Here is a 144179-nt window from a genome sequence, read left to right as displayed (position 1 = left end):
TAAGAACATAGAAAGCTCTTTAACAAGGCCCTTTAATACCTGCTCCAACCTAATTCTCAGCCTCAGTACCACTCCCATACACCTACTTGGTAAAACCCTACTATCTAAGCTCTCAAATTTCCCAAACTGGTTGCATCGTGACACTGTGTCCTGGTACATATCATTGCCTTTTGCATATTTCTGAGTTCTACCCTTTGCCTTGAAAATATCTCATCTTCAATTACACACACCTACAAAGGCTTCTACTGAGTGGTCCCACAGGACTTTGGTCATTATTAACCTTTGTAATTGTTGTACTGTGATATACTGGATTTTCTAGTAAACTCAGGTCCCACAAGACCACTACAAAATATTTTAACCATTTTTTTCCCCAGCACCTAATCTATTTATTAAACGTCGGTTGAACTCAAGAGGTCGAACCCCACCCAGGAACTCCTCTGCAGGCAGGTTTAAAATCCTTCTTGAATTCAGAGTTACTATAGAATTTCCAAAATATTGAGATATTTATAATGAAAATAGCCTATAAATCAATTGCTTCACACACACATACACAAGCATACACAATTAGGTAACTCTTAATATGCTTATGTGACAACTAATATGCCCATTTTCCAGATAGGGGAATCACCTTCAGAAAATAATCTAAGTTACTCTATTTGCACGGCTAACGCTAAGCAAAAAATGAAGCCTCGGCCGGCTGATTCAGGGTGCTACGCATATTCACACGTATATACTTTTTAGTTGATAAACACAATAATCTTCCATGCACTGATTTAGTTTCTGTAGCACTTGTTAAAGCAGAACTGCACCAGCCACTGTATTCTGCTTTGTTATTCTCAACAATATGATACTTTAAGATCAGAGAAGGCACATATTGAGACCAGAGAAGTAGGCCAGTCCCAGTGGCTCACGCCTGTAATCCCAGCAGATTGAGAGACCGAGGCAGGTGGATCACTTGAGCTCAGGAGTTCAGGACCAGCCTGGCTAATGGGGTGAAACTTTATCTCTACTCAAAATTACAAAAATTAGCCGGGCGTAGTGGTGCACGCCTGTAATCCCAGCTACTCAGGAGGTTGAGGCATAAGAATCACTTGAGCCTGGCAGGCAGAGGTTCCAATGAGTTGAGATCAAGCCACTGCACTCCAGCCTGGGCGACTAATTGAGACTCTGTTTCAAAAACAAAAACAAAAACAAAACAAAACAAAAACAGAGAAGTAAAGTAACTTACTCAAGGTTATGCTCCTAGAAACAAGTGTTGGAACAACAATTTGAATTTCAGCCACTCTGAGTGCAAATCCTGAACTATTGCACATACCTTATCCTCAGGGGGAGGCATATTATTATCCAGAGAATCATGATAAATGGAAATATGAATACAATATGGTGCTAATTCTTACAGCGCTCAGCCTGGTATATCTGTATACAATCACATTTCTTATAAATATGATGAATCTTTTTGTGTGCATGATTACAGTGATAATAATTTTCCTTCATAAGGGAGGTTGGATGTCTTTAATTTGCTCACATTCAAGCAATAGCAAATGGTTACCTCTGTACTTTCAAAGGATTTCTTTTTTTTCCTCTTTCCTGTTTCCAGATGGTTTCCTGATTCCTACTAGAATTAGTGTCCTTGATGAAACACTTTTCTCCTGGTGATTCTGCTCCGTGAGCTGTTATTCCTAGTGGCCATCCAAACAATTCCACCAAGTGTCACATTTTGCCTAAATTGATACTAAAGCCGTTTAGCATAAGCTAATTAAAACTTGGCTGTCCTTCCTGAACACGCCACATGACTGATGGCTATGAGCTCTATCATCATTACAGAGTACATTACTTTTGTAGGTGTGCCTTATAAAGCATTCCACAGCTATCTGTTATATTTTCAGGAGTATGCAGTCTAGTATATGTATTATGTTTAAGAAGAATAGTGACTTTAAATAATGCTAGAATAACAGGATTTGGAACTCCTATCTTCGGTTCTCTCCAAATTTTGGCCTCCTTCCCTTTCTCTGCTGGTTTCCCTATTTCTTGTTCTCACAGGTGGAGTATGGAAAACATGAAACATTTCATGAAAATAAAATAATAAGATCTGTCAAATCATATCAAATTCACTAACTCTGCAAGACTAAATGCAATTTTTGAGGTAAATTTTAAATTTTTATGTGCTTATTTTTAAGAAAGGTTGTGTTCATTCCATTAATCTTTGTTCCAGACATCACAGGTTACTCAGATAAGCTGTTACTTGCTGGTGATTTTGGTTGTGAATATTTTCTGGAGAAAGGGTTATAGAGTTTACATTATAAGACTCTTCTTCAGACAGTAATAGTTTTTTATGCTCCTCCTTCTCTGCAAGAATATGATCGGTTGAGTGGATTGCAGAAAAACTTGGTTTTTAGTTTTGTATAAGAGGAACTCTTAGAATTAGTGAATTGATTCTTCTCACTACAATTGAACAAACTGCTGCCTTAGAAGCAAATATAATACAAAGAGGGAGGGAGTGGGAAAGGTGGGCTATGGTATCAAAATCGGCTTCAGTTTACCCATGCATAAAATGGAGAGAATGTTATTACCAACTCCTAGGAACAGTGTGAGGAGTCTATGCAGTAATGCATATGCAGGGTTTAGTGCAATTTCTGGAACTTAGTAAGTGTCCACTGAATTAAAGGGATGATGTTGAAGATGAGAGAAGAGGTGAGCACAATTTCATAGTATACTCCCTCTAGTTCTTGTCTTGTCCAACTACGCCATCTACTAGGACCAAGAACAAGATAGGCTAGTCCTCACTAATTGTCTGCCTTTATTTTGTGCACTGTTGAAAACGTCTAAGCAAATCTTTTCTAGGTTTCTGCACAACATTGTGAATAAAAACACCTACTTCCCTCTTATTCCAAAAGCCTCCTTTGTTTCTGTCCTGAAACTCCATTGCTTGCAGAATAGATGAGGTGTTTCAAAGTCTCTCTATCAAATCTGTGAGAGAAAACTGGATTTATTTGTAGTAGTTGAGGATGGGGAAACAAGAAAAATATCTCGTTCCATGGGCCAGGCAAAGTTCTAGCTTTGTTCTCCAATGACATTTAAAGCCTGTAGCAGTCACCATATGACGTGCTTGATTGGTCTTCTATCTACCTACTTACTTCTTTATTCTCCCTTTACTACTCTGTAGTATAAGTGTTGCTATGCACCGTTAACTGGTCTCCAAGATTCCCTTCCCACATGGTGGCCCTTTATTTTCTAGTGAAGACTCCTACCTTGTTGATTGTATAGCAGTTTACATTCACATCGTTCTTAGCATTCTGCGGAGAGCCAAGCACCGCTCTTGCTACCAGGGAACAGGTGTGGGTAGACTCTGTTTTGAAAAAATGCACAGTGAAGATGGAACCAACAATTGTAGCTAATGGTGTTCTTCACATATACTCCTGCTAAATGTAGAGGAATGAGAAACAAGATTAAAAAGCCATATGTAGTTTGCAGATGAATATAAACATTACGCGTTTGCATATCATTTACTGATGTCACCATGTCATCTAGTCTGTTTTGCCTTAAACCTATGCCTTAAATCTGTCCGTTGTTGTATATTTCCACTGCTTTACAGTGGACTCTCCCTCATTCTTGGCCCATAAATGCAAGCAACAGAAAACAATACTAGTCTCATCAAGAAATAGAAAATTTAGACAAACGGTGTCCTTTGCTCCAATGTCGATGAGAATCTGAAAGACTCTTTGTGCACATTTGAAAATGTCTAAGCAAATCTTTTCTAGGTTTCTGCACCATGTTGTGAGTAAAAACACCTACTTACCTCTTATTTCAGAATGTGAAATTTAGACTGGAAAAATTACAAGGCAGAACGATGACCTTTCAAGGGCAAGAAGTATTCCAAGAGTAGTTTTCTAGAACTGCAGGCACCACCACTGCCTGGGTGGTTCTGCATTAGGTGGGAATGGATCTTACCACTTCTTTGACTTTATGTGTCTCAGTCCTTTGAGACTCAAAGTCCTAGTGGAGCATAGTAATGGCTGAACTTAAGGGTTTGAGCTCCCATTGTGATAGGACAAAAAAGAGAAAGATTCTACTCCCTGTTCAGACTGTGAATCAGGAAGTATGCACTATATCTCTGGAATACACACAGAATAGAATTCCTCCAAATTAAGAGAGGAATATGAATTGTACACTGGACAGTTTTAAAAAGTAAAATATTTCTACCCGCACTGACTGTTTTGTTATTTTTTTTCCTCTTTCTCCCCAGTGAATTCTGCATGCTGTATTCAGAGTAAACGTTATAAAATGAATGTAAAGACTGGAAGCTCTTTTTCATTCTCTTTGAATTGTGCTTTATAGGGGAACAAACTCTTTAGGATGGCTTGCAAAACTTTTTTTCCATATGACCCTGAAAATGACTCCTACCTATATATAAATGTATTTTTTGAGACAGGTTTTCACTCCACATGTCCTGGCTGGAGTGCAGTGGCATGATCATGGCTCACAGCAGCCTCAACTTTGTGGGCTAAAGTGACCCTCCCACCTCAACCTCTGGAGTAGCTGTGGACACACCTACTACAGCTACAGTAGATACAGGGTGTGGAGTAGCTACAGACACACCCCACCCTGTCTGGCTAATTTTTTAATACTTTTAATAGAGATGGGGTTTTGCCATGCTTCCCAGGCTGGTCTCAAACTCCTGGGCTCAAGGAATCTTCCTGCCTTGGCCACCCAAAGTGCTGGGAAAACAGGCATAAGCCACTGCACCTGGCCTCCTACCTAATCTTCTCCCAAAGCCAGACTCTAAAGGACATCCTTCAAGGTTTAATTAAAATGCTCACTCTTCCTCAAACATGCTGTTCCTTTCACAATCTATGTGGTTTGCTCAGGTCGCTGTTTCTCTGGTGAACTAAATTTAAAACTCCGACTTATTTAAGACCCACTCAGAGACTTCTTCTTATATCAGTGCATTTCTTGACTAACATAAAGATATAAATTGGCATTTCCTCCTCAGGATTCTCAAAAAAAAAATTATGGACAAGTAGCTGTAATGACCCTTAGACAAGTAAACAGAAAAAAAAAAAAATGCTATGTTGAATCTTACCAGATTTTAGTAACTTGAAGACAACCTTTGTCTTTTTATTTTATTTTATTTTATTATTTTATTTTTTTAGACAGAGTCTCGCTCTGTCGCCCAGGCTGGAGTGCAGTGGCACGATCTTGGCTCACTGCAACCTCTGCCTTCTGGGTTCAAGCAATTCTCCTGCCTCAGCCTCCCGAGTAGCTGGAATTACAGGCACACGTCTCCACTCCCGGCTAATTATTTTGTAGTTTAGTAGATACTGGGTTTCACTGTATTGCCAAGGCTGGTCTTGAACTCCTGAGCTCAGGCAACCCACCCGTCTCAGCCTCCCAAAGTGCTGGGATTACAGGTGTGAGCCACCGTGCCTGGCCCCATTGTTTTACTTCCATTAAGAAGACAGAAGAGTTGGGATAGGCAAAATAATGAGGGTATTAAAGGGTTATAGAAGATTGCTACACAAATGAGTGATGAAAAATTTTTAAATTCTGACAGAAAAACAAGGACGTACATTGGGAAATATTTGAGGCAGAAGAATAATTTAGAAAGTAGTTCAGATAATAGATTATTGGTAGCAGCAATGGAGGTGAAAAAGAAGAAAAAGAGACATTAGGTTGAGAAAACTGAGCGAATCGGGATTTAAATTCAGCATCCAGAATGTTTACATTGAAATTCATTAAAGTCAACTTTTAAAAATTTAGCTTGTGTGAGACCTTCTAACTACAATTCCCCACCTCTATCCCAAATTGATTGTTCAGGCAAGTTGTTTATGTCAGGAAATGACACAATGTGGTGGAAACACCAATGTCTGTTTCTGACAACTTGCAACTAACCCTCAGCCACACAGCGAAGAGGTTTTGAGACCTCTGGATGAGCCACATCGTGGGGCACTGGCACGGAAATATCAATTTCTAAATCTTATCTCACACAATAATTCTACACTGGGGGCTTTGAGCATGAAGATTCATCCTGGAGATAATTGCAGTGAACGAGAGTTATACCTTGGAAGATAAGATCCTATCATCATTATGGTGACTGACAGTAAATTAGAGTGGTGTTGATGACAGATCTATAATTACATTACAAATATTTATCTCCAAGAAATCCTTCCTGAATCACTTCTCATATGATATGACTTCTCCTCCCCTCCTTTCCTCTGCTGAGATCAGTTGAGATTGACATCAAATTTCTAGTCTAAAAAAAAGCTAATTTGATTGAAACTTGGATAATAAACGATCACTTGAGCTGAAGGCAGTTCTTCCCAGTTTTTAAAGGCTCCTCTGTAAATAAAGTAGAAAATACGGGTAGAAATGTCATCTTACTGAAATCCACATAAACGGAAAAGGAATTGCTGAGAACGTTCTCCAGCTGCAACATTAAACTTAACCAACTATTTGTTGTGCAGTTTTACAATTTAAAATGCATTTGAGCTCTGGTGACATGCTGGGCACATGAGTTAGTTACTGAGGTCATAATCACATTCAAATTAGTTTTCGAGTTTTGTCAGTTCTATGAAATAATCTTTCAATTTCTATGAAATAATCTCTTAACTCTATCCCTTGTTTTATATCTAACTGTATTACACTAGCTGCTTTTTAACATTGTTCACCTGGATTATTGCAACAACCCTTTGACTGGCCTTTATGACTGCAGTTGACATGTCTTGCTATTATAGAGGATCCAATCATGGGCATTTTGACAAAGATGTCTATGTTTAGAAGGTAAGATGGATTTTTATTGCCTACTAATTATCTGAAATCCTAATTCCCTACTCCGGCCTCTATCTCTAATAAGTAATGAGAATTCACTGTTTGTCAGTTCTGTGATTTATAATAGAAATTAGGACTGTCAAATAAGGTATCCATTTTTAATCCCAACTTGTAGGAAAAGCAATTTCAGGTTTACCCTTATTACTTCAAATCGCATCCCACAACCATGTTATGACCCAGGTACAATTATTATGCTATGGATACAGATGAAAAAACTGAGCACAAAAAAGTTATACCAGATAACACTCTCACAAACCAACACAGTTGCTATTCAAATGCGTGCTGTAGTATTTTTAAATCTAGTTGCCATTTGCTTGAAAAATCCATGCCTGGTGCAGAGAAATTTCTGATTAGGAAGAAGGCAGCAGTCTTTTTTATTTTTTTTAAAAAAATTTGAGATTCAAACTTATTGTTTGCCTGTTTATTTGAAAATGATCTGAATAAATATGGAACTCAAATATATATCTTTCACACTGTGGCATTTGTGGTCTTGAGTATACTCAAAGTGACAGGAAGGAAGTTGCTAATAATAAGCAATACGGGTTGTATTTGCAGCTGGGCACATTACGATACACCAAAATATCTCCTCACCATTTTGCTAGGTTATTGTCATTTCTTTCAAGAAATCAGTGCTACTGAAGATATATGACAGCAGTGACCTGGCAGGTATGATTGTGTTGTGAGTGAAAGATCTTTCTGTAGATGTGCTTTTAAAAACTGCAATTTCCTCTCTAAGAACAAAGGTCATGCAATTCTCTGAATTGCCAGGCAAGAGCCAGGGTACCTTAGGTGATGGTGCCACTCCTTCTCACTTGGAAAAATTAAGACATTGTTGGAAACAGGTATCATTAAATGTTTAGTGATGACTTTGCTAGAAGAAATTCCTTTAAATTAGAAACTAATGTGATTCCTTCAGTAATGGTATTTAGAGTTATCTGCAGGTGGAGAAAGATAGACCACAAAAGGAATTTGATTTTTCTTGTCATTAATTTTTAATTCGCTTTAAAGCCATCTTTAGGATTTCTTTATAGTTCTCACAATTTTCTTTTGTGTAAGAGAAAGCATTCTTCCTTATCAATGCAACAATAAAAATGACTATTTCCCATGTATCAATCTCAGCATGCTTTGTGTAGACTCTCAGGCTTACTGTGAATCTGCAAGGGGAGAGAAATCTGTATTTTGTGCCTATTGACCTAAAAATGCAGAATGTTCAAAGCCTGGCAATAAAAATTCAACTGAAGGACAGTGGGTTTTCCTTGGATTGTTCACTTAAGATATGACATGAGGAATATATGGATCAGACTCAGAAAAAAGCTATACAGCCACATCTATATGACTTGTGGAAGTTGCTTACCATTTTTAGTTGCCTCTTTTGCATTCCTTACATACTCATTACTTCTGGCTTTCATTCTCTCTCACAATGTCTATGATAATAGCTTCCAAACTGGACTCTTGCTTTTGCCATATACTGATAATTTCTGCACATGTCCACTGGAGTGGTGCTTCTAAAAGCACAAATTGAACATGTTAGTCCTCTGCTGAAATTCTATTAGAATTTGTTTCTTTCTTTTTTTTTTTTTCTGAGGCGGAGTCTTGCTCTGTCGCCCAGGCTGGAGTGCAGTGGCGCCATCTCGGCTCACTGCAAGCTCCGCCTTCTGGGTTTACGCCATTCTCCTGCCTCAGCCTCCCAGTAGCTGGGACTACAGGCGCCTGCCACCATGTCCGGCTAATTTTTTGTATTTTTAGTAGAGGCGGAGTTTCACCGTGTTAGCCAGGATGGTCTCAATCTCCTGACCTCGTGATCAACCCGCCTCAGCCTCCCAAAGTGCTGGGATTACAGGCGTGGGCCACCGCGCCCGGCCACTGTTAGAATTTCTATGTTGGTTACAGGCTACATTTTACATTTTTAAGAATGTCAATCCAAGTCTGCTCCTGGGTCATCCTTCTAATTTTGTATCATGCATCATCTCCTGCCCTACAGCCAGAATGCAATGTTATATTTCGCAAATTTTATTATTCCTCATGATACTTCTTTAGTTACCTTGTGAGGAATCCTAAGTCAAGCCACTTTAAGAAAATAGAAATTCTAATGAGAAATATATAGAGTTTGTTATTGAGTTGAAGTTTCAATGAACAAATCGTACAAAAGACAAGAGTACTGCTGGGTCCAGAGATGAAAATCCTGCCAGGTCTTTCCCTGGCATTGGTCTCTGCCTCCCACTGTCTGTTGTTCTTCCTCCCTCACTGAACACCGGCTTCTCCCATGTGGTGTGTTGAGAAGCAGTTCTGCCAATACATGCAGAACCTCATGGTCTTTAGCTTCTGTCACTAAAAGAGACACTCTTTTTTATAGTTTTATTAAAGAAAAAAAACTAGAAAGTACTCTAATTGATTCACCTGGATCATTTGTCTATTAAATCCTGGATTAATTAGCTGTAGAGTAGATAAGAGCAAGGTGGTATAAAAATTTTTGAGTCCTGGCTGAAACTTTTGGTTAAAATGAGAGACAGTTTATTCAAAAATAAGAGAGGGTAAGGAGCAGGAAAGAGAAAGAACGGTTGAAACGTAAAATAGATAAGTTCTGTTTATGTATCAGGACCCTCCCTAAGAGTCATCCCTTAGCAAGACTTGTTTCTACTCCAGCCCCTCAGGAGAGCTTAGATATCTCCTCTTCCATACCCTGATAATTCTCTATTTTGATATTGCTTGGTAACTTACTTGGTAACTTCTGTTTTCTAACAAAGGAATGAATTTTTGAAATGGAGAGAGGATAAGAAACTGGGTTAAAAGGTTTTTTTTTTAATTATCCTTAAATTTATACTTATATATCAATATCTATACCTATAAGCCTGTATTGGGGCAGGTCTAGGAGGAAGATGATACCAAATTTATAGCACTGCTGTTGGGGAAGTTTAATTTATGTTTCTTTTTGTAATGGGTTTAAGTATGACAGTTTAGCTACTACATTTTTGGTTTTACTCTACTTTTTTCTATTTGGTGCTATCATTTAAACATTTTATGTTATTAAAATACTTTGTGAATATTTATAATGGACACATAGTGCCCCATCATATAGTATATTTAAAAATTCCCTTGTTGCTGACATTTATGTATAGTTAATTACATTTTTAAGAATACTGGGCAAACATTTTTAGGTCAAGCAATTACATTATTTAAGCTTCTTGTCTGAACATAAATTTTTAGATCTAGAATTACAGGGTTAAGGTATGTGTGTATTTTAAGACAATTTATGTTGACAAATTATTTTCTAATGTATAATTGAGCATAATGTATAAAACTATTTGTTTTCCTGTAGATGTGCTAGAATTCTGTAGTATTGTTTTAAACAATGATCTGATAATAGAATAACGAATATCTTGTTATTTTAATTTAAATTTATTTATTTTTCGTAAAGTTACATAGTTGTCCAGACGTATGTGAAGACTCATTTCTTATCATCTAAATTTTACAAGTCAATTACCATTTCAAAAGGGATTTCAGTGGATTGCATACAAATCATTTATAAAAATATCAAGAATATTAATTATATCCAGAATTACAGCTTTGTGATTTATTCGTAGCTTTAGTTGTCATCTGGTTATATTTTTATAGTTGTTGTGTAAATATTTCACTACTTCCAAAATTTGAAAGGTGTTTTGTATACAAATAATTTAATTTAAAGGCAAAATTACAAAATATATTCTTTCTGGAATAATAAATACTATACCAAGTGATATGGTTTGACTGTGTCCCCACCCAAGTCTCATCTTGAATTCCCATGTGTTGTGGGAGGGACCCAGTAAGAGGTAATTGAATCATGGGGACAGGTGTTTTCCGTGCTGTTTTCTTGATAGCAAGTAAGTCTTTCAAGATCTGATGATTTTCAAAAGGGGAGATTTCCTGAACAAGCTCTCTTTGCCTGCTGTCATCCATGTAAGACATGACTTGCTCCTCCTTGCTTTCCACCATGATTGTGAAGCTTCCCAGTCACGTGGAACTGTAGATCAATTAAGTCTCTTTCTTTTGTAAACTGCCCAGTCTCTGGTATGTCTTTATCAGCACTGTGAAAATGGACTAATACACCAATGAATTATTTTATCTGTTTGGACGGTGAGACAGTATAATGCTATGTTTGGATTTGAACTTTGCTCACAGATTTCTCTTTTAAGAACTGGAGAGATTATAAGGGCTAATGAAATGTCTCAATGGTGAAAAGAGCACAGACCTGGAAGAAGGAGGAGCTGGAATATTTTTTCTTGCTCCATCCTTGAGTAGTCACTGCTTTCCTCATGGTCAAAATTCCTTCAAAGTTAAAACAAACAAGCCATGATGATCTCCATCATGATCCTTCCAGCTCAAACATTACATGGTTCTATGGTGACAACATTGTTCAGCAAATTGCCTTTCACAGTGAAGACACAAGGAGACATGGGACAAGTATGCCAACCACCTGAAGTGGTCACTATCCTGCAATCAGCATCCAAGTGCTTGTTTTCTTAAGAAATTTTTGGCATCACCTGTATTCATTTCCCAATGTCTGTAGTTAACAAAATACCACAAACACCGTGACTTATAAAAACAGAAATTCAGTCTCTCAGAGTTCCGGAGGTAACAAGTCTGAAATCAAGGTGTCAGTAGGGTCATGCTCCCTCTTAGACTCTGAGTCAAATTCTTTCTTGCCTCTTTTTATCTTCTGGTGGTGGTTATTGATCTTTAGCGTTCCTTGACTTGCAGCTGCATCATTTCAATCTCAGCCTTTGTTGTCACATGGTATTCTCCCTGTGTCTTTGTTTTCACACAGCTTTCTCATGTTTTATTAAGAATGCCAGGCTGGGTGCGGTGGCCCACACCTGTAATCCCAGCAGTTTGGGAGCCCAAGGCAGGTGGATCACTTGAGGTCAGGAGTTCAAGACCAGCCCAGCCAACATGGGAAAAAACTATCTCTACCAAAATTACAAAAATTAGCTGGGCATCGTGGCATGTGCGTGTCATCCCAGCTACTTGGGAGGCTCAGGAAAGGGAATCACTTGATCCCAGGAGACAGAAGTTGTAGTGAGCTGAGATCACTCCACTGCACTCCAGCCTGGGCAACAGAGTGAGATCCTGTCATAAAAATAATAATAATAAATAAAAAAACCCGAGAATGCTAGTCATACTAGATTTGGCTCACTCTAATGACCTCATCTTAACTTGATTGAATCTCCAATCATTCTATTTCTAAAAAGTCACATTCACAAATACCACTGGCTAGGACTTCAACATATCTTTCTAGGGACATAGTTCAATTAGTAACATCTCTCCCTGCCCCTATGTGCTTATTTTTAGTGAGTTATAGATGCTCCATTTTCTCAATTCCAGAGGGAAGAGTAGGAACTGAGTGTGAAAAGTTATGGACAATTGCTGCTTGTCATTGCAAATCATCTAATTCACACGTGACAGTGTGGTAAGTCTTGACACTTCCACCACATACAGAATAACTCATAGGTGAGGGAGGGATAGGAGTGAAGACAGAATTGAGGAAGAAGATATGTCCAGAAGAAAATTGAGATATTATGGGTTGACTTCAAATTCTATGCCAAATTTATTGTACTGGGGAAAATAGACTTAACTCCTCTCTGAAAATAAGTGAGATTTAATAGGTTAATCAACAAGTGGAAAAGGATTTGACTTAAAGTTATGACTTAAAAAATGTATATAGCTTAAAGTTTAGATCCCAATTGCAAGACTCTTCCGATGTTATTTAATAACTGAGACTTGATTGCCTTTTCCATACAATGAAATAACAATCTCCTTTTTAAAAAGATTATTAAAAAATAAATATATAAAATATGTTTTTAAAAAGTAAGTAATTTTAATTTTTACTTTAAAATTCTTATACTATTTTCCAAAAGTGGCTTCTTTAATCTTTTCTCACTGGATTGGTGACTTCCTGAGGGTGGGGACATTTTCATCTTTCTGTCTTCTATATACATATCAGTGCATGAAATGTAGTCAGCCCTAAGTCAGTACAAATCAAATAACTAAAAAAATAAAGAATTCAGCAAATTGTCCCCAGAATATCTAGGTGATCAGGAACAGACTTAGAACTACAGTTAGGGAGATTCCAACATGCTGCTTCTTTTTATTATGTGTGTCCCCAAAATGGACAGACCGTAAAGACATTGACAAGAAGAAAGGAAATGACTTAATAGGGGATGTTGATACCAGAAAAAAAAAAAAAGTAGTATATGAACTACAAAGAGGCAAACAGGGCCTTGGGGAAACTCATAAATTGAATGCATGTTTGTAGAAACTCATAAATTGAATGCATGTTTGTAATGGAAGCAGTTTCCTTCCATTATAAAGCTTCATTAGACATGATGTCATCTGTTCCCACCCGCATTTGACCCACTGGAGTATTTATGGTGGCACTTGCTCTCCTTTCTTCATTCCTGTGCAGGTGAACTCAATCTGAAGAGGCATCACAAGGTTATTAAAAAGGAAAAGTTGGAGAGTTTCTCGTGTTCATTCTCCATCCCCATGCTTGAATTTTGAGAAAATTTTGAGAAATTGACAGTTATTAAGCTGCAGAAGAGGCTGCTCTAAGAGGGGACTAAAGTTCAGCTGCTTATTGGGTCTAGTATAGGGTTTCCAGGGTGGGGAAAATCAGTACACTTAAAAACAACTGGAAGTTAAATGCTTTTCTGTTACCCAGTCTAATGACTCCAGCTGACTTTGCTTGAACGATCATTCTTCCCTTTCCCCTGTTTTATCTACCTATTTTTGTGTGTGTGCCAGTATCTGATACTAGCTTTCTAGGATGTTCATAAGAGAGAGCTCTGTTGCTGGAATGGGGTCAGCTGGAATCATTGGTATCCCAGGGCCTTTCTGTTTTCCCTGTCTATTCAAGAAGCAGGACAAAGTCATTCAATGAAAGAAGGGAGACAGGGATGACTCTGGGAGCCCAGAAGGGCAACTGATATTTGTAAAATTGAATTACAGTTGTTACCTCAATAAATCCTCATATCAACTCCACAAAGTAGATGTTATGATCTTCCCTTTAGAAATCAGGAAAATGAGACTTAGAAATGTTGAGAAATGTGCTCTCTACCACAAAATGTGATGTGGCAGAGCCTGGTATTGACCCAGGTCTTTGGACTATTTGTGCTGTATCTCCTTGCCCAGGGGTCAGTGGAAGCCTTGTGTGCTAAAACCAAAATGATTATTTAATACATCCTATGGGAATATAACTGCGATAGTGGGTAGTCTAAGAATATAAGCATGCAAGATATTAGAGCTTTGAGTGTCTATTTTATCGTCTGACCCACTTCTAGCAGAGCACCTGACACAGAATAGATACCTCATAAAATTTTGTTAAATCAATTCATGAAGGCCCCAAACCAACCTTAGTACCTATTTTCCAAACAAACAGTAATGGCATCACTAAATGAAATGCTAATAAGGATTTGTCTTTTGAAAGAAGAAATTAGTGTGAAACAGGAATTCATAGGCAGTGGTCCCTCCTGAATGAATCTATAGGAAATGCTTCATAGAGGAGGCAAAAAATGAACTGGCTTTGAAAAACAAACATGCTATAAGTACAGATAAAAGATTTTGATGAAAAAGACTTTCTAGGCTTTTGGCAGAGAGAAACCCATAGACTCATATTTCTTGAGTACCTCTTTGCATGACTGGAGTGGCAGAGATGTATATTAAAGGGTAGTGCCTTTCCAAGACGCCTGAATTCATTTCCTAGGTAAGCTGTAGCCAGGTACTACTAAGGTTACTTAAAACAGTAAACAGGTATTCTCTCATAGTTCTGGAGGCTAGAAGTCCAAAATCCAGATGTTGGTAAGGCCATGCTCTCTCTGAAGGCCCTAGAGAAAATCTTTGCCTGCCTCTTCCCAGCCTCTATTGGCTTCCAGAAATCCTTGTCATTCCTTGGATTGTAGATGCCTCACTATAATCTCTGCCTCCACTTCACATGGCTTTTCCCCCTGTGTGCCTACGTCCAAATTTTCATCTTCTTATGAGGATTTATAAGGAGATTTATAAGGATTTCCATCTTCTTATAAGTCACTGGATTAGGGCTCAACCTACTCTAGTATGACCTCATCTTGATTACATCTACAAAGACCCTACCAAGTAAGGTCAAATTCACAAGTTCCTGGTGAACAGGAATTGCTGAGAGTGGATAGGGAGGATATCCAATCCAGAACAAACACTAGGGATACTAAAACAGTAATAAAGCAAGGATTGAATGAAGTCAGTGCGACCTACGTTTCATGTGACCTGTATGTATTGGGATACTTGTGTCTTGACTAATTGGAATTTAAGGTCTGTCAAAACATTGCGTTATTTCAGCGTAACCCCCACTGCTGTCGGGCAGTCACTTCAGCAAACAACTTTCTGGTTCTCTTTTCCAGTTTTTCCTCCTGCTGCTCTGGTACTCACAGGAGGCTTTAATGGACACTAAATCCTCCCTGCCCTATAGTCACTAAATCAGGCTCTTAATAGCATCCTATTAATTGTATAAAATAAGGATTTGAAGCAAACCAGAAAGGTTTTTTTTTTTGCATTTTAATTAAATTCACATTGATTTGGAAAAACAGATTTATTGAGACCTTAACAACCACACAACACACATAACTGGGTTGTTAAGTCTCAATAAATATTTTTGAGAAATCAATTGATGTTTGATTAACAACAAATATCTGTTTTAATAAATCTCAATGAAATAAGATGTTGAGTGTAGATAGACATTTTAATTAAGCTGGGCTTCTTTACTCTTATCGCTAAATGCTTTGACCCAGAATTGCTTATCCCAGCCTTTTTTATTTGGGAAAAGAAAAAAATATACCTTTTCATCTGTTTTATCAAAATGGGTAAATAAAGACAATGTCGTTTCTGAAACTGCATGGAGAGTGAATAGAAGCCTCTTATGACTTTAACTTCTTAGAATCTGCACCTTCTCAAAGAAGCCTTCCATGATCACCCTGTATAAAATATTTTATCCTTCCAAACCCTGTGTGTTTTCTTCACACACTTTAAGCAATTTTAAATCATGTCATCTAATTAGGCACTTACTTGTTGGCTACCAGACATTGCCTCCAGTTGTAAATTCTCTAACAACAGCAAGCATAACTGATGTGTCCATCTTTGTATTCCTAGAACAAAGAAAAGTGCTTCTTGTGCATCTGCCCCTATGTGTCTTCCTCTGTTCCACCTCATGTATTTCCCTATTCAACATTCAATGATTAAATCATTATCAGCTACGGGTCTATGTGCTGCACCAAAATATGAGTTACTTGACACATTTGGGAGTATCTCACATTCCGCTCTAGTTCCAGCCTCCAACACTAGGCCTTGTGCTCAAGTCCAAATAAACATCAGTAAATGTTTCCTGAATGAAATAACATGTCTGATATGAAATATTGGAGTCAAGTCTGTAGTCACAGAGCTTCCCTAGGCTTCTGTCATTCAACCAGGAGGGGGGTCCCTCTACACCCTTGAAACTCTTCATCTATACCTGAATCCACCTTAAGAATACACAGCTATATTTCCTAAAAGCTTGATCTATACCCTTTTGTCTGATATTGATAAACTGTTGACACCTTGCTTCATTGGACATCTAAAAATAAATTGCACCCAGCGCACCATAAATTACCGCCTCAGAGTCATTTGTACAATGTCAACACTCTGCAATAGGTTGCGGCAATATCCACTAGAGAGGAAAAAACAAGTTGAAAAGGGCTGAAGCTACTATATCTGCAAATCTCTTCCAGGAGACACCAGGCAGGCAAGAAGAGGAGGTTTGTTCTCACCCAAGTTAATAAAACTAAAATGTCTTGGCTTCTAGGGAGTCACTATGAATTGTTATTTCAAAAGAATAGGACTGCCAGGTCTATACTCAGGTGACAATCTGAGTATACATCTCAAGCACTATGTTTGGCAAAAATGTTACAGTATTCCATTACTTACCATATAGTAACTCTAGAAATTAAATATAGTTAGCTCCATTTCACATTGAGAAAACTAAGATTCGGTGAGAGGTTACAACCTGCCTAAAGTCACACAGAAAGCAATGTATTCAAGTAAGTTTTGAACTTAAGCTTTGTAACTCTAAACAAAATACATTTTGCTTTAAACTCTTCTGATGAATATGATGATATAGATTGAATTTGCTAGACTAAAAAGAACTGTTTCATATTTACACAGGTAGATGGAGGTCAGTCAAGGAAGGCCAAAGGTCTAGGCCAAACATTTGACATCTACTAGATGGTAAATCAACCAATAGGCCCAGGCGCGGTGGCTCACGCTTGTAATCCCAGCACTTTGGGATGCCAAGGCGGGTGGATCATGAGGTCAAGAGATCGAGATCATCTTGGCCAACATGGTGAAACTCCGTCTCTACTAAAAATACAAAAGTTAGCTGGGCGTGGTGGTGCATGCCTGTAGTTCCAGCTACTTAGGAGGCTGAGGCAGGAGAATTGCTTGAACCCAGAAGGCTGAGGTTGCAGTGAGCTGAGAATATGCTGCTGCACTCCAGCCTGGCAACAGAGCAAGACTCAGTCTCAAAAACAATAATAATAAAATTTAAAAAAAAGAGAGAGAGCAGAATTCACACACATCACAGAGATAAGCTAAGTCGTATCTTCTCTCCATTAAGCAACCAAGATCTTAAGTGGTTGGGTGAATTGCCCAGGGAGAGCCTGGAACTCCAGCCTGGTACACAATGTAAAAATATCTCTTAAGCACTAGTCCTTTGGGTTGATAATCAGACTTGTCAGTTGGTTACATTTTTTTCTTTGAAATTTCTTCCCCTCATTCCCTTATCACCATCATCTCTTGCTGGACAACCCCAAAAAGATTGTGGAAATGTCTCCCCTTGAATTTGCTAGCACAAACTACTGCCTGCCTGATATATGTGTCTATTCAAAATGTGGCACAAATGTTTGGTTAAAGATAATGACCCAGTCTGAAAATGACTGTGATAAAAATGTCATGTAATTTTCCAGGGTGACTTTGAAGTAAGGCTTACCATATAAATGTGGAGGATTGAGAGAGCCAGCTATTATTTTCTTCCTTTATGAGCACTAAATTATTGCCTCCTCAGCCCCAAAGTAGTGGGCAGTCTCCATATTGCTAATTTCTTTCCTCCTCTCCTGTAGCTAACTGGGCTGAAGCAATACCCAAGACCCTCCCAGAGCAGTAATTCCCATGAGCACAGATTTTTTTCTTTCTTTCTTTTTTTTTTTTTTAAGCAACTCACTGCCTCAAATAGCTGAAAGGACACAGAGATTGAAGTCAAGCAGAACTGTATTGGTATTAGCTCAATGTGGATTTTTAAGAACAACTTGAGCCCCTGTTTTCTCTCCTGTAAAACAAGAATTTGTTTTTTGAAGGACCAAATTAAACAAAATTTGTAAAATATCTAGCACATAAGAGTGCTTCTCAATTGTTAGTTTATATCAGGCCGTATTTGTTAAAAATACAGATCCTTGGGCATTTCCCAGTGAGATTCTGGTTAAATCAATCTGCGTTGGAGCCCAGAAATCTGCATTTCTAACAAGAACTTTACCTGCTTCTAACACATACCAAGCAGAACCATGCTTTGAGAAACATGGGTACTGAAGGATATCATAACAACATAATTACCATTCATTGTGTGCTACGTGCAGGGCACTGTGCCTACCCTACTCTGCACATGGCGTAAAACATGACATCATACCCAAGAGACGCTAGTGTTTTCTGTTCCCTAAACTTCTTTTCTCTACCGATTGTCTGCTGAGTGTAGCGCTAGGAGAAACAGTAGATGTTAAAGTGACTCTGTTGTAGGAAGCAGAGCTGAGGGGTCTGAAACAAACTTCACATTGGAGATGGATCTTTTTTCCTGGGTAGGGACATCCAGTAGTAGTTTTCTTCCCAAGCTGTACCTGGTCTTTAGAAGTTACTCTGTCCACTCGAACTGTTGAGTCTCCCCTTCCCCATGAGCCTGTCATGGGTTTGCTTGATGTTTGGTGTAGCAGCTTCAACCACAGGATACCCATTGTTCTGGAAAAAAGGCACCATTTTCTCCATGCCAGTAAGAGCCCATTTACTTGAGAATGACACAAAAGAGATTCAACATGACTTTATCCGTTTTGGGTAGTGTCTTACACATGTCTCTGATTTTCCTTCACCTTTCTGTAGCATTGCAGCATTTGAGATAGTCTTTTATTTTATTTTATTTTTCTATAGCTCAAATTTTTCCATCTTTTATAAAGAGGAGAAATTTGAACTTCTGGACCTCACCAATTGATTGCTTTGACATAGTAATGTTTGTGAAAATATTATGCAAATTTTAAAGAGCCAGAAAAATGTCCCTTAATATCAGTATGCTATTATGAACTTTACTATTATTTCCTCCATCCTCTCTTTGTATGAATAGGCAACAGCTGAGTCAAAAGTATTCACAAGTCACCTGCTTTGTATGAAACAATTTACCTTGCTCTTCTTAGATCTAATATTCAGTAGGAAATATATATGGTTGACTGAAGACAGTAACAATGTCCCCTGTGAAGGTCAAAACTTCTGACTAGTGACTCAGTCTAATTAGGTTGAGCTTAAGGTGATAATGTGTGGATTGTCAGCAGCTAGAACATTTATTCTTATTTTTTTCTAAACCAGTGTCCTTTGAAACAGCCAATTAACATGCTACAGAGAAGAGCATCCAGATAACTGGAGATTGAATTGAAAGGCTTTCCTTTCCCTGACAGAGCAGAAAGAGAGGTTGAGTACCTGACTTCCCTTTCAAAGTCAGTGATCCATGCAGCACTTCTGATTGGAAAGATGTGAACCTTTTCAATCCTTAGTGTACATATAAATGGAGATGCTAAGGAAATTAGTCAGAGTCTGGCCAAAAAGAACTGAAGGATAGAAGAAGCCTAACTGCTTTCCAATGCAATCAGCTGTCTCTGAAGAGTATTATAATTTCCAGTTTTCTTATTTAAAATCCTGTTCAAAGCAATCAGTAAGGGATAGTGATGTCTAAAATGAGTGCTGAGTCAGAAAAAAGCTGAAAACTGAAATCATTCTTATATTATTTTATTTGAAATATGTCCAGGCAGTCTTCTACTTGGGGAGCTTTATTAGAGGCCTGGAAAATTCAATCAAAAACTTTTCTTTAAAGTCAAAACAACTGGGTACTGACAGTTCTTAGTTCTATAATCTTTAGCTAAACCTTCACAGAAGACAAAAGTACTAATAATTTATTAGGAATAAATAACTCCTCTGAAATTTACAGCATGTGTAAGGATTTGAACTAAGGAAATGAATTAGGGTAACATCACTGGATGTGGGAGAATTCGATACAGTCCCCAGATTAGAGTAATCTCTTCCCAGATTCTAAGAAATTTGTTTTGTTCCTGACTTTGATTCTTTTATCCTTAAAATGAAGGCAGGAACTAAAAGTTTCTTAGGTCTTTTATTACCATAGGCAGAATGTTCATGTTTCCCCCAAATTCTCATGTCAAAATTTAATCCCCAATGTGATAGTGTCTGGAGATGGAGGCTTTAGGAGGTGATGGCGTCATTTAGGGCTCTGCAGTCATGGATGATAACAGAGTCCTTGTAAAGGAGATCCTACATAACTCCCTTGACTTTTGCCATGTGAGGACCAGGAAGCAGGCCCCTGCCAGACACGAGATCTGTCAGAGCCTTCATCTTAGACTTCCCAGCCTCCTGAACCGTGAGACATCAATTTCTATGGTTTGTAAGCAACCTCCTCTATGGTATTCTGTTATAACAGCTCCGGGGACTAAGACACTTGCACATACATGATTGTACAACTCAAAAAGTTGCTAAATGAATGAATGTTGAGTACTTAATATGTGTCAGGCATTGTGGCGAGCCCAATCAAAGGCATTGTCTATACCCTCATGAAATTTAGGGTCTCTGTGAGAAACTAGCAATATAATCATAAATAGGACAAACTCCTGAGAAGGAAAGGGACTGGTTCCACGGGAGTATATAAAAACGCAACCTGGCCTAGGCTGTAGGACACCAAGGAAGTGGCACATGAAATCATCTGAGAAGACACTCAGGAGGTACCTGGATGGAGTGGCGGCAGCAGCCCATTGCAGGCAGAGAGACAGTACATGCAAAAGGCTCGGTGGCCAGAAGGAGCACAGAAGGCTGAGCACTGGAAAGAAGACTGGAGTGGATGAATCACGAAGGAAAACCTAAGTGCATAAATGTAAGACAGTAGTGGCAGGGGACATAAGCAAGATTTTTTCTTTTTCTTTTTCTTTTTGTTTTGTGACAGAGCCTTACTCTGTCACCCAGGCTGGAGTGCAGTGGCACGATCTCGGCTCACTGCAACATCCACCTCCCGGGTTCGAGCGAGTCTCCTGCCTCAGCCTCCTTGAATAACTGGGATTACAGGTGCTCGCCACCACACTTGGCTAATTTTTATATTTTTAGTAGAGACGCGATTTCACGATGTTGACCAGGCTAGTCTCAAACTCCTGACCTCGTGATCCTCTGGCCTTGGCCTCCCAAAGTGCTGGGATTACAGACGAGAGCCACCACACCTGGTCCATAAGCAAGATCTTACACTATATTTGTTAAAGCACTGCGAAGTCATTGACAGATTTCAAAGGTGATGGCGATGTCATGATGACATTTGCATTTTGTGCAAATCTTTGGAGTTATTGTTTGGGGAACATATTAGAATAGGGCAAGAGAGGCCAGTCAGGAGCTTATCATGGCCATCCTTACAAGAGGTAAAGATGGTCTGAGAAGGAGAGTGAAATAGATATAGAGAAAATTTTATGGAGTGGAGATAAACACACCAGGTAAAAATCATGAGAGGAAGAAGGAATGTAGGATATCAGATGGTCTGCTATTTAAATTTCCTAGAATTTTTAGAAGACACTATGGAGCAGACAATGTTAAAAACTTAATACCTCCTCAATATTAAATTGATTAATGAAGAAATTATCATTTATTAAGCCTCCAGCCCTTTGATATGTACTTTAAATATGTCTTCTATTTTAGTCTCGATAAGCAGATAATCTTGTGTATACATACAACAAATGAGAAAAAGGAGGCCAATTTGTCAGAGGAAAATACTTTGACATTTGTGCCACAACCACAGTTAGACACCAGAATTTAGTTATCTGACTGATCTTATATGTGTCTTATTTTCTTTGAAACCCAGTTTCTTATTGGGCAATGGGTTAAACAAATTAATATTATAAGCTTTCCTATTTCTGAAGTTCTGTTCTTAAGCATTTGCCAATTTTCCTTAAAAATCCTGTAGTTGGCCTCTGAATGTTGACCTAGTATAATTACGTATGAGAGTAATTGCCTACGTGCTTACAACCATCTCTCGTGCATTTTGTACTGTCTCTGATTGATAGGCTCTGATCTCCCCAATCACTGAATACTGGGGAGAGGCCCTGAGAGTCCTTAGATTCAGAAAAACCAAAGCTGTTAAAGCATGTGGGCCTCATCTTTCTTTACCATAGATCTCATTTTCTGGGACACGCCTGGATCTGCATTTCAATCAGAAGCGCACACACACCCATTAATCAGCCATCACAGGAGAGCGAGCGCTGAGTCCGACCATCACTCTCTCTCTCGTTAGCACGCATTACATTATACCCGTTGGATTTATTTTTATCATTATTCTTTTTGTAAAGAAACGTCAAAGCCTAATTTCTTTATTAATATTGATGTGTTGAAGTTCTTGAAGCCAATTACTGTAGACAGTTAAAGTATTTAACCAATGCTTAGAAAATCTCAAGGATGTTAACATTAGGCTCTGTGAGAGTGATTACACAATGCATGGGGTAAGGCAACCTTTTCATTTAACAGTTTAGTTTAAGGAGAGAGATGTGTCATAAGTTGTTATTGCTACACTTTGAGGAATCCAATTCAGGAACTACTAGTAGAGTTTGTATTGGGTGAATAGACACAAATACTTAAACAGTAGTTTTCCTTTAAAAGTAAGGGTTAGAAATTAGGTCTGATTTTCATCCTGTGCAGTATCAGCTCCAACCCAGCTGCTCTGAATGTCCTCAATCACTGAGTCCCTCTGTTTTTGCACATTAAATATATCTTGGTTCCAGACTGCCTTTCCATCTCTTGTGCCACTGACTATTCAACCTGGAAGTACGGTGGCAATAACTTTATTACTACTTTTCCTTTTAGTCTTGACCAATCCCAAGCATTCTCTACTTAATATCTAAGTATTCCTAATATGCATTTTCCCCTTGTCTAGAGTCCTTTATTGGCTCTCCTTTACTGATGGGATAAAATCTGAGTCTGGCCTAGGGCACACAGTGGTCTCTGGGAGTAGCTGTGACTTTTGTTTCATTTCCATTCTGTCAGTGCCTGCCTTGCATTCACTGTTGAATAGGACACCACCATTCATAAAGTCTAACACAGGATAAGCCTCCCTTTATCAACAAGTCTTTGTATATATTGCCCTATCTGCAAGACAAAATCAAGGAGAACATGTGTAATCTAATCATTTAGAAAGAATGCTAAATTACGAAGGTGTTTTTCAGGACCAGAGGGGAACTTGGATTCCTAAGTAGCAGATCTTTAGGCAACAAGAAGAGACTTTTTGGTGCTATAGAATAATGATAGAAGTGGTGGGGAGAAAAGCCAGAAACATAAATAGGGGGAAGATGAATGGTTTTAAAAGCCATATCAAGGACTGGTGATATGGTGATATGATCATTGAAATGACTTACATAAATAAACAATCCATGTCTATGCACCAACTCTAAGATAAGTCATCTCATTATCAGAAACTTGCCTGGTGTGCCTGGTATCAGAGCTAGGGATGTCAGTTGCATTAGGCTTTCAAAACTGTACCCTAAATCTATACCATAGAGACAGATATGCAAGCTTAGACACAATTTACACCCCTGAAACTCTAAACTTCATCTGTGGACTCATTCTTTCCTTAGATATAGTGATATAATTTATGCAGTAACAACATTTGTCAATACAATTCAACTAAAGTTCACTCGAAAAATCTTTAAAATTTTCCATTTCATGAAGCAATTTTCCATAGGTTTTTTTTTTTTCCTAAAAATATCCCCTAATATATGTGATGTGATACTATGTGGATGAAAGTCCCTTTGCATGCATAATCTTTCCAGATACAATATGTGACCCATACCTTGCCACCCAATAGGGATAGATTCCATCCAGTAATTGGGGGCGAGATGAGATATAAACATTCTTATCATTAAAAAATTGTGGAATATAAAATAACTAAATGAAGAAAATAATAGAAATAGAAGCCATCATGCAGCTAGCTACTGATAGATGACCATGTGAGTGGCAGTGACAATAATTACTAAAGGATTTGAAGGTCAGAGAAGGCTTTTAAAAGCAGATGAAATTGAAACTCGGTCTGAAAATATAGGCAAGATTCGAATGGACAGGGAGGCATGGCATTCTTGGTACGTGGGTCTGTGTGCTGCAATTACCTTCTTAAGCAGATGATAAATTGTCTCTAATGTACAATGAGATTCTCTCAGACAAATTATACAGCCAGCCCTACAAATGGGACTTCCCTAGCTGTCAAGGGGGTTCCATAGACTGAGCAAATGATGAGAAGATTACAAGAGACAGCAATGAAAATCCTGTTTTCTTGCTAAACTCCAGGCAGGCACTAGACTGGAAAGCTTCAAGGGAAAGAGGTTATTAATGTAGGGGTGAGCTGTATATGAGGCTTCCTGAAATGCTCTTTTCACTTCCCACATTCTTTAGGTATTCAGAAAACACTATTGAGTGACTGCTATATGCCAAGCATGAGCATTATTCTTTGAGGATTTTGTTTGTTTAGATAGAGTCTCCATAGATCACTAGGACCTCAAACTCCCGTGCACAAGGAACCCTCCTGCCTTAGCCTCCAGAGTAGATGGGAGTACAGAAATGTGCTACCAAATTCAACTAATTTTTAAACTTTTTGTAGAAATGGTGTCTTGCTTTGTTGCCCAGACTACTCTTGAACTCCTGCCTTCAAATGATTCTTCTGCCTCAGCCTCCCAGAGTGTTGAGATTACAGACATGAGCCACTGCACCAGGCAATGAGCGCTATTCTTTAGCTGCTCCTGAATATCCCCTGCTATTCTTAATGCTGGTCTTGAACAAGTTTCCTTTCATTACTTTCACAATACAGATTTTACCCTGCATATAGCCCAGTGAGAATGAATAAAAGCAGAGTCTTTATAAATAGATCTTGACTTGAATCCCAGCTTCTTCTCTGATTATCTATCCTCTGTCAACTTCTTTTCACCTCTCTGAATTTTAGTTTCCTCATCTGTAAAATAGAAATAAGAAAACTAATCCCATCCATTCTACCAGCAACCTTGATAAGTAAGTAATGGTTCTCAACCACCAGTGTGCATTAAAACCTCCTGAGAAATTTGTTATAAGACTTAAGTCTATGCCCTGTGTCCAGAGATTGTGGCTTAATTGAACTGAGGAGGTAATTTTTTTTTTTTTTTTTTACATCTCCTTCAGACAGTTGTAATTTGCTGCCAGAGGTAAGAACTATTGAGATAAAGTATATAAAGTGGCAAATGTAGTCCTTGAGCTCAGGATCTTAGTAAAGGCTAACTGGTGCTTCTCACTTGGTTTTTCCCAGTTTTGATATTGTGACTGGGGAAAAAAGAAGACATTTGCGAGATATTTATCTGTAAAGGAGTTGTATCGGTAACATACATATAACCCTCACAACTCAGTAAGAAAACCCAGTCAAAAATGGCTAAAACAACTAAAAATGGCTAAAACAAATACATGAAATAGAGAATATATACATGGAAAATAAGCACATGAAGCAATGCACAAAATAGTCATTAGAGAAATAGAAATGAAAACTCCGGTGCAATACTCAAAGTGGCTAAAGTTGAAAAAGACTGACCATAGCAACTATTGAAAACAATATGGAACAACTGAAATGTTTATCAAGTGCTGGTTAGAATATGAAATGGTACAACTTCTTTGAAGAGCGTTTTGGCAGCTTCCCATGGAATTAAACATTTATACAACCCAAAGATTTCAATTCTAGCTATTTACCCCAAATAAACAAAGTATAGGTCCACAAAGAGAATTTGTATACAGATGTTCAAAGAGATTTATTTGTAACAAAAACTTGAAGCAATGCATATTTTCATTAACAGATGCATGTTAAACAAATTGTGGTATATCTCTACAATAAAATACTACTCAGCTAAAAAAAATTAACTATTAACACACAAAAAATGAATGAATCTCAAAATAGTAATATGGAGTGAAATAAGACAGAAAGTAGTGTCTACAATGTAATTCCATTTATATAAAATTGTATAAAATTCAAGTTAATAAAAAGTGACAGCATGTTAATGGTTTTCTGTGTACAGGAAAATTTAAGGAAGGAGAGAAAGAAATTTTAGTGATGCATAAGGAAATCTGGTGAGATAACAAATATCTTCATTATCAATTATGGTAGTGGTCTCACAGATGTATTGATATGTCAATCTGATCAAATTGTATACTCTAAATATGTGAAAATTATGGTATATCTATTACACTTTAATAAACCTCTAGTTCAAAAAGCACAATAAACATGCTTATGGTGGAGGGCTTGAATAGAAAACTAGGTAAAAGGCTACTCACCAAAATAAGTTTTCACCTGTTCCATTTACAATGTTTTTAAAACATTTTGGGGCATATGTATATATATACACACACACACATATATACTACATATACATATAATGTACACATATATATTGTATATGTATATATGTACCTATATTCATAGATATATAAAATAATGTCTTAATAAAGATTTCATACCTGGAATGATCTACATTTTATTGTAATACGTATTAGTTATCTATTATTGCCTAGAAAGTTCCCTAAAATTTAGGAGCTGAAAATAACAACATTAATTATCTCAGCTCGAAGACTGAGGTTGGAATCCTCCAACACAGAAGTCATGAAGCATCGTGCACAAAGTCCAACTCTATTGAAGCTATAATGTTGGACAGTTCACATGGGGATGTTTCTTAGAGATAGTGGGAAGTGCCCAAGGGGCCCTAGCTGCTCCAGTTTCAGTCCATCTGAGTCTTTTTGCACTAGCAGCACAAATGTGAGTGAGTAAGCCTTCTGATAATTCTATCTCCAGCCTTCAAGCTACCCCAGACAATATCTAGTGCAGCAGAAATGAACGATCTCTGTTAATTCCTGTCTAAAATATAGATTCTTAGGCAAAATAGATGTCATTTTGCACCACCATATCTTGTGGTGATTTGTTACATAATATTAGATAATAGAAAGATTTTTTTTTGTACTTGGAGCTAAGATGCTACCATAATAAAATCTAATATGTGTGGTTTGGGCACTGAGCAGTAAATGGAAGCTAGAGGAATCTTAAGGACAGTTAGTGAAAATGTAAAAGTCTTGAAAAAGACTATTAATGAAAGCCTGAAGGTCCCCTTAGAAGGCCTAGGAGTGGGGCAAGGAGCAATTACTTAATCAAAAACTTAATAGTAGGTGAAAGGGAAGTGTCCATTGACTCTCCACCAGATAACATTAATAGGCCTTAATTAAGAATACAGATTTTATTCTAAGTTCAGCCTGTAATCATGTTCAATAACATGTTCAACACTTAGTTCAAACAACAAAGTGACATGATGTAATTTGTATGCTAGAAAAGATGACTCTAGCTTCATGTAGAGAATAGATTTCAGTGATTCAAATTAAAATGGACCAGTTAGGGGACTTGTGGTAGTCCCATTGGGCAGTAATGGAGCCTGGGGCTAAAGTGGCATTCATGGAGATAGAGAGAGTGGATAGGCTCGGGATGTTCTCTACAGCTAAAGAACAGGAGCCAGAACTTGATGATAAAATGAAATGCATGTGTAGTAAAAAATGAGTTTCCACCTTTATTTGAGGGTTCTTAAGAAGGTCACATGAAATGAGTCTGTAAGTGTTTTATACATATAAAGCTTTTAAATTTTTTTCATGACATTTCATGTCTATTGATGCATCAAGAACTCTCGGCAAGTTTGCCTGACTTGCTTCCAACTCCGTCCTCTACAGCACAATGCATCTTGTTCAATAGTCTTAATGCACACATGAATACCATATAATGCTTTGCCCGCTTTATGGATGAACACTGACTATATCTAAATGGTATCTATATTTCCTTTGAATACTGCAAACTGGTATTTGATCATTTCATTTTGCTACAGAAGATGAAACATTATGATTTTCAGTAATCCATAAAGACAGACATTTGTTTCCTTTGTGAAACTGTACCCTTCAATGATTATTCCTCACATTAATCATAGTAAAAGCAATGCTTAAGGTAATCTCTTTCTTCCTGCAGAAAATAAATGTCTGCTGTTGACAGAAAAAGTGTGGAAAGGTGAAAGGCAGGGTGAGCTCTGTGTGTTTGTGAGATAAACAACTGTCATCGTCTCCTAAGAGCGCTATGATCTTGCAAGGCCAAAGTTGCCTCTTTACATAACACTGACAATAAAACTAATTTTTCTCTAACTGATGATTCAAAAGATTTCACTGGGGATATCTAAGCTACAATTTCTATCCAGAAGTCTAGCGCTATTAAGTGTTTATAAATTCATGGTTTATGTTGTTAAACACCAAAGAAATTAGCATCTGAAATTGCATTCACAGCCACTCTCCTCTCTAAAATTGTTGGTGACTTCTTGGTCCACAGAAACATAAGGTAACCTAGTGATTTCCTGATCAGAAATGACCAAGATCATAACTGAATGTGAGATCTTGAATGTGAGTCTAATCCAGGATGTACAAAGGTATGAAATACAATTGAATAAGAAAAATTACAAAAAGAAAAGTAACAAATAATAATACTTATTTTCAAGCAAAGTTCCTGGGGATACATTTTCATGGGCGTATAGCCATGAATTTCACTTGACAATGCTTGCAGGCAATGAAGACAAGGCAATGACATTTATTTAATACCCATTTTGACATTGCATTTTATGAATGGTTTCCGTAGATTGCCTCATTTAGTTCTGGTGAAATCCAAGCAAGTAAGGTGTCACTACAAAGCCTTTTGCCAAATTTTTATAAATGAGGCTCAGAGAGGGAAAATGTGACTCATGTAGGTCATGAAAATTTCTCAAGTTTTTATAAATGCTGCTGTCATTAAAGGTAGCTATGTCTCACTCCAGGCTTATGCTCTCTCTCTTCTGCCAAGCTAGAGTATGCAGGATTATTTCAAATTATTTTAAATGATGTCTTTAAGTGGTTTGAAGTTTAAAAAATAATGTTTTCTTCAAGTACCATACATGGACCACAACATGTCTAAACTTCACGGCGTTTTTATATCTAATCTCATCTTTTAGAATATGTTGCCTGTCTAGAAAATTCTCACACATTTAAGACTCAGTTCTTATGATCCAGGACAAACATGTTCCCTTTGTGGATAACTTCGCTGATCATGACAAGAAGAGATTATTGCTGTTCCAGCCACACACCCACCACATGCACTTAACACACTGCATTCAATTAGCTAACTGTATGGCAACCCGTTTTCATCCCCAGACATCCTGGGAGACGCTTCACACAAAGAATCATGTACTACTCAACTTGGAATCTTCAGTTCCAATTCAGGTGCCTGGCCCATAGTTGTCATCAAATTAGTATTTTCTTAATTAATAAACAAGCACATACTAAAAGTAAAATATTATGGTGTTTATTATGAATCTCGTACAAATATATTTATATATCTAGATCCTTAGCTGGGAAAAAAGATAACTCAATCATAATCAAAGAGAAAATGTTAATTTTCAAATAAGTAATGTACATAAGAAGAAGTTCATGTGCATTATCTGTTTCATCACTGTGCTGTCCTTAGTATATTGACCTAACTCATTTTCTAGCCAAGGAATATGGACATTTTAGTTCTTTTTAAATATGTCTGGAAGTCAAAATATTAATTTCAATATTTTACCCTGCCAAAATACATGAATTTATTTTGATAAATATATGAGTGAATGACAGATGAATAGATGAATAAATAAAAAATGAATAAATTAAGTTCACATATATGGTTAAACAAATAGCTTAGTTTTAGTGATCACAGATATTAGACTTACATAAGGTATATCACTCTTTTCTTAAAAAAATATACAAGGGTCAAGTACTTTGACTTGATTAAGCACTGCTTAATATATGCTTGACTATAGCCAGGAGGAAGGCCATGTTTCTTTTATAATATGTGAAATATTAAAACTAAAACCTTCCTAAATTTTAAATTCTTTCAGGAGATATGAATAGTTAAACACTTGTACCATTTTGGAGGTAAAATGAGTTTCAAGGGAGACTTAGAGGAATTCAATAATAACTAATTTTTAATTCACCAGAATTCCACACTATCTAATAAATGATATCTCTATATTACAGATGCCTTACTGGATGCTTTAATGCACAATCTATGATTCTTAAAGTAGTCAGATTAAATTAAGGGGCTTGCTCATGTCTATACAATTTGTAAAAGACAGAAGTCTGTGTAGATATAACAATAAAGACAAGAAAGACACAGAAAGAGGCACATCAGAGAGAAAGAAAATGAGAGAATTATGTGTGTGTTCAACATCACAAAATACTTTACAGTGTACAAGGATTATGCATGCATAATTCCCTAAAGGATGAGAAGGGATTCAAAAAGCAAACAAGAGAATTCAAGGCAGAAAAGTGACCCTGTGAGAAATCATGAAAGCTTGAGAACAAGGAACAGCTGACCAACTTCTGGAGTTCTGTTACCTTGTCCCTAGATGGGGTTGATAAATGATGTGAAATGAGGCTGGAGAGTAGGCTAGAGTTTAGGCTCTAGAAAACCTTTGATGCTATGTTAAACTTCTCATGTTTTACTCTGTTATCAAAGAGGAGTCACTGAAAGGTTTTGAGCTGATCTTATTGGCATTTTAAAAAGCCTACTCTGGTTGCCTGGTGGCCTAGATGGAGGAGTGGTAATGAATTTGGCTATGAGCAGATCAGTTGGAGGGATATTTTAGAAGACCAGGTGAAAACGTTGAAAGGAGAAAATAATGGAGGTCTGGACTAGGGAAGTGCCTGTGGGATAAAGAGGGAACAAATGGAAAATATCTTTAGATGGTAAATTAAATATGAAGTAATAATCTCTTTTATGTGGTTGGGTAAAGGAAGGAGAAATTTAGGTGGTACTCTTGAGTTTTCGCATGAGAATAATGGAACCCTCATTATCAGTGCATGGATCGGTATAAAAAGTGCCAAAGTTAAAAGTTAAAATATCTCTGCATTCAGACAAACTTTCTAAGTGCACATTCATTTTTTTAAAACTTTGAAACTTGTAAGATAATTCAAGCAGTTTTGTCAGTGTGCTTAGGCATCTCTACAGAAGACGGAGGAGAAATTGGAGCTCTTTCTAATTCTCATCAAGTCTTTTATTCTGAAACTTAAATGCTATAGTTCTTTGAATTTTGTTTTCAAACATAAATTTTTTATGTTTCACTCTTATGAATTGATAGTCTGAATTGTGCACATGAGAGATCGTTTCGATCTTCCAGTATTATTCTGGTGATGTACCATTAATTTATAACTCACTGGCTACTACTTATTTTCTCTAATTTAGTCCATCCTACCTTTTAAAACATCCTCCTCTTTCTGTCAACTCAATAGTGTATTCAAGTCTAGACATGAAAGAAATATTTTGCAATTTAGATTTGAGTGTTGAACAGACAGCACTTTGCTTATGTTTGAAGAATTTTCAATGAGAAAAAGGAGAAGAGATGAGAAAAAAAGTTACAGCTTCTATAATCTCATGAAGCAATTACCAAAAGTTTATACCATGAGATTTATCAGTAACTTTTCAAATGTAACTTCATGTTTTTTATTATTTATCAACCAATAATCATTGACTGGGAAGTGATACATTTGGACACAATGGTATCGTTTCCTCCTTTTTAAAATTCTTTATGGTAGGTACACCTGGTTGCTTGATCAGAGTTTTCAGTGAGGTTATTGCTTTGGGTTTAGGTTGGTTGGCTTGCGTCTCTATAATGAACAATTTGTTTGCAGGAAGACACTCTTTGTTATTAAGTTATATGGAACTTGATGGATAGAGATGTGGGAGGTAGGTTGAAGCACACTTTATACTACACTTTATGAAGCAGCATGGGACATTAATTGAAAATCTAACTCATTTCACTTTATTTCAAAATATACCAACATTCTTTACAACTTTGACATTTTAGTAATCACTTAGAAAAAAAATCTTGGGTAAATCATACGGGAAGAGAGTTATCTTCCGTCCTTAACAAATTTGACTGCTTTGGAAATAATCAACTCATAAATATTTAGCTAATATACACCCAGAGCAGTGGATTGTGCAAAATTAAATGCCTCATTGAAACAATTAATTTCAAATGCTATGATTTATTGAGCATACTTTACTGGAAACTTAATAGAAATATGGACTCAAAGTAATTTGAGCAGACGATGTTTGCACTGTCTTTGATTTCTGGCCAACATATATTCTCTCTTAGCCTGCAGGTGAACCTCACGAAAGAGCAAACTTCCAGGAAAGCTCTCTAATTGAATTTGTGGGTCAGAGTTTGATGAGAGGAGGCGATGACCACAGATTGTAAAAAGACTAAATAAATAAATAAACAAAATGAAGTCATCTTTTTATATTTCACATACCTCCTGTAGTTAAGCCCTCAGGGAAGAAAACGCCACTTCACTAAAAGCTGTTGTCATCATCTGTCCATTTCAAAAGAATACAGCTCATGCTTCTCAGAGCATCAATAACCAAATATATCCTCCAGGCATCTGAAACATTCAGTCCTGCAATTTCCCGTAAGGGCGCTTGTGCTTGTGCTTTAAGCAAGAGTTTCACACAGCAGTAGAAGGCAGCAGGAATAGCCAGAAAGGCTGGGAGGGGGAGTTGGAGAGGTGATAATGGAATGGAGGTGGTAAAGGAGAGGAGGGTGATGAAAAAAATACTTACTTAGAGTCTTGGGTTAATTCAGTCTATCTGCATTTGTAGCACAAAGGACACTGAGGTAGGACTCTGAAGACCTGGGTTCTAGATCCAGTCTGTTAATGTCCTCAAGAAAATCACTCTGGTGTTTGTTAGACTAATTTTCTTACCTGTAAAGTGAAATCAGACAAATAGGCAAGACAAATGCTAAGATTTATTTCAACGTAGGCATTCATTAACTTTTAAACTTTATCTTACAGGTTTCTTTCTTCAATTTTGCAAAAGTCAGATATCTTCCAAAAACAATTAAGCTTGAACACAGCTGAATTTTAATTTCCAAATACTTAATAACGATCAGTGAAGAACCATGTGGGTTTTGCTTTAGGTACATGTCTCTTTTGTGTTCATAATTCAAAATGTTTTCTAATTAAAACAAGCTTTTTGATTTTTATTATAATTTCTAAAATGTGTTACAATAATAAATCATTTCCCCAAATATTTTAAATCACACTTTCAAAACTAAACTTTGGCTTCTAGGTAGGTATGAATTTTGTTGTCATTTTGTATTTTTATCCTCTCTACAATATTCTGTATCTAGGAAGAAACCCATTCTTGTATTTTTTTTAGCCAAATAACCTCAGCAGAATACAGAATACAGTTTATCTTACTTGACATTAAATAATTACCTCTTTCCAGGCATAGGATAGATAGATGGTCTGGCCATGCTGATCTCAGAATGTATGCCTGGATCTGAACAGAACATTGCTCCCAGTGACCTCTGAACTTCCCAAAAGTTAGTGAACGTAAACTAAATCTGGGTTTCTTCATGTTTTAATGATTCCTTCATGACTTAATGATGCTATATTCTCATCTTTTTTTTAGCCCAATAACTTAATCATTCCTTCATGTCTTAATGGTTCCTTCATGACTTAATGATACTACATTTCAGCTGAGCATGGTGGCTTAAGTCTGTAATCCCAGCACTCTGGGAGGCCAAGGTGGGTGAATCACCTGAGGTTAGGAGTTCAAGATTAGCCTGGCCAACACGATGAAACCCATTTCTATAAAAACACAAAAATTAGCTGGGCACGGTGGTGCGTGCCTGTAATCCCAACCACTCAAGAGGCTGAGGCAGGAGAATCGCTTGAACCTGGGAGGCGGAGGTTAAGGGAGGCGGAGGTTACAATGAGCCACTGCACTCAAGCTTGGGTGACAGAGCGAGACTCCGTCTCAATTAAAAAAAATAATGGGGCTGGGCGCGGTGGCTCACGCCTGTGATCCCAGCACTTTGGGAGGCTGAGGTGGGGGCATCATGAGGTCAGGAGATCAAGACCATCCTGGCTAACATGGTGAAACCCCATCTCTACTAAAAATACAAAAAATTAGCTGGGCATGGTGGCAGGCACCTCTAGTACCAGCTACTTGGGAGGCTGAGGCAGGAGAATGATGCGAACCCGGGAGGCAGAGGCTGCAGTGAGCTGAGATCGTGTCACTGCACTCCAGCTTGGGGGACAGAGTGAGAGTCTGTCTCAATTAAAAAAAAAAAAAAAAAGATACTACATTTCAATCTACTCAGGAAGAAACTTAAATTTTTAATGCCAGCCTTTCAGCATATGGACAACAGTGCACTCTAATCATAATGTAAGATAGAAAATACACAAATAATTACACGGATGGGACTGAAACATGGGAAATAATTTGTTTTCCTTTTTTTTTTTTTAACAACTGGCTTACTAGTTGTGTGTATGTGTGTGTGTGCACACATGTGTTTTCAGTTTTGTGTGACACTTAATATAGGGGCTTTCACCAGTACCCATACCTTGAGTGTCTCAGTTTTCCTTCATTAGGAAAGCATGAAAGACCTCATAATATAAGCATGAGGCATTGTACCATGGCCATCAGCAATGTCACAGCATTTTTCTGGTAGTTGGTTGTTTAAGACACTTCACTGAGCTGAATTCTAATATGGTGAAAAGACAAAGGTAAAGCGTTGTTTTCTTAGTTTGTTTTAGTGTTTGTTTGTTCTGTTTGTTTAATTTTCCACAAAGTACTCTTGAGGTAATGGTCTTTGTACAGGTAGATTTTATTTGAGAAGTGGTTCCAAGAAACAACAGGGGAGGAAAAGAATGAGATAACAAAGGAGGAAAATCTAATCCAAAGATGTTTTATTAAGTTGGTCCACACTATGGGAAAATAGGGCTCAATTTTGAGGTTGAAACTCTTTGGATCTGAGCAGAATATGCTTCCAACTGTCTGCCCAAGAGACTGACTAACAATTTTACCCACTAGCTGCTACTCCCTATAATTCAAAGGCTGTCCAATGGTTGTTTAAATCTTTTGCACTTTCAGGCTGCTACATGCAGCTGGCTATAGTGAAGACTAGAATTAAAAGGTTCACTGAGAATGTGGGCCAGGAATGAGGCGTGTTCAATACACAGGCCACATTAAATGGCATAAGGTAAGCGCTCAGTAAATGTTCATTAGTTTATGTGCCAGAAACTATGGTATGATTTGCAGTGATGTTCTCAGGACTGAATATTATTAATTTCATTCAATAGATAATGATTCCATGACAAAAAGAAAAAAAAGAGGAGAAGGGCAAGGAGAAGGAGAAAAAGTTAGATAACTCGTCCGAAGTCACAAAACTACTAAGTAGCTGAGTCAAGATTAACACTCAAATCATCTGATTCCAGAAATCCCCTGCTTTTTTGTTAAGAGAAGTGGTATGTCACAATGAAAAAATATCACTATGAGTCAGAAGTTTTGTGTGTGTGTGTGTGTGTGTGTGTGTGCTGCATCATGTATAAAATGTAAGTTATTAAGCTAGAAAGTAGGCTCAAGTGATGACTCTAGAACTTATCTGTGTGTCTTTGATCAAATCAGTCAAACTCTAACTGTTAATTTATTTGTATGTCATACTTTTTCTGAAACATATTTCTCTACTCCAATTATTTAATTTAATTTATACTATATTCTGTGGAAATTTTTTTTTTTTTTTAGACAGAGTCTTGCTCTGTTGCCCAGGCTGGAGTGTAGTGGCATGGTCTTGGCTCACTGCAACCTCTGCCTCCTGGGTTCAGGTGATTCTGCTGCCTCAGCCTCCCAAGTAGCTGTGATTACAGGCATGCACCACCATGCCTGGCTAATTTTTGTGTTTTTAGTAGAGACAGGGTTTCACTGTGTTGGTCAGGATGGTCTTGAACTCCTGACCTGAGGTGATCCGCCCACTTCGGCCTCTCAAAGTGCTGGGATTACAGTCGTGAAGCATCGTGCCTGGCCTATAGAATGTTTTAAATTATATCAGAGTATCTCAGACTCAGAACCACTGACATTATGGGCCCAGATAATTGTGGCTGGGGAAGGCTGTCCTGTGCATTGTAGGATACTTTAGCAATATTCTTGGTTTCTGTCTACTAAATGCCAGTACAACTTCACCGTCAGTTGTAACAACCAAAAATGTTTCCAAACATCATCATATGTCTTTGCGGGGGGGCAGTGCAAATACCAGTTTCCCATTTCCATTAAGAAATGCTAACCATTGAGCTGGGTGATACTGAAGACACAGTTATGACTTACATATGTTTTATGAATGTTATTCCCAAAGGTTAATAAAATTTTTGGAATATAGTCTACAATCAAAGTTTTGTGTAAAAGTTTATCTCATAGAATATTAAAAATCAGATGGCTCTTTTTGGATTTCAGAAACTGTTACTGCAGATTATTTTGAGCTGAAGGAGGCAGGGGGGCCTCAGAAACAAGAAAGTTTCTCTGACTTCCTCCTGCCTTTCTGTCTCCTGCTGCTCTTTCTCCTCCAAATCTAGCCATAGAAACCAGAAGTACTCTCTACCAAGGTGGGTCATAAAAACTAGAATTCCTCTCCCAACGCAAGCCATAAAACATAGGAAGGTCACTCTCTGACCTTTTCCCTTCACCTCTGAAGAACTTCAGGTGTTTTTACCTATACCTGGAGGAAAGGAATGAACAAAGAAGCCAAGAAGAATCTGCAAAAAGCAGTCTTTGCTAAGTTCTCCCCAGTTTATTACCATGGGATCATATCCTTTTTGTCCAATCACGTTTCTCCACAATTATTCACTTCTTTTTCATAATTAGCGTAAAAACACATATTTCTCTGGGTCTTCAGGTCTTTGTCTCTGAAAGTTCCTGCATCATGTAAAACATTGTTAAATTATTTTCTGTGCTTTTCTCTTGTTAATCTGTCTTTTGTTATAGGGATGTCAGATGGGACCTCACTATGGGTGATGAAAAGATATTACTTTTTGCCATACATTTTCGAGAGGTTTCTTAACACCAACTATTGATCTGCCAAGCTAATGAAATTTCCTTTGACGCATTCAGATTTTGACCATTTTATCATTTAGCTTTCCAACCTTCAGCAAGATCTTGAGTTTGTCATTTCACTTTGATTATTAAACAAGTAGCACAAATAATAACCTTGCTCTCAATAAAGTAACAATAAAAGCCTATCAAATAAAATACCTGTTTAACACACTGCTAAATAAATAATGGCTATTATTATACATAATCACTATGTTTCTTAAGAGAATTAAGTTATGAGTTTCAAAACCATGTCTCCTGCATAAGGATTTTAGATGTTTTCTGCCTTCTCTGCAATATTGATGGTTTGCTTGCAGTTTGCTTTCATCTCATGACAAACTCAAGAGAAATCAATTTAATTTGAAACAACAAGTAGTCATTAGTTATTTTCTGTAGTAAAGATTAAATGAGCTTGCATCAAGCACTGTGCTAAATAAAGCTTTGCATACACTAAGTAAATCTGGACAAAATGACAGTGATTGTTTGCCTGCTCCATTACTCCTTCCCCTTCCATCACAGGCCAGACACTTGAGAAGCATTTTTGGAGATTCACAGTTAGATTTTTAACCGGAGAAGTTAATAGTATAGGAAAGTAATACTTCTCAAATTCTAATCTGCGTGTGAATCAACTAGCATACCGATAAAATGCAGATTCTGCTTTTGTAGATCTAAGTTGAAGTCTGAGATTCTGAATTTCTATCAAGTTCAAGGCATTGCCAATCATTCTGATACAAGGACAACTCTTTGAGTTGCGAGGTAACAGGAGACGGTCGTCATGTTATGAGAAAGATGTCAATCCTTTCTAGCTGAAGGGATTTAAGAATGGCTTCGTTGGTAATCTATTCTCCCTGAGGCCATAGACCAAACTCAGTGTCTGGTACAGAGTAAGATCTCAATAAATACTAGATAGATGAGTGAAGAAAGCATTTTAATGTGTGTCGGTCAATGTGTTTGTTTGAAAGTGTTCAGATGGAATTCAAAGGTATTTCAGATGGGGAGCATAAGTCGCAGAGGCAATAGAAGTCGAAACAGCGGTTCTCAAAGTGCAGTCCTTTGGACCAGCAGCATCAGCATCTTCTGGAAATCTGTTAGAAATACAAAGTCTGAGGTCCCACCCAAGTGTACTGAAGGAGAAGATCTGGGCTAGGGTCCAGCAGTCTGTGTTTTAGCAAACCCACTAGGTGATTCTGATGCATGTTAAAGGTTGAGAACCACTGACTGAAAATGCAGATGCGAATTCAGATTACTTGGAATGTAGGACATATGAAGAAGAATAAAAGAAGGTCTAAATGGATTACAACATCAAGGATGTGATTGGTATCTCAAACATTCCATTGATTATAATCACAGGACTGACAGGGCCAACAAACACATTCCTACCACTCATCCTGTTCTCAATACCTGAAGCAATTAACATATCCCACATGGACACATCTTTCCTCATCAAAGAAGTACAGGAATAAAGATGACTAGGAGGGACAGGGAATTTAGAGAGAGCAGAAGCTGCAGCGGTGAGGAGGTAAGGATAGGCTCAGAGGAAATACTGTGAGCCAGCTACGATTTAGAGGTGGGGAATGGCCGAATGCACCAAAAAATGGGTGTTGGAGAGAGAATGCAAGTATTAGCTCGAATCCAGGAAGCTAAATAAGACATCAGAGAAGGGCTAAAATGAGAAGAGGCTGAAGTTCTGCAACAATTGAAAGAAACAAAATGGCCAGGAGAAGAGGACTCTTCCTGATCTTAAACAGACTGTAAGTTGTCGAGGCACAAGTTAAACATTCCACACACCAATGCCAGAATTGTCTCTCCGAATGACAAATTTGTCACCCGAGCACACAAAAAGTCCTTGTGTAATGGACAATAAAGCACCTGTTGCCTACTTTTTAAAGTATACATGGGGTTTTCTTGTTGTTTTTGTTGAATTCTGAATAATTTCTTTAATAAAAGCTAAGACAACAGAGTCTTACTACTTAAACTATTTAAATTTGTGGAAACAAAATATTTCTCAAACTCAGCAGATGGCCAAAATAGACACTTTCCAAAGAGCTTCGGAGGGAAGAGGGAGGAAAAACCCAGCAGTGGTGAAGGCAAAAGAGCCCCATTTTAAATAAAAGAAATACAGAGTTGTAGCTCCAGTTCTGCCACTATGTCTGTGACTTTTGGTGAGTTGCTTCCCCACTGTCTGTTTCTGTTTCCTTATTCATTGCAGTCCAAGTCCTTACTTTTCCTACCAAGCCTTAGTGTTAAACATATTGATCCTTGAGAAAGTTATTTTAAGATTGCAAAGGCTAGGTACAGTATTGAGAAAACTTATCTAAAACAAATCTTGCCTCTTTTCTCTCTCCTGGCTCTTCGGTCCTCTGATTTTCTGAATTTTTGCAAAAATTCATAAATTAGCCACATTTATATACATGCTTATAAATAATTATCATTTGTTTTGCAGTTATTCTTTTTGAAATAGCTAACTGTAATTTTCTCCAAAATTTTCAAAATATGAGAATCATCAATATCATCAAATGAAAAATAAATGTTTTGTCAACCTGGGAAAAATATATGATTTATTAATGAAACTACAGGCTCTCAATTATTCATTTTTTATTTCTTTACTTATCCTATGCATTTATTATTTATTGATAAATAAATAAAAGGACATGCATTTTATCTTTGTTATACACTATTTGCTTTGGAAGAAGTCATTGAGCCTTTGTTTCTGTATCTACAATATTAGCAAAGTGTTCATCATAATAAAAACTAATATATATGAGTATTGACATGTGCACGTGTTTAAATTAATTAAAATATAATACTTTCTAAACTCATCAGATGATTGAGTCTGGCACTTTCAAAATAGCTTGTGTAAACAGATCATCCAGGTGCTTTACCTGAATTGTTTTATTTGTTTCTCAGAGTGCCCCTAAGTGCTCTTCTGCTTTCACTTTTGATGAAGAATTTAAGCTTCTTTTCGGGAGTATGATCCCAGAGCCTTTACTCTTGGCCACTACCCTGTGGTGTATGGAATTAATCTTATCATGATTCTTGGATGTGGAGTTGGGCACTGTTTCCTTTCTAAAACATGATGCATGTTTTCTCCAGCAACTGGCACGCATATTTTGTAGTAATCCATAGGTACTCAGTAAATTATTATAAAATAAATGTATTAAACTTTTGTATGGAAGTTTCTGAGTTTAAGAGGAGTGACCAATTAGGTAACAGGGAAACAGCACATATTAAAAAACAAACAAACAAACAAACAAACAAAACAACAAACAAAAAAACCCCACACAGATAGACTTGGCATTACACAAGAGTTGGCATTAGGTAATTCAATGTCAACACAAAGGTCTTTTCTCCATTCAATCAACATACATCTGAGTTTTGAGACATGGGTTAGAATTAGCCTGGATAGGGAAGGGAGGTCTAAGCAGACACACGGAGGCATTGGTGCATAAGTTATAACATAAGAGTTATGTTGGCCGGGCGCGGTGGCTCAAGCCTGTAATCCCAGCACTTTGGGAGGCCGAGACGGGTGGATCACGAGGTCAGAAGATCGAGACCATCCTGGCGAACACGGTGAAACCCCGTCTCTACTAAAAAATACAAAAAACTAGCCGGGCGAGATGGCGGGCGCCTGTAGTCCCAGTTACTTGGGAGGCTGAGGCAGGAGAATGGCGTAAACCCGGGAGGCGGAGCTTGCAGTGAGCTGAGATCCGGCCACTGCACTCCAGCCCGGGCGACAGAGCGAGACTCCGTCTCACAAAAAAAAAAAAAAAGAGTTATGTTTTGGAAGTGATGGGAAGAAAAGTGAAGAATGAGATTGCAGTTTTAAGCAAGACGTAACATGTTATTGGTAAAGCATTTGGAAAATATTCTGGGGATAAAGCATTCCAGGGAAAGAGTGACAAGTTCATGATTCCATACGTGGAAGATCATTCTAGTGGTGTATGGGAAATGGACAGAAGAAGGCTAGACTTGATATGTGATATACAAGAAAAAGCCTATTAAAATGGTTCAGGGGAGAGATGATGGGGCTTGGAATGAAAGCAGTGATATCAGTGGGAATAGAGAAAAAGTGTGAGTGTGAATATATATATATATATATATATCTAATAATATATATTTATAATATATATACACACAGTATTTTTTTTAAAAGACTTATCTCATAGCCAGAGGTAAGAAGAAGAAAAATGGTTGACCAAATAAACGGCCAGCTATGCCCCGCAAGATTCTGAAGAAGCACTGCTTAGTACCAGACTCCTTGGCGTGTCTCCAAATTAAATTTTGTAGTCTTTCTTATTGCCTTATTAATTGCTCCTATTCTTTTCTTAGCAGCATAAGGCAACATGAATTTCAGGCACTAAAATTCAAAATCCAGATGTGGAGAAGAAATATCACTAACTGGAGCTTCAACAAGTATTAAACTCCTACTAAACATATTTAATTTAGAATTAATAAGGTGATGGTATGGAAATTAAATCCCCTATGATTGTCATGGAAGAGCACCTATTGAGGTATAAATATATGAAAGATAAATCTACTTGCAGTGTAATTAATTCAAATCTGCAGAACCAATAAGTGTGTGACGATGTTCTTATTATTACATTACACTTGTGAGAAATGCTCAGGAATTTAATTAGCATTTACCCATACAACTAAGGAAAATGAGATATTAAGCATGCTATCCAATTAACTAGCTATAGATTGCTTGTTAAATAAATATTAAATGTATAAACACTTGAGACTAGCTTGGAAGTGTTGCCCTAACTAGATATCCATTTACTTATGAGTTTTTCCCCCAAAATAATAAAAATTTTAAGAACTAAAACTACAGAGGCTTCCAATGGAGGTTACAGGCTTTTCCATGTGACTGTTCTCCTTTTCAGCTCAATTAGGCCATCTTTTCCAAATTTAAGCACAGTTTAGACTATGTCGTTGTCTTCTTTTCCAAATTTAAGCTATAGTTTAAACTATGAGATCACATGCATTATGCAAGCAAGTTTTTACAACACTCTGGTCAGTTATCTTAGGGTGTCAATATCTCCATTTTTACAGATATGGCCACTGAAATGTGGATATGCTAATTTGTTCCATGTCACACAGCAAGACAATGTGGCATGCTTTATTATTGCAGTATTTCTAAATACCCTCTATCCCTACAAAGCCATCATGATGATATTGATATAAATCAAACATCATTCCTCTATTCAAAACTCCTTAATGACCTTCCGAATCATTAAGAGCAAGTGCTTTAATTTTTAAGGCTCTTCATGAGGTAGCCACTGCTAACATTCTCTGCAACTTCAGATCCATCACACATTTCAGCTCATGTCCTACCAACTCTCCCTTTTATTTTATCTACTCCTGGTGCTCGTGTATTCACTGTTCCTGGACCATTGTAGGCAAGTTCCAGCATCAGGATATTCAATCATGCTGTTTTTTTCTTATTCCCTCAGTTGCTTCCTATCTCTACTCAAACATTACCTTATCAATGAGAGGGAGTCCAAAAAAGAGGGGTCTCATTTCTACCATTCCCATCCCTCTAACTTGCTTTATTTTTCTCTGATCATAGCACATACTACAAAATTGGCATATTTATTTGTCCCTTGTGTGCCACCCCCTACTGGGCTATAAAGTCCACAAGAGAAGGAATTCACATTTGTTCATTATTATATCCTAGCACAAAAAGTAATGATGCCCAGAGCTTATTTAATGAAAATAAAAGAACGATCTGTGAACAATAGCATCTATATGCCACACTAGAAGTTCCAATTGGTCACAATAGTTCCAATTTCTACATTTTTCAAAGTTCGTGTTGACCAGTATAACATAATACATGGTAAGAAATGGGCCTGGCTCTTTGCTTAACTTTTTTCTTGGATCTTGATGTAGTCCCTCATGTTCATTAATGATAATTTGTGTATTCCTTGAATCGAGTTTATTGTGCATTCTATCACCCAGCTACTTTTTAAGATTTTCATTACATATCCTCTCCAATTCAAAAGGATTCAAATTCAACCAGTTACTTCAAAATCATCTGAGATTGTTTAAAAAGGAATTCCACAAAGGTCAAGTATTTGTTTAAAAAGGAATTCTTCCAAAGGTCAAGGATTTGTTTTTTATGCATTGCTATGTTTTCAACTCTAGAAATTTATACCATATTTTTAAGATAGATCTCGGAATCTTTCTTGTTAAGATGGAGAATTGGAATGTGTGATCACTAAGGGAATGGGCAGATACTTGGCAAACCAATATTTAACTTCATGGATGTTTCTAGAGTATTGTCTAATATTTTAAAACATCTAGTATCTTATTAATATGTTTCCCATTCTGTAAAGTAGAGGTGATTATCCTCTAGGAAAAAAAAAATGAGAAGGTCTATAAAAATGCAAGGTTCAGTTTAGTTTGTTTCATTTTATCTCAGTGTTTTGATTAGCATCTTTGAATGATATGGGTGGATAGCAGCAGGATAGTCTTGAAGGCTTAAAAAAATACATCCAAGATGTTAAGGAGATTAAATCAAGTGTTAGAAAATGATATTTTGTAGTAATTAGATGAAAAGAGAACATAAATGGGGAAACAATTGTTTCCAACCATCTGAAAGATTGTCTTAGCTAAGAAAGTTAAGTTTGTCTGTTTTTGCTTTTCTCTTTATTCCAAGACAGTAGAGCAAGTACCAATGAGAATTCAGATGGCATAGGGAGAGTCTACCATGGCATAAGTACAATAAACATGTTGTCTGTATATAACAGTTTAAATAGAAAAATGAGTTAATTCTACTTAGAACTTAGACAATAGAGATAAGAGCAAAAAGGCCCACCCTTTTCTGAAGATGTAGAAAAACACATGAATGGAAAATAACAATAATTTATAATTATATTGCGGAGTTAACAATGGGAAACAAAATCAAGACATAAATATGAAGTTGTTTCTAAATAATTATAACATGTAGAATCACAGGCAGATGAAGTGAGAGATTAATCAAGCCTTAGTGAGTTTCATATATCTGGAGGGTATTTAAATGGAAGTTGGATGATATTTACTTGTGATGTTGTGAAGATTATTTGAACCAAAAACAAAATTTATTTCCTATAAAGTTTCATCTAGCCCTGGTTTTCAATGAAATTACAATTACAATTTATTTCACTTGAGAAATAATGAATGCCTAAAATTTACTCTCAAATAGTGTAGCAAATAAATATGAACACGAGTATAAATAAATATATGCATATAATTTCTTTTTAATAATCTCAGATGATATCTGAAGTAATTTGGTTAAATTTAAACTCTCTTGAATTGGAGAGAGTATGTAATGAAAATCTCAAAAAGTAGTTGGATGATAGAATGCACAGTAAACTTCATTCAAGGAATACATAAATTATCATTAATATGTATGAGGGACTATGTCAAGATCCAAGAAAAAAATTAAGCAAAGAACCAGACACATTTCTAACCATGTATTATGTTATATTGTTCAACATAAACTTTGAAAAATGTACAAATTGCAGTTATTGTGATCAATTCGAACCTTCTAGTGTGGCAAAAACGCCGTTGTTGACAGAGCATTCTTTTATTTTTTTCACTAAATAAGCCATGTGCCATCCACTATTACTTTATTTGCTGGGGATATAGTAATGAACAAATGTGGATAGAAAGAGAAAATAGGGATCCAATGACAATATAGTAAAAGTTTAATTGGCATAACTAGGTGAAGGGTGTAAAGATAATCATTATACTATTCTTTTAACTTTTCTCTAGTGTTTCCTTATAATTTTTTTCAAAATAAATAACAAGTTTAAACCGCATGTTTAGGAATGGCCTTCCTAAATGGCAACAGAGAAGAAAATATGGGGATATTGAGCATCTCTTAATTCTCAAGGTACTTTTATTAAAATGTAAACAAATTTTAGATTGGTAATTAATTTCCCTTTTTCTCAAGGATCCCCAGAAATTGTTTCAGTTCTATTTTTTCTCAAAAACAGGACTTTTGTATTAGTTCCACATGTATATTTTCCATATTTTTTCCAACATCTGTAATTAAGAATCCTTAAGACAATTGTTTCCTTTTTAGTTCATATTTAAATTGTGAACAATGTAAATACTGGTTGAAAAAATAAGAAATTTGACTCAGAGTTTCACTCTTGAAAATAAGACTATAACAAAGAAAGAATAAATAACCTCATGTTCATATAGCATATTGGGGATAAAGTTAGTTGGAACTTGGTATCATTCCAAAGTGACACAATGAGGTCTTTGAGTAGCTGAACTACATAAGACAATAAAGGAAGATTAAATTTAAATTTCTCTACCTTTGGTTGTATGATTGTAGTCTTCATTTTTTTTTTTTTTTGAGACAGAGTCTCGCTCTGTCGCCCAGGCTGGAGTGTGGTGGCGCCATCTCAGCTCACTGCAAGCTCCGTCTCCCGGGTTCACGCCATTCTCCTGCCTCAGCCTCCCAAGCAGCTGGGACTACAGGTGCCGCCACCACCCCCGGCTAATTTTTTTGTATTTTTAGTAGAGACGGGGTTTCACCGTGTTAGCCAGGATGGTCTCGATCTCCTGACCTCGTGAGCCGCCGCCTTGGCCTCCCAAAGTGCTAGGATTACAGGCGTGAGCCACCATGCCGGGCCGTGGTCTTCATTCTTTGTCTACTTGGTTAACTAGAACTGTAAACTCAGAATCACCTTCCCTATGTGGTTTCAGGTTAAGGTTGGGAAAAACAGAAACTTGTAAAAATGATTTCCTCATTTTTTAAAACGTTTTATTTTAGAGTAATTTTAGAATTGTAGAAAAGCTGCAAAGATGCTATGGAGGGTCACCATATGCCTCTCACCTGGCTTTTCCTAGTGTTATCGTCTTATAAAGCCATGCTACATATGTCAAATCTAAGAATGAATATTTGGTACAATGCTATTAACTATTTGGTACAATATCATTAACCTATAGACTATTTTTCTTGCATTTTTTCAATGGGTGGGAGGTTCTGTTTGTTTTCCTGTTCCAATTTCCCATCCAAAATACCATATTACATATTATATTTATTTGGCGTGTCTCCTTAGACTCCTCTGATCTGTAACAGTTTCTCAATTTTTCTTGTTTCTTATGAACTTAATAGTTTTGTGGAGTAGTAGTCAGGTGTTTTGTAGAATATCCCCCAAATTGAGTTGATGTTTTCTTATTATTTGACTTGGGTTATAGTTTTTTGTTTTTTGTTTTTTGTTTTTTTTTTTGTTTTTTTTGGTAAAAAGTACATAGAGGCAAGGTGCCTTTTTATTATATAATAGCAAGGGGTACATGCTATCCATATGACTTATTATTGATATTTTGAAACTATGCCACTTGTTTAAAATGGCATTTGAAAGCTTTTCACACTAAAAAAAAATATTTTTTTCTCTTTTCATACTCTTTTCTTTGCATGCGAGTCACCGATCCCAACCTACACTCAAGAGGAAGTAAACTAAGCTCTGCTTAACAGAACAGGAAGAATCTACATATATTATTTGGAATTTTTCTGTGAAAAAGACTTTTTCTTTCTCAATAATTTATTTATTTGTTCGATCATTTATTTTTATTAGCATGGACTCATGAATATTTTATTTTGGGGGTTAAAATCCAATATTTTGTCCCAGAATTCACCATTGGTGACTCTTTTGTTTGGTTTCTGTCTCCTTTGACAAGGTCCCATCTTTCTTTCATTGTTGTTTTTTGTTATTTCGTCACCTTTTTGCTTTCTAATAGTCCAAGATGGTGTAGGTTTGTCTTGCTTGTATCTTTCCAGTTCCCATTCTAGAGTCAGTCATTTTTCTAAGAATCTCTGGTTCCTTTTATTTTAGAAAGGTATATACCATTTTGAATGCTAAAATGAAACAGAGGCCATTATTTTTTGAAATTCGCTGTAGTCAGATGCAATGATGGACAGATCTAGAGGTGACCAAAAAGTTCCAGATTATTGTTGCTTTCCTTTTCTGACTTTTTCCTGACTGATGATCCTGTTGCAGAACAGGCCTTAGGACAACCACTATGTACTTGTCTGTAGACCCACAGAAGTAGTAGTTATGCAGAACCAACAAATTCCCATAGCTCTTCCAACAAGCTTTCCTTTTGCTGTCCCACCTCAGAAGCTGAACATAGCCAATGACTATCTCTCTGATCCTCTAATTCCCTTTTTGAACTTTCAATTCTCCAGTTCCTTTCCCAGTTGCAATATATTTTATTTTTGTGATAATAAAACCTATTCTATAATACTCATGGTGATTCTGCTTCTAGAAATAGTTCAGACTAGAGAAGTGAAAATTTATCTAAAGTTGTTTCTATAATCTGACTAAATATAAAGTTATTGATTACCCTGAAGCCAACAGAATATTGGACACTGGTGTTACATAGAATGTGGTGGAAAAACAGGTACTTAAATTGTCATCTGTAGTCACCTGAATTTGAATGCCAATAGAATATTTTAGTGGAAATAAATAGTATAATAGAGTTGGTTGATTGCCTCTATGTGTGCTTAGAAAACTTGAAAGAAGATAATGATGAGTTCAGGGTTTTAAACTGCCAGGTCAATATCTAAATACGGAACAAGACATGTTCTGTGTTTGCCCTAAATGCAATTCTTATCTTCTATAGCAACTTGTTTATAATTTCAGGAAATTAAACCCAAATTATAATCCTTTGAGGATTAAATTTACAAGATAAATTAAAATTACAATATTATGGAGTCTCATGTTAAGGTTATGGCATTGATCGTCACAGTCTGATACCTTCAACACTGGTATGGGGAATGATGTACAATTTTAAAGAAACTAAGGACTTTGACCCCAAGTTTTGGTTAGTGTTCCCCTAAGAAATTTAGTACAGCATTTTCTAAAGAAATATGGTAATTTTCCTGCAGGGGACTCTGGCTCCTCCTCAAAATCGCTACTTAACCACCTCGCCTTGCTTCCAAACATATAAATAGTCTCAATTTCTATCAGGCCCTAAGGGTTTGCACACAAAGTATGACTCAGGGGACAGCAGCATACCAATCAAAATAATTGCATAATTTTGCCTATTCATATATGAAAAAACTTGGGGTTTCCTCAGTTCTGAAATGCATAGTCAAAATGCAACTGGCTAATTCTCCACACTGATGTCTCTGAAATGCAAGATATTATAGTAGGAAAGGGCAAGTTGAAGTCTCTAGAACTATCTTTTCTCTATCTTAATATTAAAGCAAAAGCAAACATGACTTTCTGGAAGGAATGCAGAGATTAGAGCCCCCCACACACACACAAAGAAAAAAGTAAATAAAGAAAGAAAACGTGAAGACTCCCGCCACATCAATTCCTCATGGCTATTTGGCCTGTGTAGAACACAGATGAATCTTACCAACTAACAGTAGATGACCCTAAAACTTATCAGGTGGTTATTCGCACTGTAGCTGCTTTTAAAACTGTGGGGTTTTTTTGTTTTGTTTTTGTTTTTTTTCTGGAATCAATGCAGTTCTCCGTTTCAAAGTTTTAACCATACTAGTCTTCATCTTCATGATACCAAGCTCTCATTTCATTCTGTTTTACCAACTGTTTACCTTTCCTAGAAAATGTCTCCGGATGTTATGTAGTTTTCTGCCTTAAAATCATTGTCCAGTTCCACTTCTTTGTAATATGCAACAGATGATACCAACCTGTTTTCCTCTGTTGGAATGCTAGGTTTTCTGATTCATTGTTTCACATTCTTTCTCACTCTTCTTACTACTGCATTTCTGTTCCTCAGCCTCCTACAAAATGGGTGTTTGGCTCTGATTCTGATAGGAAGCATTAAGACAAAAAAATTCAAGATATTAAAACATGTCTAGTTCTGCCTCAGAACCAGATATCATAATATATTATATCGCCAAAACCTCAGACCAACTTTATGTGGTATTAGTAGTCTCTTTTTACAGGTAAGAATACTGTGATACCAAGACTTTGGATGACTTGGTCAGAAGTGACAGCTGGATACAAAGGATGCCCATTTGTTTGATGCCAGAGTTGTCCTCTTAAGCCCCACTTCCTCCTTTTTAATATTGTGGGTTATTCAGTCTTTAAATTCACAAAATGCTTCTCGCAAACATATTTTCCCTTGTACTATTAGATTTTATTATGAAAATTGGGTTGAGTACAGATAGGTTTAAAATCCCTGCATTGAATCACGTTGAATAGAATAAAAAAGACAGAAAGAAGAGAGGGAATTCCACATTTCTTCACTGCTGAGATCATCATTTTGCAAAAAGAAATAAACCTATTTGTCAGAATTTCTTGAAAAAGTAGAACAGATACTTGACCCATATTTCCTTGGCCACCACACTTGAGAAAAAACCTGGATCATAATAAAGTCAGAATTTTTTCTCCCCTCCCAGTTCTAACATTGTGAATCCAATTTGCTCTGGGAAACTGAGTGGCTTTGAGGACTACCTTCTTTTCTGCCAACAAAATACTACAATTTCACCAGCTTCTTCTTCATCTGAAAATAAGCTTGAAAGAAAATGTAGCTGTTTATCAGGCAAAGAATTCCAAATTACAAGAAAGAAAGAGCTAATAAAATGGTAGAAAATCTCTTTATGCTACATTTATCACAGCATCATGTAGAGCACATTCCACCACCTCCCCATTTTTACCACTCCCTTACTACTGCACATGCACATGTGTACACACACACACACACACACACACACTCCTGTGGTATGGAGGTGAGGTCTTTCATTCAGGGTAATGACATAAAAGATGGAGCCACTGAAGTTTGAAAGGGAAGGTTATTTCATTACTATTAATTTCTTTCGCCACTCAATTTTATCCATTTTGGACTTGCAGGTGGCAGTGCTATTGATTTCATCAATGTGTCTACGGCTATCTATTTTGCACCAAAATTATTGATAGTCTTCATTTCGACTTGTATTTTGGTGTGATTCTCTCTCTCCAGCATGGATGAAGCATGTACTATTTAAGTATTAGCTGTGGTGCTAAGTGCTTGACGTTCATGATCTCATTTAATTATGGCAATTAATCCCCACAATGGGCATGCTGGTGCAAAATGGTAATACTCTTATTACCATTTTGATGATGAGTATAGATGGGGTCAAATACACTGAACACTCTGCTCAAGATTCAGTATTTAGCAACTGTGGGAAAGAGGATTGAAACTTGGGCCTATTTGTGCTTGAATTATTGCCCTCCATTCACGTAACTTTCCTTGATTATTTTCACTAATTATTCTCTTTTTTATAGCTGCTTTATTTCCTTACACTCATCTGTCTTAACTGTGTATGCTCATATGAGTCCCTTCACCTAAGTATTCAATCAGACTATTTGTTTACTAATACACAACCAGTATGGGATGACATATCTAAAACAGAGAATACTGTGAGTAGTAAATCCTTGTATTTATTTGCAAGAATGACATAAAGGAGACATATAGAGCTAAAATGTTTCACGATGACATAGGAATGATTGATCTTTACTTGCTGTGGGGCAACTGGGGAGAGTTTTTCCAAGCAGGTGGCATTGGAAATGAGCCTTGAAAAATAGATAATGATAATAGCAACAACAATTTGTAATGCTCAGGAAGGTGGAAAAGGTGGGTAGATGAAATAGAGGGAGGTTGTGTTTAAAAGGGTATTCCAGCGCCCTTCTAAACCAATAAACACACACACATATTCTGACAATGTTGAATTTCCTAATATGTGTGTCACTTCACTTCAGGTCTTTGCAAGTTAGTTTTTATAAAGTTAAATGCTGAAAATCAGAAAACTGTCAGGAGTGAGGAAGAGAAACAGTGACATCTCTCCTGACCCGGCCTAAACTGGAACACACAGATGGGAAAAAGGACATGCCGATTGTTGGCTGCAATACTGTGCAATGAACCAGAGAGGATGATCCGGTGCGACAGCCTGGAATGTGTCAGAGGGGATTAGGGACAGAGGTCAAAGGTGGCCGCAGAGTGCCTCACCAGCTGACAGTTCTGGAACGGAGGTCTCCAGCAGACAGCCCCATGAGATGCCCAAGAGGCAGTGGGATCTTCAGGCTAGCCAGTGACTGCCACAGCAGATGGGGAGGCCTTGGCAGCGGATTCCCAAATGTGCTTAGTGTGTTTGCCTAAAGGCATAAGCACATTGGTATCAGAGACTTTTTTTTTTAAGGGGAGGTATCAGGTGATCTAAGTCAGCTAGACCTATTTACGCTTCCAAACTGTGAAGCAAGACTCCTCCTAGGTAAACCCAGTGTTTTTTGGTTGCATTTTTAAAAGTTGTTGATAGTTTCAAATGCTAATCATCTCACCTTACGCAACCTAAGCTGCATATGGGGGGGAAAAAAAACTTGGTGGAGGAGGAGATGAAATTTTTGGCACATTCTGGGGGCGGCAAATGGTGAGTACTTAGGTTTGAGTGGCATCACAGCAACCTGTCTATATTTGGCTACTCTTCAACAATTTATCTTCATCAACTTTGTGCTTGCACTGAGGTGGAAACACTTCTTTCCCTCCAGCATCCATAGACACTGTGATTCTTTCCTCTTCACTCAAACGCTCCAGAATTTAGGAAAATATTCCTTTCCATGTTAATGATTATGCTTGATGTGTTTCTTTTTAATTTTATGGAGGGATGAGTGGTTTCCAACCTAAGAAAAATGGAGTAAAGCAACCACCACAACAAAACAGAAGTAGAGAGAAATATGCCTCCTCACACAGGCTGCCTTAACCCTGAACAGACTGTGTGGTGCTTCAACCTCCCATAGATTCCAAATTACTGGGGTCTGCACAGACAAAATGTCAGGGTCTACCCTTGCTTTTCAATTCAGTTTAGTTATAAGTGCAGCCATTTCTGAAGATATTTTTGTGTTTTCTTAGAATGTGTGTGTGTGTGTGTGTATTTTATTTGTTTGTTTGTTTGTTTTCTTGAGACAGAGTCTCGCTCTGTCACCCAGGCTGGAGTGCCCTGGTGTGATCTCGGCTCACTGCAAGCTGCGCCTCCCGGGTTTACGCCATTCTCCTGCCTCAGCCTCCCGAGTAGCTCGGACTACAGACGCCCACCACCACGTCCGGCTAATTTTTTGTATTTTTAGTAGAGACAGGGTTTCACCGTGTTAGCCAGGATGGTCTTGATCTCCTGATCTCGGGATCCGCCCACCTCAGCCTCCCAAAGTGCTGGGATTACAGGCATGAGCCACCACACCCGGCCAGAATGTATATTTTTTGTTCATTTTGCTGCTTTTTAACAACGAAAGAATAAAAGCAAAGACTCAATGTAGCAATTCACCATTAGATGCCAATTAATTCTTAAGAATTTTTTGTTTTTTTGTTTTTTGTTTTTTTTTTGAGACGGAGTCTCGCTCTGTCACCCAGGCTGGAGTGCAGTGGCGTCATCTAGGCTCACTGCAAGCTCCGCCTCCCGGGTTCACGCCATTCTCCTGCCTCAGCCTCCCGAGTAGCTGGGACTACAGGCGCCCGCTGCCGCGCCCGGCTAATTTTTTGTATTTTTGGTAGAGACGAGGTTTCACCGTGGTCTCGATCTCCTGACCTCGTGATCCGCCCTACTCGACCTCCCAAAGTGCTGGGATTACAGGCGTGAGCCACTGCGCCCGGCCTTGGTAAGCATTTTGTAAGTATTATCTAACTTGTTTGACTGCAGTCTTTGGTATTAAAACACAGATTAGTTATGTAGAATGTTTCATGTGATTGATTAATAATGAAATATAATATAGAATATGAGCCGACAAAGGGCTTCTCTTTATATATACATAACAAAATTATTGCAAAGTTTTGTAAATGTAGGAAATGTATACAAATGCATTCACACATATGCATGCTTTACTCATATACACATGACAAGTTATATGAGATGTATGTGTATCCTTAGATTTCTTCATCCATCTGGGGTTCACATTCATTATGTATAAAAGAATTAAAGATTATGTAACTCAATCCAAGATCCTTTCGTCAACTAATGGCCTAAAATTAAAAGTCCCAAACTCTCAAGGCATGAAATTTTGGTTTATTGTGATGTACAACTAGAGTCTTAAAAACAACAATAGTAATTACAACAATAACTTTTGTGAGAAGTGAAAAAAGAGGCAGGGAATGGAAATGGGGCACCAATCTGTATGAGCACTTACCTTTGATCAAAGTACTAGGTGCTTGCATCATCATTTTTTTTTTTCTGATCCTCACAAGATCTCATTTTAAACAAAGTTCTTACATACAAGGATACTGAAACAAAGGGGGTTTAGGTTAATGACCATACACAGAGTTTGTAGGTAACTGGGATTCAAATTCTCATAAACAACTGTCCTGGGCTTATTGACCCTTGCTATTTTCCAAGTGATTGGAAAAGTCCTTGAGATATGACGATAATGAGAGTTAGCCTCTGCTGTCAAGGATTGCAATACTTAGCAGAGCTGAAAAACAATCACGTTAACAGTATCTGTTTAAATCTTTATTATTGGACCTCAGCAGGGAAAATTCAAAGGAAATTCCTTTGAATTGAACGTATATAGTAATTATTTTTAGAAAAAAATGTATATGAGTAGGTAATGGGTTGGGGGGGGGAACATATGGAAAGAAGGAATTCCAAAGAACAGAAAATACAGCTTTATGCCTGGGCTGTGGAATAAATATTTCCATGAATTCTCTAGCCTTGTGGAAATGGCTAGAGTTCTTTTTCTCACTTTGCTTGGCATCTCTTTTTTCTCATTCTGCCAAACTCTAGCATAGTAATTAAGCCCACAGAGCCCTTCAGTGTGTTACATACGCACTCCTTCACATAGAGCTAGACAGCGTTGCATACCAGGGAGCCAGTGGTTCATAATTCGAGGAAACATCTCCGTTGTTGCGCCTTGTGCTGGGCATAGACAAGAGTCTCCATTCCCTTTTACATTTGCTGGCACAATATAAGCCCTGGAGTATAATGGATTATGTTATATATATCAAATTATGAAATGCACAATTCTTTTTAAATTTCTCTAAAGGGTGCCCTCTTATTTTTTATGCATTCTAGGGCTATGCTAGATATACATTTATCATTTGAAATTCAAATGGTTATAGTTCTAAAGCTGCTGACTCGTAAAAACAGGAAATCTAGCATATATCAGAATCTGAAAGCAATGCATGATTTGCTGAACTTTTATGATAATTTCAATAAATTATTGAATTAGCTCTGTAGTTTTACAAATATGCTTAAAAATGTTCAAATGGTTACAGCAAACAATAACACTTTTTTTGGTATTTTGCCCTACTTGGAAAATACATTTCAGCTGACAAGCAAGTTTGAGACATTCAGCCACTCATCAAAGAACAATCAAATTTGATTATTTACATTTTTGCAAGGTCCACTGGAAAACTAACTTAAACAGTTATTACCAATCTGGCTCTTACAGCTTTTCCATATTCAAAATGTCTATTGACCAGCATTTTTTTTTCATGAGAAATCTTTAGAATTTAATCTAAAATTTATGCAAAATGGTTCAGATTGATATAATTTTATAGGATTTAACTCTGACCATTAGAAATTGGAATTGGAAAGAGACCCAGGATTCCAATGAGAACTGAAATAGAAATGCCTGTCAAAGACTATTTATTATTTTGCTGACATCTGCACCATCTATCGATTCTATTTATGTAAATATGAACCAATTGTATCACCATACAAAATTGTGTTGAGTTTGTACCCCCTCATCTAGATGTGTAAGCAGTTTGCTAGGTTTTCATTATCATTTTTAAGTGTAGATGACTCAGGGTCTCAGATTAAATAACCCCCTCCTTCACAATTTTTTTTTATTGCCTAGGTTTTAATAGAAACAATGAGTTAATTCTGTACATCAGGATTGGGAACCACACATTTTTACTTTGCCTATAGGTTTGAATTTACTGGTTAACTGTTAGTATCTATATCATTGAACAAATATCTCTTCCTGAATCTCTTATTGATGCATTTGTTTGTTTTTTCACTGATACTAATATCACAAGACAAACCGCTACAAAGTACCTCTTTTGTGCAAGAAACTTTTTTTTTTTTAAACGAAGTCTCACTCTGTTGCTCAGTCCAGAGTGCAGGGACGCAATCTCGGCTCACCGCAATCTCTGCCTCCCGAGTTTAAGCAGTTCTCCTATACCAGCCTCCTGAGTAGCTGGGATTACAGGTGCCCGCCACCACGCCTGGGTAATTTTTGTATTTTTAGTAGGAATGGAGTTTCACCATATTGATCAGGCTGGTCTCAAACTCCTGATCTCAGGTGATCCATCTGCCTCGGCCTCTCAAAGTGCTGGGATTACAGGCGTGAGCCACCATGCCCATGCAAGAAATTATTTTAAGAGGGAGAAGTACTTTGAGACTCTCCTCTACCACTTAGACCCGTTCGTATTTGTCATCTATAAAGGGTAAGTATCCTTCTAATCCAATTTTTACCCGTTTAGGTGCATCTAATAATAATATATAAGTGAACAATGTAGAAATATTTATCTAAATTAAGTGGAAAATTACATCAGCTGGACAAATAATGCCATAGTTAAGGGCAAGAATTATTTAAGGTATTATTTAACAAAATGGGATATTACATTTATTTAAATAAGTCCAGAAGTTGTCAACATGGCTGCTGATACAAATGGCTGAAATTGATAGGCTTTTATATTTGTTTTCTAACTTAATCCCACCAACAATTTGTGAGGTAGGCAAAATATTACTTTTTATCCACATTATTCAGTTGAAAACATTTGGGTCCGGGAACTTTCCTAAACTCACATTTAGCAAATAAAAGCAGAAGATGCCCATTTAAATTTGAATGTAAGATATACAATTAATAATAATTTAGTGTATGTGTGTTCCATACCATATTGATATTTTGTTATAACAAAAACAAACAAAAATATCCAATATCGAACTGGGATTCCTGTATTTCACATGGTGGCCCTATACATAGTTAAATTAGAGTTATACAATTCGTAATCATATGTTTTTATTTCAATCCCAGTATACTTTCTGTCATGCCACATTGGCTTAAAATTGTGATCTTAAGGCCTACCCACTCCCAGCCTCAAGGTTATATCAATGTCTGTGATTTAGATAATTAATAAAATAGAAACCATTGGTATAGTTGTCTAATCAATATTGTCTTTATCCAGTGCAGAATTAAAGATTCGGCGTGACATCTTTTCAAATGGTCTCTCCAAGACATGATCAGATTACATTTTTTAATCTCTAATTATCCTGCCTGTGTATGCTCTATGTACATTGTCATTAACTAATATATTTGATTGGCTTAGTATAGAATGTGAGTAAAAGAGTTGAAATCTAGGGGAAAAACCCACAATTACCTTGAACCCATCATTATTTCTTGCATTTATTTATTATTTTAATTTTATTTTATGTACTTATGTATTATAACACAGTTTATTGACATTTTAGGAGATTCCAGATACACCTACAATAAAATATTACATCCTGAGCTACATGACAAAAGCTTCTTTTGTAATGGCATGTCATATTAATCGTATTTTACTACCATGTTTTATTTGAAGAAAAGAAAGAGTTCATTTTCAGTAAAGCATTCAGAAGTACTGTTCATAGAACATGACTTTGATTACATAATAAAGGCTTCTTCTTTATTTTTAATAAAAGTTCCTCATCTTTTCCCATATCATTTGCTTTAATGTAAAGATTGAAACCATCGTATCCTTAAAACATAAGCCGTATTGTTTAGTGATTATGATTATGGCTGTAGAGTCAGAATACTTGCCGTTTGCGTCCCTCTGATTTCTCATCGTGTGCCTTTGACAAGCTATTTAGCTTCTCTAAGTGTTAGATGTTTCATATATAAAACAGCCATAGAGACAACACTTAGTAGAGATTGTCTCTTACAGTCTTTGCAACAACCCTAAGGGCAAAGTATCTGGTACATAGTGAGCACTTATATTTGTGATTATTACTACCTGTGCCTTTATAGAGCAAGGTTCTGTTTTTGTAGTTTCTGGAACTTCTTTGTTAAATTCACTCGTGAACATTTAATTTATTTACTTATATCATTTCTTCCTTCTTTTGTTCCTTCCTTCCTTCTTACTTTTTTCCTTCCTTCCTTTTCTCTCTCTTTCTCTCTCTCCTTCCTTCCTTTCTCACTGTTCTTTCTTTCTTTCTTTTTCCTTCTTTCTTTCCTTTCTCTTTGTTTTCTTTCTTTCTTTCTTTCTTTTCTTTATTTCTCTTTCATCTATCCATCCTTTAACTTTATTAGAATATTCTTCCGGTTTCTTTCCTTTTTTTTTAAATTCTCCATTGTGACTTTACCTTTTCTGATTATAAATACTATTAATCATAGTCGTAAGCATAGTGAACAGGTTCTATGTTTGGAATCAGGAAACAGACAAACATTTTGCAGGTTCTAAATTTACTACTGATTACCTATTATTATGGGACACTTGTCTAAGTTCTCATCCTATTTTGCAAACTGAGAAACTTTACATGTTATCTTGAAGAGTTGATGTGAGGACTGAAGATAAAGTATTCTGGACATGGTGAGTGCTTAGTAAATGCTATGATTTAGTACTCAGTGAGAAGAGGATTCACTTTAAAAGGCAGCCTTAGAATCACAGCACTTCCACTAACTTTTCTCAACCCTCTCCACCAATAGCAGTCATGCACCCTTAAACTTTGTTAGGTACGTATTAAATAAGTTAATACATCATAAGTACCAAATACATAAAAGGAACTAAAAAATGCCAGTTCCACTCCTATACCTTCATTTCAATCCCAGATATTTTCTAAATCCGTATCTAGCATGATTTGCATGGGATTACTTCTCCCTTAAAGGGTTCATATGTCTAAAACTTAGGAGAAATGGCTCACATTTAGAGTATATCAGCAGTGGATTGTGTTTTTAGTAAGCAGAGGCAAACCACAGAATCTGCGTACAGTAGAAGACTAAGGTGTGGTGGTGACAACAATCACTACTGCCATGGCATTCAGAGAAGAAAGCACTTGTCAAGATCAAAATGCTAATCAGAGCTTGCTGAGAAAGTTAGTTGTTCCCAGCTGCAGCCAAAACAGCAGGTTGCTTGAAACAGCTGCATCATACTCTTAACTGGATTGTCTGTGCAAGAGTGATCAGAAAATGTCAGAAATAAAAGCAAGGAAGTAGGTGTTACATAAACATGCAAATTACCACAATTAGTCCTAGAGAGCCCTAAATTCCCAGAAAACATTGAGGTATAATGGAAAGAATTAGGAAGAAGACAGACTGAACAGAGTTCAAATCTTAGTGACAGTTTTGCCTCTACGAGTCTCAGTAAATTCTTCTGTAAAATCTAAATCTTAATATCTATAAGGAACATTTATAAGGATAAGGTAAGCTAATACATGTGCATTAAAAATTTATTGGCCGGGTGCAGTGTTTCATGCCTGTAATCCCAGCACTTTGGGAGGCCAAGGCCGGCAGATCACGATGTCAGGAGATTGAGACCATCCTGGCCAATATGGCGAAACCCCGTCTCTACTGAAAGTACAAAAATTAGCTGGGCGTGGTGGCACATGCCTGTAATCTCAGCTACTTGGGAGTCTGAGGCAGGAGAACCACTTGAACCAAGGAATCAGAGGTTGCAGTGAGCCGAGGTTGTGCAACTGCACTCCAGTCTGGTAACAGAGTAAGACTCTCTCTCTCTCTAGATAGATAGATAGATAGATAGATAGATAGATAGATAGATAGATATAGATATATCTCTCTCTATATATATATAGCTGTATAAGAAGTTATTCCAGTATTAGCAGCTTAAAACTACAAACATTTATTATCTTACATAGTTTTTGAGGTTCAGAAGTCTAGGAGTGGCTTAGCTAGTTTCTTCTAGCTTAGACTCTCTCATGAGGTTATAGTTAAGCAGTTACCTAAAGCTAGACACTGGGGCCAGATGATCTGCTCCCAAGCCCAATCACATGACTGTTGGCAAGAAACTATTTTCTTGCTGACTCTTAGACGAGGGCCCCAGTTTCCCATTCTGTTTTTCCATAAAGCTACTGACAACAGGGCAGCTGGAGTCAATCACAGTGAACCATGCAAGAGAAAAAGGAGGACCCAGAGAGTGAGAGAGAGTGGAGGCATAGAGTAAATCAGACAGAAGCAGAAGTCTTTATATAACCCAATCTCAAAAATCACTTATGACATGTTTTTTTCAGCTTTTAAGTTTCAGGGGACACGTGAAGGATATGCAGGTTTGTCACATAGCTACATGTGTTCCAATGTGGTTTGCTGCACAGATCCACCCATCACCAAGCTACTAAGCCCAGCATCCATTAGCTATTCTTCCTGATGCCCTCCCTCCCCTCCTCCCCAACAACAAGCCCCAGTGTGTTTTGTTCTCTGGCATGTGTCCATGTGTTCTCATTGTTCAGCTTACACTTATTAGTGAGAAAATTCTATTCATCACAAGTGTCACTAAGGCCGGGCCCCACTTGAGGGTAGGAGAAATATAAGACCATGAGATGGAAATTATTGGTCTACTTTAGAGACGGTCAACCATGATACAAGGTGCCTTAATATATAAGATATTTCAATAAATGCCAATTGAAATCTAAAAGCAGTTTGTAAAAGATTCTTACAGTTTTAATATAGAAAATAGCTACAATTATTTTAACTTTTTTAAGTTTATGTAAGTTTTCTAGAGAAAGTTTTAGATTTATAGGAGATGACTATTGAATATTACTTTTGTTCATCTTTTTGCCCTTAAATCTCAATGTTCCTTGATCCTGAAATATTTTTGCAACACGTTTCTTTGAATATTCAGTAATTCATCTAACAGCCTTAATGAATCCACTCATTCTCTACGTCCAAAAAAAAAAAAAAACTATTTTTATCTTAAATGATGATAAGAACACAAAATCAATGTTCTTCTAATGCACAAGTTTAAGGATGGAAAGAATGAGGATTGTCACAACAATAATGATTTTGACATTTAATGCTTGTTTCTATTTACACATAAATCCTGAGTGTCCCAGGATGCTGAGGCTGAAGGGCTGGATAACATCTAATATACTTGCTTCCTTATAACCATGGCAATCTTTATTTCAATAAATGGCAGCACCATTTTTTTTAACTTTTTTTTAAATAGATATGGGGTATCACCACGGTTTTTTTGTTTGTTTGTTTGTTTTTTACTTTTTTAAAAAATGGAGATGGAGTATCACCATGTTGCTCAGACTAGTCTAGAACTACTGGACTCAGGCAATCCTCCTGCCTCAGCCTCCCAAAGTGCTGGGATTATAGGCATGAGCTACCATGCCTGGCCTGTCATCACCATTTAAAAACATTTTTAAAAATTATTTTTAAAATTTTTGTGGGTGCATGACATGTTACAGGCATGATACAGGCATGCAACGTGAAATAAGCTCATCACAGACAATGAAGTATCTATCCCCTGAAGCATTTATCCTTTGAGTTCGAACAATCCAATTACATTCTTAAAATTATTTTAAAATGTACAATTAAGTTACTCTTGACCATAGTCACCCTGCAGCAGGTCTTACTCATTCTATATATATATATATATATATATATATATAGAATTCTGTTGACTTTATGTTGCATATATTACTTAAACCCACTACTTTCTCTTTTCTTCTTCTGTGATAGTTCAGCAAGAAAGAAATCATAACAGTGTAAACTATACGGAAAATTCTCTAATGATTCCCTTTTCCTCTAACTCAATCTTTAGTCTAGCCTCCATAGAGTTTTGGCAATTAGACCGTTCTGAGACACTAAATAAAATATTTTGTATGACATGAAAAACATTCCAAATCTCATCCTAGACTATCTCTCAAGTTTCATGTTTTATGATTCTAAATTGAACACACACACACACACACACACACCCCCTCAAAAGGGAAACTGGTTTTAATTTTATAAATTCACCTTGCTACCTTATGCCTTAATTTGTTTGCATATGTTGCTTTCCTTGGCTAAAATGTCATTTATTCTTTTTCTCCTTGGTAAACTTGTATTCTTGTTCAAAACCCCATTTGAAATTACTATTAAGCATTTAAAAAGTGCCTTCCTAAGCTTGAAAGAGTAAGCAACTCTTTTCTCATTGCTAATAGACCTTGTAAATGTTATATTACGGTTCTTCTAAGACTATTCAATGGTAATATACCAGCTCAAAGCCACCTTTCATACCAAAAAATGAACATCTAGGGGTCAATAGTGTATTTAGCCTGACTCGAATATTTGAATGTAATAGATGGCTACACATAAGTGTTAGGTTGAACCATAGGAAATTTTTGTCTTTGAAAGTAATAAAAATGGTCAAATATTGAATTTTATATAATTTTACATAGTATTTGATGAACTTTACTTTCATAGTACATTGGAGTGTAATCCAGAGACAAAAAGAAACATAATTTGAGGAAGAGTTAGGAGGTGTCTGTTACATTTTATGTGTTATCTTGTGAAAGATAACATTAACTTATTTTAAATGAAATTAGAAAGTGAGCTATTAAGGTAAATAAGGATAAGTTACCTAGAGACATATTTTGGCAAATAAAATAAATTGTTTAAAAATATTTTTGAAATAATATACATTTAAAAATATATTGGGTATATTATACATAATAAATAATTAAAATAAATATAAAAACATAAATATTATATATATATGATATATATATAGCAAATACCTCAAGTAAAATTTAAAACACTAAAAATATGATGTGCATGGTATGGGTATATTTATGTGTGTGTGTGTGTTTGCGTGTGTCTGTATAAGTGTGTGGGCGTGTGTGACTTGCATTCAGTAAGGAGTTGAGTGGCCACATGCCACTCAACTCTTCCATATAAGAGAATATACTACATTTTTATAATAAAGGGTAATGATCACTATAAAGTATAATTTTCATTCTCTAAAAAAGTTTGAAACACCTGAAGATGAGCAAATTATTTTTAGAGGACTTACTTAGTTTCAAACATTATTTGGGGAGAGAAATGAAAAAAGACAATTAAACTCACCTCAGTGGATGCCTGTTACAATAAGTTCCTAGAATTTTCATGACAATCATAAAAGATGCTTCCTTACAGTGTTCATTTTATAAACTTTAAATGTCAGTTTTTCGTTTGATATCCATATTGAGAACCACAAATGATTCATGTACACTCCAATGTACACTGATGACTTGTCTACAGAGAACAAGTCAATATCGATATTATCCATATCCATATATATAGATATAGCTATACCAATCTACAACTATATGTGTAATTAAATGTATATCTTAATGTAATTTCAGTCTTAGCTTTATCTTTGTCATTCATGCATCAGCAGACATACAGTCTGGTAAACCAAACTACTGGAAAGTAGCCCAGTCCTGTCATATGGATGGGAAAGTGTATTCTGCGGGAGGGTGGCCTTAAGAGCTATTTCCTCTTATGCCATCAAGCCATTTGGCTGCCCATCCATCCATAAACTACCTTGCAAACACTATCCCTCCCTGTCTCCCTTCCTGAGGAGACTCTCATACTGATCAAAATCTTCCCAAAGACCTTCACTCTCCCTCCCCTGCAGGAATGCTCAGATTTGGCCAGGTAGTCAAATCAATTTGCCTTTGCTTAAACTTCTAGGGGAGAAGTCAAACAGTGAGTCGCTTTCCTGATGCCTGAGATTTTCCCAAATGTGTGACACAGATTCAATATTTCTGAAAATAAAGCATGTGTTTTGGTCATAGTTTGTAGTAAATTTAAGCTGTTCATTTCTTGTCAAGAGGTACCCTTGGGTTCCTTCAAGCTCAAGAATCATTTTGAAGCTGATGGATCATGTTTTGTCTATTCAATAAACATTAAGTTTCTAATATGTTTATTGAATGATATTAGAAGCTGTGAGCAATGCAAATATAAGTAAGATATGCCCCATGACCTTAAGAAGCCCATAAGCTCCTATGGGTAAAATAGGTTATTGACTGGTACAATAGACTTACTAACATATTAACCTACTGCACAGTAGACAGTCAATAACTGTTGAGTAAGTTAATGAAATACAACAACAGAACTGTTGTACTGCTGTGGAAATAGAGGAAGGGTGACTAATTTTAATGTTGTGGGACACAAAATACTGCTCTCTTGTAATTCTCAAAATGTTGAAATCTTACTTATCTTCAAGGCTCACAGTAACCATAAGTATGAGAATGAAAAATCCAAACAGGAGGCTTTGCCTGAGCAAAGCAGAGAAGTGGAAAAGGCTACGATATATTTGGGCAATGATGAGCAGATTGTGGGATTAAGGGTATGTGTGTAGGGAGACATCAGGCTGTTAGGCCAAATATAGAATCACAAGAGTGCAGCACCAAGAAGAGAGACTCTAGAAATTAAAAGAAATGAAATAAAGTCCAGTTTCTTCACTCTATTCAGGATGGTATAAATGTCAACCCAAGAAAATGTGCTATCATGGTCATTTTTTTCACCTTCGTTTAGTGACCTGCTTTAGTAATTAGGTAGTTATTTTCTTTAAAATTCTGATGCCTCACTGAAAAAATAGAGTTCTTTTCTGCATTTGAATTCTATCTCATGTAGATTTCTTTTTCATTTCTTTTCTTTTCTCTTCTCTTCTCTTTCTCTCTTTCTCTTTCTCTCTTTCTTTCTTCTTTGTTTTTAGGCAGAATCTCACTCTGTCCCCCAGGCTGGAGTGCAGTGGCACAATCTTGCCTCACTGCAACCTCCGCCTCCTGAGTTCAAGTGGTTCGCCTGCCTCAGCCTCCCGAGTAGCTGGGATTACAGGCATGTGCCACCACGGCCAGCTAATTTTTTGTATTTTTAGGAGATAACAGGTTTCGCCATGTTGGTCAGGCTGGTCTCGAAATCTTGGCCTCAAGTAATCTGCCCACCTCGGCCTCTCAAAGTGTTGGGTTTACAGGCATTGTACTCGGCCTCATACAAATTTGCTTCAATTTTGCAATAAGAATAATACTTACAAAAAAAAAAAAAAAAAAACCAACTCTGGACTAGCATTCATGAGACATGGATCTGATTGAAGATTTACCATCTAATATTTTTGGGGCAGACACTTCTGCTTTCTGACACTCTTAAATAGAAATGGTTTACTGGTATACAAAGGCTCTTCTGGATATAATGTTCCATTCATCTATGATGATTTGATGCATTTATATATTTCTATAAAGAGACACTCAACCACCAGTTCCTTAATTCCTTTTCCTGATTGTGTTTCTCATCATCCTTGAGACTTCCCGTCTCTGGGCCTTTTATCTGTCACAAAGTTTGAGGCATTGTCATGGTGATCTTATATAGTCAATACTCTTCTGGGAAAGAAAGCACCAGAACTGAAATCTGTGTTCAACTAGCCATCCCAATCCATCTTTAGCTTCCCTGAAATATAGTCAATTCCAACCTCTTTCCAGTTATATTTGGATGGACCAATGGATTTGTCATTTCCCTTTAAGACTGTACACTTCTTGAGGAAGGAGGCTTGTTTAGCCAAATTAAGCAGTGTCCAGATCAACCTCTTCCATGCACAAAATCAACATTTAGCAATTTGGATGAGTGGGACTTTGTATCATGTAGATGAACATTAGATCCATAGACTATTAATCCTCAATATATTTATGTTTTATCCTTAGTAAGACTTTCTGGGGTCTCCTTGCTGTCTCATGTATGTAAATAGTCAAACGTAGGGTATTTTTGCTATTGTAAATATTTAGATGTGTCTTGGGGTTTATGTATTCAGCTTAGTTACCTCATAGTTGTGCATACAAACTAATGCACCTGAAGTGTTCAGTAGCTCAGAGAGTTGAAGTAACATACTTAATACTGATCTAATGAGCATAGCACTTCTGCAAAATCAGGTAGAATTAAAAATTTACAAGCAGAGAGTCTTAATAATTTAGTCCAATTTCTCACTTCATGTTGTTATCCCTATAGAATTGTTGACTTGATATTTTGATTTGAACCTCAACATTTAACTTTTTCTTGTGAATAGGCTTCAATATTAATGTAGCTAGACTTGGATTGTTGAACCCAGCTCTTACCTGAGGCAGGTAAGTGACAGCAGGAACCATGTAGATATAATTTTGTATGGAACATATGAGGCAGAAGCCAGGTGTGGGTAATTCACTGCAAGGAGATGAAGGAGATGTTAATAAGGTTACTTCTAATGTTCATGTCATTTCTGCTTCTTTAACAATTGCCACATTTTATGTTTCACAAAGTTTCCAAAAGCAACATTGGCAAGAGGGTTCAGAAAAATCATTATGCACTGCCATTTATTAAAATTATAAATGGCACTAAATGTTGCTTAAGCACTTTCTTCATCTGGAAAATAAAGGTATTATTAGCACATTCTTCAGAGGGAAAATGTGAAGATTAAGCTAATCAATCTAAAATTTGCAGTGTCTCTGTGGATGACAATAGTGTGCTCAATTTTATCTTTTGTATTATGCCATTTCAAATATGTATTGAACACTCATCTGTGTCAAACAATTTGCTAGGCACTGAGGGTTCAGCATAGAACAAAAGATACAAGACCCCTGCATTTGCAGAGATCATATCACAGTGGATAAAGACAAACAATAAACAAAAAAAGTGAGAAATCAAAATTAATGGTAAAGGTAAAGTCTGTAAAAAGAAATTGAAATGATAGAATATAAGCAAGTGGTCATTCAAGGTCTTCCAGGAGAAACTAAACTTAATTTGAAATTTTACTGAACAGAAGTAAGTCATGTGATGTTAAAGGGGAAGAAGATTTCCAAGGATGAAAAGATCTAGACCAAAACTTCCAAAGAAGACCATCCTTGCAGCATTCAAAGACCAGGATGAAGCTACAGTGCCTTGAAAGTAGTAAAGGGGAAGAGGGAGTGAGGGTGAGATGTGGAATGATAGAATATGATGTTATGAACTCATATATATAAAGTTTGGAGACCACAATAATGAACCTGGATTTTACTCTAATATAAAGAGAAACTATAGAGGAAGATATCAGGGTCGGATTTAAATGTCTTCCTTCCTTCCTTCCTTCCTCCCTCCCTTCCTTCCTTACTTCCTTCCCTCCTTCCCTCCCTCCTTCCTTTCTTTCTTTCTTTTCTTTCTTTCTCTTTCTTTCTCTTTCTTTCTTTCTTCTCCTTCCTTCCTTCCTTCCTTTCTTTCCTTCCTTCTTTCCTTTCTTTTTCTTTCTTTCTTCCCTTCCTTCCTTCCTTCCCTCCTTCCCTCCCTCCCTCCTTCCTTCCTTTCTTTCCTTCTTTCTTTCTTTCTTTCTTTCCTTCTTTCTTTCTTTTTTCTTTCCTTCCTTCCTTCCTTCTTTCCTTTCTTTCTTTCCCTTCCTTCCTTCCTTCCCTCCTTCCTTCCTTCCCTCCCTCCCTCTTTCTTTCTTTCTTTCTTCCCTTCCTTCCTTCTTTCCTTTCTTTCTTTCCCTTCCTTCCTTCCTTTCCTTCCTTCCTTCCTTCCTTCCCTCCCTCCCTCCCTCCCTCCCTCCCTCTCTCTCTCTCTTTCCTACCTTCCTTCCTTCCTTCCTTCCTTCCTTCCTTCCTTCCTTCCTTCCTTCCTTCCTTCATCCCTCCTTCCCTCCCTCCCTCTCTCTCTCTCTCTCTCTTTCTTTCTTCCTTTCTTCTCTCTTTCTTTCGTCTCACTTTGCCACCTAGGCTGGAGTACCGTAGGATGATCATGGCTCACTGCAGCTTCCAACTCTTGACTTCAAATGATCCTCCCATCTTGGCTTTGATTTAACTTCCAAAATGATGACAATGACTTCTAAGTCAGGTAGAAATCATAGAAAGGTAAATGTAGAAGAAGAAATATTACTGATCTAGCAAATGTGGGTCATGAAGATGGGTTGAACTAGGTAGAATGTTAGCCATGGAAATGAAAATGATTACTGCAGAACAGCATTTGTTCAATGGAACTTTCTGTGATGATGGAAATATTCTGTATCTGAGCACTGGAAATATAACGAGCATGACTGTGAAACTCACTCCTATAAATTTTGTTTAATTTTAATTAATTTAAATTTAAATATCCATACATGACTACTGATTTTCCGATTGAACCATGCAGCTCTAGAAAGTGACAGATTGGAGTCAAACTGACACACTTTCAGAAGTCCATGTTCTTAGCCACAGCCCTTTAGCGTATTACTTAAAAGGTGCAAAAGAATAATTTTTGAGCTGCTCCTTTTATAACTCTTCCTAGGCTTCCTCTTCCACTTCAGATACAGAGGGGGCGATCAGCAACGCTGAGAGAGTGCAAATCATGCCACCCACCACTTTCCCACTGTTGGTGCTTCTGCGGAGCCCAGGCTGCCTTGCAATTCCCCTCTTGTTCACAGCATGTGGTATAAAGTGAGAAGGAGAAATACATTTGCTTTCTAGGAACACTTAGCGATCCTGATAATGTGTTTAGTACCAAAGACCTGCTTTAAATTGTGAAGAGGTTGTATTTAAAACTGTCTCTTTCCAGTTGATTGTTAATTTATGGCATCATTATAAATGACAACAAATAGCTTCTTTGGGATGGCAGAAATGCAATTAGATTGTCACAGACTGTCAGCAGTTGTATTTGGGTGTGATTTTTAATGCACTCTTTATGTAAGCTTCTACTGCTAATAGTAATAATAGAAACACAACTTGTTCTTTTAAGGAAGGGGGAATAATGAGCATATTCTATTATATTCAGAGTGGGAGTTGCAGCAAAGAAGGTGCTGTAAATATTGGAGTTCTCAAGATTCTCCTTGCTTAGTGCCTGCATTTACTAAGAACTCAATAAATATTTTAAGTGAAAAAATAAATGAATAACAAAATAAGCGCCCTTATAAAATAAAACTCCAGAATGAGTATATTCAAAATGTGCTCATTACCTCAAGTAATCTCACTAGTTGATGCATACTTATTTCAATATTTCTCTCAAAAGATGTTTGAGACTGCTTCTGAAAACTGTCAGTCTCTTCTAGATGACAGTTAAAGGCAGACACAGCTGATAGCCCAAGGTAAGTTCTTAGGGGCTCTGGAAATTTACATTAACACTGAATGACCATTGAACATCCCTGATGTGCAAACCTCACCCCTTTATAGTTGAACAAATTGCACGTGGTAGGGATCTGTGCAGCTGCCTTTTGAGTCTATGACCTTTTAAAATAGACACCCTCTCTAATGATGAGTAGTTAACTTCATAATCTTTGGAAAGAGCAAAAAACCAGTTGCACATGGGTGAATAATGTGACTGTTGATCAATTTGGGGGATGCTTTTTTTTTGGCTGAAAAATGCAGTATGATAATATACATATAAAACAAGCCCATAAACTAGAATGAAAAGAGACTTTCCAATGTTTTCTGAAACTAGTCAGTGCCGTTGCATTAAGCAAACATTGTTTTGAGGGAACCAGTATAAAAGCAAAAAACAAAAACAAACAAACAAAAAATCCATCTTTAACTTTGTTTTCTAAAGACCAATCACATTGAGAAAACTGAAATATCCAGGGGTCTTTTGGCAGAAGCCAACAATATCTGGGAGTTCTTCTTTTGAAGAGAGGCATCCTGAAAAAAGCACAAATCTAGCCAGCTGTTCTCATCCTAGCAGTGTTCAGGAAACATGTAGCTCACCAGGCCACGAGAATAGCTTTTGGCAATACTAGTTGGCAACCAGCAGTAGCCCTCTTATTTATTTATTTTACAGATTCTTCGGTGTTCCTTCAAATAATCTTAGACATAAGAGGAAAAGGAGGATGACAAATACTGGTTAGTTTCACTACTTTTCGAGTCAACATTTTTCTCCAGGAAAAGGAAAAACTATGATATAAACATCACTGTCTGAGCTTAGCCCATGTTCACATAATTTATTCCCTGAATACCTGCTGAGTAACTGTGATGTCTCAGGTACTGAACCAGATTTTGGCATGTCATCAGTATATGATAGAAATGTGGTCCCTGCCTGCATGTAGATTTTAGTAGATAAATTGTTGAGAGGAGAGATACTATCTCATTTTAAGTACAGTGCATAGGAAACTACCAGACTCATACTGCACTAAAAGCTTTTATTGCTCGTAAATAGTTCAGCCTTTATTTTCAGTCACTCAGAACTCATATACTGAATTCTACCCACACTGCTAGCAGCAGTCGGTAACACTGATTACCAAAAAAACATTGTTCTCTAATGAACAAGACTCATGTCCAGCTCTTATATTTCTGCTGGATACCTTCTTTCCTGAGCTCTAAATGTAGCTATCCAGTAGGAAGTGGAACATAAAATGGTTATCTCAAAATCAATATGTCTAAAGAAGTATTTGATTTTTGTTTCTTCAAGTATCTTCTTCCCTCAGTCCTTACTTAATAAATGCTATCACCACTTATTGAATTACTCAAATCATAATTACTCATCATAATACTGATAATTACTCTCATTTCTTCCTTTCTTCACCTTCCCACATCCTATTCCTAAACCATATTTTGAAATAATCTGTTCTTCTCCTCTTTCTTTCTCTCTCCTTCCTTTCTTCCTTCCTTCCTCTCCTTCCTTCCTTCCTTCTCTTTCTTTCTTTCTCTTTCTTTCTTTCTTTTCTTTTCTTTCTTTCTTTCCTTTCTTTCTTTCTTTCTTTCTTTCTTTCTTTCTTTCTTTCTTTCTTTCTTTCTTTCTTTCTTTCTTTCTTTTTCTTTCTTCCTCTCTTTCTCTTTCTCTCTTTCTCTCTGTCTTTCTCTCTTTCTCTCTTTCTCTCTTTCTTTCTTTCCTGACAGAGTCTCGCTCTGTTGCCCAGGCTGGAGTGCAATGGGGCGATCTCAGCTCAGTGCAACCTCCGCCTCACGAGTTCAAGTGATACTCCTGCCTCAGCCTACTGAGTAGCTGGGATTACAGGTGCATGCCACCGCATCCAGCTAATTTTTGCATTTTTAGTAGAGATGGGGTTTCACCATGTTGGCCAGGCTGGTTTCAAACTCCTGACCTCAGGTGATCCGCCTGTCTCAGCCTCCCAAAGTGCTGGGATTACAGACATGAGCCACCGTACCCAGCCTTCTTCTCCACTTTCATTGTTACTATTCCAGGCCACACGACCACTGTCACCAATCTGAACCCCTGTAATAGTCACCTTATTGATCTTCCTCTCCTACCCTTGCCTTTCCATAAACCATTCAACACAGAGCAGATAGAAGGATATGAATAAAATCATTTTTTTCTGAAAATAATGTTTAATCACCTTCTCTTGAATTGTTATTTAAAATTCAAACTCTAAGTCATGCCTAAAATGACTATCTATCATCTGATCATCAAATACACAAACTGCCTCCTCACCTCAGTTAATTCATGGGTGGCCTGATGGTAACACTCTTCCCAGGAGCTTCTCATTTGGTTGCCTGGTTTCTTTACAACATTCGGATTTCTCAGGACAGTTTTACTTGACAACTCGATCAAAAATGTGAAGTCTCTCTTACTACTCCATTGCATCACCTGGTTTATTTCTTTCTTTGCAATTGTCACTCTTGAAAATTGTTTTCTTTATTTGCATACTTCTTGGAACATAAATTCTATAGGGAAAAGGACATGATATATATTTTTTTGATTTTGTTGCTTTCCCAGATCAAAGAAGATAGGCAGGCACATAATAGAGGCACAGTAAACATTTATTGAAAGAATAAATGAAGAGACCTTTCACCATGAAGACCATGCTAGAGCCACGCTTTGACCTACCATTGAGATATGGCATTATTATTCAGGTACCTTTTCATTTCTCCTCCCAGTGGAATTCCACAAAGAGGCAGTCCTTACTTCACAAATAGACCTATTACTGCTGTTGAACATTCAGAGACTCAACACACGTTCTAAATACAGTCCTTGTATTCAATGATTTCACAATAGCTCTCCAGAGAATGTTTAAAGACTTTCACTCACAAGTCACCTCACAAATTAATTTGCTAGTTTTAAATCTTTATTAATGCAAATTGACTGAATACTGTAAACGTATACAGATGAGTGTTCGGGTTCCCACTGTTTTTTCTGCACACGGAGACAGTATGAAAAAAAAAGGGGTTGTTTGTTTTTTTCTTGTAAATTTGTTTGAGTTCTTTGTAGGTTCTGGATATTAGCCCTTTGTCAGATGAGTAGATTGCAAAAATTTTCTCCCATTCTGTAGGTTGCCTGTTCACTCTGATGGTAGTTTCTTTTGCTGTGCAGAAGCTCTTTAGTTTAATTAGATCCCATTTGTCAATTTTGGCTTTTGTTGCCGTTGCTTTTGGTGTTTTAGACATGAAGTCTTTGCCCATGCCTGTGTCCTGAATGGTACTACCTAGGTTTTCCTCTAGGGTTTTTATGGTATTAGGTCTAACATTTAAGTGTCTAATCCATCTTGAATTAATTTTCGTATAAGGAGTAAGGAAAGGATCCAGTTTCAGCTTTCTACTTATGGCTAGCCAATTTTCCCAGCACCATTTATTAAATAGGGAATCCTTTCCCCATTTCTTGTTTCTCTCAGGTTTGTCAAAGATCAGATGGCTGTAGATGTGTGGTATTATTTCTGAGGACTCTGTTCTGCTCCATTGGTCTATATCTCTGTTTTGGTACCAGTACCATGCTGTTTTGGTTACTGTAGCCTAAAGACTTGGAATCAACCCAAATGTCCATCAGTGACAGACTGGATTAAGAAAATGTGGCACATATACACCATGGAATACTATGCAGCCATAAAAAAGGATGAGTTTGTGTCCTTTGTAGGGACATGGATGCAACTGGAAACCATCATTCTTAGCAAACTATCACAAGAACAGAAAACCAAACACCGCATGTTCTCACTCATAGGTGGGAACTGAACAATGAGATCACTTGGACTCGGGAAGGGGAACATCACACACCAGGGCCTATCATGGGGAGGGGGGAGGGGGGAGGGATTGCATTGGGAGTTATACCTGATGTAAATGACGAGTTGATGGGTGCTGACGAGTTGATGGGTGCAGCACACCAACATGGCACAAGTATACATATGTAACAAACCTGCACGTTATGCACAGGTACCCTAGAACTTAAAGTATAATAATAATAATAATAATAATAATAATAAAGAAAAAAAAGGGGGTTTGCAAATAGACACAACTTCAGTAAAGAACACGGTTGAGCCACCATTTCCAAGCTGAAAAGTCTCTCTTGAGACTGGCCAATGTAGCTGTCTAAAAGGAAGTTCGCTTCTACTTTAAAAATGTAAAATTTCTTGCATACATTTTTATTTCCCAGAAAGACATAAAGTGACTTGGTATTTTGGCCACCGAAGAATATTTTTGAATAATCAGACCTTAGTGCTGATCGGTTTGAGAAGACATGTGGTATAGCCAAGTTGTTTAGTGTCAGCTACTGTAAAATGTAAAACTCATCCAGGGAATATGGAGTCACTTTCTCACTGTTCTCTTTGGGTGAAAGATATGCATTGCTTCCTATTTCACAGTGCCCAGTGGAAAGCAAACTGAGGACAAAGGCAGAAGGGTAGGTGCTTTTTCTGGGTATTCAAACGGCAGAACATATTTTTTACAAAGATAAATCTCACCTTTGCACAGCATTATGCATGTCTAAAAGAGTTTTCTGTTGCACCTTCTCATTAAATCCTCATCCCAAATAGCACCTTGCACTGTATCAGGAGCAAGTGTCATGATTTCCCTTTTAGTTAAACTCAAGTGGAGATAGAGATAATGGCAAATGTCTCATACATTTTAGGAAATAATATAAGTTAAAAAGGGGCTACCGGTGGGACATTTTTAATTTAGTTTAATCCTTAATCAAGATGCTAATAGATGCTTAGTAAATAAGTAAAGATTCAGGTTATGTACATTAAAAAATGATGAATTTAAGAATATGATCATCCTACTTCATAGAGAAGGAAATAAGCTCAGAGAAACGTAGATAGTTTTGTAACGATTAAGAATAAATATGTCATTAGATATACTGCTTCACAAACTTTCCTGTCAGTGAGACAGAAGCAATCATAATTTATAAATAAGAAGAATGATAAAGAAAATTTAAGAATTAGATAAGTGTGTGCCAAGCTATTGAAGTCAATAAGCACAAGCCAATTAACATATTATATAGTTTACTATTTTTAGAATTGTTTTCAAATTGTTTCTTTCTCCCCCATTTAAAAAAAGAACCATCACCTTTCTTCCGTCTTCATTTTCAATCTTTAACTTTTCAAGTCCTAGCAAGATAATCATAGACAATCACTGACATTTAGTGATATTTGTTTCCAACAGGCTAGTTTTTATTGAAGATCTAAACATATCTTTTTTAATTCCATGGTGATTCTAGATTGTCTTTGAACTTAACATTTTAGGATTTTATTTTGGCCTTCCACAGAGCTGTATGGTTTTAGTAATACAAAATATTTGCTAAATCAGGCAGCGATCTACATTATTAATAACTATGAAATATTATAAATATCTAAAGAGTAATATTATAGGCAAACAAAAAACTACATCAGAGTTTTATATATTAAATATAAATTACTTGTATCAAATATTATGAAACTGAGCTTAGAGTATTGCTTTCATTTGGTATAGATGACAATTAAAATTAGATATTAAGAAAGAACTATTTCTTAGAAGAAAACTGTGAAGACACCAGAAAATGTTTGATTTCTCAAACTTCAAATTTTACTTTTGAAATGGAAGCAGATTTGTTCCATTAAATTGTTTCTTCCACACAAGAAAATGTATATGTACACTGTCTAATATGGTAGCCACTAGCAACATGTGGCTACTGAGCACTTGAATTGTGGCTAGTTCAAATTGAGATGTGTTATAAAGGTAAAATACACAACAGTATTCAAAGACTTAGTACAAAAAAGTTTCATTAATATTTTTTGATATTAACTATATGCTGAAATAACAGAATTTTTAGTGCATTAAGTTAAAATATTATTAAAATTCATTTTATCTGCTACTTTTTTATACAGAGGCACTAAGAAATTTAGAAATTTATGTCACTTATATGGGCAATGCTTATTTAAACCTCTAGAAATGTTCTTGAAAACTATAAAGCTGTAACTACTTGTATTTATTACATACTGAAACCCTCCTCTCTTGACAAATGTTGAATGTTAGTCTTTGCTTTTACAGAAACTTGTTCTGCAATGTCTGCAAATTATCTTTTGTATGCCATTTATTTTAATAATTGTGGAGAAAAAATGCTGATAATAAGGATAATTTTGTTTCATAGAATTCTAGTGAATATAAAGATAATGAGGGAAAATCTCCTAAATTTAATAAATAATTATGTTAAATGAAAATAATGCGGAGGTAGGTGAGGGATAGGGACATTGAATTTGAAGATATTTTGGGGCAGATCAGCATATTTTTATTTCATAATTCTGTAAGATATTCCACATAGGGAAAGGCTCACAAGATAAAATTATCTAAAAAAAGAAATTGTAAAACCACATACGGCTTGTTCTGTGAGAGAAAAGAGCAATTTACTTTGTTCTTTAGAAAAGTAGTTATTTTGACATAATTAGTATTGATAGATTCATGATTATGAGTGATTTCCATTTTCTCTTTTTGTTTTATATTTTTAAATAAAGGTATATTTATTTTTTGACATCATCTATAATGAAAATAAGTTAACTTTGTCCTAAAGTACCTTAATAATTTTCTGCAATGCTTTTAATACTAGTCAGCAGCCAGTAGGATAACTTGACACGAATTCATTTCAAAAACCCAGAATCATCAAGGAAATAATGTTTCCCAGTGAACATGGCCAAGGGAAAACACTATTAAAATTTTATTTGTAATTATACACAGAATCCAGTCAGTACAGCGAAGACAACTTGAGGAAGCCTGAGGTTGTGTCCACACAATCTGGTTTCTAGGTAATTTTTCAACTGTTTTCCCACTTTCAAGTAGATATGTTTTACATGTAGATCCTGACTATTCACTCTCATGAGGAAAATGAATCTAAAATCTGTGAACTGGAATGCATTGCTTTTGGAGAGTTCCCCACGTAGGGCAAACACAGCCTTTCTAACATATGATGAAATAGTTGTGCAGTTACATTTCAGCAAAGACAGACCACAGAAGGGTTAAGAATGTCTTTGCCACTCCCTCAGCAAAATAAATTGATCTTTGTAGTGCTTTTGGCAAAAAAATATTTCAGACTAAAAAAAAAAAAATCAAAAGCAGAATACAAAGAAATGTGGTGCTTTCTTTGGAAGATATAGAAAGGTATTTTTATCTAAATGGATAAAATATATTTTCAAATAGAAAATATAGATTTCTCTGAGCATTTATGCAAGAAAATTGAAAGAGTAAATGAGAAGTCAAAGTCATCGCAAATAAGAAGGAGACATTTCACTTGAAAAATATTAATGGAGGTAAAATGTATGGAATATATCAAAAATTGGTCTGCAAATTGACAAGCAGAACTGACAAAATATAGGCAGATGCCCGTAAAGGTGTCAAATATTGAAAATGCTAGAAAAAGTACCTATCAGGGAACCAAGATTATTTTCAATGAAGCTAAAGTGAAAGCTTCTGAGTGGCACTTACCATGCAAAAATGTCTCTTAAATATTGTCACAGTGGGAAATTGTTCTATCAAAATAGAAGGCTTTTGTTTTTTAATATTGCCTTTAGAGCCCTCTAACAGCCTTGAGAATTTATGAGGTTAGATCTCTCTAGTCAGGGCTTAGAATTGTTTTAGAGCACTCTTGCTAACTAGTTAACCTACCTCTATTTTTAGTCATGCATTAATGCAACAAATGTTTACAAAGCAACCACTATGTCAGTTATTATGATGACTCTAAACATATAATGATAAACAAAACACAATTTTATCTTTTCTTATAGAGCCAGCAAGGAAAAAACATATATAATAATGTAATAATTACTTATTTCATAATTACTGGCATATTGATGTGAAGAAGTGCATGAAGAATGTAGTAAAATTTTGAGGTTCAGGGAAAACTTCCTGAAGAAAGTGCCCTATGAATTCAGATTAGAGGTATAAATAGCAGTTAACTAAGCAAAGAAAACAACTGGGGTGATAGGCTGCTCTAGGCTGAAAGCGGAGAAAATGTGAAGACGCTAAATTAGAAAAAAGTGAATGTGTTGTAGAGATATAAAGAAATGCAATGTAAAACGAGAAGACAGAGAAGGGAGATGCTTGATGGTGAAGAGGGAGGTGGAGCTAAACCACAGCTGGCGAGTATATGTTTTATGCTGTGTGCAATCAAATCAGAATGATTAAACATGTTTGCAAAAGATAAAAATATGGAGGTTATCATATAATAACAATTATTGAGCATTAAATAATTTTACATATCTTATCTCATTTAATGAGTTGATGGCCCATTAAGCTGGAGAAAATAAGTTGTGGCTTCTTTTACTTACTCTTACAAAGTCCCAAATAATGTTCCGTATTTCCTAAGCACATTTCGTTCTTTCTTCTTGGGTATGGTTTTTCTTTCTTTCTTTTTTTTTGAGATGGAGTTTCGTTCTTGTTGCCCAGGCTGGAGTGTAATGGCGCTCATTTTATTCTACAATTTATTCTACAATTTATATATTCTTCAAAATTGCTTTGAGTATATATAATGAGTTTCCCATTTAACCTCACAGATAGTTGGGGTTTTTCTTTCGGAATGTGAATCTATTTTAAATCCTTCTTAAAACGTGGTTGTGTACAGATGAATATGATGCATAAAGCCACTTGACATGGGCAGAAGGATAGCCTCTGGTAATAGTCTGGCCACAGAACCTTTCTAGTCTTAGTTTTCATTGAACCTGCTGAGTCTAGTTCCAGGAGCATCTTGGGAAGAAATCCTATCTATTCTGCCAAAATGTGTCTCAGTGTTTGGAAACCTGCAAGCATGCATGGCTACCACCCTCATTTTTATGATGGACCCATTTGAGGAGTAAAATTCACTGCTCCTCAAGGAATCTGCAAAAGCACTAACTCACTGTGGTTCCTCAGCCTCCTGGCACAACCAAGATTCTCATGAGTGATCACCTTAAATTATGTTGTGAAGGGCCTTGTGATTAAATGAATGAGCACCGGAGTTTGACCACAGTAAATCAGCAAATAATCACAGGCATGGAGAAATATATGAGTGCAATTTCACAATGGCTCATATATCTGCATTCGCCTTGGCAGGCTTCAATACTCCCTGCATTGAGCTAGAAGTCATCTTTTATACCTAAGTCATAGGGACAGGAATATTCAACTTTGTTTATTCTTGTAACCACTTATACCATAGTTCCCACAACTTCTCGCTTCAGATGCTTCTGATGTGCCTTGAGAGCCCTTCATATATAACTTTTATAAGGTTCTGTTCTATGAAAGATTGCCTAATTTTTTAATATTAAGGTTGTATTTTGCAGATACGATTTTTTAAACATGAAAAATGTTTGATATGGATATATTTCTTTTAGAAAAAATCATTTATTCATTTGACAAGCTAATTAACTTTTGTACAATTTTAGGACTAAATTATATGTGAAGAATTCCATTAAAAAAGAGGAGTTTGTATAGATTATGCCATTTTTATTCCTTAACTGTATTTCATTAGTCTATTTTATTTTACCAGGATAAAAAGTTTTAAGACATGTGCTAACCTCAAAGCTATGGACTGGTTCACTGAAAATAATCAGTTGCCTTACTTATAAGTGTTCATTTAATAAACCCATGAGTATCTTCAAGTTTTATTAACCTTGCTCGAATAAATAGAACTCAAAACTGACTCTACATTAAGGCTCTGCAGCTCCTTAAATTTATTTGAGAATATTGCCACAAATGTTTATGACTTCTGTGTTGAAGAATGGACAAGGAAGAGTCCTCACCTCACTGACATTCCCTCCTAAAGTCAATGTTGTTGAGACAAGTTAAAGAGAAAAATCACAGAGCATTGTCTTAGTCATGGTAGGATATTCGTAAGATTGCTACTGTCCTCCAAGAATTATCAGAATTGCATGTGTTTTTCATAATGAGAGATAGTCTTTGATGATTTTGAAAGATATTTTTGCAGTTTATGGATATATATATATATATATATATGTATTTCCAGTAATAATATATATAATTTTTCTTTCTCTTCTGCAATACTGCTGCTACAAATGTAAATTCTATAATTTAGATCCTCAAACATTTGATTCTGTATGAAGACACGTGGTCACCATTAGCACATTTAGAAGGCAATTTGGCAATTGGAGATTCTCTGGGTTTTGTTTTATTTTGTTTCTGTTCTCATTATTGTTTCTTTATTTCAAATGCAATATTTAATGATTGTCATATATAATTTCAAATTTAGTTTTAAATTTGGAAAAGTGAAATTTTATTCTACAATTTATATATCCTTCAAAATTGTTTTGAGTATATATAATGTGCAAGGAACTTTGCTAGCACTCAAGATGCTACAAGTATATGAGACAGATCTTTGTACCACACAGATCTGTGAAACATCTAATCCCTACGCTCAAGGAGATTTCCTAAGGAGAAGAAAGATTAGTAACTGAAATGCTTACAAAGTAGTATGTGCTTTAAGGCATATACAAATATGAAGATGTAGAAATTATTTTCTTCAATGGATGCTCAGAAATGTCCTCATGTAGGGAGCCATTTGAACTTGCCTGTAAAGAAAGGTAGGGTGTGTGCCTATGGGTGGAAAATAGATGTAGATCAAGTGAAGGACAAAGACATGTAAAAAGAGATGGAGGACGGAAAGAATGGAATAATCAAACAATTTGTTTTATATGAGTCAAGTGCCTAGGGTTATGAGAGCCTTGAAGGGCAGCAAAGAGAAGGAGATTTTCTTTAAAAATTGAAATTCTGAATAATGAAACGCTAGTTTTGACTTTCAAGCTCTGACCACTCACTCTTCAACTTAAAATCTGAGCACTCACTCTTCTAATTTAAATCATCGGTGGTCTCCATGGACACACAAGTTGTCTGAAAACAGACTGGAATAAAGAGACAATGAAAGCCATAGAAATAGAAGTGATAGGCTAATTAGGGGCTATCGTAAGTTAAACACTAGAGATCATGGGACGTTAAAATAGAAATTTCGAAATAGAAATAGGGGACTCATAATAACCTGTAGATTATTGTCGCAACGATGATATGGGTTTACATGACTTGTTTGTAAATCTGGCCTTTCTCTATGTTACAAATCCGATGACGATGCCGAAGATCAGAACATAGGTCACAGGAACAAAATACATTCTGTTTAATAAAAATTATAAAGTTGGAAAGAACAATAATTTTAAGAAGTCAAAGAGATTAACCTAGTTTTGACATTAGACTTAAAAATGTCTGTAAGATTTCTTTTATGTGTAACCTTTAAACATATAATCAGAAACTGGAACATATGGTGGAAAAATAATAAAGATACAGAATGAGGAGTCAGTTGGGCGGTTTAGTTAAGTAAAGCTATTAGAATGGATAGGATGCATGATAACCTACTCGACAGAGTAGAGTAGAAAAGTCAGACTATAACTGGGATTCTAGCTTCAGATTCAACAAGATCTACCAAAAACTCAGTATGTATTACTCCTATCCTTACAAGAGAAACTAAAAAACAACAATTTTTCTTGCACCCTTCAGAGATCTGAGTTTGCAAGGCAAATTGCCAACCCTAACTCTGGAGATAGAGGTGGGTCCAGAGAAACAGTTGAGATCTGCTTACTTTGGGCAGAGCTCACTGAAGCCATAAACTAGGGTGTACAATTTAATGGTAATTTTGATGAATTTTTGTAGGGTGAGTGCGGATTAGCCTGTGGATGAGAACCTCCTGAGGCCACAGTCTTGAGTTCCACCCTTCTGTAGATTTTACCTCCAGGACCCTCCTCAGCTTCTCACAATGAAAAAAACCTGAGAAAGGTCCCTCTCACGGTTTCAACAATGAGAGGTGGAGGAGTGGAGGGTGGGAAGAGGAAGAGAAATTATGAATATGCCCAGATCCTTCTTTATATTAAAGGTCTATTGCCCAGGAGGTCAGGAGGTACTTTTGCCACAACCTTATCCAAGATAGAGGAAATTCAATTTGTCTATTTCATCACCCACTACCTTTTCTATCTGGCCAAAGAGATAAAAGAAAAACATAGTCAAAAGGGGTAAGAACATCAACAGAGTAAATGTGAAATGCTACAGCGAGGGAGTGCATGGGAGAAAAGAAATTGTATCATTGTTGAGATACTTGCTAAGGTCACAGCTGAAAAACAGTTCCACTAAAAGATGGAGATTTAATTTGACAATTACATGTTTCCCATCTTTGTCACCTTACAACCACAACAACAGAGACCCAGTACATTAGGAGTTGATTGCAGATGAAAGAGCTGCAAGAAATAGATTTTTTCTCTGAGTAGGGGTATTTAGGAGAGCGCAGAGTAAATAGGAAACACAAAAAACATCATTAGAGGAATGTGAAGGCTTTGGAACCTACAGTTATAGCAAATGTCATACTTGTCTCAGCTCTTAGCTAGATGAAGACAAAAATACTAGAAGCCTGTGTTCCTTAGTTCCTATTACTGCATATAATACGTCAGTTTTCAACAAAAATATTCAAAGACATGCCAAGGGCAAGAGAAAACAGTCTGAAGAGACAAAGCCATCAACAGAATCATGCCCAGATATAATATGGTTGTTGTAGATATCAGAGAAGAAATTTTAAATATCTATGTTTAAAATGTTAAGGGCCCTAATGAATACAACAAACTTTTAAAACTCAACAATAAGAAAACAAACACCCAATTTAAAAGTTGGGAAACATCTGAAGAAGCACCTCACCAAAGAAAATATAAAGATGACAAATAAGCACATGAAAAGACTTTCAGCATCATAGCTCATTAGAGAAATGCAAATTTTAAAAAATGACATGTTATAGCACACCTATTAGAATGGCTATCTTTATTCAAATGGCAGTACCAATGCTTTTGAGGATATGAACAATGGGAACTCTCACTCATTGATGGTAAGAATGCAAAATGGCATGGCAACGGTGGGCATAGTTTGACACTTTCCTGCAAAATTAAGTATGGTTTTTTGTACAGTCCAACAATCACACTCATAGATCTTTGTCCATGTTATTTGAAAAGTTATGTCCACATAAAACCTTCTTATAAATATTTATAGGACTTTTTCTTCTAATCACCAAAAACTGTAAGCAATAAGATATTTTTCAATAGGTGAATCAATAAACAACTTTTGGTGCATTTTTGTAATAAGATAGCACTCAATTATGAAAAGCAATTAGTTATCAAACCTTACAAAAATGTGGATTAATTTTAATTGCATATTGCTATTTTGAAAGAAGCCAGTTTGGACAGGCTATCCACTGTAAAATTCAATTTATATGACATTAAAGAAAAAGTAGCACCTTAGAGACAGTAAACGTAGCACTGCTTGCCAGGGGTTGGGGCAGGGTTTTGAATTCGTGAAGCACAAGGGATCAGTAGTGTGGTGAATCTATTTTATATGGTACTGTAATAATAAAACATGATACCATGCTTTTATCAAAACTTACAGAACTTTACATCACAAAGGGTGATCATTGATGTATACAAAGTATAAAAAATCATTTAGGTAGGCAGAGGATTGTAAGGTAAAATGCAGAATGGGACAAAAATGTCTAATTGAATGAAATATATATGTGAAACCTCACTAAAGTGAATGGTTGGAAAAGGTGCTGGCCTAAGTGATTTTTAAGTGAGTGGGATCTGTAAAAGTAAAGCCAAAGGAACTGAAGAACTGTGCATGAACACTGTACTTGAGTTGATATAGCTGTTTCCACTGGAGTAGGGGTTAACGATTCTGAAATTACTACACATATATGCTATAATTGAACAATTAAGTAAATTGATGTCTGATGGTGGGAGCCAAGTTTTTTTACTGTTGGACTACAACGTTGAAAATATGCAAGAAATGGAGGCTGGCATGGTCCATGTTGCAATGAGTTAGAGTTAGAGACATCATGCTTAGCTTATAGATACAGATAGCTACATGGAGAACTATTTATACACAAGTGTATCTATCAGATCAGTATTAAGACATACATTTCCTTCCTCTGTCAGCTGAGAGAGACTAGAAATAATAACGCCCCAGTAGCATGAGTGCACCTAGCACACAGATCTTGTTTTCTGATAGTATTATTGCATAAAGAAACGAAATCTTTTGAAAAGATGTCTTACTTTAGGTCTGGAGCCAGAAATATACAAATGAGACTGGAGGTTCTTGTAGTGCCAGAAAGAAAGAAGTACTCCAAAACGCCAACAATGATGGGGCTTTGTCAAAGGAACACAGGAGCCAACTGAAAGAGCTCTCAACAGCCAAACCTGGAACAATTCGAGAAAAACAAAAACAAACAAATATATATATATATATATGTGTGTGGATTATATATATATTACTATTGGATTATAACCCAACAATATGTAAGTTAAAATATTAAATATCTATAACAAAAGTATACTATATATATATGTAAACATGTGTATGTATCTATAGGTAAAAAAATAAATATCTTTAGAATACACTAATACAAATAAGAGACTGAATAAAAATATAGAGGAAAAGAGAAAAATCTGCTGTGAAAAATAATTTCAAACAACGTATGTAGATGTGCCACCACTGGGGAGATGGAGCACAATTTCTGCTCCTTCAGTTTGGACTGTGCATAGTACATTTATTCTGAAGAATATAATACAGAAAAGTGGGGGAAGAGATTAACTTTACAGGGGAGAAATGTGGTAAACACTACCTCAGTCAGGTGATCAAGGTTAATATTAATAGTGATAAGTGGTAGAATGTATCCTTGACATGATGTGAAGAGAATGTACTTTACTTTTATGGTTTTCCTCTCCAAAACCCATAACCACTGTGTTATCATGAGAAAAACATCTGAAAAATTTCAATTAAGGGGCTTTCTATTATTAAAAATACTTGATCAGTACTCCTTAAACTGTCAAAGTTTTCAAAAACAAGAGAAAACTACAAAACTGTCACATCCAAGAGAAACCTAAGAAGACTTGATAACTAAATTTAATGGCATATTCTGGATAAGATCCTGGAATAAAAAAAAGGAAATTAGGTAAAAATTTATAGATCTGAAAAAAGTATTTAATAATAATGTATCACTGTTGACTCATTAATTGTGACAAATATGGTATATTATTGCAAATATTACTTACAGTTGGAACTGGGAATTGTAAGCACATGGGAACTCTTCATCTTTCCGTAAATCTAAAAGTATTGTAAAATAAAACAATTTTATAAAGACAGGCAGAGAGATTAAGAGAGTTCATGAAAGTAGATGTATTCCAGAAAGTCTCGTGCCACTAAGCATAAATAAGAAACCATTTCAAGAAGAAAGAGGTAAATCACTGCATGGAATATTGAAGGAAAATTAACATTCTATGAGAGAAATGATTGATAATTTAACACCAAGTAGTAAAACTGCTACTATCATGAACCTCTTCTTTAGGACAGCTGAGTAGGTTGGCTTTTCAGGTGAGCAAACCACCAAGTGAAAGATGTTTAAGTAAATTAATAACAAGTTCCTATTGATTCAGTTCTATAGATTGCTTTTAACCATTCTCAACACACTGCATTATTAATCCCTTGGAACCCAGGCGAGGTTCATTTGTGTGAATTTGTATGGGTGGCTAACAGTACAGCCAGTTTCACCGCTTGGGGAAAGCAGAAAGATAGCATAGCCTGCGCTTTCCAGCTGGCAAAATGTGGAGGAACAGAGGAAAAGAACTGCTGGCAGTGGGCATGGGAAAACCCTGCCAATTCTTTGGTTGCACAGTTGAAAACTCCATGTGCTTTCTGTCACACAGCAATATTTTCACACCTCTTGTGCCATTAATTAAGCTTTCTTTATCCTCCTGAATTCAGAGACCCCCATCATTGAACGCTGAGATTCATTTATCATGGGGGCAAGCATGGGATATATTCAATATTGGATGGTTTTTCCATTATCATTTCTGCGCAGTAGAGCTGAGTTAGGTGTGAAACACCACATATATTTGCTAAAGCAATTGATCTTGTCAGAGAGCTAAACCTTTTGGGAATAATCATTCAGACCGTCTAAGACTGGGTCATAAATTGCACACTTTTATTTCCATAGAATTTTATTCTGTAGCATTAGTACAACTTGAATAGTTATTAACAGACTGTGACCTGAATAAACGAATTCTACTATATGTCAACAGCACTGTGGAATTTCAAAATTATAGCCTGAATAGGGGTGTGTGTGTGTGTGTGTGTGTGTATATATATATATATATAAAAATGTGTGTGTATATATATATAGTTTATGCCAAATATGTACATTGTATGTAGTCATCATTTAAGTTGGTTACCTAGTCAAATAAATTACCGATAACAGATAGAATTTATTTTTGCTTAGTTCTTTGTTTTTTCTCTCTTTTTAAAATGGGCAATTTATGTCTTGTGTTGTTTTTGTATATTTTTTGTTTTGAAATAATTATTGACTCACAGAAAGATTTGAGAAAATACACAGAGAGGTCTTAGGTACCCTTTGCCTAGGGGACACATCTTGCAATGCTGTAGTACAATATCTAAACCAGGAATTTTATAGTCTTATAATCCAAAAAATTTATTCAGATTTGAACAGTTTTACATGCACTTGCATGTCTGGGTGTGTATTTCTACAGAATTTGATTGCATGTGTTGATTCCTGCAACTACCAGCACAATCCAGACATGCAACTCTTCCATCACACTCACCAGCCTTCTTGCTACCCTTTTTTAGGCACACACACTCCCCTCCTGCATTCACAGCCCCTGGAAATCATTCATTGCTTCTCCATCGCTATAATTTTGTTATTTCAAGACAAAAATACATATGCTTTCATCAAAACCTGTAGAACTTAACATCACAAAGCATGATCATTGATATATACAAATTTAAAATAATTATTTACAAGGTTAGAGAACTGCAGAATAAAATGTAAAATTTGACAAAAATATCTAGTGAACTAAATATATACAAGAAACCTCACTAAAGGAAGCAGTTAAAAAAGATGCTGGCCTAAGTTAATTTTGTAAATGAATGGAATATATATATATATATTTTTTCCCCATTATGTAACCTCTTTAGATTGGCTTCTTTCACTCAGCATAAATCCTTTGAAATTATTTTTTAATTAAAAATATAGTAACAAATCTCAACTCATTATCAAAATCCCTTAAGTCACTTTAAAATTAGATTTCTGAGCCCAGACAGCAAGGATTTTGGAGATGAAGAATGTGATTTCAGCAACTGTTGGCTGAGGATCTTTATGTGTATGAGAAGACCAGACTCTTAAGCTAAGGTGGGAAGCCTGAAATTTCCTCTGAAGATAATTTATCTTAGCCTCTACTTCCTAAATATTTGTGTTAGGGAGCAAGGTGTTAGGCCCGGGCTTTTAAAGACCGAGGCAGCTGGTGATCAGGGCCAGTGGCATACTGTGGCTGGGTCAAAACAGGGTGGTAATGGCCAGAATACTGCAATAAGATGATAAGAGTTGAACAGAATGACATGCTCTTGCATTTGACCTGGCTCTACCCTGTCTCACCTGTTCCTTTTCCTTGTCTCTTCCTGGCTTCACATGAGTAGTTAGAGAAAGGCCAGGGGTCAGCATGCTTCAAGCTGGCCTGTGCTACATGGAAAGAGTAGATGACCAATTTATTCACTGATTCCAAGCCCACACTAGAGGTCTGATCCACTTGACATAAATCAATTTTTATCATTCCAAAAGTCAAAAGGAATATGAGGCAAGGTATAAAGCATTATATAAAAAAGACTAGCATATATAATATATAATAGGTTATTCTCTAGGTATCTACAAGGACAATGAGGCATACAATTTTTTGTTTAATTCAGGTGAAACCCCCATTCTCTAAGAAGAAGCAGACAAAAGAAGCAAAGTCTATTTGTGTGTAAAATATTTGTCACTTACCAAGGGACACTCTGTAACTATAATCTTGAGAGGCGGAAACCATATTACTTTTATATAACTAGTGCATTTTAGAGCCTAGCATAGTGCTTGGTCCATAGTATATGTTAATATTGTTCATGTAAATAACATTATGAGGTAGTAGTTATCTCCATTTTATGGTAGAGGAACAAAAGAAAACTGATTAGTGTTTATTAATCTGAATGCCTTTCTTAGTCACCATCTAGACTTATCTGAAATCCATGAAGTATAATCAGAATACAGTTGTTTCTCTATATTCACTGGGTTCTATTTCTAGGATTCCCCGCAGATAACAATATGTGTATTTGTATGCTTAAGTTCCTTATATAAAATGGCATAGTATTTGCACATAACCTATGCACATTCCACTGTATACTTTAAACCAGCCATTTTGGCACCAATGACCAGTTTCTCGGCCCCGGTGGCAGTAGATGATTTCGCTTTATTTTTATTATTATTACTACGTTTTAATATATAATGAAATAATTATACAACTCACCATAATGTAGAATCAGTGGGAATCCTGAGCTTGTTTTCCTGCAACTAGATGGTCCCGTCTGGGGCGGATGGGAGATAGTGACAGATCATCAGACATTAAATTCTCATAAGGGGTGTGCAATCTAGATCCCTTACATGTGCAGTTCATAATAGGGTTAGTGCTCCTATGAGACTCTAACGCTGCCGCTGATCTGACAGGAGGTGGAGCTGAGGTGGTAATGTGAGTGATGGGGAGTGACTGTAAATACAGATGAAGCTTCACTCATTCACCAGCCCCGTACCTCCTGCTGTGCAGCTTGGTTCCTAACAGGTGGGTACTGGTCCTTGGCCCAGGGATTGGGGACCCCTGCTTTACACTATTTCTAGATTACTTATAAAACCTAAATACAATGTGAATGCTACATAAATAATTGTTATACTGTATTATTGTGGGTATTATTTTTATTGTTGTATTGTCATTTTTATTTTGTATTTTGTATATTTTTGATCCAAGGTTGGTTGAATTCATGGATGTTGATTTTATTTGGAATTCCTCTTGAGTTACAGTTATTATTACAAGTTACACCAAATATAAAACATGCATGTCCTGGAATAGTAATGAAACAAGGCTTTGGGAACACTGCTCTAAGCACGCCTTTGTATGAGAATGTGATTTACTTAATGAAGGAGGAAATACCTCATCTTCTTGTTACTCTCACTGACTAACGTAGACTGGTACACGGTGGGTTGTAAATAATATACGCTGTTCTGATTTGAATTGTTGTAATCACAACTGGTCATTAGAACCTGGTGGGAACGGCTTTTTTGTTTGTTTGTTTGTTTTGTTTTTGTTTTTTTTGAGACGGAGTCTCGTTCTGTCGCCCAGGCGGGAGTGCAGTGGCGCCATCTTGACTCACTACAAGCTCCGCCTCCCGGGTTTACGCCATTCTCCTGCCTCAGCCGCCTGAGCAGCTGGGACTACAGGCGCCCGTGGCCACTGCCGGCTAATTTTTTTTTGTTTTTGTTTTGTATTTTTAGTAGAGACGGAGTTTCACCGTGTAACATCGAACCAAATTAAATAGTTTTTTTGTAGGAAAGACATTATTTTTGTTGTTGTTGCATCATTTCCTTTTTCCTTTTTAAGTTTAATGATCAGAAGAGATGATTTCATTAGTTTCCTTTCCTCCTTCATGTTTTCACTTTGTCCTGGAGGATGACTTTATAGATTTTTCCAGACGCCCACGTTTCCAAAAAATGTTTATAAATCACTAAATCTCATATTAGAAACTTAAGACTAAAATCTATTTCTGTGGACAGCAACTAATTAATCTCTCTTACCCCTCCACAAGATCACTAATTTAATAAGTGGTGAGAATGCAGACATGAATTCTTGAGGCATTAGTGACATAAGCCAATCATTCGAATTCTATTTCATATTTTTCTGTACATAAGAGAGATAAAATGTCTCATACTGCAGTGGAGTGTTAGGAGTCTTTTTTGTTGTTATCCACTGATGTGGATCTGTACTAATTCTGTGAATAAGGGTCAAACATTCATTAACAGTTTGAAATGTGCTTTTTAAATTATTTTATGGGTTTATAGATTGGTGTAAGGCATGCTTATGTCATGTTAAAAGGAGGGTACTTGTTGATATAAAGAGAAAAATTAATGTACGAAAAAGTAATTTTGGCATCCTGGTATAGTGTAGAGACCTTCACTGAATAAATCCCCCACAGATATAGTATCTTAACTTATATCCTAGAAACTGCCTGGTAAACATGACCACAATTGCCATTGCTTTTTAGGAGAATATGAGCACATAATTTTATGAGACTACTTTCGTGCATCATTAGTTTTAATGGAGCGCTGCATAGGGAAATATTTTTTAGGTATTGTATAATGCATAGCAAGACCTATGATTCCTAAATAATACAGAAAATATTATTTCCCATATAGGAATTAATAAAGAATTCTACATTATGATTTTAGTTGTTTCTGGCATCAAATCCCCCTCACTACCACCACCAAGGGCTTTCCTATTAAGCCCAATAGAATTTTTAAAGTACAAAAATCATATACTGTTTTGTTTCTTTTTTCTCAAAGAAAATATGTCTCAGAGCTAGGGCATAATAAAAAAGATTCATTATTAGGAGATTACAAGTGAGTTCTGTGTGATTAGCCATTTCATTGTTGAGAGAAAATTCATTCAGTTAACATTAAAAGAGAGAATTGATTTAATTCCTTAGAAAAGGTAAGAAAACTTTAGAACATCAGTTCAGTACGTATAACTTAAGGAGAAGTGAGTTTGGGAAAGTGCCGTGAGAAAGCAGACCACTGGGTTGATCGTATAAGCTTTTCAAAATAAGAAATTCAGAACTTAATCTATGCATCTATAACATATGAACTGCATTACATAGTGAGATCGGTCATGGCAATGGGTCAGTTTTTGTAGGTTTGAGTCAGATGCTAATATCTTATCATTGCAGACTGGGGACTTATATTTAATTTGATGCCTCATGTTTAGAAAAGAGTGCTGTATATTGGCATTTGACCATATCTGTCAAGTTTCTAGAAGGAAAATTGAAACACAGTAACTTTATTCATGTATGGTTAAGTAACTAGCAAAAGCCTTCCTTCTATTGCTTTTTCTCCAAATTTGAAGATAAAAGGCACCTGAGTCTTATGGAATAATCTCATTTTTCCTATTTTTTCATAAGAAATTATTCTCGTTTTCCTAACTCACTTGGATAGTAATACCAAGGAATTAGTCTTTATTCTACTTCCAATCCATTCATTTGCTTCCAAGTAGCTTCTTAGATGAGGAGGGGTAAAATAGATCAAGAAGGAATAGACAGGAGATCATATTTGTCTGATACAACTTGTCTTAACTGTTCCTCCTTTTGTAAATTATCTCCTCTTTCTTCTGAATAAATGTGGTTTCCTTGTTGTAGTCCTCAGTAAACAAAGTCACTTTCTAATTTGTCTTAAAGTTACATCTAAGAAGGAAAAATAAGTTCTAGAGTTTTTAAATATGTTCTCAGTCTCCATTCCAGACCTTCACCATAGTCTTAATAATAGGATAATTCATATTAAAGCAAGCATGTATGTTTCCATACATATAGCCTTTATTTTGTAAAGTTGATTTAAAACTCAGTTCTTTACTTTGAATACTTTCAGGCGCCAAAACTAGAAAATTGGAAGGTTATGACATTTACAGGTGATTTTATTTTTATTTATTTATTTATTTATTTTGAGACAGAGTCTTGCTCTGTTGCCCAGGCCAGAGTGCAGTGGTGTGATCTCGGCTCACCACAACCTCTGCCTCCTAGGTTCAAGCTATTCTTCTGCCTTAGCCTCCCAAGTAACTGGGACTACAGGTACGTGCCACCATGACTGGCTAATTTTTGTATTTTTAGTAGAGACAATGTTTCACTATGGTGGACAGCATGGTCTCAAACTCCTGACTTTGTGATCCACCCACCTCGGCCTCCCAAAGTGCTGGGATTACAAGGGTGAGCCACTGCGCCTGGCCACGAGTGATTATTTAAACATGTTAACGTAATTCTATCCTACTTGTCTTCTCTTTTTCATTAAAATGTTTTCAGTGTCTTCTTATCAACATTAGCTTAAGTAAAAGGGTTTAATAAGTGTTGGCCCCAAATTATGTCCTGCCCTTGTCATCATTTTATGAGTTTATTTTGCTTAATCCTTAAATCTCTATAAAATAAATATTATTATTAACTTTTCTACCTGAAGGTTTGTTTGAAAATATGGTCACAAATTATCTCATTGTATCCTCTGTGCAGCCATACTTTGGTATTGTGCCTTCCTATGCAGATTCTGGGCTTGATCCTGTTATTTGCTCTGGCCAAGAAAACTACATTAAATTTCATATGGATCCAAACAAAGAGCCTGTATAGCCAAGACAATCCTAAATAAAAGGAACAAAGCTGGAGGCATCACACTACCTGACTTCAAACTACACTACAAGGCTACAGTAACCAAAACAGCATGTTACTGGTACCAAAACAGATATGTAGACCAATGGAACAAAACAGAGGCCTCAGAAATAGCACCACACATCTACAACCGTCTGATCTTTGACAAACCTGACAAAAGCAAACAATGGGGAAAGGATTTCCTATTTAATAAATGGCATTGGGAAAACTGGCTAGCCATATGCCAAAAGATGAAACTGGATCCCTTCCTTATACCTTATACAAAAATTAACTCAAGATGGATTAAAGACTTAAACTTAAACCTAAAGCCATAAAAACCCTAGAAGAAAACCTAGGAAATGCCATTCAGGACATAGGCTTGGGCAAAGACTTCATGACTAAAACATCAAAAACAATGGCAACAAAAGCCAAAATTGACAAACGTTATCTAATTAAACTAAAGAGCTTCTGCACAGCATAAGAAACTGTCATCAGAGTGAACAGACAACCTACAGAATGGGAGAAAATTTTTGCAATCTATCCATCTAACAAAGGACTAATATCCAGAACCTACAAAGAACTTAACAAATTTACAAGAAGAAAACAAACAACCCTATCAAAAAGTGGGTAAAGGATATGAACAGACACTTTTCAAAAGAAGACATTTTTGCGGCCAACAAACATATGAAATAAAAGTTCATAATCACTGGTCATTGGAGAAATGCAAATCAAAACCACTATGAGATACCATCTCATGCCAGTTAGAATGGCAATCATTAAAATGTCAAGAAACAACTGATGCTGGAGAGGATGTGGAGAAATAGGAAAGTTTTTACACTGTTGGTGGGAGTGTAAATTAGTTCAACCGTTGTGGAAGACAGTGTGGCGATTCCTCAAGGTTCTAGAACCAGAAATACCATTTGACCCAGCAATCCCATTACTTGATATATACCCAAAGGCTTATCAATCATTCCACTATGAAGAACATGCACATGCGTGTTTATGGCAGCACTATTCACAATAGCAAAGACTTGGAATCAATCCAAATGCCCATCAATAACAGACTGGATAAAGAAAACAAGGCATATATAAGCCATGGAATACTATGCAACCATAAAAAGGATGAGTTCATGTCCTTTGCAGGGACATGGATGACGCTGGAAACCATCACTCTCAGCAAACTAACACGGGAACAGAAAACCAAACACCACATGTTCTCACTCATATGTGGGAGTTGAAAAATGAGAACACACAGACACAGGGAGGGGAACATCACACACTGGGGCCTGTCAGAGGGCAGGGGGCTAGAGGAGGAATAGCATTAGGAGAAATACCTAATGTAGATGATGGATTGATGGGTGTCGCAAACCACCATAGCACGTGTATACCTATGTAACAAACCTGCACGTTCTGACATGTATCCCAGAACTTAAACTATAATAAAAAAAAATCTGAGCCACCTCAGATTGATGTTACTGGACTCTAATAGAGGCCATAGATCCAAGGTTAATTTTTGCCTATTTTTTATATTATGGATATAAAACTGTGTTTTTGGAATTTTTTTTATATAGAATATCTATCATGATGACATGATAGATCTTGAAGATATGGAAAATGAATAATAACATGCATAAATGTTTCTGTACTGTTAGACTCCTACATTGCTTCTAAATTATCAACTGTTAGCAAAAGTTGAAGTAGATATCACAAAACTGACATCTAGTCTAGTAATCCGCTATCTATTAGTTAAGTTTTAACATTAACAACAGCCTTATAAAGTAGTTACGGCTTAGATATGATAGGTGAGGAAATTGAGGCTCAGGAAGAGAAGTAATTTTTTTCATTAATGAAATTTATAAAAAATAAAATAAAAATTCAAGCTCTTCTGACTCAAAAGCACACGTTATTAAGCATCATTTCAGACATTTGTTGTAGGTGTTCTAAGTTATATTAATCTTCACACTCTTCACTTGAAAAACAGATTGGCATAAATGCCCTTTTAGATTGCTTTGCATTAAGACCATCTGATCTCAGCCTATGTTGTTGTTAAAGGCGTTCAGGCTTGTAGATCTCAAAAGAGAGATTTTTTAGTAATTTTCAAATTCTCCTGGTGAGTAGAAAGAGCCCTGAGGCTGTCTGTGCCATATAACTTGTGCCCTCAGTCAAGTTGTTAACTGGCTCTGAGCCTCCAAATTTCCATCTAAAACAATGGAAATACTTACCTTAACAAATATTTGGAAGGAAATTGCTTTATGCATCAAACCATCATTGCGATTTAACCTCCAGGGTTCACAATATTAACATTTCACATCTCAATTTTTTTGATTATTTGTGCAGTTCTTTTTTGAACATTTTAAGGGCCACCTAATTTAACTTCAAGTTTTATATGAAATTGATAAAATTAAGTGCCCTGGAAAGGTGAAGAGCGTAGAATCGGGAGCCCCGCCTCTGGGTCTCAGTCTTGACTCCCATGAGAGCTAAGGCATTGCTAGAAAAACCATAAAGATCTGGGAACAGAATGTGAACCATGCCACTGATAAAGCGAATCTATTTCTTCCGTTATTCTGAGCCCATGCATTCAACCAATGGTTAGTACAGTGCCTGGCACATAAGATAATCTAAATTCAACACGTTATTCAGTTTTCCTATAGGTGCTGCTAAAGCAAGCACATCGCATGTTATTTAAACAGTATTAACACAAAAAGATAAGTGATATACCCCTATAGTGTTTCAAATAATCCTTCACCATATTCACTAAATGCCTGCTGTCTGTCTTAAGCATATTAATCCAACTCTGTCAAACACAGCACATGTCAAGCTCACAAATCATCTTTGTTCCTGGATTTAACAAGCTGATTTACCTGATAATATCCAGTGATACCCTTATAGGAGCTAATTAGAGCAACGCTGTAGAAAATGATTTAGCAAAATTAGTATAAAGTGACTTTCACTTAGTGTACCTATATTGGTCTATATTGATCTCCACTATTAATTGCATAGTCTTACTGTTTAAAAATGCTCCAATTATTACAGGACCTTCGCTTGATTTGCTTCCGATTATATCTCCTCCAGCCTACTTTCCTGATCTAGATTAACTTTTTTTGTTATTACATTCCTGACTTGGAAAACAAACTACACATGAATGTAATAGGTCTAAAGACCAGCAATAGGGCCCATTACAGAACAGATAATTATAACTCTGATGCTCAAAAGGTCTATTTAGAATGTAGGAAGAAACCACTACCACATGACATTGCTTAAACACTGGGAAAAGCACAGTGAGATTTGTCCTTTTTTCTGGTTTTTTTAATCAATGTGACTCTGGCATAAGCATAATGAGATCTATAGGTGGAAGAAAGTAAAAACATAAGGAAGAGGTAGAAAGACCAAATTTTCTTTCCAGGTAGACTCACACAGTTGCAAATTATAAAATTAGAAAAACAACTTTGGTTTAACTGACAGATACGGTTTTTTAAAAATACAAAAAAAGAAAAACAGAAGGTAGCCAAGATGGTTAACTACCGGCAACTCGTACCTCGTCCTAAAAAGAGAACAGAAGCACACTTTGGGAGGCCGAGACGGGTGGATCACGAGGTCAGGAGATCGAGACCATCCTGGCGAACACGGTGAAACCCTGTCTCTACTAAGAAATACAAAAAACTAGCCGGGCGAGGTGGCGGGCGTCTGTAGTCCCAGCTACTCGGGAGGCTGAGGCCGGAGAATGGCGTGAACCCGGGAGGCGGAGCTTGCAGTGAGCTGAGATCCGGCCACTGCACTCAAGCCTGGGCAACAGAGCGAGACTCCGTCAAAAAAAAAAAAAAAAAAAAAAGAGAACAGAAGCAGTGAATAGATAATCACAATTCAAAGTGATCATCTAAGAAAGAGTGCTGTATTTAACAGAGAAGTGATAGGAAATGCCTAAGATAAGGAAGGAAGCCAGGTCGACGGCTCTACCAGCTGAAATTGGCTGGGAATCTTGAGAGACTCCCTAATGTGGGGTAAAGATAAGTGAGACCCTCAGCGTTTACATTCCCACTGTAAACTCTTGGAATCTGAGCCACTGGCAAATGCCTTGGCCAACATGGGCCCTGAGAGGAGCATAGACAGCTGCCTGGGGACCACATGATGGCACTGCTGCAGAGAGGAAACACAATGGGTCCCTCCTACCCCATCATATAGTAAGGAGTCATTTTGAGATCCCAGTGGGCCACCAGATTATATCATGCCCTGGAGCCCAACAACCCTTGCATATCCACATCCCTGGAGCTCAGTGACCTTATTCACCCCAAACTAGGTGCCATTGCTGGCTGCTGACACCAGGGTCAAAGCATGAGCCATTGGTAGTTACCCACCACACTGCCCCCAGTAACAGGACTGTCACCCATATAAAAGAGCCCTGAGGAAATGCTACCCACTTGCAATCACCACCTGGGACAAAAGCACATGCTCTTCAACGGCCCATATATGGTTTCTGTCTCTGAAAATATTCCTGTCCTCCCTGCAGCAGTGCTGTAGTGCAACCATTGCTGCTTCCACTGGAGCATTCTTGAGGATTTCCCTTCCCCTGCCTACCACAACCAGCACCTGCATGCAACAATAGGGGGCCCAGCTCCATACCTGCTTCAGTGCCTGGTTATATGATCCGGGGGTTAGGGGATTGCCTTTGCCTTGAACTGTTCACCACAATTGGCACTTGAGCACTCATTCAGGAGCCTAAGTACCAGCTCATCCAACCTGCAGCTCCCAAGACAACTGATACCCACCTGTATGTACTACCTGCAGACCTGAGGATGAGCCTGTTCAGCCCACTGCAAACACCATCAATACCAGTGTAGACTGCCTGGGAGCCAGGTGATTGTTCAACCACTGCTACTGTGATCACCGACCCCACACCAGCTGCCAAGTCATCTGAGGAGTGAGCAACTAAACAAACCTACTGCTGCCACAGCTGGCACAAGCAAGATGCCTGGAAGCCCAAGTGTTGGCCCACCTGAACCCACTAACTCTGGTGCCAGCATATACTGCATGGGACACAAAGACAGGCATGCTCAGCCCACTTCTGCTACCACTGGAGCCTAAGGACTGTCTCAACTGAAATCCCTGTCCCCAACAACATTTTACTGCAGCTGCCACTAAAAACTGCACCTTAAGCTACAGAGAAAACCACAGTCACCACCGATGCTGTTTACAGCGGAAGAAATCATACAGAGACTACACTACTGCACACACCCAGAATCAAAGCCAAAGTGCCCTACCCAACCAACAACAGAGCTACATCTTCAGAAAAAAAGTCTTTCTTTCTCTTTCATTTTTGAAGGACAGATTTGTCCGGTATAGTATACTTGGTGGATGGTTTCTTTTTATTCCTACACTTGGAATATGTCATCCCTCTCTCTTCTGTCCTGCAAGGTTTCTGCTGAGAAGTAAGCTGAGAGTTTGTAGGGGCTCTGTTGTACGCGACAAGTTGTTTCATTTCTCTTTTTGTCTTTGTATTTGACAATTTGATTGTAATGTTTCTCAGTGTAGATTTATTTGTCTTCATCCCATTTAGGGTCCCGTATGCTTCATGAATCTGGATGTCCATTTTCCTTCCAGATTTCAGAAGTTTCCAGTCATCATTTAAAAATGTTTTCTACATCTTCCTCTATTGTCTCCTTTTGAAACATCCATAATGCATATTTCTTTTAATTTGGTGGTATCTCATAATCATTTAAGTCTCCTTTACATTTTAAAATTTTTTGTTTTTGCATCTCTAACTGAATAATTTTAAATGACCTCTCTTTGACTTCACTAATTGTTCATGTGTACTTTTGAAATCCTCTAGCAAATTTTAGAGTTCAGTTATTGCATTCTTTAGCTCCAGAATTTCTGTTTGGCTCTTAAGACATATATATTATATATAATACATAAATATATCATATATAACATTATATAATATATAATATATATAAGATAATATATAATATGCATACCATGCATGTATTTTATATAATATACATACTACACATATGTATTATATATGTGTATGTGTGTATATATGTATATATGTGTGTATATATATGTACTTTTTATTTTTTTGGTACAGATAGAGGTCTCACTGTATTTCCTTGGCTGGTCTCAAAATTGTGGCCTTAACAAATCCTCTGGCCTTGCTTTCTCAAAAATTCTGGGATTACAGGCATGAGAAACCATTCCCAACCTGGCTCTTTACCTATAGGTTCTATATCTTTGCTGATATTCTCATTTTGTTCATGTATAGTGTTCCTAATTTGGTTTAGTTGTCTCGTTGATTTATCTTGTGATTCATCAGGTTTAAGTCTTTTTATCAGTTGAATTATAGATTTCCCTTTCTTTAGGGTCAGATATCGGAAATTCATTTTGTTCATTTGGTTTAGTCACGTCTCCCTGATTCTTTGTGTTTCTGTAGCTTCATGTCAGTATTGGTGCATTTTTTTCTTAAAAAAAGTTTTCTGTCAATCTTTACTAACTGACTTTGTCCAGAAAAGACCTTCAGCAATCAATCTAGAAATTTTCAGAGCCTCTCATCTCCATTCTATAGGTGTGTCTTGCCTGAACTTGTCTGTGTAGATTCCTAATTAGAAATATTGATTTCTTTCTTTTTCTTTATTTTTTTTCCAGGAGCCCATAATCTCTTGCTCCCTCTTGGTCTATTGCACTGCAGAACACCTTTCCCCACCACCCCTTCCAGGGAAAAGCCTTGAGTTGTGCACTTTCTCCCAATCTTATCAAGTCATGCAGGCCTGAAGAAGCCACCTGTCTCTCCTCTTTGTTCTTAGCTATTCCTAGGAATCTGAACTTGGCAGCTCCATCAGTGCTCCATGTGAGTCAAGACAGAATCTGGTGCACCAAAAAGCTGCGGATGTTGCACACATTCTCTAAACTGGTTTTCCCCTGGGGGAGAAGTCATGGGTCAAGGTGATCTCTCTCAGCTCTCAGTTTTTGCCAGCTTGGGAAATGAGCTGAAGTAGGTAAAGTGAAATTATTATTCTTATTCACATGAATGCTGCTGTTTTCAGTTTTATACTCATATGGGATGTTGAAACTTCTTAACTGGATTATGGATATTTCATAAAAGCATTTGGTTCACGTATAATTATTAAATAAGTGTTTCTGCGAGAGAATGAGGACTAGAACATCTCGCTGATGTCCTCCTCAATTTATTAGTGATTTAAACAGGGTTTCTGCCTCCATGGAAGTGTCATTCTAATACAAAGGAGCAGATTATAAACAAATTATTAGTTTTACAGTTTAATAACCATGCTATTTATGCAAGTTACTTATTATATTTGAGTTCTTAATTTCCTTAACAATAAAATAAAAATATATGCATTTATAATGTTTTTCAGTGGATCTGCATACATCAAGTGTCTGGAACAATTAATTGAATAGCCATTATTTCCTTTTCTTGATCTCATTTTAAATGCTGTGTTCAAAGACTCAGATATCACTTTGTACTTTGCCTGATTAGATATAGACATAGATGATATAGATATAGATATAGATATTGTTCCAAAAGTATAGTGTAAGATTCATGGCACAATCATTTTACATCTACAAAAATGAAATGAGAAGAATTAATCATTTAATTAATCTGCATCTAAAGGGGCAATGTTTAACTTGTATAATGGGTTACAAATTCAGTGACCCTCTCAGCATGTAGACTCTCTCTCCTACTATACAAATCATCTTATAGGCAAATAAACCACTTTAGATTCCAAGCTGAACATTTGCCAATCTATGTGTCGTTTGTCATTTGTGTACTCTAAATCTATTGTCACTCTATTTTTAGAGTAACAGTCTTCTACACTCTTAGGCAGAAGACGACAGAAGTTAAAGTGCTTTGCTTCACTTAAAAAATGGGTGTCACTCTATTTTTCGGTAGCCTGTTGGAAATCATTCACATTACTCAATCTTTCAGTTCTTTTAGTAAATGATCACTGAATCAAGGTATAGTTCGTCAATCAAGAGAAACAGTAAGTAAAGCACTGTTCTCCTCCCTGTGCCCATGTGTTCGCATTGTTCAACTCCCACCTATGAGTGAGAACATGCAGTATTTGATTTTCTGTTCCTGTTTTAGTTTGTTGAGAATGATGGCTTCCAATTTCTTTCATGTCCTTGGGGCAAGGGGCAGGACAGCATTAGGACGAATACCTAATGGATGTGTAGCTTAAAACCTAGATGACGGGTTGATAGATGCAGCAAACCACCATGGCACATGTATAGCTATGTAACAAACCTGCACATTCTGCACGTGTCCCAGAACTTAAAGTAAAATTTTTAAAAATTTAAAAAAAGAAAAGCACTGTTCTTTCTAAATAAACTTCTAATAGGAGTCATCCAAACATGAAATTTTGGAGTTAGAGTAACACACTCAAATGTGCGTATTTTAACTTAGTTAAAAAGGCTCAGAATGCCAAAAGTTAGAATATGACAATAGTTTTAACATTAAACACAAGCATAATATGCAACATGCCTTTATATATATTAATCTAAACTGTTACTATTTGCATTATGATATCAATGTGGCTCATTGTGGATTTATTAAGTCTTTTAGTGGCAAGTGGTGATATTACAGTTCGTATATGATCAAAAACATTTGTAAAGGCAGGGAATAGTTCTTCTGAAGAGTTGTTTTCAGACCCATAGCAGAGAGCCTGTTACGCTATAATATGTGCTCAATAAATATTTGTTAGATTAATGATTCAGTAAATTACTGGTTCACAGCACTTCATCAATTAGCTAAATTTGATTGAAGCACTATGACAAAATTAACTCATTTAATCAACAAAATTGTCCCATATGTTCTTATGCACACTATATAAATGAGACCAGTTTAATTGGAGAGGGCTAACTTTAACAAGATTGTGTATGTCCCAAAAGCATACACGTTGCATCAACCTTCAATTAAAACAGATTGTATTCATTATACAATATTCTTTGAATGTTCCGAAGCTTACTCTGTGTTCATTCATTCATATATACATATTAATCTTTTGAATAAAAACCACACACCATGTTCCATTTTATAATTACTGGAACACATTGGTGAATACAGATAGACATGATCTTTGTTTCCACTTAAGCCCACAGTCTATTGGCAGAGGCATACTTTAATCAAATAGTCACCCATGTAAATGTAAAGTTACAACTCTAATTACTGCACATGTGGTATGCATAGTGCTCTGAGATTTACAATGAGGAATTCTGGCATTATGCGAATGGTCAAGAATGGTTTGGTTTCCCTGTGAGAAGATAAATAAACTAATTTATTGAGAACAGAAGGCCAATGCTTTCCAAGCAGAGGCAATATTAATACAAATACTTTCCCTGGAAAAAGTGTGCTTGTGAATAGGGCCTGAAGGACTCAGAAACTAGAAAGCAGAGAGAGCATCAGTGTAGAGTGTAGAGAGGTGTGCAGAGGTTCAAATAGGCCAAATTTTATAAGGTATGTATTTTCAACATTATCTTTGGTGAAATGGCAAGTCATTAAAAGATTTTAAGCAAAGTAGTTACATGATCAGATTCCTGCTTTAAAAAGAAAACAATGGCTGATAGTCTCCTCCCCGTCAGATACAAACCTACTTAGATGTGGAAAGTAATTAATGCTTAGAATCACTCTTTTTAATGTAATTATTTTTGCTCTCCTTTTTACCCATCAGAGAAGGAATTGAGAATTATCTTCATTGATGCTTTAATCACTGGAGAACTGTTTCACTTGATCAATCCTCAGAGTTCGTTCAATGCTATTTACTTTACAATAACAGGAAATCTCCCAAGCATCATGCTTGTATTCTGGGTATAAATTTCATGATTATTAACAAAAATGTTCAAATCCAGGGTCCATCTACCAAAACTGAAAGGTTGCTTTAAAAACGTTTAACAACTATAAAGTTATCAATGGAATCATGAATTTAAGTTATCTAATAGTAAAATTTAGCAATCAATTACAAAAAAGAATGAAAGGAATGAGACTAGCAACATTTAGAAGATAGTATAAAGAGAGCAATTGTGTGAAACAGCAATTGTCCCTGGACACACTTAATAATTACAAACACTTAAATGCATTGTTGGTTCCAAAATGGCCCCATGTGGAGTGCAGAGAAGAAAAGATATTCATTCTCCAGATAGTATCCTGAATTGTTTTCCAGAAATAAGCTATGTGTATTAATTTATACAATACATTAAAGTTGAGTCATGCATATAAAGTTATTATTTTAAAACATAAAAGCACTATTGTGTTTTTAAAACAAGTATAGGCGATTCCTTGGTCTTTGAACTGATCCAACTGAATCTACTCATTGAATTGGCTAAATAATGTCCAGCAATTTAAATCAGCTTTCTGCATACCAGTAAAGTGAAATACTTTTTTTATTGAACACGTAAAGTGCAGTGTAAAGGCATTGTGTGTTCGTGTCAACCATGCTAGTTTCACATTTCAACTCTGCACTCTTAGGCAGAAGATGACAGAAGTTAAAGTGCTTTGCTTCACTTAAAAATGGGTACTTATTTAAAACTATGTCATAGACTTAATTTGAAAATTAAATGGAACAGTTTACACAAAGACCCTAGACCATAAAAATCATTGATATTAATTATTAATATATTGAGCACATCCCAATACCCATGCATAGTATTTTAAAACTGTTAAGCATATATAGTTTGATAAGGTGTTTTTCATCATTTAACCCATGTTTTAACATAATTCATGCTGTAACAGTTTGTCTTGGTGACCTGATTTATTTCCTTTATTTTATGACAAAAGCCTTGTGTACCACCTTGTGTTCCTTTTGGCTTTGCCAGCCAGTGGCTTCAAGGTAATAGCTTCTAAATCCAAGCCACCATTCTTAACTGTTTTTTTCTACTATGTAAATTCTCCCTCCGTCTTTGATAATGACTAAGCTATGTAGACTATTCTTATTTTGGTTGTGTTTTTGTTCTATCTATTTCCAGAAAGAATTATATGTGGACTAAGATCGTGTATGTAAATACAGAAACAAATATAAATGCAAGCAGACATGAGAATACAGTTCCTAATTCTCATCTCTATCTCTAAATGCCTCCAAGGATGATCTACTTCAGCAGCCACAAAGTTCACATCAACGGGCATATGACATCCTGATAGCCATTGTCCCTTCAGCTGGTCATCTCTTCTCCCAGGCTACTTTAACTTACAGATTGATGGGCCATTTCTCCCTCTCTGGCTTTACCCATCCTTTCTCGCTGTCCCATCCCCAAATCTGGAACTTTGTAATCTGGTTTACCTCTTTGCACCTGACACTATCTGTTTCCACTTCTGTGGGTTGGGCCTTTAGTAATTTACTCGAGTTTTTACCTTATATAAGATTGAAGTGTACCTTACATAAGATTGGGTTGCCTGGGACAACCCATCAATTCTGAAGCCAAGTCCTGAAGGAGCCCCCATCAAATTAAGAAGCTGGCTATGCCTGCTGCAAAAAGTAATACATCTTTTCATGCCTTTGTCTGACGTTTAGTCAGAACAGACACACATCTTCATTGATCTTTAATAAAATGAGACCCTAAAAAAATGAAAATTATTTTCCATTTCTACCAACCAGCAGTGTATTATTTTGTATTGTAAGCTCCATAATTTAGAATACTCAAATAATAGGAATCTATTTCAATAACAAATTCATCCAGTTATTAGAAAGACAAAAGGGATGCACTTTTAAATAAAGATGTGACAGGATTAGAAACCAATAGAAATCATCAGAAATTTGAGGAAAAAAATATATTTTCTTCTCTCAGTTAGCAATTAGACAGCTGTATTTTGCATAAGCTAAAATTGATACCAGGAATACTGTGCTCAAGTTGCTTGAGCTAGAAATAGAATTGAATATAAGTTAGGGTGAAAAGATTCTTCCTGAATGCCCATAAGACCCTCTCACCCATATCTGGCCCATGTTTCTATATTGATGGCTAAGTGAATTTTTTCCCTTTATTGTAAACTGCTTGTCCGGCTTTGTTTTTCTTTCTTTCTTTCTCTTTTTTCTTTTTCTTTCTTTCTTTCTTTCTTTCTTTCTTTCTTTCTTTCTTTCTTTTCTGTCTTCTTTCTTTCTTTCCTTTCCTTTCTTTCTTTCTCTTTCTTTCTTTCTTTCTCTCTTTCTTCTCTTTCTTTCTTTCTTTCTTTTTCTCTTTCTTTCTCTATTTTCCTTCTTTCTCTTTCCCTTCCTTCTTCCTTCTTTGTCTTTCCCTTCCTTCTTCCTTCTTTCTTTCTTTCCTCCGTTTTTCCCTCTTCTTTTTTGCTCTCTCTTTCTTCTTTTCTTCTTTGCTTTTACCTTTTCCTTAAATAAGACAAATTTTTAATTGACAAAAAAAAAGTTAGTATTTAAAGCAGGTAAAATGAGAAAGGAGGTATATAAAGAGGTAGAGAAAGAGAACTACATGACTTAAATTCATGGATATTTCCTTAGACCTTTCCAACTCTCTAACCATCTATCTAGCTTTTTACTTATCAATATGGCCATGCTTTCTAAATATAATATGTAGGGACCAAGTTAATCTAAATAATAGCCTTTAAATTACATTCTTCACATTCTTTTAATACACTGAAGTAGTTTAGCTCATGTTTTACTAATCTCCCTGAAAAAAAAGATGATCATTTATCTTTGGAATCAATTAGTAAATAAAGGTATTTTTTGTGGCAATTGGCAATTGTTAATCTAGAATTAACATTTGATATTATGCCCTGATAAAAAGAAGGTATCAAGATCAGCATTATTTAATTTATAATGTAAATTTTTAGACAAATTAAGAGTGATAAGGAGTACTTATGTTGTTTGGCTTTCATTTCATGAGCTATTTTGGAAAAAAATGAATGCATAAGAAGAGAAATAATAGCATTTTCTGCCTTCTGAATTAGCTCATATTTTGTAGGAAGATAAGACTGTGATGAGCAACTGGGGGTCTGTATCATGCATTAATGCGAAATCACTCTGAAATCTTGCAAAAACATGCACACAGTATGTTGTATGACAAAACTTCCATTAGCATTTTATTGTTAAAATGATACAGCAATTACTTATGCATTCTCAAAGTCCTTTGAGTCACTCCATTTTGAGCAATGTCTTAATAATATATGTAATAGCATTTTACCTGTGGTAGTAATATTATTGATCTTACAATATTAACGTTAGCAGCATTTTTAAGACCCATTACCTGATTGTATGGTAGCCCTGCCTGGCAAAAGCACATCACTTTCTCTGCTAAAGTTTGGCAGACAACAACACAAAATAGCAATTTTACCTGCTACAGTGTCTGTCTGCTTGCTTGATAATGTCAATCAATAAGTGAATTCACTTTTCTACAGTCTCTGGTAAACAAGATGTCTGCTCCATTTCAGATGCAAACAAAAAGAAAAGAGCCAAGATATGGGCTGGAGGGGTGGTCAAATACAAATGTTTTGGGGGCATTTGGGGTAAGATTGGGGGTCAGGTGGGGAGTGAAGATAGTAAAAATTATATGCTCTAAAGAAAACATTGACTGAATTACCCATGGCAACAGCAGTATGGTAGCCTGGAAAAAATCTTAACAGAGATAGAAGGTTTATTTCTTTCTTAATAGAGTTATGATAGAAAGCTGTTTGAACTGAAATACATTTTAAAATATTCAGAGAGAAAATAAACCATTTTACCTGGATAACCAGCTTTCTATCACTTCATCACCCATGTACTATGTATCTTATATCTGCCTAGTGAATATGGGGCATTGGGAAGACAGTTAGTATTTTAAAGAAACATTGGGATAATTTAGGGCAATTTTTTAAAAAGTGCAAAGAATTGTAAGGCACTTTAATATTAACTATAGAGTCAAACAGAAACATGAGTAGTAATCCTCACCAAACATGCACATTGGATCTGAGTATAAGTAGACAGAGTTAGGCTCATGACATGTGTCTGCTCAGATCCCCAATCTAGAATTTGTATGAACGCATAGAGAAGTTGGGTTTTGATGAAACTAATGTACGTTTTTTAAAAAAGCAATATGTGTTTACAAATCTCTCGCACCAATAATTTTGGATGTCATAGAGTCAACATCTCCATCTCTTTCCTTGAAGACACTCTCCTTTGATTTCTTCCTTACACAGTTGTGTTCTACAAATTTGGTTTTTCTTTTTCTAAATTATTTAAGATATCTGAGGGTCCCCAAAAAGTAAACGAAAGACATGTTAAAAAGAAAAGAAATACAAAGGCAGGTTCATACGGTCACAAAATTCTTTAACCAAATTCATCACAATGATAATTATATATGTTAACCACTTTTAGAGAATAATATGTGATAGGCACCAGGCTAAGCCTGGAAGCTTTAAAGGTCCTGTCAAGAAAACAGATGGAACACTCAAAAGGGCTTATCTAAAAATAAAGCAAGAACTGTTTACAAAAGCTGAAGGAATTTAAACATTTGGAGGAACGAACAAGGGATGGTAAGACATGAAAGGGCTGCCATGGTGAGAAGTCTTTAACACCCCTGAGATTGGAGAATAAAGGTTGCAGGTATTGGAGGCCAATGTGAGCTAGAGTGATGAATAGATGCTCCCCTTCAGGAGTCTTAGCCTCAGATGAACTCAAACACTGCCAGTGAAAAATAATCTGACCTCCCTTTCCTCCTTCTCTACCATGTCCTGTAGGTGTTTTGCATTACTGGACTCAACAAGAAGTAAAGGGCACAGGAGGCACATACTATGCAGTTGTACAGGTCAGTCTGCTGGTACATGGAGTAGTGAAAGAAAGGGCAGAGAATCTACTGTATATATTTAGGGGAAATGGAGAATAACCTGCATGATGTTTCATGCCAGTTAAATCCTACCACACTCATAAAATTGCCCTGTATTACAGTTGAAAATCATCTTGACTCAGAGTAGAAGAGTGACAGCCAAGATCATCGAACTAGTAATTGGTAGTGATGGGCTCAATCACAGCTCTGTTCGATCTCATCACCACACACACACCCCTACAGCCCCATAAAATGTTTCTATTTAAAAGACTAAAAGGGATTGGAGAAACTTCAATTGGACAGAAAATATTCATTGGGTTTGAGAAAGTTTTGGAATAAAGGACTTTACAGTTCATAAACATTTTGAACAGTATTGCAATTGATTTTCACAGCAACACAATTGTCAAGTTAGGAAAGGAATTTGATTTCCATTTGTAGACAAGGAACTTCAACTGAAACAGGCCCAGGGGTTTCTTTTCAGTCATACAATCAATGCTAGCAGTTGCACTCAAATCCAGGCTGCCTAAGCTTTAGTCCAGTGGTTCTACCTTAACCGCAACCACACACCATACTATACTATTCAACATGGCTTGTGCATCAAAAGAGGTAGCATTTTATACTCATTACATTAATCTCATGTAGTTATTGCTAATAAATAAACAAATAAAATAGCACACCCATCCCACTGGAGTTGTTTCAAAGAGTTGTAAATTCTATTTTTATAATGTTTATGTGTTTTGATTTGTGGATAATTTCTTGGCCTAAAAAGGAAAATATTAATACATTATTAAATGAACCCACAGTACAACTGGTGATGACCTTTTGAAAACCTGAGATAAGCTGATGAGAGCAGCTCCATGCAAAATAATAAAGGTCATTAACATTTCATCATTTAATTTTCATAATGCAGATGTCAAATAAAGCCTACTTAGTAAAGTGTGAATTTTGAAAAAAGAGAAGATGACACCATGAATTATATCAGTTGAACTGCCACAGTGCATTTCGGTAAATATTCTCTACATTATACAAAATCTGAGGGTTATTTCCCCCAACAAGCAGGAGCTCGAATGAAAAAAATGGCAATCAGGGTCTATGCTTCCATATGTGAAAAGCTTCTACCCTCAATCTCGCCTGCATCCTGTATCTGACCCAGGGGCACCGTGAGAATACAAACAGCCCTACTATGTTAAATGAAATATTGCTGTATAATAAACCATATTTAATGATTTTAAATAATGATGTTTTATTGTTTCTCACAATTCTATAGGTTGACTGGATTTAGCCGGGCAGTCCTTCACTAATTAACACTCTATTTGGAATGACTGCTGGGCTGTGACATTCAAGATGACTTTACTCACTTGTCTGGGACATGGTTGCTGGTAGCCAGCTGGGAAGCCATGACTTTTTGTTTATGTGACTTCTGTTTCCACACGGCTTCTCACCATTCAGTAGAGAAACCTTAGTTTCTTTACATGGTGGTTGGGTTCCAAGACAGCAAAAACTCAGTTCTTGTGGCCTAATCCCAGAACTGGCATGATGTCACTTTGGTCACGTTCTATTGACCAAACAAGTTCTAAGACCAGACATAAATTCATCTCTTGAAGGGAGGAGAGCCATGCCCATGTATGGATGGGAGGATTGTGGTTGGCCATCTTTGGAGACTATCTTCCATTCCTATCCTGGCCTAAATTTCAAATCTAAGCAAAGGGTAGGGTTTAAGTAGATTTCATAGGTTGAGAAATAGAAATACTTTTGGTAAAAGAACAAGATATCATGTAGTCCAGGGCAGAACGTTTTTGTGATTAAAGTAATATGACTTGTTAGAGAGATTCAAAGATGAGACCTGGAAAATATGCCTGACTTGAAATTATCCGGCCTATTATACCTTGATATCTGTGAGTCAGAAAACGTATTGAACATGTTCAGCCTAATCCTTTTTTTGCTACTATTAGGACTTATGACTATGCTTGTCATCACAAGATAGTTCAAGTATTCGTACTTCACAAGGGGAAGAGTAAGTTTTTCACATTTATTGATCAAATGTTTTGTGTCACACAATTTCATATATGTTAGCTTATTTAATATTCATGATAACTTAATGAAGTATCAGTATACTCCATTTGTTTGTTCAATTTTTTTTTTTATAATTCGGAGTTTATTATATTCTAAGCATTATTTTGGGCATAAAAATATGGCAGATAACAAAATAGACAACGATTCAATCTTCCTGAAGCCCACATACAAGTGAAGAGTAAGAATTATTTTAATGTTTGTTCACTGTCTGTTAATTGGCAATCAATATAATAAATAAAATGTACGCATTGAACAAATCCTACAGGATTTCACATTATTCAGGATGATTACATTGTACATTATTCCAGATGAACATAAAAGATATTTGATGAGGTGATATTTGATTATAGTTTGATTTTTCAAAATTAATGAAGCCAAATGCTTTTATCTCACCATTACCCCCCTCTGTCTGATGCCTAGCCTTATAATAAAAATACTGACATTTTTAAGATTAATTTCTCCAAAGTCATTTGTATATCTGTACAAGCTAATAAAATTTGTAACTTCACCTTTTTACAGAATAAATAAAGGTTGTAACATAAAACCATATACTCTTTTTTACCCTTGGATTATACAGAGATATGCTTTACTCTTTTCAAGAAATACATAGTGTACCATGACACAAATGTTTCATAAGCTATGTAACTAGTTGGTAAAATGAAATTTTAGCTGAAATCTTAAGAAAGTGACAGAATACGATATGTGAATACATGAGCAAGAAATAATTCTTTTAAAAGTATAAACAGCAAGCACATGTTTTTTGAGTCAGAATCGATGGTAAGAAGAATACTGAGAAGAGCCATAAGATTAATATAGAGACATTAATGCAGAGTTATAAGAAATGCTGTTATCCCGGGAACTAGGGACAGAACCGGTTGATCTTGTAGCTTATTTTGGATTTTATTGTGACAAAATAAACACCCATTAGAGAGTTTTGAATATATAACTAACATGCTAGGGTTTACAATTTAAAAGTATTACACTGGGAGTGGGAGGCAAATTGGCAGAATAGAGGGCTCCACCAATCATCTCCCTAGCAAGGACACCAATTTAACAACTATCTACACCGAAAAAAGTACCTTCATAACAATCAGAAATCAGGCGAGCTGTCCTAGTCACTGGTTTTAACGTCATATCATTGAAAGAAACATGGAAGAGCTAGAAAAAAACAGTCTTGGATCGCCAAAGCCATCCCTTCCCCATCCTCTGGCAGTGATGGTGCTGTGCAGAGAGTGTCTCTGGGTGCTGGGGACGGGAGATCACAGCAATTGTGAGGCATTGAACTCACAGCTGTCCTGTTAGAGCAAAAAGGAAAACCAGATGAAACTCAGCTGACACACACCCATGGAGGTAGCATTCAAACTAACCATAGCCAGAAGTTAATCACCAATTGCAGCAGTTGGAACTTAAGTTGGGATTAAGTGCTTTATGCTCTAAATAAACTTAAAAGACATTCTAGGCCCTAAGGACTGTAACTTAGAGGCAAGTCTTACTGGGCCCAGAGACAGTGGACTGAGTGGAGCATGTGACCTACTCTGACACCAGCTAAGGCAGCTAAGGAAGGGCTGACATCACCCCTTCCCTAGTTTCAGGCTGCAGAGCTCAGGACTCCAGAATAGAACTCTTCTTTCCACTTGAAGAGAGGGGAGGGAAGACTTGGAAAGACTTTTTCTTCTGTCTTGGATACCAGCTTTGCCACAGCAGGATAGGGCACCATTCAGAATCCTGAGACCCCCCTCCAACCTCCCTGTTCTTCTAGGCCCTAGCTCCCAGACAGTTCCTGACACACCGTGGGTCAGAAGGAAACCAGTTGCTTTGAAGGAAAGGACCCGGTCTTGAAAGAACCCATTCATAATCTGCTAACTAAAGAGCTCTTGGGCCCTGAATAACCAGCAGCAATATCAAGGTACTATACCAAGGGCCTTGCATGAGCCTCTGAGAATTGCTGGCTTCAGGTTAGACTCCACACAACACCAGCTGGGTGGCTACAGGGCAAAACTTCTTCTGCTTGAGAGAAGTAGAGGAAAAAGTAGAGGAGACTTTGTCTTGAACCTTAGGTACCAGCAGAGTCACAGGTGGACTCTATCCAAAAAGGCTCTTGGGGTCCCCGATTCCAGGACTTGTTTCTTGGACAGCATCTCTGGACCCGCCCTAGGCCAGAAGGCAACCCATTGCCCTGAAAAGTGTGTCTCAGGCCAGGCAACATCCCCCCTCAAGCTGACTGAAGAGACCCTGGGCCCTAATGGAATATCAGCGATAGTATGGCAGAACACCCAGCGGTCTGTGGTGGCAGTGGCCATGGGGTGAGGCACTCTGCCTTTGGAAAGGTGAAGAAAGCGTGGGAAAGACTGTGTCTTCTTGTATGAGTGCCAGCTCAACCACAGTACAATAGAATACCAGGTTGCAGGTAGACTTCTAAGGATTTTTACCCTAGTCTGTGACTCCCAGACAACACCTCTGGACCCACCCCAGGCCTGGAGGAACTCACTGCCCTGAAAGGCAGGACACAGACTTGGCTGGCTTTGCCACCCAATGACTGCAAAGCCCCAGGACCTTAAGCAAACATAAGCAGCAGCCAGAGAGTGGTTACAGCAGGCTTTGGTCAAGACCCAGTGCTGTGCTGGCTTCAAGTCTGAGCCCATACAGTCATAGCAGTGTTAGCCCCTGAGGTACTTGTGTCACTCTACCCCCAGTTTTAGTTGGCTCAAAACAGAGAGATCCTCCGTTGTTCGAGATAAAGAAAGGGAAGAGAATAAGAGTTTCTGCCTGGAAATCCAAAGAATTCTCCCAGAACTTGTCCAAGAATATCAAGGTGGTAATTCTGCAAGTCCACAAGAACCACAGAGTTTCTTGGCTTGGGGTGCCCCCCAAAGCAGGTACACCTTAACTCATAACACTCAAGTCCTTTTGAATATCGAGAAATCCTTTCCAAGAAGGATGAGTGCAAATCAGCCCAGACCGAAGACTAAAATAAAAACCTAACTCTTCAATGACTAGACACTGACAAACATCTACAGGCATCAATACTATCGAAGAAAACATGATATTACCACATGAACTACATAAGGCTCCATATATCCTGGAGAAATAGAGATATATGACTTTCAGATAGAGAATTCAAAATAGCTGTTTTGAGGAAACTCAAAGAAATTCGGATAACACAGAAAAGGAATTCAGAATTCTATCAGATAAATTTAACAAAGAGATTGAAATAATGAAAAAGAATCCAGCCGAAATTTTGGAACTGAAAAATGTAATTAGCATGCCGAAGAATACATCAAAGTCTTTTAATAGCAGAATTGATTCAGCAGAAGAAAGAATTAGTGAGCTTAATCACAAGCTATTTGAAAATATATAGTCAGAGGAGACAGTTAAAAAAGAACAAAAAACGAGGTCTTAAAACATTCAAAAATATTGAAATAATATTAAGCATCTGCTTTGACCACAGTGAAATACAACTAGAAATTAATAACAAGAGGAACTTTAATAGCTGTACAAACACATGAAAATTAAACAACATGCTCTTCAATGACCAGTGAGTCAATAAAGAAATTCAAGAGAAAACTGAAAAATGTCTTGAAACAAATAATAATGGAAAAACAACATACTATACTATGGGATACAGCAAAAGCAGTACTCAGAAAGAAGTTCATAGCTATAAGTGTCTGTATCAAAAACAGAAAAAAACTTAGAATAAACAATCTAATGATGCATCTTAAATAACTATGAAAAGAAATCATAAAGATCAGAGCAAAAATAAATGAAATAGAAATGAAGAAAACAATACAAAAGATCAATGAAATAAAAAGTTGGTTTTTTGAAAAGTTAAACACAATTGACAAACCTTCAGCCAGACAAAGAAAAAGAGAGAGAAGATACAAATAAATAAAACTGTATATGAAAAAGTAGACATTACAACTGATACTCCAGCAATTAAAAGGATCATTAGAGGATACTGTAAACACCTTTATGATAATATATTGGGAAACCTGAAAGAAGTGGACAAATTTGTAGACACGTACAACCTACTGAGATTGAACCAGGAAGAAGTTCAAAACACATGAACAGACGATAACAAATGATGAAATCAAAGCCATAACAAAAAGTTTCTCAGTAAAGAAAAGGGCAGGACTCAGTGGCCTCACTGCTGAATTCTACCAAACATTTAAAGAAAATTAATACCAATCCCACTCAAACTACTCTGAAAAATAGAGGTGGGGGGAAACTTCCATATTCATTGTGTGAGGTCAGTATTGCCTTGATATCAAAATCATACAGACACATCCAAAAAAAGAAAACTAAAGACCGTTATCTCTGATGAATATTGATGCAAAAATCTTCAACAAAATACTAGCAAACTGAATTCAGCAATATATTAGAAAGATCATTTGTCATGGCCAAGTAAAATTTATAATCCCTGGGATACAAGGATGGTTCAAAATATGCAAATCAATCAATGTGATACATAATGTCAACAGAATAAATGATAAAAACTGTATGATTGTTTCAATTGATGCTGAAAAAACACTAAATAAAATTTAATATCCCTTCATGATAAAAATCCTCAATAAACTGTGTATAGAATGAACATATATCAACATAATAAAAGCCATATGCAACAGAACCACAACTAATATTATATTAAATGGAGGAAAAACTGAAAGACTTTCCTCTAAGATCTGGAACACAATAAGGGTTTATTTTATTTTTATTTTATTTTTATTTTTTAGAAGGAATCTCTGTCACCGAGGCTGGAGTGCAGTGGCACCAACTCGGCTTACTGCAACCTTTGCCTCCGGGGCTCAAGCAATCCTCACACCTCAGCTTCCCAATAGCTGGGACCACAGGTGCCACCTGGCTAATTTTTTATACTTTTGGTAGAGATGGGGTGATTGTCAGTAGTTACAAGGTTAAGATAATGGAATATAAAATAGAATTTGCAAGCCTCATGATGGTATTTGCAAGCCTCATGTTGCCCGGGCTGGTCTTGAACTCCTGAGCTCAAGTGATACCCCTGCCTCTGCCTCCCAAAGTGCTGGGATTATAGGTATGAGCCACTTTGCCCGACCAGGATGCCCACTTTCACCACTGCTTTTCAAGATAGTACTGGAAGTCCTAGCTAAGTAAATCAGATAAGAGAAAGAAATAAAAGGCATCCATATTGAAAAAGAGGAATTCTGTTAACAGAATTAAGTGCAAAAAGAATATGATCATTTATATAGATGCAAGAAAGGCATTTGACAATATTCAATATCTTTTTATGAAAAAACTCTCAACAAATTAAGTATAGAGGGTACATACATCAACACAATAAAATCCAGATATGAAAAATCCATAGCTAATATGATATGGAATGGGGGAAATTTGAAAACTTTCACCCTAAGGTCTGGAGCAAGACAAGGGTGCCTCTTTTCATCACTTGCATTCAAAATAAAAGGTATCCAACTTGGAAAGGAGAAAGTCAAACTATTCCTGTTTGCAGGTGACATAATCATATACACAGAAAACCATAAAGATTTCACAAAAATATTCAAACTAATAAACAAATTCAGTAAAGTTGTAGGACCACAAAGACAACATATAAAAATCAGAAGCATTTCCATATGCTAGTAGTTAACTAACTGAAAAATAGATCAAGGAAATAATTCTATTTACTACAGCTACACACACAAAAATATACCTAGGAATAAATTTAACCAAGAAGGTAAGAGGTATCTTTTTTGAAAACTATAAAACATCAATGAAATAAATTGAAGAGGACACAAATAAATGGAAGATATCACACGTCCATGAATTAAAAGAGTTAATATTGTTTAAATGTCCATACTACCCAAAGTGCCCTACAGATTCAATGCAATCCCTATGAAAATACAAATGTCAATCTTTTCAGGAAAAAAAAAAATCGAACAGAAACCAATGTGACCTACAGATTAAATGCAATCCCTACTAAAATACAAATGTCAATCTTCTCAGAAATTAAAAAAAAAATCTAAAATTTGTCTAAAGTCACGAAAGAACCGAAATAGCAAAAAAAAAAAAAAAAAAAAAACCTTGGGAACAAAAACCCAAAAAACTGGAGGCATCATATTACCCAACCTCAAAATATCCTACAAAGCTATAGTAACAAAAATGCTGTGGTATTGGCATAAAAACTGACACATAGACCAATGAAACAGAATTGAAAGCCCAGAAATAAACCCATGTATTTACAGCTGACTGATTTTTTAAAAACTTGCTAATAACAACATTAAGGAAAGGGCAGTATCTTCAATAAACAGTGCTGAGAAAAGTGGAGGTCCACATGCAGAACAATCAAATATTCCATTCACAATGTATAAAAATAAACTCAAAATGTATTAAAAGATAAATGTAAGACCTAAAGCTATGAAATTACTGGAAGAAAACATGGGGAAAATTCTTGACATTAGAAAGGGTAATCACTTTTTGGATATGACTTCAAAAGCACAGGCAACTAAAACAAAAATAGACAGAATGATATCAAATTAAAAAGCATGTTTTAGCAAAAGAAAAAATCAACAGAGTGAAAAGACAACCTACAGAACAGGAGAAAATATTTACAAATTGTACATCTGCCAAGGGATTAAATCCCAGAATACATAAGAAACACTAAGAATTAAAGAGCAACATTAGAAAAAAACCAACAAGAAAATGAAAAATGGCAAATCACCTCAATAAATGTTTTTCAAAAGAAGACATACATATGGCAAACAGATGTATAAAAAAACGGCCAACATCACTAATCATTAGGGAAACACAAATCAAACCCACTATGAGATATTACCTTAGTCCAGTTAGAATGGCTATTATCAAAAAGACAAAAGGTAAGAAGTGTTGGTGAAGATGTGAAGAAAAAGGAACCTTTACATCCTGTTGTTGCAAATGTAAATTAGTACAATCATTATGAAAAATAGTATAAAAGTTCCTTGAAAAATTAAAATAGTACCACCATATGTTCTATCAATGCCACTACTGAGTAAATATCCAAAGGAAATGAAATCAGCATGTGGAAGAGATATCTGCACTTCCATGTTTAATCAAGGACTATTCACAATAGCCAAATATGGAATCAACCTAAGTGTCTATTAATGGATGAGTAGATAAAGAAAATGTAATATATATACATAATGGAATACTATTAATCCATGAAAAATGATGAAATTTTGTCATTTGTGACAATATGGATGAGCCTGGAAGACCTTAAGTGAAATAAGCCATACACAGAAAGAAAAATGTCTTTTTTACCCTTGTGTGGATTCTAAAAAGTTGACCTCAAAGAAGTAGAGAATAGAACAATAATTACCAGAGAGTGGTGAGAGGCACAGAAAGGGAGAAATGGGAATAGACTGATAGATTGCCCAACACATCTAAAGTTACAATTACATAGGAGGAATTAGTTCCAGGTGTCTTATTGCACAATAGGGTGACTATAATTAACAATGATGCGTCAAATATGTCAAAATAGCTAGAAGAGAGGATTTTGAATGTTTTCACTACAAAGCAAAGATAAATGTTTGAGGTGATGGATATCCCAATTATTCTGATTTGATCATTACACAATGCGTATATGTAAGGAAATGTCACATTATACCCCATAAATGTGTACAATTATTATGTCAGGTAAAATTTAAAACATATTTTCACACATATTAAAAATATTTTATAAATATATAAATAAATTTAATTTGCAATACTTTATAACAAAATGCACATAAACTGAGATAAAATGTCTATTAAGCTGTTAAGAATCTCTAAAAATTGTATTATGAATAATTCATATTTTTCTCCTTATATATGTATCTATTTTTCCAAATTATTTACTATTTTTAACCATAGCAAACATTATTTTTAAAGTGCAATAAGTAAAAAGACTCATTTTCTAAAGGACATAAGAAAATGTTAATTCATATTAAAATGATATCATAGCTCTCTTTTTCATGCTGGTGAAATTCCAAGAACACAGATACAGGAATATACTAGTTCTACAAGGGGAAATAAAATTAAATTGCTTTGCAGAAGGGTTCTACGTTTCTTTAGTATAAAAAGCTACAATAAAATTATGTGAAATAAAGGAAAAAACCTTCAGACCATTCATATTCCTAGACCAATTTGAAAAGGTTACAAAAGTTATGCACAAAGATTTCTATTGTGCCATTAGCTAAAAATGCAAATAAATTAAGAAGAGATGATAAATAACAGCATGATTATTATTCCTTATTAATAGATACTCCTTATTGTAAGGCACTTTTGAATAATAAAAATATACTAAACCCGTATTTTAATATATTTATTTGAAACATTTCTCAGAAAAGTGGATTATTTTATATTTTCATCTTCACTCCAAGTTCTTTACATTAAAAAAAAAAATGTCTGTGTCTCTTGGTTTAGTCTGGGACTCATTGGCAATGGAATAGAAGGGGCAGTGGCCCTACATTCTCTCCATTCTTAGAGAATCGGACCTATGTCAGGCTGCTGCTGAAAGCAGTGTTGGGCTGGGATCTAGCAGAGAATTATGCCTTGTTGCTGGTCTTTTTTATTATGAACCAACAATGAGAAAAACGATATTCAACGAGAAATACTTTTAGTGTGGGTATCAACTAGTCTGAGAATGGATGTTAGGCCCGTAGGGAAGCATAGGAAATGAGCAGCTACTAACATTTGAAATCCTTTGCTATCCCATGCAAAGTTGCATTCGGGTACAACCTCTCTCACTTAGGTGAAGTGAGGAAAAACGTGGGACATTGTAGTGCTTCCTGCTGGTAGCAGGGAGTGATCATTTCCAATCTGTAGAAAGCTCCTTGGGTTAGTCATCAAACAGTAGCGCTTATCTCCACAGAAATTTTCATGGCTCATTGTTAAAAAAAAAAAAAAAAAAAAAATTTAATGAAGACTAAATCAAATGCAAGATAACAGCATCAAAAGAGAAGATCAATATTAAGGACATAGAATCTTTAGACAACACTTTAGACCAAATAGACCTAACAGACAAATACAGAACATTGTACCCAACAGCAGCAGAATACACTTCCTCCTCAAGTGTACATTGAACAGTCTTCACCTGTTTGGTCACACAACAAATCTTAAGAAATTTAAGAAGGTTGAAATCACACCACATATATTTTTCAAATGCAATGGCATGAAAATAGAAATTAATGACAAGGACATCTGAAAAATTAACAAATGTGGAAATGAAACAATGCACTCCTGAACAGCCAATGGGTAATAGAAATGAAAGGAGAGTTTAGGAATTAGAAACTATCTTGAGACCAATGAAAATAAATATACAACATATTAAAACTTCAGGCGTGAGGCAAAATTATAACTAAGGGGGAAGTTTACAGTGAAAAGCCTTTTACTTGTATTTTTGAAAAACTGAAATAACCAAACTTTACATCTCAAGGAACTAGAAAACAAACATATGATAAAAACCTTATCATCACTGGTCATTAGAGAAATGCAAATGAAAACCACAATACCATCTCACACCAGTTGGAACTACGATCATTAAAAAGTCAGGAAACAACAGATGCTGGAGAAGATGTGGAGAAATAGGAACGTTTTTACACTCTTGGTGGGTGTATAAATTAGTTCAACTATTGTGGAAGACAGTGTTGTGATTTCTCAAGGATCTAGAACCAGAAATACCATTTGACCCAGCAATCCCATTACTGGGAATATACCCAAAGAATTATCAATCATTCTACTATAAAGACACATCCACACATATGTTTATTGCAGCACTATTTGCAATAGCAAAGACTTGGAATTCCCATCCAAATGCCCATCAGTGATAGACTGGATAAAGAAAATGTGGCACATGTACATCATGGAATACTATGCAGCCATAAAAAAGATGAGTTCATGTCCTTTGCAGGGACATGGACGAAGCTGGAAACCATCATTCTCAGAAAATTAGCACAAGAACAGAAAACCAAACACCGCATGTTCTCACTCATAAATGGGAGTTGAACGAGGAAAACACATGGACACAGGGAGGGGAATATCACACACTGTGGCCTTTCGGGGAATAGGGGGCTAGGGGAAGGATAACATTAGGAGAAATACCTAATGTAGGTGACGGGTTGATGGGTGCAGCAGTTATGTGTTCCTTAGAAAAATTAAAAAGCAAGATAGTATTGCTATTTTTGTTGTTGCTGTTATGGTTTTGTTATTGTTAAGTGACAGGTTCTCTTTGAAGAGTTTTAAATACCGTTTTCTCAGTTAATCCCCACATCAGCACTAAGACAAAAGTAGAGATGAGAAGATTAAACTTAGAAAGACTATGCACAGTTCCCAAAGCTATAATTCTAAGAAGACTAAAAGCTAGATTTCTAACTCAGTTCATCTGATGCCATAGCCCTAAGTCTTTTTTTTTTTTTTTTTTTCTTTGAGACAGGGTCTTGCTCTGTCACCCAGGCTGGAGTGCAGTGGTGCAATCTTGCAGAATCCTCTAATTTTTAACAGCAGTGTTCTATCATGTTACCTGCAATCTCTAGTATGAAAGTATAAATATTTCTTGTCAAATGAAAATAATATGGACTTTCATGCAAAAATCAAATGAATACAGATCTTTTCTGTGTAAAACACTGAGGAGACTAGTGAAAGAAGGAAAGCCAAAGATGAAAAGTGGCGATGTAAAAGAATAATGGGATTCCATATCCAAAGGACTACGAGAACTTTTTCAACCTGGCAGTTGGTAAATATTCAAAAGTAACCATGCATCATGCCGCACATCCACTTACAATGTAAATACCCAACATAAATAAATAAATCCCTATCATTATTAAATCACAATGATCAGCATGATTCTAGTAAATCTTAACAATAAAATGAATCAAATAATTGTCTCTGATTAATAAATCTATAATTAAATAATAGAATCCTCCTCTAAAGTACTCTTATATAATATGTTTTTATTGAGGGATTTTTCAAATGCTTAAAGATGTGTTTCTCCACAATCCCTCTGGAAAGCATGACAGATTTATACATATGTATCTATTTTTCTCTTTTTCCTTGGCATGAAGAGAGAATAAAATTTCTTCTGACTGCATAATTCTTTATTTTAGGATCTGCACTTAAAAAGTAGCTACTATACAAGTCTGCATATTTCATTGTATTTAAATTCTTTGAACATCAATTTCTTCATCTGCAAAGCAAGGTTGATATTTCTCATAGCCACATTGATTCTTTCAGTTATTTAAAAATAGAGTTTGAGGAGCAACTATGGGAGAGACATTCTTTTCATACTGAGTAAGAAAAGTGAGGTCTCTGCCTGCTTGGAATTTATATTTTATTAGGAACAGACAGGTTTTCTTGTTTTTACATTTTTTAAATATCACTTTATAATTTGGTGTTTGATATCCAATGGTAAAATAGGTATTCACATAATTGAAATATATTGAAGTGACAAAGAGTGACTGAGTGAATAGGGGACTACTCTAGACCAGGTGGCCCAAGAAGAATTCTATAGGGGATATAATTTAAAGCAAGATCTTAATGATAAGAAGACATCAACCAAGCAGTGTTAGGGAAAATTCCATTCCAGGAGGAAGGAAGAGATAATAGGTCTTGAGCAAAAACCAGTTAACAAGAGAATAAAGTCTGAAGCCCAGTAAGTGTAGGGAAAAGTACTGAGAAGATACTGGGGAAATATATGCAACATGAAATACATATAATTTTGTTTTGGTCAAGGTAAGGGGTTTATATTTTAATGTAAATGTTGTGAAGAGGCTTTGGATGACTTTTAGCAGAATTCAAAATCTACAATAATTTACTTGCACAAGTCATAGTCATTTTTTATATTTGCTCTCTGATACTTGTCTTGCACTTTCTGTCCTGGGGTGTACGGAGAGGGTGCCTTGAGAACTACATTTTCTAGATGCCCTTGTCAATTGATTTCCAATTAGTTCTGCACAGTGGAAGGCACTGACAGGAGTTTGGAGTGTCAGGCAAGGCGAAAAGCCTGCATAGCTCCTCTCTTCCTCTGTGCTGAGTAGAATATCCTTCAGAAGTGACTGCAATCCTTCAATTGCCTACAGACCAGCCCCTTTCTCCATTGTCGCATCGATGCCAAATGTCTTCTGCTACTCAACTTGGGTCACTTCACCTTCTCTTTTTGTCCCCACAAGCTGTAAAGATAATAGTGGCTGCCTGTTGGTGTTAATCTCTTGGTTGTCTCATTGATTCATTTTATCCTTTCCACCTTTCTAATTCCTTTGTAGAGAGGATTGAATGTTAAATACTCTCTGTTGATCTAGTGTAGATTATCTTTCCTGAATATTTCACTGCTCATGGTCAAGACAAGTAAGCATGAAGATAGTAAAATCTTATTTTCTTTAGAATCTACAGCATACTTTAGAGTCTTTGCTCTTAATTTACTATTAACTTGGTGACAGCAGTGTTTACAAATTGTTGGTTTTCTCATTTATTTCCTCAACCAGAATTTTCGGTCTCCAGAAGCATACTTTTAGGTATCTATCTCTGTGTCCCTAGAACCTAACTAAGGTGCCATTCAACAATCAGACATTGATAATTGAATGACTTGTCATATTGTGACTCCCAAGAATTTCCAATTATTAGACCAGATGTCTGGTATAGCCATCCACTTTTGAAACTGTTTCTGATAACATGAAGCCCTTGCCAAGTGTCTGTCTACATCAGACAAAGACACAGAAGTTCTCTTCCTCAACTCCAACGGGAAGTCTGATTACTTGCTACTTTGAACAAAGTCCTGAGTCCAGAGACTCAATTGTTGTGTGTCATTTAACATATTAAACTCCTCCATTCCCCATTATTGAAAATCACACACCTATTGAATACAAGAATACAAGGAAATACCAAATATTAATACTTCTGTTAATGAATTAAATGTGTCCCTTCGAAATCTGTATGTTGAAGTCCTAAATGCCAGTGGGATGGTATTAGGAGGTGGAGCCATTGGGAGATAATTAGGCTCAGATAAGATGACGAAGGTGAAACCCCCATGATGAGATTAGTACTCTTAAAAGAAGATGGAGAAATACCAGAGCTTCCTTTCTCCCATGTGAGGGTCCAGTGAGAACTTGACCATCTATAAGCCAGGAAGCAGACTCTAACCAAGAACTGAATCTACCAGTATCTTAGTATTGAATGATCCAACGTCCAGAATTGTGAGAAATAAATATCTTGTTTAAGTGACCCAACGTATGGTATTTTTGTTAGAGCATCCCCAAACTAAGATTCTCTAAAATTTGGTTTGGACACAGCGCTATACCTTAAAATGTTTTGGTTAAGCTTAAATTGTTGGAAAGAATATCACAATGATCAACAGTGCAGATAGATCTGAACTGGCAATGCAAGAAGAGGTAGGTGCTTCTACGGTTCATGGAGAGTGTTTTAAGCATCTGTGATGATAATAACACTAATTTTAACATTTGCTACCACTTGGGAAAATATTTTATGCTAAAGATAATGTTGATAGTTATGTATCTATTAGATATTCAGCCCACAATGTTTTATAAACTTGCTAGTTTCATGAGAGAATTATTGAAAGTTAACTATAATAGAAAATTGTTTTACAGCAAGTTATAGATGGTTTAGAGAGACTTATTTCCAACATGTTTTGGCTTTCATTTTTTGGATACTTTCTATAGTTTATATGTATCAAACTTGGATCTAGTTTATCCAAATATTATTTCAAGCTGTGTATAAATATTTGATATCAATATTCTAAAACAACATAGATGGTGCTTGTATAAATTTTTAAAAGAAATTTTGGTTCATAAAACAAGCTCAAGTGCAGATTTTTCCTCTTGAAATAGAGATAATTTCTTCTTGAAGACAGAACTCAATTGAGAGAGAGAGAGAGACAGAGAAAAAGAGGCAGAGAGAGACAGAGGTGGGGAGAAAGGGAGATAATATATTCATCATTTTATTATGGTTAATATTACATTAGATTTAACCAATATATATTTATAATTATTAATATGCAATATGACTGATAGAGTCAATGCAAGCAAACTAAATCCATGGGCATATTTTGATAGAGGATAGCCTGAGGGAAACATTCTTATACTTGTAGGATTGGCTGTTAGATACTGCAAAATGAGACCACATTTAACCAATTTAGTAATGATTTATCTCTTTTTGTCTTTGTCTCTCTCTGCTTCTGTGTTTGTCCCTTTCTAGTCTTCCAAAACTTCTTCTGCAATACTTGTTTTACCTAAAAAGTAAAAATAGGCTATTAACTTCAACAATTATAGTTCCTCAACTCATCCAACATAGTTAAGGCTTTTCCAAATTACAGATCAAGACATACTCTCTAATTAAATACTAATTGACTTTGACAACTGCAAGTCAGCAAACACAGATGCCTCAAACTTGTGACTTACTATATTCAACAAAACGGTGATTGCCACCTTTTAAACAGATTAGTCACAGAGCATTTTCCCTTTAATTGTGAAATATCAAGTCAACAGGAAGTGCTTATATTAAAACACCAGCATAGATTTTAAAACTTCTCAAGGAGATGAACACTCAAGCCATTAAAGACAAAATGCCCTATCAACGTGAATGACAATAATAGCTTGGCACATCCATTAGTACATTAATACTATATGAAGCCATTACATTGTTTCCATATATCTATTAATACTCTGTTTCTACATATCTATTAATATAATTAGTGATAATATGGAAAACATTAAATATTTTGAAACTTGCAAAAAGAAAAATTAAGAAGAGTGTTTTTGAGAATTAGCATGGTATTTTCTCCACCTCTTCTTGTCCAATGGCAATAACAAGACATTGGCCAGGGAATACCATCCCAAAGATGCGTATAACTATTATTTGCAAAATCAATCAAATATCCTGAAAGTTGAGCTGATAAACATATTGTCCAAGATTAGGGTTCTAGTTTTAGGATTAATGTTTGGGTTGGGTTTCCTTACTATCTTAATCATTTGTTTTCATTGTAACTTGAAACTCCTTGAACTCTCATTTCTTATAAAATAAAGCAGATGATAACATCTGTCTCACTGAGTAATTATTACAATTTAAAACGTCAATTTAGAGTTTAGCTCATTGCCTAGAATGTTGGAAGCTCCTTCTGTATCAACTTTTTGTAGTATTATTACCTTTTAAAGTTCACACAATGATTTCCAATGGAGTAGACTTACATTTCCATTTTGTAGAAAAGGAGAACAGAATTTGGCCCGTGGATACACAGTCCATAGGTATTTGGGGCTAGATTTTAAAAAGGGTCATTATCTGGTAGTTCACATATTGTCATAGTTAGCTACTTAGCACAGTACCTGACAAAATAAACTTATAACAACTTCAAAAACAGTAAAATAGCACCAATATTTTTATTGCTTCAATGTGTGTCTTTTTCTCTCTTTTGACGCCTACCTTTTATAACAGTGTGTTAGACCATGTGGGAAGGCAAAAGAAGAGTACAAAGGAGATGGATACCCAGCAGACAAGGTATTTATACCAAGTGGCTGAGATCTGACAACAGTTTAATCTGTGATTTCAGTTTTATCAGAGATGTTAAAGCTGAAAAAGCTGTGCTGGACGTCAGATCAGTGAGGCGGTTCTGTTGCTCTAAACCTGGCTTATGATCATTTGCCTCATTGGTGGTTTGGTTTCCTAAAGTGGAAAAATGTAGGACTTTCCCTCTGTGCTTGATTTTGGCCCTTGTTCTTGACTTTGACCCAGTACTTACCACACTTCAGTTCTTGAAATTGTTTCAATCTGACACTAAGAGAGTTGAAGGGCAAAGTGAGATTCAAGAACTGTCAAAGTCAGTCCAACATAAAAGGGCATTTTGGCTTCTACTCCTCTAGTATTAGCCCACAACAGGTGTCCAATTTTGATTTTTCTATATCCTACTCCAGAGCCAGTGCACAAAAGTCAGACTTCTGTCTTCATTTTTACATGTTACTTGGTTTGACGACGAATGTCTTGCAGCATTGCACTCAATCAGAAATTGTTTATTTTTTCTACTCCCCTGCCAAAGGAAAACAAACAAACAAACAAAATAGCCCTGAAGCACATCTGTATGTTTTTCTTTCCAAATTTGAAGAAGTTTAAAATAAATTAGAAAGGAAACATAACTGGTTGTAGCAGATGGTGATATTCCATTTTATTAGATGCATTTTTCCTCTTTTTCAGAACTAGGTGGATAATGTAATTCAGCAGGCAGTCTTAGGTAATTCAAAGAGTCAATATAGTCAAATCAACTCCTCAGCAAATCAATGTGTGACAACTGCTCTCTTATAAATTGCCTCCACACTTCATAAGGTACATCTCTGGCATAAAGCATAAGGGAGTTCTGTGACGTAGTTAGATAACAATGTAGCTTCCAGGTATTTTCTTTTCATAATTGCAATTTAAATGCATGGCTAGAAGCTGGCATTTTCTAGTTGTAAAGAGGCTGTCTGGTGTCTTTCTGGCTTAGATATGTGAATCTGACCCCTGCTCCCCGCCACTCTTGTTCAGAATCCTTATTCTTTCGTATGTCACCCTCTGAGGTAGCATGAGAAGAAAGTTCAGAGGAAAGGTCATATTCTGGGCGGACAGCTTGCATCTGTCTGAAAGGGAACTTCATTTGTTTCCACTTTAGGCTATTTTATTTGAAAAGGGGTGTTTAAGTGATATTTGCTTGCTTCTTGCTCTACTAGTGAGAAAAATTACAGACCGTAAACAGGTCAGGGGAAGCTCTCAAAGATTTTCTTCCTAAGAAATAGTTCCAAATTCTTTTGTTTGAAAATAGTTCTCAAATTTTATTTTTCTTGATAAATAACAAGACTTTTTTTCTGTTGTGAACCATACTGTATTGATGAAATTACTAAATCAGTATTTCAATGGGATTTTAAAATAAATTTATGAATACAAATAAGACCAACTAACATGTTAGAAAATGGTAATTTAATACCAACCATTAAAGCAGACAAACTGAAATATAAATACTAATATATCATTGCTGATAATACATCTTTACACAATCTTTTCAGAGAACATTTGAGGAGTATTTGCCAAGTTTCAAGAGCACACAGCATTTATAGTAGCAATACTGCAGAAACATATTTATTTTATAAACATATTTTTTCATCTGTGACACTAAATGTATATGAATATTTATTGTAGCATTGTTTGTAATTTTATCTATAGATGAACATTTAGATTGTTTTTAAGTTTTCTACTATTTAAACAAAATATGGTACATTAAACAATAGTGTACTAAATGGCCTATAAAAATAATATATATCTAGATGCACTGACAAATAAAGATGATTTCATACTTATAAAACCTAAAAAAGATAAAATTGTATAGGATGATGTCTTAAAAAGCACCCTGTTAAATTAAATTATTTGGGCTAAGTGTCTGATTCCATTTACTAGTTATCTGATCATGTACAACTCATCCAATGTCTTTGAACTTCAGATTCTTCCTCTGTTTGTGTAACTCAGAATAATTACAGTAGGTAGGTTTTATATAACTTAGAAGATTTAACAGTGAAAAGTAGGATGAGAATGTGAAGGGGAATTTTCTTTCTTCTTATATAATAATTAAAATGCTAAAATTAAATATTTCTGAATTGCAAGATTATGTGTATAATATTCAAAACAAAATTTACAAAAGGTACATTACACAACAAACAATTATTATACAGTGATATCTGATTAATTAATTAATTAATATATAAACTATATTTTTAATAGTTTGAAACACTATATATACTCCACATTCCAAGCACTGTGTTTGATGCTGAGGATACTAACTATAATGCTCTCACCAGATCCTTCTTTTTGTAATTAAGAGCTTCTTGTTTGCTGGGCACAGTGGCTCACACCTGTCATCCCAGAAATTTGGGAGGCCAAGGTGGGCAGATCACTTGAGGTCAGGAGTTCAAGAGCAGTCTGACCAACATGGTAAAACCCCATCTCCACTAAAAATACAAAAATTAGCCGGGTGTGGTTGCAGGCACCTATAATCCCAGCCTGGGTGACAGAGCGAGACTTTATCTCAAAAGAAAAGACAAAAGAGCTGATTGCATTGTTGTTAAATATACTGGATTCCCATCCCATTCGATGAAAGAGACAAAACTAGTACAAACTTTTTTCATGGATTTAAACAATACGCTAAAATTACAGATTTCAAATGTCAACAAATGTAAAAATTTAAAGAAGGGCATTAGACATTGTGAATTTTAAACAATGACAACAATACCAACAATACTAATGATGATACAGTGTTTGTGACTAAGAAACTTTTCAATAAATATTAGCTCAGTAACTTAACTCATTTAGCCTTTACAACAATAACTTAGGAGCAGCTGTTGCTATTCCCATTTGATGCATATGAAATCTGGGGTGAGGAGCTATTAAGTCACACAAATATAAGTAGCCACATACGGAGATACTAAATTCAGATATTCCCTACTTTAACTGCTATATTGTAGAGTCTCACAGCAGTTTTGTTACTCTAATTATTTAAATGACTGTACATATTATTTCAGAAAGAATTATATTTGTACGTAGACCCATATGTTAGAACATTTTATTCCTAAGGAAGTATCATAACATAACTGATTTCAATTTGACCTATAAACCAATACTAAAATCATATTCATGTAACCAACTATAAGAATATTAATAATATAGTCTAGCATCAACAACAAATTACACTTGCTAGAACATGAAAATATCAAAAAAAGAAAAAAATCATTATCCAGTTGGAAGTTTATAGCAGTAATTGAAAGCAACCTAATTTTAATTATATTGAAAGATTTTCATCTACAACAAGTGTCTGAAGACAATAAATCAGATTATTCAGAAGCCTCAATGAAAAGGATGTGTTCCTTAACTACTAGGAAGGAAAAATAGCAAAAACAGCATAGATTAGGAGGCACATTTTCCAGGACCTGTATTTTACAGGCAGTTGGGTTTATGGATTACAAGAAATAATAGCAGAACAGAGCCTTCATTAATAGAAGTGGAATATATAGATGATGATTCTATTTATTTACTAATTTATTAATCCATTTACTCATTCATGATTCATCTACTTATTCAGTATGTATTTAACATGTAATTGGTACCTGGTTGGCACTGGGCTAATTGCTGCAGAAAGAGCTGGAAATAAAATTCATTCACAGTTACACCGTCACTAGACTGCAATCTCCCCAAGAAGGACTTTTGGATTTTGTATTTGTGTCAATGAGTTTGAGTCTATCAGGCATGGTCTTGATATAAAAAGATGGCACACTCAAATTAGATAACATGAGAAGAACATAAGAAGAGGCTATTTTTAAAGGCTCCAAGTAGCATTAAAAAAAAATAATAAAGGATGGTACCATGCTTTAGAGCATGTAACATTGGAAAGATACTATCTCCTCTAGGCTTGATGGAGCAGAAAGAAAGAATATTTATCAGAATGCTGACAGAAGCAGATTGGAGAGGGTCATTCTAGTTATGGCCATCAGCAGAAGGAAATAGCCAAATTAAAGTATTATAGCAGAAAAGCCATCTGGGGAATAAATTAAAAACTCCACTCTCCTATTACCTTCCATTTTCATACGGTGCTTGCTCACACAGCTTGCATCGATCTATCTCAACCACAATTTAGAGCATGGGAGAACCCGGTGATGCACTGCATTGAAGTTAGCCTTCAGGGGCATACAACAAGGGAAAGATGAGTGAAGATTGTTTCTGGAATTGGAGGGCTGAATGGATGAAATCTAACACATGGACCAAGACATGTAAATAAATAAATTTTTTTATTTTTTTTTTATACTTTAAGTTCTAGGGTACATGTGCACAACGTGCAGGTTTGTTACATATGTATACATGTGCCGTGTTGGTGCGCTGCACCCATCAACTCGTCATTTACATTAGGTATGTCTCCTAATGCTATCCCTCCCCCCTCCCCACAATAGGACCCGGTGTGTGATGTTCCCCTTCCTGTGTCCAAGTGATCTCATTGATTTTAAAAGTCCTTACATGCATTCAGGGAGACAACAATTTCCACCCCCACCCCGATGATCCACACTCGATTTTCGGGGATACACATAACAAGCTAGAGTAATACAAATGAAAAAAAAAAAGTGTTTTTCTTATCTTTGAGCTGTATTATTAATGACCTTTTTCAGCACAACTGTGATTATGACCCCTGATTAGAAAGATCTAGATTTGGTTTGTTGAAGTTTCGACAAATATCTTATCAATTCTTTCTTTCTTTTTTTTTGATCAAATACTTGAAAAAACTTTTATTTTAAGTTCAGGGGTACATGTGCAGGTTTGTTACATAGGTAAACGTGTGTTATGGGGGTTTGTTGTACAGATTATTTAATCACCCAGGTATTAAGCCTAGTACTGATTTATTATTTTTCCTGATTCACTCCCTTCTCCCAACCTCATGCTCTGATAGGCTACAGCACGTGTTGTTCCCCTCTAGGTGTCCATGTGTCCTCAACTTTGAGCTCCCACTTGTTAGTGAGAACCGGCAGTATTTGCTTTTCTGTTCCAGGGTTAGTTTGTTAAGGATAATGGCCTGTAACTCCCCTCATATCCCTGAGAAGGACATGATCTCATTCTTTTTTATGGCTGCTTAGTATTCCTTGGTGTATATGTACCACATTTTCTTTATCTAGTCTATCACTGATGGGCATTAGAAGAATAATCAGTTCTTTATTAACACATTCTACCCATTCGACCAGTATTTCACTTAATGGAACTAAGATGAATAGAAAAAAAAATAGAAGAAAAATTGTTCTGATGTGGAAAGAGGAGGACTAAAATCTTATTTCAAAGAGATGTAGTTCTGTTCACAATCAATCATTGATGGAGGCCATGGAGAGTGGCTCAAAATATATGTCAGATTTCCCACGTCTTTGGAGAACATAAGAATCAGTTGAATATCAGAAGGACAATTCCCATCCTCTTTGCTTCTCAAGACATATCTCGAATCTATGTTAAAAAACAGCATGCTATGTTCTTCTGCACTCTCATGTTTATCAGCATGTATGTGTGTTTACATAAATGTGTACACACATGTGATTACTAAACATGACATTTGGCCTTCCACTAGTAATAGTATAATGCTGGTATCACATGTAAAATAGTTGTTGTAATGTCAAAATAACCCAGTCAGAAGGTATTTTTAAAATATTGTGAGATAAAAGGTGTGCAGCACTTTATTGGGGACTGGTATATATCAATTATTTATTAAATACTAGATTCTAAATGTAATTTTTAAAAAATGAGCTATAGCTATCTTATGCTATCTGTGAGTTCCACATCCATTAGCTCAACCAAATGCAGACCAAAAACATTAAAATAAAAAACGATAAAAATAGCTATAACAATCAAAATAATACAAAGAAAAACAAAGTATAAGAACTACTTACAAAGCATTTACATTCCATTAGGTATTTATAAATAATTTAGGGATGATTTAAAGTACTCAGGAAGATATGTATATATGATATACAGATAATATGCCGTCTTATATAAGGGACTTGAGGATCCATAGGTTTTGATATCTGCAGGAGTCCTGGATCCAATCTCTCGTGAATACGCAGGGGCAACTGTACTTATTCTCAGCTTCCTCATATAAATACCTCTCATCAAGCTTCATGCATTATAAAGCCTTCTAAGCCCTAACATTACAAATTAATGACAGATGCCACAGCTATCTGCGAGTGTCTTTCACAGATATATTTGTGAGATTAGAAAATACATTCATCTCATTTAAAGAGCAAAAATTCTACTTTAAAAAAAGGACAATTATGTATGGCAATCAAATACATTAAGGCTATGCTGGTTAACCACTTGAAAAGGAGAAGGGGCTCCATCCAGGTTGCATAGAACACATAAACCCCGTGACACATAAATGGTGACAGAGTCCAATATGGATATATGAAATGTCATTAAGACATTTTCTTTTATTGAAACAGATTCGAATTTAAATCCAACTTCATCCATCGTTTGTATATAATCTTAGGCAAGTCACTTAGCATTTCTGAATTTGCTTCCTAATCTAAAACATATGTATTTTTTGTATCCCATCTTGTGGAAATCTTAAGAGGTTTAGCAATATTTTGCTAGTGTCTGTACTCTTTCTTACATAGATAATTATATAATCATTTTCTGCTTTATTGTACTAGTTAACTACATAATGAAGTATTAATATTATTTACGGACCAAGCACAGTACAAGATATGCTGGACTTCATTAGGTTACTTACTTTTCATATTGCTTTCTCTTCTGTAATGTGCTTACATGTCAGGACTGCATACACCTGAAGCCAAAATGTAAAATAAGGTTATGTTTATTGCAGCACTATTTACAACAGCAAAGACTTGGCACCTGCCAAAATACTCACCAGTGATAGACTGGATAAAGAAAATATGGCACATATCCACCATGGAATACTATTCACCCATAAAAAAAAGAATGAGTTTAAGTCCTTTTGCGGAGACATGGATGAAACTGGAAACCATTATCTTCAGCAAACTAACATAGGAACAGAAAAATAAACACCACATGTTCTCACTCGTAAGTGGAAGTTGAACAATGAGAACACATGGACACAGGGAGGGGAACATCACACACTGGGACTTGTTGCAGGGTTGTGGGGGAAAGGGGAGGGAGAGCATTAGGACAGATACCTAATGCATGTGGGGCTTAAAACCTAGATGATGGGGCCAGGCGCAGTGGCTCATGCCTGTAATCCCAGCACTTTGGGAGGCTGAGGCGGGTGGTCCAGAGGTCAGGAGATCGAGACCATCCTGGCCAACATGGTGAAACCCCATCTCTACTAAAAATACAAAAATTACCTAGGAGTGGTGGCACATGCCTGTAATCCCAGCTACTCAGGAGGCTGAGGGAGGAGAACCACTCGAACCAGGGAGTCAGAGGTTGCAGTGAGCCGAGATAGTGCCACTGCACTCCAGCCTGGCGACAGAGTGAGACTCCATCTCAAAAAAAACCAAAACCCTAGATGAGGGGTTGATAGGTGGAGCAAACCACCATGGCACATGTATACCTGTGGAACAAACCTGCAGGTTCAGCACATGTATCCCAGAATTTAAAGTACAATAAAATAAAATAAGAAAGATAAAATAAGGTTATCTGATGTGATTTGCAGTGTTATAACAACTTGACCTCATTGTTCTGCCTAACCAAGTGTGCTTGATTCATCATACAGAACACATCACAGATACCAGTCTACTAGAACCAAGCATTGATTGCAGGTCTAGTGTCTAGTAAATGACACCGTACCATTCCAAGTTTACATTGGATCACGATGTAGGTCAAGAAAATCCAACTTTCTTGTTCTCTGTCTCATTGTTTCTGCTTTTCTAAGAGAGGTTTTGCCTCACTCATTGCACCTGCTTTCTCACAACCCTTTTTAAATATATGTATTAATAACACCAATTGATGCAATCCGATTTCATCCAATAAAACAATCTTCCTAATGACTGTCTAGTCATGCTGATTACTCAAGCTTCAGTTCCCACAAGTTGATCTGAATAGTCAGATGGAATCTGCACACACAGTAGGGTGTGCCACAAAGAGGGACGCATAACGTAGATAATCCTCCACATTTTTCTTTAAAAGAAAGAAAACAACTGTATTGTTAAATAAGTGTTTAACTAGAATATGTCGTGCATCACGGCAATCTACTAAAAGATTGCCTAGTCTGAAAGAAATCCCACCCTTTTATGTACCCATGCAGACACAATTCATTGCTTACTTGTTCTCAAGGTAAACAATACCTAGTCTTCAAACAAGAGCTTGACAACACTGATTGTTACATATAGTTCATCCTAAATTCACTTAGTAATTGGGGTGACTGTCTGTGTTAACTAACTGGCTTTACCCAAAGAAAAAATAAACTTCCCATATAAGAGATAATTTTACAACTGGGAGTGAAGGGACCACTAAAGTCAGATTCCTACTCTACCACAGAAATTAGGAGATAAAAACACTATCTTTCTTGATGATTACATTTTTTTATTACACTTTAAGTTCTAGGGTACATGTGCACAACGTGCAGGTTTGCTACATATGTATACATGTGCCATGTTGGTGTGCTGCACCCATTAACTTGACATTTACATTAGATATATCTCCTAATGCTATCTCTCCCCCCTCCCGCCACCCCATGAAGGCCCTGGTGTGTGATGTTCCCCTTCCTGTGTTCAAGGGTTCTCATTGTTCAATTCCCACCTATGAGTGAGAACATGCAGTGTTTGATTTTCTGTTCTTGGGATAGTTTGCTGAGAATGATGGTTTCCAGCTTCATCCATGTCCCTACAAAGGACATGAACTCATCCTTTTTATGGCTGCATAGTATTCCATGGTGTATATGTGGCACATTTTCTTTTTTTCTTTTATTTTTTTTAATTATACTTTAAGTTCTAGGGTACATGTGCACAACGTGCAGGTTTGTTACACATGTATGCTTGTGCCATGTTGGTGTGCTGCACCCATCAACTCGTCAGCACCCATCAACTCGTCATTTACATCAGGTGTAACTCCCAATTCAATCCCTGCCCCCGTCCCCCTCCCCATCATAGGCCCCGGTGTGTGATGTTCCCCTTCCCGAGTCCAAGTGATCTCATTGTTCAGTTCCCACCTATGAGTGAGAACATGCGGTGTTTGGTTTTCTGTTCTTGCGGTAGTTTGCTAAGAATGGTGGTTTCCAGCTGCATCCATGTCCCTACAAAGGACACAAACTCATCCTTTTTTATGGCTGCATAGTATTCCATGGTGTATATGTGCCACATTTTCTTAACCCAGTCTGTCACTGATGGACATTTGGGTTGATTCCAAGTCTTTGCTATTGTGAATAGGGCTGCAATGAACATACATGTGCATGTGTCTTTATAGCAGCATGATTTATAATCCTTTGGGTATATACCCAGTAATGGGATGGCTGGGTCATGTGGTACTTCTAGTTCTAGATCCTTGAGGAATTGCCATACTGTTTTCCATAATGGCTGAACTAGTTTACAATCCCACCAACAGTGTAAAAGTGTTCCTATTTCTCCACATCCTCTCCAGCACCTGTTGTTTCCTGACTTTTTAATAATTGCCATTCTAACTGGTGTGAGATGGTATCTCATTGTGGTTTTGATTTGCATTTCTCTGATGGCGAGTGATGATGAGAATTTTTTCATGTGTCTGTTGGCTGCATAAATGTCTTCTTTTGAGGAGTGTCTGTTCATATCCTTCACTCACTTTTTGATGGGGTTGTTTGTTTTTTTCTTGTAAAATTGTTTGGTTCTGGATATTAGCCCTTTGTCCACTTTTTGATGGCTTTGTTTGTTTTTTTCTTGTAAATTTGATTGAGTTGTTTGTAGGTTCTGGATATTAGCCTTTTGCCAGATGAGTAGATTGCAAAAATTTTCTCCTATTCTGTAGGTTGCCTGTTCACTCTGATGGTAGTTTCTTTTGCTATGCAGAAGCTCTTTAGTTTAATTAGATCCCATTTGTCAATTTTGGCTTTTGTTGCCATTGCTTTTGGTGTTTTAAACATGAAGTCCTTGCCCGTGCGTATGTCCTGAATAGTATTTCCTAGGTTTTGTTCTAGGGTTTTTATGGTTTTAGGTCTAACATTTAAGTCTCTAATCCATCTTGAATTAATTTTTGTATAAGGTGTAAGGAAAGGATCCAGTTTCAGCTTTCTGCATATGGCTAACCAGTTTTCCCAGCACCATTTATTATATAGGGAATCCTTTCCACATTTCTTGTTTTTGTCAGGTTTGTCAAAGGTCAGATGGTTGTAGATGTGTGGTATTATTTCTGAGGGCTCTGTTCTGTTCCATTGGTCTATATCTCTGTTTTGGTACCAGTACCATGCTGTTTTGGTTACCGTAGCCTTGTAGTATAGTTTGAAGTCAGGTAGCATGATGCCTCCAGCTTATATTTTATAAAAATGCTTTCCAGATCCTTGAGAAAGATATTCCTAGATCATAAAACTGCAAGAGGTGTGTTTATCTTTAAAAAGATTTATGTACATTTCAAAGAGACAAAGAAGAAACTTACATATTTTCTAAAGCAAATACTCATAAGAAAAGGGAGGCAGGGAGTATCTTCCTTTAATTTCAACCAAGAAAATTATGTATTTTTAAATAAATTTGTATTTGCCCTTCTAATACACATATGCTTACACACAATTATAATTTTTATTCTGAATATACACATTCATGCACATAGAATACACACATGTATACACATAATTATTATTTCTATACTGAATAATTTGAAAGTTGCATACATCTGTGATATATTTACTAATATGTTTAATTTTAGAATTTATATAAAGTGATGTCAGATTGGTACCTTCTTATTCCCTTTGAGCTGCTATAACAACTTGCCATAGACTGGATAATTTATAAATAACAGGAATTTATTTATCACGGTTCCAGAGGCTGGGAAGTCCAAGATCCAGGTGCTGGAAGATTCTGTATCTGGCGAAAGTTCTGTCTTTGCTGCATAGATGGTGCCTCTTGTGGCATTTTCACATGGTGGAAGGACAGGCGGGTGATAGGGATAAATGCTGTGTCCTCACTTAGCAAAAGATGTGAGTGTAAGAGCTAGGGAGCTCTCTGAAGTCTCTTCTATAAGGGCATTAATTCCACTTGTGACAGCAGAGTGTTCATGACTTACAGACTTCCCTAAGGACCCCACCTCTTAATACTGCCACAATGGAGATTAAGTTTCAACATGAATTTTGGAGGGACACAAACATTCAAACCATGGCAGTAACCTATACCACTGTGAAAAGCCAACCCATGAAGTAAAGTTCAATATTTGTTTACATTTCTGTAAATATTGTGTTCAAAAGTTACTTTTTGTCTTTCTCTCTTCAACAAGGTTGTTTGTCATTCAGTTGAAACGTGATTTGATTATTTTACAATGGATTTAGGGTGTTTACCCAGTGTAATTACTTTTTTCAAAAAACTGTTATTGTTGAATGTGAAAAACATTAATGTGCTTCCAAAGGTTATATTCAGAGACGTATCATTCACTTTCCCACAGTTCATATATTTTTGTATTGTTGGTTGTTATCTTTAGAGTAAATTTCTTCCATATTTAATAAACTTATAAAGCATATTAGCTGTATAGAGTAAAACCAGGTCCCTTGCAGAATCTCATAGTATATTCCTCCAATATGTTTTATCATTTTCAGAATTTTCAACTGCATAAACTATCCTGAAAAGTTGCCTAAGTGAAAGAACCATCAAGACCTTGTAATTTTGACGTTTGCAGAAAGATGTGTGGGAGAATAAGAGGTTCATGGTGGGTGACCTCCCAGTATCTTCTGTAGAAACTCTGTGACTCTTCCTGTGGCTTGATTAGGTCCTTCTCCTTTGTTCTACTTCTTCCATCAAAGCACTTAATATTTTGCATTACAATCATTGATTTTCTTATTGGTGTCTCTTTCCTTAAGGGAAGAAACTACATCTTACTAAACTGCTGTAAGAGCCTGATGTTCTCTGGATGCATGGGGACACAGGCATAAATGGATGCAGGTGAGTAAACATAAGGACATGGTGAAAAGTTGAGGAAAGGCAATCTGTACATTAATCATCTGGGTTTTATTATCTCTCATTCCAGATGTTTAGTACAAAGTGGTACTAGTTAAAATGCAAATTATTACCCCCTTCTCTTTCAGGGATTTAGGGATAGAGAATTATACTCTCCTTATTACCCATTAATCCAAGAGAATTTGAAGGAAGTACTGCAGAAACCATATGTAGAAGACTGATTTTGACCTAGATAAGTGGATTTTCCTTGCTTTAAACTACACATTATAAAAAGAAAAGGAAAATCTGGAGAGTAAACACAAGACTTTCGGATGTTGCTCTTGTGGAATGATTTTATGGGTATCATCAGTGTGATTATTACTACCTGAAAGAACAGGTCCAAACAATTTTCCATTTACTGCATTAAGAAAAGGGGCTGGGCGTGGTGGCTCACGCCTATAATCCCAGCACTTTGGGAGGTCGAGGTGGGCAGATCAACTGAGGTCAAGAGTTCGAGACCAGCCTGGCCCACATAGCAAAACCCTGTCTCTATTAAAAATACAAAAATTAGCTGGGCATGGTAGTGTGCACCTGTAGTCCCAGCTACCTGGGAGACTGAAGCAGGAGAATCACTTGAACCTGGGATGTGGAGGTTGCAGTGAGCCGAGATCACACCACTGCACTCCAGCCTGGGTGACAGAGCAAGAAAAAAAAGAGAAAAGAAAAGAAAAGAAAAGAAAAGAAAAGAAAGGAAAAAGGGAAGGGAAGGGAAGGGAAGGGAAGGGAAGGAAAAAAAAGAAAAGAGAAAAGAAAAGAAAAGAAAGGAAAAGAAAGGAAAGGAAAGGAAAAGAAAAGAAAAGGAAAAAGAACAGAGAAAGAGAAAGAGAAAAGAAGAGAGGAGAGGAGAAAAGAAGAGGAGAAAGAAGAGAAGAGAAGAGAAAAGAGAAAGACATGCATGATAAGTTTCATATGCTTAAGAATATAAAATATGCAGACTACACATTTAGCAGGCAGTGTTAACCTTATGTAAAATATGGGTAACTATAGAAAGACACTATTATGGTGGAGATTTTTATCAAATGGCCCTATATATCTCAATGGTTTTTCCTATGGAATATTGTAAGGGAAAGATATTTGCCCTGTTTCCCCAACTTTAATGAATTAACTCTTTTCCATGCATATATATAATATTATATATAATATATAAATTATATATATAATATAATATAAAATATATATAATGTATATTATATATAATATAAAATAATTATATAATACAAAATATTATATTATTTTATATTTTATATTTATTATCACCTGGTTTCCTGGTTGCAGCTGTAAATGAGTGATTTGGCTTGAATCCACACAGTAACCTCTCTTTCCACAACTATTAGTTTAAACATTACTACTCATCACAGTCATTTCAAAGTACTCAATCTAGTAAATCGTGCAATGGCAGTTTTCGTGACTCACTTAAACCTGATACTACTTTTGTTATCTTTCAAAATGCATGAGTAAGTCCTGCTTGAGAATAAAGTCTGCACAGAAGAAAGCAGCATCAAGAAACAGATGGAGATGCAGAACTCTGAAAATGTTATAAGAGAACCAGCATCCAGCTATGTCAGCAGTGAACTGTTTCTTAGCTGTTGTGTTGTACAAGCCAATACGTCTCTCACCCTCTCTTCCTTTCCGTTTTATTCCTCCATAACTTCATGGGATTAGTAAATAACCTTCTCTGAATTCATTAGAGAAGAACATCTAACTTAAACTGTCTTAATCAAAATGGGTCAAAACAAATATCTAAGAGTTGTTTTGCTAGTTTCCTCTTTTCTTTATCACTCTGTCTTCTTCCCTTAGATTTTACACTTATTGTGACTGATTGTGAAAATACATACATTCATATATACATAATAAAAGTGAGATGAAAGGAATAAAATAAATTTAATGTTGGTTAGTACTTGGTTTATGAAAAGGAGAAAGTAATCATGAGAATACTAGTCTGAAGGACAAGAGACAGGTTCTAATCCTACCTCTGCCTTTAATTTGCCTTGTGGTATTTAGTGAAAATAAAATGCATTTAGTCAAATAAATAGAAAGCAAACCAAGTATTGGTTTTAAATTAAATTCTTGAATTTCTAAAAAGTACACAAAAATAACAATGAGAGATTTTAGTCTATTTTAAAACATAAATTTCAAATATCTCTTAAAAATCATAGATGTAATGGGGAAATTCCTGTCCAAACCAAAGCATCCTCCTATTTTTGTTAATATGCATAGTCTTATTTGAACTCAGCGTGGTAACTTTTGTCTACTCATGGAAACAAAAAGGGTTATGACTTGTGGGCTATATATGCCTTTGATTAATAATAAATTTGTAGTCAATTATTATTTAATAAACTCCATGGGTTTGGAAGACCACAGCCAGATGGTCCTGTGGTTCCTGACCTTTATTTCCCCAACAAGACCCTTTTTATTATTTTCATCCCCCTTTTGAAATATTTGAAAATATCCTAGGAAAGAGTACGTGCTCTGGTGACATACTGATTGGGGTTTTGCTTCTATACTTAGAATTAAGTTGGGTGTTTCTCTGAACTTTCGTTTTATCACCTTTAAAATGGATTGCATGTACCTCTAGCACAGAATTACTATTAAGTGTGAATCAGAATTTTGTTGGTCGTGTTGTTAATGTTTTATAAACATTAGTTTTCTATTGAGATTCGCATTTTTAAAATCAGGTGTCTACCTTAACTATAATGTATTACAAATACTGTAAGACCACAGGTAGTCTATAGGATTAGAAAGAGAATTCTGCTTTATTAAAAATGGGTTAATAAAATCTTAGATTTAGTAATGCAGCACTAATGGAATATGAAATGTATGTTATGAATTCTCTATAAGTCATATATTTTACAAAATGAGTATACTGAAAAAAAAATCATGGATTCAGTAGTATAAATACTCGATTGCCACAAAATGTCTGGAATAGAAAAAAAAAAATTTTTTTTTTTTAGACAGAGTTTCACTCTTATCACCCACGCTGGAGTGCAATGGCACAATCTCGGCTCACTGCAACTTCCACCTCTCGGGTTCAAGCGATTCTCCCGCCTCAACCTTCCGAGTAGCTAGGATTACAGGTGTGTGCCACCACACTCAGCTACATTTTTGTATTTTTAGTAGAGATGGGATTTCACCATGTTGGCCAGACTGGTCTCGAACTCCTGACCTCAGGTGATCCACCTGCCTCGGCCTCTCAAAGTGCTGGATTACAGGAGTGAGCCACTGAACCAGGCCTGGAATAGAAAACTTTAATTTAACCTCCCTTAATGATGTGTTCACATTTGATGTCTAGGAAAGCAAACATTAACTGACTTAGTAAGATCTTCCATATGTATAGCAAAAATGATGCACAAAATGCAATAGGTTACAAAAAGATATGCCAGAGAATCTCTTGCTTTCTATAAGGCCTCCTATAGCAAACTGAGACATTTTCAGAAACAGACAAGGAGACCAGGGATGTTTCTGAAGGAGAGATCAGACTAACATTTTTTTTAAGGTTTAAACAAGATAAAAAATATATCATTGCAACCCTAAACTGTCTTGACTTTCTTTGAACATGCAGAGCCTTCATGCGATTTAAAATTATCCATAAAACTTAAAAACTTTTGCAAAGAAATTTGGCAGCCACCAAAAATTCCTGGAAGATAAATAACTTTGTAAGGGCGGCATGTAAGTATATATAGATTGCTTAAGGTGAGCCCACATTTCCCAAATCCAATTTTTTTTCCTAAGGCTATTATGGAAACTGTGTTCTTCATTCAGAATCTGAGAAAAATGATTGACACTTTCCCAAGAATAAGTCACATATGGACACATACACAAATTAGTTTAGGGGGCATCAAAAACACCTTGAACACCTGCAATGTTCCTTAGATAAAGAACAACCAGTTTATTTATCAGCTAATATATGTTCATGATTGCATACATCTGTTAACATGTTTTTAGGTCAATAATTGTCCTCTCTAGATAATATTTGTATTCCACAAAAGAGTCATAGGAGAAATGAAGGCAAATATTTGAAGATGTCTGTGTTCAGTTGCATTACGTACTCAGATAGGGCCCTCTCTGAACTATATGAGACCCTGAGCACTGGAGTCAATATGGGTTCTGGTTGAGCCTCAAGGCAATCCACCCATTATATTTTGAATTAATTAATCAAATTCACGGTGGTTTCACTGTTAGGCCTGGGGGCTCCCATGTAACAGAGGAGATTGTAAAAATTTTTCAGGAAGATACTTTAAAGCATGAAGACACAATGCTCCACATACAGGCCCTGCCTGTGGGCCCTAAGGCAGCATTGTGTCCAATAGCTAGTGAATCTTTGAGGGAGAGATTTACATTAAACAATCAGGCAGAAGATTAGTACATGATATAATACACCAATTTCAAAACTTTCCCATGTTGGCCAGGTGCGGTGGCTCATGCCTGTAATTCCAGCACTTTGGGAGGCCAAGGTAGGAGGATCACTAGCCCAGGAGTTCCAGACCAGCCTGGACAACATGGCAAAACCCTGTCTCTACTAAAAATACAAAAAATATATATATATATTTGAACATGGTGGTGTGCACCTACAGTTCCAGCTACTCAGGAACAGTGAGGTTGAGGTTGGAGGATTGCCTGAGCACAGGAGGTTGAGGCTCCAATGAGCACTGATGGTTCTACTGCACTGGAGCCCGGGCAACAGAGCAAGACCCTGTCTCAAAAAAACATAAAACAAACCAAAAACAAACAAACAAACAAAACTTATCCATGTCAATAGAATTATTAAACACACTGGAATGTTTAGTTTCAATCCACCCTTTCGCTAAAGGCAATCTGTGAAAAATCACTGTTATTCAAATACAATAGCATTCAGATACCACAGGAAATGTATTATACAATTTTAGAGCCTACGTTCCTTAAGCAAAGTGTGACATTTATATATGATAGATCCACTTTAATCTTAGGATTTTTTTTTACAGAGGACTGAGATACATCAGTTGCTTTCCTCAGTAGAGCCAAATGAACTCAATAATGTGTCCATAGAAGATGAGCCACAAAGTAAGTAAAATGAATGAGGGTAGAAGAGGAAGAATTTTGTCAGTATGGTTTTGTATGTAGTCACACACGCATTTTATTGAAAAGTGGGGAAAGGTCTGACTCTTACTATTTCTATGAAATACTCTTAGTAGGACGAGAAGTTGGCACCAGGCACCAGGACGTAGGAGGTTTGCCAATATCTGAAGACATTTTTGTTAGATGCAATTTGGAGGATGGTACTACTGACATCCTGCATGTAGAGGCCAGAAATGCAGCTAAACGTTCTATGCTACACAGGATAGCCTCCCACAACAAATAATTATCCAGCTCAAAATGTTAATAGTGCTAACATTGTGAAACTCATCATATCATATATGTATAAATATATGATATGATATGATATAATTTTCCAATACAGTGTGATTGTGTGGATGGAGGATCTCACTATCTATACATGGTATCTGTAAAATGGGCATATTAAGTAACTCATATAGTACAGACATTTGAAAAAGAAAAAGTGGACCAAGATTCTCTGTCTGGTACATTTTACTCCTCACATAGCTTTGAAATTTTAGCTTTTCCTATCTCTTATTTTTTGCAACATAAAGGAAGTTTGGCTTGTATAATTTTCATAGTTCTGGAGGTATCTCATTTTTATACCTGCCAATACCACCAATCTCCCACCATCAAATTTTGAAACCTTCCCAACCCTGCCTGCCTTCATGCATACACTTTGTTTTACTTTTGGACTAAGGATTTAGTTTCTATTGTAGAATGGGACTTTGCAGTCTCTTTTTGAAATGAATGCTGAAGAAACGTCATCTTTAATTAAGTTGATAGTATCTCCACTTAAAGGTTAAAATGCATACAAAGACACGAGTAATAATGGTTCAGTTTTATATGGCTTAGCCGGCTGACTATTGCAAGAATGCTTCTTAGGCACCTGGATTGCTTTGAGAAAAGAAAAGAAAGAGAGAGGATCTTGCTTTTCTAAAGATATGAATTCTAGATCTGATTGCTTCTGTGAAGAACATTTAAAAAGGATTAGGCAATTCTGGCTGGAAAAAAAAATATGAGTTCATGTTAAAAGTTTCATAGTTGCGGTATAATCCCATCAACTTTTCCTGAGCAAATTTGTGCGTGGCTTGCAAGCTGGTGAGGAGCTCATATCTCTCATAGCTCCAACAGGAATAGGACACGTAAGGCCTGTTGTGCATCCCACTCAGGGTGGCTTGAGAGAGCCTGAACAAAAGAAGAGGATTGGAAGAAAGAAGCCAAGTGATTCAAAGTGAGTCTGATCTCCCTAATCTTTATAATCAGCTAATGATTTGCTTCCTAGTTTATCAAGGAAACACAAAAATGACTTCCACATGGGAGAACTATCATGTTTATACATTTCAATGCGTAGACTTCCATGTAGTTTTGCGTTCTCTCCGGTTAACTCAAACTATTTTACTTCTTATAAAAACCAATCCTCCCACTAATGTACAAGTTCCAAGAAGGTAGAGACTCCAAAGTCTGTGTTATTTGTTGTTGCATTCTTTACATCTAGAAGATCACTTATCACATAACTGGCTGACAAAAATTATGTTTTGAATTAGTTATTCAATGCAGTGGTTTCAAAAGTAAAAGGAATACAAAGGGTGGTTGACTCGTTGCTCCTAGGATCTTCTGTAGGGGGCGCATTCCAGTGCTACCATCAAAAATCTCTTCTTCAGCATAGTAGGACTAGAAAAGTTTAACAGCCAACCTTCAAAATTCACAATTATTAAACCCAAAGAAACAAATTTATTTTCTGGTACAAGTTTGTCAATAGGAAATGAATTAAATATCTTATGCCGTAGCAAGATTTTCAATAGTTTCTTTATATTATATTTTAGAAGAAACTTTTAAGATAGGAAATGCTTCTAATATGTTACAAATTGGAAATAAAAGCAAGAAGTTATAAGACTGTATGAGCACAAATAATATAAACCAACAATTTGCATTGCTTACCTCTGGATAGTGGGATGATGTATTTTTTGCTTTTCTGTGACTTTTTATGCTTTCAAGTTTCTGTCTCTCACTCTCATTCTCTCTTGCCCTCACTCTGTCTCTCTTTCTTGATGAATATGTGTATAAACAACGGGTATAACACTTTTAAAAATTTCTTTATAGAGTATATTAATATATGTATATGCAAATATGTATTAAACCAAATGTGTACTTTATAATCTGTTTGGAACTTATGTTTCTAATTAAAATGCTAATTGCTATTTTCCTGGTCATTATAATCATCTATATCTGGTGTGCATGAGTGTGTTTGTGGATGGAGAAGGGCTGTAAATAGTCACTAGAGAATAGCTTGGCAAGAGTGGAATCAGAACAAAGGGCATTATCTCAGAGATGTCACCATTTCGTGTTGCTATTGATATGTGAGCATTGCATTTTCATCTTCATGTTGGTCAAGCAGGTAGGTATGTTTGAGCCCATATCCACGTGTCCTTTCCATAGATAATGCTGGAAACACTAATACGTCTATCTACTATAGAATCTCCATTACTAACCACCATGTATCTCTTCCTCCATTTATTTATACCATATCTCTTGATAGAGAATCTGGAAAAATGTGATTGTTTGAGCTGCCACAGTGCCTAGATATTTTTGAATCTTTTATAAACCTGAATGAGACAGAGGTATGACAGACCTGCCCACCTTTTAATTTACATAATGAATCAAGTTGCTTCCGGAGACTGAACTCATTATTCTAAGCAAAGAAACAAACAACCCCATTAAAAACTGGGCAAGGAACATGAACAGACATTTCTCAAAAGATGAAATACAAGTAGCAAACAAACACATGAAAAAATGTTCATCAATATTCATCAGAAATGCAAATTAAAATTGTAGTGAAATATCATCTCACATCAGTTAGAATGGCTATTACTAAAAAGTCAAAAAGCAACAGATATTGTCATGGATGTGGAAAAAAGGGAAAACTTATTCATTGTTAGTGGGAATGTAAATTAGTTCCACCTCTATGGAAAACAGTACAGAGATTTCTGAAGTAACTAAAAAAACATTCAACCCAGCAATCCCAAAGGAAAAGAAAGCATTATATAAAAAAGAAACCTGTACTTGTATGTTTATCACAGCATTATTTACAATCGCAAAGACATGGACCCAACCTGAGTGTCCATCAACAGTTGAATGGATAAAGAAAATGTGGTATATATACATTGTGAAATACTATGAACCCAAAAAAAGAATGAAATCGTTTTCTTTCCTGCAACTTTGATGGAACTGGAGTCCATTAACCTAAGATAAGTAACTCAGAAACAGGAAATCGAATACCACATGTTCTCACTTATAAGTGGGAGCTAATACATGGGTACACATGGATGTAAAGATGGCAACAATAGACACTAGGGACATTCAAAGGGGGGACAGTAGGGGATTCAAAAATTACCCACTGGGTACAGTGTTCACTGTTTCAGTAAATAGTACACTAGAAGCTCAATTCCCACCAGTATGCAATACAGCCATGTCACAAACATGTACCCCCTGAATCCAAAATAATATAAAAAATTATAAAAAGAAACCAAAGAAGGCAAGGTTAACGTAGAATAAGTAGCCTTGGTTTTCAGATGCCACATTGTTCTGAAACAGAACGAGTTTCTGTTGCTCTGGATATCAAGGCCTTAAGATGCTCTGTGACAAACTTGGGGAACATCTTCTTTTACAATCTGTTAATGGGCTGTCAAAAGTATAATTTTTTAGACCTAATAGCTTAATGAAATCAAAGCTATTTCAATTTTATCTATGAAGGTCTGCCACTCCCAAACATTTACTCTTGAGTCCAAGGGTAGTGCACATGCAAGACCCCCAGTGCATGTGAGAGAATTTCAGGTGGAAGCAGCAACAATGCCACAAGTGCAGATGCCCCAGTAGAAGCTGTAAATAAGTCTGTTTGGTTATCTTTTCCTGTCCACTGTTATAGTCAGATACAAGAGGGTAATGAAAAATAGAAGAGAAAAGTAAACAGAAAGCACATTGGAAAGTGCTCCCGGGATCTCCCAGAGTTACTTAGAAGCTTGCACACATTTATCTTGGGCCAACATTAAAAGGTAGGACAAACCTCAGCAAACCAAAATTTACCAAAGCTACAAGACCCTCAAGATAGCTATCACTTAACCCCCTCAAAGTAGCTCTCACTTAATCCCAGGACTGCCATTGTTTTACATTTGGTTTTGGTTTTTACATTTGCCTTTTCAGCTTCAGAAACAATAGAGAGTAGGCATAGAAATCACATTGT

The sequence above is a fragment of the Papio anubis genome, chromosome 18 (genome assembly GCF_008728515.1).
Source record: "Papio anubis isolate 15944 chromosome 18, Panubis1.0, whole genome shotgun sequence".
NCBI lineage: Eukaryota > Metazoa > Chordata > Mammalia > Primates > Cercopithecidae > Papio > Papio anubis.
The sequence above is the reverse complement of the archived record's forward strand: the minus strand, read 5'-3'. Positions refer to the sequence as shown.